The sequence below is a fragment of the Girardinichthys multiradiatus genome, chromosome 23 (assembly GCF_021462225.1).
Source record: "Girardinichthys multiradiatus isolate DD_20200921_A chromosome 23, DD_fGirMul_XY1, whole genome shotgun sequence".
Taxonomy (NCBI): Eukaryota; Metazoa; Chordata; class Actinopteri; order Cyprinodontiformes; family Goodeidae; genus Girardinichthys; species Girardinichthys multiradiatus.
This window is the reverse complement of record NC_061815.1, coordinates 5,263,495-5,406,292: the sequence shown is the minus strand read 5'-3', so window position 1 is coordinate 5,406,292 and position 142,798 is coordinate 5,263,495. Positions and strand designations below refer to the sequence as shown.

General features: G+C 41.8%; 8 protein-coding genes and 1 non-coding gene across 17 annotated transcripts; 4 read left to right on the top strand and 5 right to left on the bottom strand.

The window, feature by feature from the left end:
- Positions 1-18,552: 18,552 nt before the first annotated feature.
- On the bottom strand, positions 18,553-31,958 carry hspa9 (heat shock protein 9). The gene is made up of 16 exons (XM_047353183.1): positions 31,628-31,958; positions 30,957-31,015; positions 30,703-30,790; positions 29,192-29,373; positions 28,952-29,076; positions 28,797-28,870; positions 28,219-28,325; positions 27,935-28,097; positions 27,776-27,868; positions 27,319-27,528; positions 24,183-24,410; positions 23,874-24,096; positions 21,960-22,054; positions 21,786-21,878; positions 19,635-19,775; positions 18,553-19,508 (listed from the first exon to the last, which is right to left on the bottom strand). Exons 1-16 carry the CDS (start codon positions 31,706-31,708, stop codon positions 19,434-19,436), a joined length of 2,037 nt encoding a protein of 678 aa, XP_047209139.1. The 5' UTR covers positions 31,709-31,958; the 3' UTR covers positions 18,553-19,433.
- A 9,643-nt stretch (positions 31,959-41,601) lies between these two features.
- Positions 41,602-46,241, bottom strand: LOC124859894 (saxitoxin and tetrodotoxin-binding protein 1-like). The gene is made up of 6 exons (XM_047352774.1): positions 46,117-46,241; positions 45,837-46,006; positions 45,360-45,427; positions 43,725-43,829; positions 43,540-43,644; positions 41,602-41,699 (listed from the first exon to the last, which is right to left on the bottom strand). Exons 1-6 carry the CDS (start codon positions 46,234-46,236, stop codon positions 41,683-41,685), a joined length of 585 nt encoding a protein of 194 aa, XP_047208730.1. The 5' UTR covers positions 46,237-46,241; the 3' UTR covers positions 41,602-41,682.
- Positions 46,242-50,235: 3,994 nt separating this feature from the next.
- rab33ba (RAB33B, member RAS oncogene family a) lies at positions 50,236-56,243 on the top strand. Of its 4 annotated transcripts, XR_007036451.1 has the most exons (4): positions 50,236-50,901; positions 54,201-55,521; positions 55,672-55,767; positions 55,908-56,243. XR_007036451.1 is itself a non-coding variant. In XM_047354411.1 (3 exons), exons 2-3 carry the CDS (start codon positions 50,674-50,676, stop codon positions 54,693-54,695), a joined length of 723 nt encoding a protein of 240 aa, XP_047210367.1. In that variant the 5' UTR covers positions 50,236-50,471; positions 50,622-50,673; the 3' UTR covers positions 54,696-56,243. The 4 variants fall into 4 exon arrangements, 1 of the variants encoding a protein (XP_047210367.1); XR_007036450.1 differs by having other exon boundaries at positions 55,672-56,243; XR_007036449.1 differs by having other exon boundaries at positions 54,201-55,767.
- Positions 56,244-56,276: 33 nt separating this feature from the next.
- zgc:113425 (uncharacterized protein LOC541425 homolog) lies at positions 56,277-65,173 on the bottom strand. Its single transcript, XM_047354412.1, has 6 exons — positions 64,736-65,173; positions 61,314-61,373; positions 59,030-59,161; positions 58,518-58,664; positions 57,606-57,663; positions 56,277-56,702 (listed from the first exon to the last, which is right to left on the bottom strand). Exons 1-6 carry the CDS (start codon positions 64,898-64,900, stop codon positions 56,596-56,598), a joined length of 669 nt encoding a protein of 222 aa, XP_047210368.1. The 5' UTR covers positions 64,901-65,173; the 3' UTR covers positions 56,277-56,595.
- Positions 65,174-69,199: 4,026 nt separating this feature from the next.
- On the bottom strand, positions 69,200-87,445 carry setd7 (SET domain containing 7, histone lysine methyltransferase). Of its 3 annotated transcripts, XM_047353466.1 has the most exons (9): positions 87,043-87,445; positions 83,646-83,775; positions 78,950-78,994; positions 77,992-78,193; positions 77,708-77,897; positions 75,927-76,008; positions 75,708-75,825; positions 74,046-74,203; positions 69,200-69,969 (listed from the first exon to the last, which is right to left on the bottom strand). In XM_047353466.1, exons 1-9 carry the CDS (start codon positions 87,080-87,082, stop codon positions 69,777-69,779), a joined length of 1,158 nt encoding a protein of 385 aa, XP_047209422.1. In that variant the 5' UTR covers positions 87,083-87,445; the 3' UTR covers positions 69,200-69,776. The 3 variants fall into 3 exon arrangements, with proteins under 3 accessions (XP_047209422.1, XP_047209423.1, XP_047209424.1); XM_047353467.1 differs by lacking the exon at positions 78,950-78,994 and having other exon boundaries at positions 87,043-87,442; XM_047353468.1 differs by lacking the exon at positions 87,043-87,445 and having other exon boundaries at positions 78,950-79,085; positions 83,646-83,749.
- A 22-nt stretch (positions 87,446-87,467) lies between these two features.
- mgst2 (microsomal glutathione S-transferase 2) lies at positions 87,468-94,270 on the top strand. The gene is made up of 4 exons (XM_047353469.1): positions 87,468-87,598; positions 90,112-90,211; positions 93,678-93,830; positions 93,920-94,270. The coding sequence occupies exons 1-4, from the start codon at positions 87,538-87,540 to the stop codon at positions 94,026-94,028; spliced, it is 423 nt and encodes a 140-aa protein (XP_047209425.1). The 5' UTR covers positions 87,468-87,537; the 3' UTR covers positions 94,029-94,270.
- A 6,835-nt stretch (positions 94,271-101,105) lies between these two features.
- LOC124860926 (short coiled-coil protein B-like) lies at positions 101,106-107,176 on the top strand. Of its 2 annotated transcripts, none has more exons than XM_047354535.1 (4): positions 101,106-101,275; positions 101,645-101,730; positions 101,815-101,895; positions 104,402-107,176. In XM_047354535.1, the coding sequence occupies exons 2-4, from the start codon at positions 101,649-101,651 to the stop codon at positions 104,542-104,544; spliced, it is 306 nt and encodes a 101-aa protein (XP_047210491.1). In that variant the 5' UTR covers positions 101,106-101,275; positions 101,645-101,648; the 3' UTR covers positions 104,545-107,176. The 2 variants fall into 2 exon arrangements, with proteins under 2 accessions (XP_047210491.1, XP_047210492.1); XM_047354536.1 differs by having other exon boundaries at positions 101,115-101,275; positions 101,662-101,730.
- A 2,660-nt stretch (positions 107,177-109,836) lies between these two features.
- Positions 109,837-138,921, bottom strand: zgc:154054 (Alpha-1,3-mannosyl-glycoprotein 4-beta-N-acetylglucosaminyltransferase B-like). 3 transcript variants are annotated; one of them, XM_047352697.1, is made up of 15 exons: positions 138,806-138,921; positions 136,671-136,835; positions 133,341-133,472; positions 131,807-131,940; positions 129,871-129,917; positions 127,898-128,011; positions 126,118-126,193; positions 125,540-125,654; positions 125,313-125,443; positions 124,387-124,494; positions 120,295-120,488; positions 117,970-118,048; positions 116,776-116,851; positions 114,337-114,449; positions 109,837-110,136 (listed from the first exon to the last, which is right to left on the bottom strand). In XM_047352697.1, exons 2-15 carry the CDS (start codon positions 136,825-136,827, stop codon positions 110,119-110,121), a joined length of 1,494 nt encoding a protein of 497 aa, XP_047208653.1. In that variant the 5' UTR covers positions 136,828-136,835; positions 138,806-138,921; the 3' UTR covers positions 109,837-110,118. The 3 variants fall into 3 exon arrangements, with proteins under 3 accessions (XP_047208653.1, XP_047208651.1, XP_047208652.1); XM_047352695.1 differs by lacking the exon at positions 138,806-138,921 and adding an exon at positions 138,298-138,764 and having other exon boundaries at positions 136,671-136,859; XM_047352696.1 differs by lacking the exon at positions 138,806-138,921 and adding an exon at positions 138,298-138,763.
- trnaa-ugc lies at positions 138,856-138,927 on the top strand. Its single transcript has one exon. It is a non-coding gene; the product is annotated as a tRNA-Ala (tRNA).
- Positions 138,928-142,798: the final 3,871 nt, after the last annotated feature.

Sequence of the window (142,798 nt, the reverse complement as noted above, 5' to 3'; positions counted from 1 at the left end):
ACATTTTTATATTTCATATTCTTCAAAATGGCCACCCTTTGCTTTGATCTGTACTTTGCACTCTTGGCATTCTCTCCATGAGCTTCATGAGGAGGTCACCTGAAATGGTTCAAGAGTCAAGAAAGACCTTCCAAGAAGTTCATTGAGAGACGGCCAAAGGTTAATATTTCAGTCATCACAGCAAAGGGCGGCTACTTTAAGGAATCTAAAAAATAAAACATATTTAAAGTTATTGTACAATTTTTCTTTTGCTACATAATTCCATGTGTGTTCATTCACAGTTTTGATGCCTTTAGTGAGAATCTATGTACAATGTAAATAGTCATAAACATAAAGAAAACCATTAATTGAGAAAGTGTGTCTAAAACTATATGAACTATTCAAATTGGACTCTGTTTGTTATTCCAACCAAATTTATTTCTGTTCAGCCTCTTTATCTACAGCCAAGTCACAACAAGTGTCATCTCAAGGCACTTTATGAGACAAGCAGGTCCAAATACTTTTCTAAAAATACTGTATACAGTATGTATAAATCAATCCAATACAATTCTATCATATAAGGATATTCAGATCCAACTGCATACTTTCCTGTTTGACCTGAGTTTAAATACAGAGAATCAGGTTCAGTTTATAATGCCAGTTGATAAAAAGTGATCTACCTAAGGAAGCCTAGCCAGCTGCATCTAGTTATAAGCTTTGCAGCAAGCATGTGGAGACAGTGGACAGCTGGAGAGCAGGTAGTGACAGACAGTTGGAACAAGTCAACACAGACAGGCCAGCAATGAAACAACAACAGGAGCACTCACAAAGGTTTTGGAGGAGTAAGCAGGAATATTTAATGATATGTTTCTCTGCTGGAATCCCTGTGTTTGCCTTTTGAGCTCTCTAACAGTTCACACAGCAGTAAAGTCACAGGAGAGTTCAGAAGGGCTGTCAGTCGTACATATAGATAACAGGTAGCACATTTCTGTCCCAGGGACATGTTATAATGATGCCTTGATGCGTCTGTTTTAGTCATACAGCAGCTGTGTGTCTGTTTCCTGTGCTTTACTCATTCAGGGCTTTGGAGTCAAGTCATCAATAAATCTTTTTTTTTTATTTGTCAAGCTTTGCAGGAGAATTCATACCCCTTTAAACCTTTTCACAACTTCTCACTTCACAACAACAAACTTCAGTGCATGTTATGGGGATTGTATGCTCTAGACTGCCAATAAAATCTTTGGAATATTAGAATATTTGCCTTTTACACTATAGCCCAATCCATCCTCTTAAACAAACCTTCTTGGCCTCCCTGTTTCTGAACATAAGAGTTCGACCCATATCTTTCTTGCAAAACATAGGTCTGCATTCCTCAAACATTTATAGAGGGAATTGTGGTGTTCCACGAGGTTTTATTCTTGGTCCAATACCTTTTAAATTTTTGTATGCTCCCTTATTGTGACATCATCAGAAGAGAAAGGGTTATGTCCGCTAACACAGAAGACACTCAGCTTTAAGTAGCTGTAACTCCTCATGGTACAGGGCTGACTGACAAGCTTTTTAATTATATTTTAGATGACAAGCTATGGATGGCAAATCATTTCTTACAGTTCAACCAGAACAAAACAGAAGTGTGTCAGACCCAGCCAGTGACTGAGGTTTGGGTTTGTGTTTTCGTTTTTTATACCTGGTCTGGATCTCTGTTTACCCTTGGTTCTGTGTTTTGTCTTGTTAATTGGTTTCACTCCCTCTGTCTCCCAGTTGTGTTCTAACCCTAACAATAACTCCCTGCATTTGAAGCTCATCATTTTTTATGCTGCTGTTTTTATCATAATAACTGTACAGTTGAAAAGGAGACGCCGTCGTATTCAGTCCAACTCATAGATCTCTGTAGAATTTGGCTTCTTTGTTATTAGCTGTGGATTTTCTGCAGTAAAACTGTTATAGAGGTCAATGAAAATTATCTCATTGCTAAGTGCAAAACATTATCTGACTACTCAGCAACTCTCACTGAGTTTGTTTATTTGTGCTTTGAGCTGGAACAAACTATCACCAGAAATCAACATGCATTTACACAGCCGCACTCTGAGCCCAATGCTGGGAAACTTACAATATTAGTTTCTTTCTCATAGACTTATCTTTCACCCACATACAGACACTGAAAGGTCAAAGCTGCCAGGCCTTTTCCTTTATAGTTCTTTTATGCCTGTCTGTGGTTCAGTGAGCACACAGACATCTACAAATTGTCTGAGAGGCAGGTAGAGACAATGTGTTATTGATCCCAGCCATCGTGGGTTATTTTAAAGGGTCAGGGGATCAACTGGAAGTAAAACTCTCATTTTGCTTGAATCTTTTTCCAAGAGTTTGATGCTTTCTGCAAACAACTCATGTAACTGCTGGTCTGCCTTCAAGTGCAGCCATGAATGAAATAAGAACACATGGGAATAGAAAGATTTGACATTAGCACAATTCCTTTTTTTCCACGTTAAAGAAGAAACATATAAAAGGCATTCTAATACAGTGATTTGCTAAAATGTTGATTCTCTTTTTTTCAACAAATTTATGAGATATAATACTAAGTAGTGCATCATTTAAAATATAATGAAAATATACACAGTTTTCAACATGTTTTGAAAAAAAAATTGAAGACTGACATGCATATGTACAACCCCTTTACTCTGATAATCAAAATTACAAACTAGTGCAACTGCTTTCATAAGTCATCTAATTAATAACAAGAGTCCACTTGTTTAAAACATCATCTGATTTTAGTATCAATCAGAGAAGCAGCCAATTGGGCCATGGTAACTCTGGAGGAGCTGTAGAGGTCCACAGCTCAGCTGTCCACAGAAAAACTATTACTTACACACTCCTCCACGCTGAGCTTTATGGAAGAGTGACACAAACAACCGCATAGTCGAAAGAAAGCCATTAGAAGTTGTTGTAAAGTTTGCAAAAAGCCATGTAGGGAAACAGCAAATATAATCTTAGCAGGGATGAAAAAGCTGGTAAGAGTGGATGTAAAGATAGATGGACATAAATACAGGACAATCCTGGAGGAAAACCTGTTAGAAGCTGCAGCAGATTTGAGACTGCGTTGGAGGTTCTCCTTCCAGCAGAACAATGGCCCTAAACATACAGCCAGTGCTACCATGAAATAGTTTGGATCAAAGCATGTTCATGTAATAAAATAGTCTTGTCACAATATAGACGGAATTCCGACTGAGCTTGAGTAATTTTGCAAGGAAGAATGGGCTGAAGGCTTGCAACAGAGGTGAGGGCCATAATTAATATGAAAGCTTCAACACATGTTTCAGTTCTGACATTTAGGGTTTTTAAAAACCTGCCACCAGGAGACCTGAGGGTTCCTAAGGGCTATATATAGTCTCCTTAGGCTCACAAGACGAGTCCTAGGAACATCAAAAAGGAGCAGGTTACCTTACCTTCTGATGGGAACATGTGTAAAGCTCCGATAAGTAAGGAAGTGTCTGACCCTTTAAACATTTAAAAAAGAAAAAGTAAAATCTTAAAATCAATCCTAAAATGTATAGGCAGCCAGTGCAGGGAGGACAATATGGAGTAATCTGGTCACCTTGTCTTTTACCGGTCAACAGACGGGCAGCAGTGTTTTGGAACAAGCTGCAGACAACGAAAAAGAGAGTTGTTCATCCAAGTATAGAGATAGCTTCAGTAGTCTAGTCTAGAAGTAATAAAAGCATATATCACCCTTTCAAGACCACCATGAGGCAGACATGGTTGTGATAGAAACAAGCTGTGGTGTGTGGTGTGAGGAGTTCTGGTGATTACAGAGGTGCATTGCCATTGATGCACTGGAATATAAAGAGACGGGCATGGTCCTCTATCCAGGCAGAGACACTGAGACTGTGTAGGCAGTGGAAAGTTCCAGCTACATTTAGTTTTCACTTCATGCACCTATGATAGAAACCAGAGCCAGCTTATGTAAGTTTTTCGGTCTAAGTGAGGACCCCACAGGGAATTTTTTTAGGTGTGTTTTTCCACCGAAGGAACACACATTCTTGAACTGTTTCGGTTGGTGTGCCTTTGACCTTTAATGTTTTGTTGAGCACCAATGCACGTTTCCACTAGTTTTGGGACCCAAGCATGAGTCATCAACAGTGGGCATTATACAGTGTGATAATGAGACAGTGAGCTGCGCAATCTTCCTTTTAATGCAGAAAGAGCGCATCCATAAACTACAGAACCAAAACGTACAAAGGTATACAGAGCTAAGGGACCATAGCTTGGAGTCCTTTTCTCCATCCATCCATCCATCCGTCTATACCCGTTTATCTATCTCCACCAGTTATTGGGCAAGAGGAGGGGTACATCCTGAACAAGTTATCTCCAAACCTTCCCTTTAAGTCAACAATTTAACTCCAAATTGTATGCAGAAACCTTTTAGGTTTAGAAAGAGATGCTGACGGAACTTTTGATAGAAGAACTGGGCCATCAGCCCCTCACGCTGGCCTACAGGGGCAGGTGGAGAGCATGCTGACAAATGGCATCTCTGTGTGGTATGGCAACACTCCACAAAAAAAGGAAAGCTCTCCAGAGAGATATCAAAATAACTGAAAAAATCATCAGGACTGACCGTCCATCCAGAGACTCAATAAACACACAATGGTGTAAAAAGCGAGCCATACACATCATCAAGGACACATTCCATCCTGCCCACTTTCTCCTTAAACACAAACATACAAAATATAATAAGGAAAAATAGAGCAGACAGCATTATCAGACAAAAGAGCAGACTTTATAACACCTTCTCCCCTGCCACAGTCCGTCTGATGGCAAATTCTGCATAGTACAGCATAAATAACATGGACACCTGTGGACAATAATTGTATTTTGAAGGCATGTTCATATTTTAAGTGCAATTTTTATATCTCAAGTTATCATCTCACATCCACCTGCTGCTACGCTGCTGAAGTGCAATATACAGCGCTGCAAAATGTTTTAAATCTAATTTTATCTATGTATACTTCACTGAAGCCCAATGAAAGCATACATTTTGTTCTCACAGCTTTATTGTATAATGTATAGTGTTAAAAATGTATAGTATAAAAAAGTATTTTTTCAACAGTTTACAGCCTTATTGTAGATATGTAGTTCAAAGTCTTTTTATAGCATATTAAATGTGTATTAGGTTCAACTGATGTCAAATACACTCTGATTCTGATAAGTTTAAACCTTTAATCAGCTAATGATATTTAGAATGTTTATTTTCTGTTGCTTTAAGAATTTCCTTTTATATAATTTGATTTCAGGCTTGTTTATAATAGTTTGTTTTGTTACTTGATTAATCGTTAAACTATAAAAGGGTAATTATTAATGGATTAATTAGTGATTCTTTAAGTGAATAGTTTCAGTATATTCATTTAATTCCCAATTGAAGTGTTGGTATCGTGATTTTGAGAGTAAACAATAATGTGAAATACTCTGAATGCATATTTATCTCTGCTCAGACTTTAACTTATGTGCACAGCTCTACAGATGATGTTACTGGACAGCAAAAGGTGCATTGATTGAAGATAAATAACAGTTGCTGGGAGATGGAAACAAGACAGTTGAGGGCATCTAATGGCACACTGTGGCTCTGCAGGTGTAGGGTTAACCAAAACCTGAACTTTGACCTTTTCACTTCCAAAGAGACTGCTTTCTTGTCACTTCAAGTAGCCTGCTATAATTTTACTCATTCTAAACAAAATGCATCTTTTTTCCAACAGTTGCACTAGTCTCTAATAACCATGTTTTTTCTAACATTGTTTATATAAAGCCACCTGCAGCTCCATGAGATGACCTCAAAGGAGAGCTACTCGTATTCGTCGTCTTCAGCTTCATCCGGGACCGGGTCGTGGGGGCAGCAGACTCAGTAGAGACACCCAGACGTCCCTCTCCCCAGACACCTCCTCCAGCTCCTCCAGGAGGAGCCTAAAGCGTTCCCAGGCCAGCCGAAAGACATAGTCCCTCCAGCGTGTCCTGGGCCGTTCCCTGGGCCTCCTCCCGGTAGGAAGTGCCTGGAACACCTCCCAAGGGAGGCATCCAGTATAGATGCCCGAGCCTCCTCAACTGGCTCCTCTCGATGTGGAGGAGCAGTGGCTCTACTCTGAGCCCCTCCCGGATGGCCTAGCTCCTCACCCTATCTCTGAGGGAGTGCCACTCAACCCTATGGAGGAAGCTCATTTCAGCCACTTGTATCTGAGATCTTGTTCTTTCGGTCATGACCCAAAGTTCATGGCCATAGGTGAGGGTAGGAATGCAGACCGACCGGTAAATCAAGAGCTTCGCTTTTCGGCTCAGCTCTCTCTTTACCACAACGGACAAAGGAGAGCTAAAAAAAAAGGGCTACTTAGATTCTTATTTATTTCTTGTTTATTTCGTATAATCCATAATTAGTCATTAAGAATCAATGCTGAAGGTTTATTATTTCCGCATTCTGAGTATAAAACAGCTTTCAACCTGTAAAATGAGTATTTAGGCAAGGCAAGTTTATTTGTACAGCACATTTCATAACAACTTACAGTGCTTTACATGTTGACAAAAGTATATTGCAGCTGCATGATGAAGGAAAGCAAATAAAGGTAAAGACAAATTGGACTACAGACTGAAATTAATGAATGCACTCAATACTTTTAGGACATATTTTTTTACCATAATGTTTCTCCCTGAGGAGGAGGCAGCTCAATTCAATTCTTCTATCCATCCATCCATCCATCCATCTATCCATCCATTTTTCTTACCCTCTGGTGCCTATCTCCAGCGGTCTATGGGTGAGAGGCAGGGTACACCCTGGACAGGTCACCGGTCCATCGCAGCAATTCAGCAATTCAATTCAGTTCAGTTTATTTATATAGCACCAATTTACAACACGTTGCCTTAAGGCACATTACAAAATCAGTTCAATCGAATCATATAGATTCCATGTCAAGTACATACATTCCAGTTGATCCTGTTTATTATTATTTATTAAACAATGCAGTCAACTTCAGTTTTTATTAAAATTGGTTAAAAGGTTTTCTGTCTAAGGAAACCCAGCTGATTGTATCAAGTCAATGATGTGCACCATTTACTCCTCCTGGGTGAGCATTAGCAACAGTAGACAGTCGATTGCATTGTGTCATTGACTTTACAGCAATCCTTCATACTGAGCATGCACGTAGCGGCAGTAGAAAGGAAAACTCCCCTTTGACAGAAAGAAACCTCCAGCAAAAACAGGCTCAGTTTAAGTAGCCATCTGCCATGACCAACTGGGGGTTTGAGAGAACAGAGCATACACACAAGAAGAACACAGAAGCACTTATCCAGGAGTAATTTTTGTAATTTATTAAGTTATCTTGATAAAGAGAAGGTTTCTTAAGTAAAGGTTTACAGCAATTACAGCAACCTTAAAAGTCTGTGGTACATATCTGTTTACTGAGGATAGATTATTGACATCTGTAATGGGGGTGGTAATCAAAAGCAGCACTTTCTTAAATAATTTAGTTAAGAGTGGGTCTAACATACAAGTTAAAGGTTTAGATTAAGCTAATACTTTTGATATCTCAGAAAACTCATCGGGATCAAAACAGTCCAAACACAGATCAGGTTCTACAGTTACCTCCAATGCTGTCTCACTTACTAAGGATGAAGTAATCATGTTCTGGTGGACACTAATGATTTTATTTTTAATAGAATCAATTTAATATATAAGAATCCTATAAAGTCATTACTTAAGCTAGGGGAATGTATGCCTCAACAAAGCTAAGACTGTGTAAATTAGGCAACTGTACTAAAAAGAAACGTAGTATTATTTTTATTATTCTCTATTAATGATGAGAAACACGTTATTCTAGTTTGGCCAAGTATCTTTTTATACAACAGTAGACTATTTTTCTAGATTAAGTACTGCTCTAGCTGTTTAGAATGCCATTTCTGTCTAATTTTCTAAAATTGTTCTGTAAAATAAATATGCAGCTCTGAAATAAACCAGGGAGCCAGCCTCCTATAAATAATTACATAATTTTTCAAAGGGGCTATATTGTCTAATACACCATGCAATGAGAAAGTAACACTGTGAATTTTACTATGAAATTTGTGAAAGGGAAGAAGTGAACTCCCCTCCACAGAGTTTTACTATGACTATAAGAATATTAAAAATGGAGAAGGTTGTTACAGCATTCTCTCATAATGATCTACCATCATGAAATTTTCTTTCAGGTGTGGAGTACTAGGTTAAACTCAACTTTAGGTTTATTAAAAAGAGGACAGTCAGACAGGACAGAGTTATGAGGAAATACTTGTAAATTTCTTTACACTCATTGCCATATATCAGCACAAGATCCAGAGCATAAGGACAAAAGTGGGTAGGTTTGCAGGTTGGCAGTTATTTCAATTCTAGGATAGCATTAAAGGCTATATTTAAGCTATCACTTTCGAGGTCAAAATGAATGTTAAAATCCCCCACTATAATGACCTTAGTGGTATTTAACACTAAATCAGATTAGAAGTCTGAGAACTGATGTAAAAATTGAGAATAATGGCCTGGTTGACCATAAAAAACAACAAATAGAAGTCATTGTAGTACTTTGCAATTTGGATGAGAAAAACTAAGGGTTAAATATTCAAAAGTATTTACTTAGTAATTTAATTTCCCTTTGGGATTAATAAAGTATTTTTGAATTGAATTGAATTGAAAAGAACTATAGCTATCACTCTGGATCTGTGACTAATTAATAAATCAGATTGAAAGATGGTTGCCTCCTCACCCAGTATTTCAAGGTATGTGAAAATTTAAATAATTTGAAGGACTTGACTCATTTATACAAACATAATCCTCTTGCTCCAGCCAAATTTCTGTGAGACACAATAAATCAATCAACCCCAAACAAGTAATTACCTGACAAAGTATTTGAAGAGAAATCTTGTTTTCAATAACCAACATTTAATTGTTTTATTTTTCTGTTCAGTTAGAGCTGTTTATTTTTATGAGATTTTCATGATTTGCTCCTTTTAGATTAGTTTTAATCTATTCAATTTTGAGCGTGGGCAAGACATGTCGTCACTGGTCAGATCAGGGAGAGGACCTGAGAAAATTACGGAAATTACAAAAATTACAACATTGTTGTGGTAAACTGGCACACCAAAGCAATACTACTTTAGGTGACCTCCAACCGGGGTTTCAGTACCACTAGTGTGAATAACAGTCTTACTGTATTTACATTTATCCTTAGCCAGCAGTTTCAGGTAGGATTTGATGTGGCCCGTTCTGGCCCCTCGCAGCCATTTGACTATGGTCACTGGTGTCTCGAATGCCAATTTTCTGACTATGGAGCTGCCAGTTACCAGAATTGGGTTCTCAGTAGTCGTGTCACCAAGCAGGGCAAATCTATTACAAACACGGACAGGTTGGTGGTGACTTGTGTTTGCACACCATTTCCGATAATGGCATTAGCCAGGGCATACCCTTGGTACCCCGTTCAGATCCAATAGCTCAAGCAGCACACACCCTTTCAGAGCAGAGGTAATAATGTCTGAAACAATGATTAAGATTAAGGAATCAGTAGAATAATATAAATTTTAGGCTGGATGTATGATACTCAGTAGTTTATATTTTAGTTCTGTAGATTTAGGTTATCAGCAGTTAATGACAGAAAGGTTAAACCCGTCGCCCCAACAAAAAACATATTGCTCTCCTTTAGGAAAAAAACTCCTGACTTGTCATCACTTATTCTTGCATGATCCAGTTGATGACTCTTAAGGAATACATCCACTGTTTAAAAACAAACTGATTTTGCATGAATCACTCGCACCTATGAACTCAGATGTAATTAAAAACTCTTGTGTGATTGGCTAGTTTAAATGGGAACTAAACCCTAAATCAACTTTTTTTTCACAGATAAACTTTATGAATTGGGTGTTAAAAGCTGCAGTAGGAAGTTCTGAGAAAACTGTGGACGAAGCCTGAAATTGTGTACAATCACACCTTACAGGTTACCCCCCCTGCTCTCTGCTTTGCTATAGCTGTGCTATAGGCTAATAAGCAGGGCTGCTGATCACGGCAGATAAACAGCTTTGGCAAATTCATTGGTAGGGACGAAACATCAATGATATGCTTTACATTGACTATGACCTGCCCATACTTTGACTACAATTTGGCCTTCAAATCGTTAGCACAGGGCCAATGGCACAGACATTAGCACAGCTGCAGTACACTGGCAATCTTGAGCTTGAATGCACTGTGGTGGGGATGGGTGTAAGCAGTGCATACATAGATTGACACTGCTAAAATATTCCTCCTGGTTCGGATTGGTTGTTTCTGACTAGGGGGCAGTGTATTTTTCCAAATGACAGTAGGACCACTGGGAGGAGACAGCAAAGCATAATTCCCCCCCTGATTATCTTTTTTTACAAAAGTTACGTACTGCAGGGTGCGGCGCTGATGGTGTAGGGGTTAAGCGCGTGACCATATACAGAGGATACAGTCCTCGAAGCAGCCGTCCTGGGTTTGAGTCCCGGACCCGGCAACATTTGTCAAATGCCTCCCCCTCTCTCTTTCCTGTCTGCCTACTGTCAAACAATAAAGGCCACTAGTGCCAAAAAAATATATTAAAAAAAAAAAAGTTACATACTGCAGCTTTATTGGTACTATATTAGTATGTCAATTTTTTACATTTTCATCTAAAATTGTTTAATTCTGCACAATCTGTCCTAAAACCATGTTAGTGCTGCCCACTTTGGGTTGAACAGTAGCTACTACAGTAAAGTTTTTCCATTGGTTCAAACGGTACAGCTTGGTTCATGTACATCACATTGGTACATCACAGCCCCGCATTTGGATATAAAACCATCTTACTCAGACATACACCCCTGTAGCAAGGCAGGAGATGGAATTGCGAGCCTTGATCAGAATATTTTATGCTTTATACCATCGGTCATACACTTTACTTGAGATAATATAAATCTACATGTGAATGTAAAGTTTCTAAAAGTATATTACTGCTTTGAGCGTTAGCCCATGTTGGCAATGATGCTGCCAACATCACTTTACCACTCAGAAACTGGACCCATTCTGTCCTCCACGCCTTTGGGCATCACTGAGTCAGTGCCTTGAGCTAGCGTCCTAAACCGATAGCTTCCATTTAGGAAGTTTTGCATGGGCACCAAAAATTCTCGATCAACCTCCGGTGACGAGGGAGGCAAAAAATCCACCACCTCAAAAGATCTAAATGTTTCGGAAATTCCACCGTTGCAGCGCCTTGAGCTAGCGGCCTAAACCGATAGCTTCCATTTAGGAAGCTTTTGCACGGGCACCAAAAATTCTCGATCAACCTCCGGTGACGAGGGAGGCAAAAAATCAACCACCTCAAAAGATTTAAATGTTTCGGAAATTCCACGGTTGCAGCGCCTTGAGCTAGCGGCCTAAACCGATAGCTTCCATTTAGGAAGCTTTTGCACGGGCACCAAAAATTCTTGATCAACGATGACGAGGGAGGCAAAAAATCCACCACCTCAAAAGATCTAAATGTTTCGGAAATTTCACCGTTGCACTGTTCACTCTCCATGTTTACGTTAAGCTAGCTGCCACTTTTTAGTGTCAAAATGAGTAAGTAAATAAGTAAGTACATAGGTAGGCAGGCAGGCAGGCAAGCCTGTCCGAGCCCAGGACCTAGCTGGTCTTTGAGGCAGCACCTCATGCTACAATGTATTGCTTTTTTAGGTGAAGCCCAGGAAACTCCTTTTTTTTCAATATTTCATTCCTCCCAGATGAGTCTTTCAGCTCTCAAAAATTTTTCTGAGCTCGCTTAGCTGTTACAAAAAATAGCTCCAGTTTTATTCACTTAGTAAACAGTAATGTCTAGTCTAGAGTTATTGTCCTGTCTATTTTTTGCTTTTGCTTATTCATTTGCTTAATCATTTAGGGTTGCTTTGTTAAGTTTTCATAATTAGTGGGTAAATGTAGGTAGAGGTATAAAGCGTGATATTTCTCCCCATCCATCTTATTCCTTGGTGGTGCCGCTGAAGGACTGATTATGTTAGTAACTTCAGGTTTGTCAGCAGCAGCTGCAGTAAAGTGGTTTGTTTTAGAAGTGAGCTGTATTTGCAAAGTGATTCAAAATTCAAATTCAAAATTCAAAAAATACTTTATTAATCCCAAAGGGAAATTAAATGTTGTTGTAGCTCATTATGAAGGTTTCTTCAAAGGGCCGTTGTAGATGCTGATGGCTGTGGGCAGGAAGGATCTCCTGTAGCGCTCCGTCTTACAACACATCTGAAGAAGCCTCTGACTGAAACACTCTGTTGTTGTAAGACAGTCTCATGAAGAGGATGCTCAGAGTTCTCCATAATGTTCTTCATTTTATGAAGAATTCGTCTTTCCACAATGATCTCCAGAGGTTCCAGAGGAGTCCCCAGAACAGAGCCTGCCTTCTTTATCAGCTTGTTGAGCTATTTTAAGTCCCTGGCTCTGATGCTGCTTCCCCAGCAGATGATGGCAGAAGAGATCACACTCTCCACAACATACTTATAAAAGCAGCATCTTGCTGCAAACACCAAAGGACCTAAGTTTCCTCAAGAAGTACAGTCTGCTCTGTCCCTTCTTGTAGATGGCTTCACAGTTGCATCTCCACTCTAGTCTGTTGTCCAGGTGAATACCAAGGTATTTATACTCTTCCACCTCCTCCACTTCTTCTCCTATGATGGAAATAGTTTTTGACTTATTCCTGTTTCTTAAAATCTACAATAATCTCCTTTGTTTTAGTCACGTTTAAAATGAGATGATTGTTTCCACACCATGCCACAAAGCGGTCCACCACCTTCCTGTACTCAGCTTCTTGTCCATCTCTGATCCACCCCACAACTGAAGAATGATCTGAGTATTTCTGCAGATGACAGGAGTCTGTCTTGTACTGGAAGTCTGAGGTGTACAGAGTAAAGAGGAATGGTGAGAGTACAGTGCCCTGTGGTGCTCCTGTGCTGCTGACTACCTGGTTAGACTCACAACCCTTCAGTCTCACAAACTGTGGTCTGTTTGTCAGGTAGTCTTTGATCCAGGAGATTGTTGAGGCCTCCACCTTAGTCTTCTGGAGTTTCTGACAAAGCAAGTCAGGTTGGATTGTATTAAATGCACTAGAGAAATCAAAGAACATGATCCCCCACAGTGCTGCTGGCTTTGTCCAGATGACAGTGGGTTTGTTGAAGCAGGTGTATGATGGCATCTTCAACTCCAACTCCACAGCAACAAGCAAACTGAAGGAGGTCCTGATGGTTTACTGTTTGCTTACTCAGGTGGGCCAACAGGAGTCTCTCTGGGACATTCATGATGTGGGATGTCAGGGCAACAGGTCTATAGTCATTGAGGACTGATGGGTGAGTTTTCTTTGGTACCGGAACAAGACAGGAGGTCTTCCACAACACCGGAACCTTCTTCTGGGCCAGGCTAAGGTTGGAGAGGTGCTCCAGAATCCCACAGAGCTGCTCTGCACAGACCTTCAGGACTCTAGGGCTGACATGATCTGGACCTGCAGCCTTATTCCGATTCAGTCTCTCCAGTTGCATCTTCACCTGACTTCTTGAGACACACAGGTGGAAGGGGGAAGCAAAGGAAGCATCAGCATCTTCTGATATGGTTGAAGGCAAACATGTAGAAGCAGAAGGGTCTAGGGCTGAGGTGGAAGATAAAAAATGTGAGGTGTTACTGGACAGCTGTGGGTCCTGTGGGTCAAAGGAGGGTGGGATGTCTGTTTGGCTGTGAGCAGGAGAGGAGGATGCAAAGCTTTTTTCTGAACTGAACCTATTGAAGAATGTGTTTAGTTCATTGGCTCTGTCCAGACCTTCATTGGTCTGATCATCCTTCTGCTTGAAGCCTGTGATCTTCTTCATCCCTGTCCACACATCTCTGATAGTTTTACTGGAGCTGCTCTCCAGCGTCTTCTTGTACACCTCCTTGCTGTCTCTTATCTTGACTTTAAGTTGCTTCTGTATACTCCTCAATAATTCCCTGTCTCCCTCTCTGAAGGCTCTTTTTTTCTTGTTAAGCTGGTCCTTCAGGTCACTGACGATCCAAGGTTTGTTATTGGGGAAGCATCTCACGGTTCTGGTGGGGATGATGTTATCCACACCGAAGTTTTTATAGTCGGTTACACACTCAGTCATGGCATTGATGTCCTCTCCATGTGACTGGCACAGTGCGTCCCAGTCTGTAGCCTCAAAGCAACCTTGCAGAGCTTCTTCAGCTTCCTGTGACCATTTTCTCACAGTCCTCTTTCTTACAGGTTGCCTCTGAACAAGGGGCTTATATTTTGAGCAGAGAAAAACAGATTGGGATCTGATTTGCCTAGACCAGGTCTTGCTTTAGAGATGTATGAGTTCTTGACATTTGCATAAAACAAAAACCATTGTTTTGTTTTCTCTGGTAGAGCAGCTGACAAACTGTTGAAACGTTGGAAGTGTAGCAGAGAGTGAAGCATGGTTAAAATCACCAGAAATTGCCACAAAAGCATTGGGGTTTTGTGTATGTTGCTTAGCAACAACTGAGCTGATGGCATCACATGCAGTTTTGGCAACAGCGGAAGGTGGAACGTAAATTGTTGCCAAAATAACATTGGTGAACTCTGGGTAAATAATATGAATGAAAACTTACTACTTCAATATCTGGACTGCAGAGATAACACTTCACAGTTACATGTCCTGGATGACACCATCTGTTGTTCACAAGTACTGCCAGTCCACCTTCTTTACATTTGCCGCTCCTCTTTAAATCTCTGTCTGCTCGTATAGTTAAAAAGCCCGGCAGAGAGACGCTGGAGTTGGGGATATGATCCTGCAGCCATGTCTCAGTAAAACACATGATACTGCATGCCCGGTACTCTGGCTGGGTCCTTTGTAGGGCTTGGAGTTCATCCAACTTGTTTCCCAACGATCTCACATTGCCCATCATGATCGACTGAAGAGACGGTTTGAACTTCCTACTTCTCTCTCTTCTCTTAGCTCCTGCTCTGCATCCACGGTGTCACCTTTTCAACTCATCAGGGATTTGGGGTTGTAGTTGAAGTATTATTTGAGCTTTTGAGATATTAATCAACTGCTCCCGGTTGTAAAAAACAACCCCGTTGCCATGGCAATGCATCATAACAAATGTCCAAAAATAGAAAGTATTAGGAAAAATCCTTCAAGCTGCACAGCATCTGACACCGAAGTGGACAGCTGTCCAAAAAAAAAATAAATAAAATCAACTGTATCCACCACAAGAGGAAGAGTTCCCAAAAAAGAATAAATCAGAATCAAAAGTAACAGAGCTACTCCAACCTGCTACCACCTTGAGCGGCACAATTCTAGAATTTCTAGAATTTAGATTGGGTTGCAGTTTAGCTTAATTTCTCCATTTTCATGTGTTTCAAACATCCCACACCTACCGACATGCCCTTTCAAAGCTCAGAAGTGTCTGTACTGGTTTCGTTATTCGTGACGGCACCGTTAGTCAGATGAAACTTAACACTTCAGGTGGATTATTCCTTAAAAACTGGCTTATTTACCGTCAGTTACTAAGAGATGAGGAACCGTGATGTACCTGGCTCAGGAAACTAAATTTAAAGTGACCACTGAAAGGACAGGTAGATAAATATGCTAGCATTCATAATCAGAGTCCATTCCTTCAGGTTCACCCCCCAATCTCTGAGAGACAAAGGTACAGATATGATATTAGCTCAATTTATGATCTGAATGTTGATGTTACTACATTTTAAACTTGTATTTGCTATGAAAGAGATGTTTTATTATTGTAGAAATACTGGAGTGGGAGTTGCCAGACTACTCTCCTTTTTCTTTTTTTAGTGCAGCTTAAAACTATGTGAAAAGGTTAATAATTCATCTGAAAATGAATTTAATTTTGTGACCCTAGGCTGATCTAATCTTTGATGCTGAGTGAGATTAGTTAAACTGACTTTAATGCTTTTTTAGATCTAAATGTTCTAAATGGTGTAATTAAGTTACATTAACCTGCTGAACATAGTGTTGTTTTTCAGGCTGTGGATTAACCAACAAGTTCTCTCTTTATGTTGTCCACAGTAATGACATAATAAACTTCTGACAAGTCATCCTGATTAAAGCAACTCTCCCTGTCGCTGGTGAGTGCTTTGCCACCCATTTAAGAAAACTCCTCTCAACCCTGGCCACTCTTCATCACCACTACCTGGGTCATCACCATCGGGCTGTCAAGCAAATGTCCCATAAATGATATGCATTTAAAGAAATTATCATTTTTGTGTAAAATAGAACTTGATATTTTGTCCTATAAAAATTAACACACAAGTATTTTGTTTCAAACTGGAAGAGGCCCATTCTTACTGTTCTCACTCAGTGATTCAAACCACATCCAAATACTCTACCTAAACAGGTCGGGCTGTGTATGTTTGATGTTAAAGACGAGAAAACAGCCGCAGTGACTGAGGAAGACAGGAGGATTCAGCTGCAGAAGCTGAGTTTCAGAGCTTTGCTGCTCTGCAAGGCTCAGAGATAAAGCAATGCCTCCCTCTGCAGGACAGCAGCGCTTATAACCAAAGAAGTCTTTATACAAAACACACCTGCAATACATCACAGCTGCATTCACCACCATTCATCATAATCCAGGCGTCTGACTATTCTATGAGTCCAGTTATTTATTTAAATCACTCACCAGCAGCTATGCAAAAGAAAGGTCAGATTTACACAATGTTCATATAATGCCCTTCAACCTGTTGCACATGGCAGAAACATGTACAACTGTGTGCTGGTCTATCACATGGAATCCAAATAAAACACATTAAAGTTTGTTATTGTATCTGTATTGAGCTGTAAATATAAACTGCAAAGATAAAAACTTAAACAGAGCAGCGAAGTCAGAGTATCCAGCAACTCACTATTTTCACAACCTTCTTCCAAAAAATATTTATTTTCCCCAGAATTCTAAACATAACATCCCATAATATCAAACAGAGAAAGTATATTTGAAATTTTGTAGATGCATTTAAAATAAATCACATATACAAATATAATACAATTATTCACAGCTCTTCCTCAGTACTTTGTAGAAGCACCTTTGGCAGCAATAACAGCTTCCAGTCTCTTCAAGCTTGGCACATCTGTACATGGCTGTTTTCTCCCACTCTTCTCTGCAGATCTTTTCAAGCTAAATCAGGATGGATTGTCAATGCAAGCGACTGTCCACCGTCTCTACATGCTCATGCAGGAGTAAATGCTGCAAGTCACTGACTTGATGCAATCTGCTGGGTTTTAACCAATTCCAATAATAAACTGAATCTGACTGCACTGTTTGATAGTTAGGATTATTGGAATGTATGAACCTAACTTGAAATCTGTAATTCATTGAATTTGTAAAGTGCCTTGAGACAACATGTGTTGTGAATTGGCGCTGGTTGACAGCCATGTTTAGTTTTTTCCAGAGATGTTCAACTAGATTTAAGTCCATGCTATGGCTGAACACCTCAAGAACACTCAAACGCTGCTTCTCACTAGTTATGAACTGTAGGAGACATTTCAGGTCAACCACGTGATCCAAATCCTGTGACAGTAAAGATGGATGTAGTCTCCTTGTGAGACAAGTAAACCCATCACGTCTCTCACCTGCAACCTCTTTTATGTCCAGCAGGGGTTGATGATTTTCCTTAACCAGGAAATAACATTTTCCTTCAGTATCCTGTACAAGGCCACACACATTAAGTCAGTAAAAGCACACACAACATTCTGACTGAAATGCTGAGTTGTGCCTCAAAGTCTAACAGAGAATTGTTAAAAGGGCCCAGAAAGCACATATTTGGTCATTTTGCAGCAGTTCCAGGTGAGGAATATTTAAATGCTTTTTGCCTAAACTTCTGAACACACTTGGGCTGCATGGTAGCACAGTGGTTAACAGTGTTGCCTTGCAGCAAGAAGGTTCCTGTGTTCAAATCCCAGCTTGCAATCTTTTTTAAAGTTTTCCCCTTGCATGTGTGGGCTTCCTCCCATGGTCCAAAAACATGATTTAGTTGGCCTCTCTAAATTGCCCTTTAGGTGTGTGTGTGTGTGTGTGTGTGTGGTTGTCTGTCATGTGCATCTGTGTACTTCCCTATGATGGGTTTAATAAGAGTTTAAATTTGAAAACACAAAGTTTGTTTTCTACAAGTTTAAATTTAGTTTTAAGTCACAAAAGGTTCGTAGCATGTTAAATGATAGCAGCAGAGTGAGAGCTGACTAATGTCTGGATACTGAGCTATGCAGGGCTATATCAGTGTAAAAAACAGTTGTGACACCTTCACCATTTGGCAAGAGAGAGGTACAACCTGGACCCTTAAACTGAAAAACTAAATATTTTTCTGTAGGCGGTGGACAGAAGCAGCAAATCACTAGAAGGTGCATTATGTTCCATTTAGGTTGTAGATGAGGCCTGAGAGCAAAGATGCAGTGAAACATCACAGTTGAGTACATGTGCAGGTAAACTTCTCCCAACGGTAAACCTCCAGCCTGAACATGACATAGCAGCATTTGAAGAGCATAAGCACAGGTCAGGCTGACATGGTAACTCACTTAACAGACCAGCCAATATCAGGTTTTCAGTTTTTATTAGAAAAGACTGCAACAGTTATTGTGACACTTCAGTTTCAAAGCAGGACTACACCCCCTCCCCACATATACAGACATCCCAAACGATGAGCCTGGCCATCATTCAGAGCGGCCTGGCTCACAGTGAGGCAGCTACCAGCGACAACCTCGGTCCATAGAGACATTTATGGCAGTACCACCACCTCTGACTGGGAACTGATGCTGCTGGGACACTGTTTCCACATCTTCACTCCTTAGTCTCCAAACATTTTGTCTTTCATGTGTAGGTGGGAGGTCAGCCAAGGCATCACTCTGTACTGACTCCAGCATCCAGCCACCTCAGGGACTGTATAGTTACAACTCAGCTGTTTATAGCACTACTTATACAGGCTTCTCATATCTACAAACAACCGATGAGATCCTCAAACAGAAAGTCATATCTTTTAGTCCCATTATTCAGAAAAGCTGTCTGTCTGGACTGAGCACTGATAGGTAGGGCAAGGTCTTCATTTAATTTGAATAATGAACTAAAACCTTTATCCAATCAGCTCTGAAAAGGTTGCGATGAGTTCAGCCAGATTTTTGACTTCCTGCTAATGTTTCTCCTGTGAACAGGATGAACCAACACATGGCTAGAAGGCTGATGTGCCTCAGAATAATGAGATAAGGAAGGAAAAAAAAATCAAGAGCCTTTTAAGAATAAAATTGTATAGACAGTTAAATTACAAACATATAAGATGTTGTTGGACATGGGAGCATATATTGACATGGATCTATTTTACTGCAAAAACACAGTAGAATCTTATTTCACATGACGGAATAACTCAGGAGTGCCACCTGAGCACAGAGTCCTTTGCTGTCATTGTGACTGCATGACAGCAGCTTTACTGCTGACCCTCTTTCTTCTCCCCCTCTGAGCCGCCGCCACCGCTGCTGCCGCCGTCCCGCTCTGCTGCCATCTGCACAAACAGCAGCATGGAGTCAGTGCTCTGCACACAAACACTGCTTAAAGACTTTCAGGAGGCTGTCAAACATGAAGGTCATGACCTTACAGGTCATAACTGGGTCATGGACATGCTTCCTACCTTCTTGTAGGCTATTTCAAAGAGTTTAAGAGATGCCTGCTGCAGGTTGTTTGCTGCCTGTTTGATGTTCTCTCCCGTCTCAGAGTCCTTATTGGCCAGGATGTCTCGAACCTTTGTGATCTCCTCCTTCAGCTTGTTGCACTGAGAACAAACAGCAGACAGACATCAGCGAGGAAAACAGGCTCAAGATGCAGAACATTTGAGGGATTTTTACCACACATCCTTTTCTAAAAACTGCTGAATTTCTGAATATAATAAAAGATCCAAAGAAAATTTCCCACAGGCAGTTAGCTTGGCCTTACTGATTATTTAGCAAGGTGAAAACGAAAAGAAATTCCACAGGAGAGGTTAGCTTTCAGCTCCGTGTATTTAACCGTTTAAAACCGAACGTGTCGTCAGCGACACATTTGGACAGCCTCTTTAAGTTACCGCAGCTTGAGCTTGAGCCCTGAAAAATTCCAACGGTTTCTGAAAGCTGTGGAGCTGCACTTCACAGTAAACGTGTAGTTATTACGGTAATTTCACTCCTCCCTCCAGCACGCACAGCCGGAGCAGAAGGTTGTGGAGCAGAGAAATATTTCACCACAAAAATGTGTCAAAAAATGGTTCCTCCCAGGTTGCAAGTTTTGAGATTGAAGGAGCAGATGACGGAGGAACTTCTGACGTGAAAAGGTAACGTTAGACCTGTGCCTTTCCTGTTTGTATTAATGGATGGTTGAAGCTTGATAGTATCTACGTTTTACTATGTATAGACTTTTGTTGGTGTAAAATTTAATTTTTATTGTGTTGTAACTTCTTTAGAACAGTGTGCCAACTTAGTGTGTACAATGTAAGTCTATTTGTACTTTGTATACGTAAATGTGGACATTGCACATATAATATAATGTCTTTGCTAACATTTAGTGTACCATTCGTAGCTTTATTAGTGTTTAGCCACTAGGGCTGGGCGATATGGTCTGAAATTAATAATATGATATATCGAGCAGTTCACCTCAATAATGATAAATGAACAGTAACCCTGACCTAACCACTACAGCCGGACCCACCATGACATTCCCCGAGCCGAACCTTGTACCCGCAGAATGAGCTGCTCCTCTCCCTCCTCGAGCAGCTCTACTGTAGCTTCAATATTGGAAATTTCCCCCATTTTCTCAACGTCGCCGTCTCGTTCGCTTCTTGTCACAGACTCAATGGGGTGGAGTCACATGACTACAGACTGTACACGCAGCGTCTTAAAGGGACGCGAACATAGCCGACAAAAACGACTGTTCATTTTTAAAAATACCGAAATTACTGATATGGGCAAAATGACGTTATCGTCGTAAATTTCGGTGTCGGTAAATTTTCAGTTTATCGCCCCGCCCTATGAGCTACATTAGCACATGCCTTGTTTGTTCTATATACTATGTGTGAGAGACTAGCTGAATATTTTTCCTCCACTTTCAGCTTCTCTTGTCAGGAGGAGCAGAGAAGTCTGCATGTGCTCCACTATCCAACCAGTGACCAGTGGGGACACAATGCGCTGGGAAAAGACAGTTCACTGGGAAGCCCACCACTGTTTTCCAGCATGTCAGCAACCAAAGCACAGCATGGTAGTGGGAGGATTGTTATGTGGGCCTGTGTGTGTAAACAGACAGGAAGGGGCCTGTGATTGACAGCTTTTAAGACGGCATTAAAAGAGAAGAAGTCTCAGCTTCCTCGTTGTCCTCCTCACGACTTCCTGTGTGTTTTAGGATGACTCGTTTCTCCTGCATGGAGAACTCCTCTGACCACATCTGCAAATTCTTCCAAATACAGGCACCACACCTCATATCCACTCCAGGCCTTTTAACTGCTTCATCGACGATGACGTAATGAAGGAACTGCCCACACCTGCCCATTAAAAAGCCTTCGAGTCAATTGTCCAATTATGTTCGGCCCTTTAAAAAGTAGGCGGGACATGTTAAGGAGCTGAAACTCCTACAACCCTTCGTCCAATCTGAATGTTGATAACTTCATAAGAAAGCTGAGAGGCTGCACACCACATCCATGACCATTATGTGTCGAACATGCTTCAGTAAACCAGTAGAAAAACTAAACTGGTGTCCAAATACATATGGCCCAAACTGTTTTCTTTAAGAGCTCAGACTGCAGAAGATGTTGTTGCTGTACCTCATCAGCAGGAAGCTGATCTTTGAACTCCTCCATCTTAGATTCTGTGTCATGGATGATGCCCTCAGCCATGTTGACAGCCTCCACACTTTCCTGTAGCAGCAGTAACAGTCATCAATGTGATGAACAGAAACAACCGGAGGACATGTCGAGGTTCAAAATACAACATCTCACCTTTCTCCTCCTGTCCTCCTCTGCGTACCTCTCAGCGTTCTTGATCATGTTCTCGATGTCATCCTTGCTGAGACCTCCTGATGACTGGATCACAACTGAAGGGAGAAGTCAGGCAGATGTTAGGAAACTGACCAAGCAGCAGAAACTAGAGTAGGACAACATCCACAGAGTTGAACTCTGGATGTTCTCACCAAAGCCACAACCTCTGGGGTCAACATTTTGTTTTAACGCTTTGATTCACTTTAACAGCAGAGGGCTGCTTCCTGCAGACGTACATAAACACAACAACGAATCTTCTGATCAGTCAGAAAACAGCACCATGCTGAAGTATTAGTGCCGCAGACACTAATTTCTCATTTGTTGCCGAGCCGCTAACCCTGGATGTGACATCATCACGCCTGCCATTCATCCACCATCTTGGTAGTCCATCACTCCTACAATCAGCCACTGTGATGGCTAGTTCACACAACATTAAGAATCAAGTGTCCAAAATGTTATTACTTTCTAAACAATTAACATTATTCTAATAAAATAATTCTTTATTTTTCCTTTCTGCTGTGTGAACTGGTTGCTGAACATCTAGCAACGCTGTTCTCCATTCGCTCTCAGAACCAATTTGATCTCATTCCCAAATCCTCAAAACAAATCCTGGTTCCTAAACTTGCACATCCACACTGACCTGTAATATCACTGCAAAGACTTCTTGGTTACTGGTTTCACTTTTATTCGTATTTGTTCCTGTTCACTGTTACTAGCCTATTAAAAGTGTTCCTTGAGTATTTGAACTGGAAGTTGAAGTATTTTGTTAGTAAATTCCTGTATTTGGAGAGAGGTTGTTTGTGTTTATTCTGTATATGTGCAGGGCTTGCTGTTTGAGATGAATTTAATCCATCTATTGTTCTAGAACAATAACTGGCAGAAACTAAGAGCTGTTTGGCTGTTTATTCCTGATAACCAAGTGGTGGTCATTTACATTCAAATCACTAACACTGCTAATAATTAATAACTCTTAATAAGTGCCTTTGGCACTTGAACGTTGGTAGAAGTTCAGATTCGGTCTAATCTGAATGGAGACCTTGACACAAGTTCATCAGGTTGATTGATTCTTCAATTCAATTCAGTATATTTATATAGCGTATGTTGTCAACACATGTTGTCTCAAGGCTCTTCACAACAGTCAGGTTCATACATTCAAATTAATCCTAACCATTGAAGAATGCAGTCGGATTCAGTTATTTATTCAAATTGGATAAAAAGTTTTTCTGTCTAAGGAAACCAAGCAGATTGCATCCAGTCAGAGACTTGTAACAGTCACTCCTCCTGGATGAGCATGTAGAGACAGTGGAGAGGAAAAACTCCTTTTTAACAGGAAGAAACCTCCAGCAGAACCAGAACCAGGCTCAGTGTGAACGGCCATCTTCCACGACCTGAGCTGTGGATCGCTGCAGTTCCTCTAGAGTTACCATGGCCTCTTGGCTGTTTCTCTGATTAATGCCTTTGTTTTAGAACAAGACCCTGCTTCCTGCTTTAAACCTCTCCATATGACCTGCTGTGTTCCTTGGTCTTCATGATGCTGCTCTCCAACAGCCTCTGAGGCCAGAAACAGAACAGCTGCAGCTAGACTGAGATTAAATGACGCACAGGTGGACTCTAACTACTAATTAAGTGACGTCTGAAATTAAATGGCTGCATTAGAGTAAAGGGGACTGAATACAAATGAGTTTTTGAATTTTCCTCAATAACTAAAATGTGTGCATCCTGTTTCTTCCACATCCCAGCCATCCACTACGTTGTGTTGGTATATCACATTAAATTCCAATGACGTTGGAGTTTGTAGGTATAAAGTGAGAAGGGCCATGGGTATAAGGACTCTTCCAAGGCCCTGTGTGGAGTTAGATGAAGCCTGTTACTCACTCTGCTGCTCGCGGCCCGTGCCCTTGTCCTTGGCAGATACATGAACGATGCCGTTGGCGTCAATGTCAAAGGTCACTTCTATCTGAGGGACTCCACGAGGGGCTGGGGGGATTCCTACCAGGGTGAACTGCCCCAGGACCTTGTTATCTGCTGCCATCTCTCTCTCCCCCTGACATACTTTAATCTCCACCTGAGTCTGTCCATCTGCTGCTGTGGAGAACACCTGCAGATCACAGACACAGGATGCTGCTCTGGGTTCTGTGGCGAACCTGTTTAAAGTGTGCAGGGCTGCTCTGCAGATGCACCTACCTGACTCTTCTTGGTGGGGATGGTGGTGTTCCTGTTGATGAGCTTAGTGAAGACGCCTCCCAGCGTCTCAATACCCAGCGACAGTGGAGACACATCCAAGAGGAGCACATCAGTCACATCACCAGCAAGAACACCGCCCTGGATGGCTGCTCCTATGGCAACGGCCTCGTCGGGGTTGACAGACTTGCTTGGTGCTCGCCCAAACAGGTCCTGTACTGTCTGCTGAACCTGCAGATGCAGTGAGGTAGAGGGGTTACCATCAGTCATATATACAACAATGACAGATAAAGCTGACCTGACGAGGTTATTGCTTTAAGCTTAATGATGTTATCCTCAAAGTGATCTGAAACTCTGCATGCCGAAAAATTGTCATTCCCAACTTTAAATAGGTTGCTAGGAGACCAAAGTACAGGACAGATCTGGCCGACTTTAGCTAACATCTGCTGGCAGGACTTTTAGAGATGTGGAGGAAAAGATGATCAGCTGTTAAACGTGTGGGTTCATTCATGAGCTGCACCTGTACAGGTCCTTCTCAAAATATTAACATATTGTGATAAAGTTCATTATTTTCTATAATGTAATGATGAAAATGTAACATTCATATATTTTAGATTCATTGCACACTAACTGAAATATTTCAGGTCTTTTATTGTCTTAATACGGATGATTGTGGCATACAGCTCATGAAAACCCAAAATTCCTATCTAACAAAATTAGCATATTTCATCCGACCAATAAAAGAAAAGTGTTTTTAATACAAAAAACGTCAACCTTCAAATAATCATGTACAGTTATGCACTTTGTTTAGAGTGTTTAGAATTAACTCGTTGATTCAGATGATTAGGTTCATAGCTCGTTTAGAGACCCTTTTAATGATATGCTAATTTTGTGAGATAGGAATTTTGGGTTTTCATGAGCTGTATGCCAAAATCATCCGTATTAAGACAATAAAAGACCTGAAATATTTCAGTTAGTGTGCAATTAATCTAAAATATATGAATGTTACATTTTCATCATGATATTATGGAAAATAATGAACTTTATCACAATATGCTAATATTTTGAGAAGGACCTGTACATGACCTAGGACATCATCTACTTCAGACTGGCCAAGAAGCAATGCAACGGCCTCTTGGCATGAAGGGAAAAGGTCCATCAAAGTGCTTCAGTCATGTTATTTTAACTTGCCAAGCACAGGATGGAGCACATGACCTTGGGCTCCATATGCCAAGCTCAACACACGGATGGATGGGGTCGCTTGGTTTGATCCAGCGATAACTCTGTAATTATGCTGCTGTAAGGCATATAGACCACCAGCTTTCCTTCATACTGGTCATCTTCCATTAATTTACAGTTGGGTTCAAAATAATAGTATGTTTAACGATGCGGGTTAAGCTCCTAAATCATGGGGAACACTGGACATCATATTCTAAACCAAACTATGATGAAAAATGTATCCATTTTTTTATTACTTTACAGAAATTGAACGAAAGATGAACACTGGGCTGTTCAATATAATCACAGTATCTGTATTTTTCTTTACAAACTAAATATTTACTAGATAAACTGAACAATCTTTAGTATTCATTATTCCTGTGAATCACTGAACTAATATTTAGCAGTGTAACCACCGTTTCTGAGAAGTGATTCACATCTGTGCTACATGGAGTCGACCAACGTCTGACACCTAAACTAGGGTCTGGGGATTGGGCTAGCCGTACCAGAACTCTCGTTGATCCGGAACCAAGATGCTGCTCGCTTACTGGTGTGTTTGGGGTTGTTCTCTTGTTCAAACACCAATTGAAAAGATTTCTTCAGCATAAGTCAACATGACCTCTGCAGGCATTTTGATGCAAACTGATCCATGATCCCCTGTATGCAGTAAATAGGCCCGAAAGCATAGTAAGAGTAACATCCCCATATCATGATGCTTGACCCACCATGCTTCAGTCTTCAGAGTGCTCTGTGGCTTTAATTCAGTGTTTGAGGTCATCTGACAAACTGCTTGGACTAAAAAAAGAACAATTTGAGTTTCTCCACTTCTGTTTAGGCCAGATGTTTTGTTCTGGGTCAAATTGTACCCTCTTCAACACATCTTATTTTTTTAAACAGTGGAACTTTGCAGGGGCTTATTTCTGATTGACACCCGTATGAAGCTGTTCTAATTGTCACAGTTTTTACCGTCAACGTCAGACCTCCTTAGATCAGCCTGGAGTTGACCGTTGCCTCAGGCTTTGCTATTCTGGCTCCCAATCCTCCACGTCTCTGGTTTTGATTTCCAATTTAAAGCATTAGAGATCATTTTCTGCACTTTATACGTTTTCCCCTCTCCTATCAACGTCCTAATCAAAGTACGCAGTTCTTCTAAGCAAGGCCTGGAACGACTCATTTTTGTCAGGTTTTCAGAGAGAAATGCATGTACAACATGTGCTGGAGTCATCCTTAAATAAAAGCCACCTGATTAAGATCTGTTTCTTCAGAATAAATGACCTAGTAACTGAACTCCACACTGCTCTTATCTGAACCCGCCTCGTAAAAATCCAGCAGACTCAAAACGTACGTCTGTGGAGTCCCATAGGCCCAAAGAAACTAAACATCACTCTTAAAAGACAACCGTTGAATGGCTCAGCCTATCGTCGATGGTCGATAAATTCATCCACTCGCCAAACCTTTCTACACCTACTAGTAAATTATTTGCCATGTGATGAAATGATTTCTACCAAAAACGGTGATTTTAAACAACTGTATCTGCAGCCATTTCTGAAATCAACCTCGAATGCTCAGTGTATTCTTCCAATAGAAACAGTCTTGGCCGAGGAGGTTGTCCTGCTCTACTGTGATCCTGTGCTTCCTCAGAATGACAGAGCATTGAAGTGGTTTACTTTTTCTTACATGGGGTTTTATGATGTTCAAAATCGGACTACATTCATTCAACCAATGAATGGTTCGCAATGGTAACTGAATCTAAATCTGACTGTATTGGATTAGAATGTTTTCATATCATTAACACCTAAACGGTGGCTTGAAATGACTTGTTTTGAGAAGTGAAGGCTGTACTGTTTGCTACATTTTAACTGAAAGGCCCTCCATTAAAAAAGGTTAAATGCAGGAAAAAGAACCCTGAATTAAAACGTACCTTGGGCATGCGGGTCATGCCTCCCACCAGCAGCACCTCTCCGATGTCTCCCTTGGACACCTCAGCGTCCTGCATGGCCTTCTGGCAGGGGGCCACGGTGCGACGGATCAGGTCGGCCACGATGCCCTCGAACTGAGCACGGGTCAGTTTCATGTTCAGATGTTTGGGTCCAGAAGCATCCATGGTCAGGTAGGGAAGGTTGATGTCAGTCTGGGGAACAGGGGATAAACCCATTGTGAACATGTCTGGTTTCGGACTGTACGACCCTGGTGCTAGGCCATCAGAACCAGGCCAGTCTACAGGAGAATCAGACTCTAAAACAGAACCTGCTGCAATGAAACAGTTTTATGTAGCAGAACTTCCACACTGTTAATACAGCTGATGAGCTGGACACAAGCTGGTTAGACAGCTGAGTACAAGCTGTTGTTTCATAAATTCTCTTGTCTTGACTTCATACCTGCAGTGAAGATGACAGCTCACATTTGGCCTTCTCTGCAGCCTCTCTGACCCGCTGCAGCGCCATGTTGTCCTTCATGAGGTCCACACCAGACTGAAGAGACAGACAGTGTCAAGAAAAGTCTTCAGGAAGAAGAAAGTAGTCCTTTACATTACACACCTCTCTTTTGAACTCCTTCACAATGTGCTTGAGGAGGTGCTGGTCAAAGTCTTCTCCTCCCAGGAAGGTGTCGCCGTTGGTGGATTTCACCTCAAAAACTCCCTTCTGGATCTCCAGGACTGAGATATCAAAGGTGCCACCACCCAGGTCATACACGGCAATACTGGAGGAAAAACAGACATCTATTTTAATCTCATAATTAGAAAGATCCAAGATAAGCATCTATATTTCTCCAGTGGGTGAGATGGTGTCATCAGTAGCGTTCCTGTTGTCCTCATACTCACATCTTGTCCTGGGTTTTTTCTAGGCCGTAGGCCAGAGCAGCAGCGGTCGGCTCGTTGATCACACGCAGGACATTCAGACCAGCGATCTGACCAGCATCTTTGGTGGCCTGAGAACAGACAGTTTATTATTACTGAGGAAGGAAAACCTAGAAGTTGTCTTCTATTGTGATTCAGGAAAGCAACACTGCTCTAAAACTGAGAAACCTTCAAGCCTTCAGTCTATAAAGAGGAATCAAACAGGGAAATGTTCATTTTAACAAACTAATATAGAAAATGTCACTGGCTAATATTTTCAGATTATATTTTAAAGCAACAAAACATTTCTGAAAAATTAACTTCTGAATAATGAGAGGCACACTTCATGACCATAAATACACTGTTGTTCAGCAAGTCCAATTGTTCTCTGACCTGGGTATCCTTTACTGAACTCAGTGACCCAATTAAAGCATGTTTATAGGCGTCAGTCTAGGAGTTCCCCGCTGAACCCCAGCCGAGCTAAGGCGGAGCTGATGGGCCATTTAAAACCGAGCATCACAGGGGGCTAATAAAAAGGGTGTGTGTGTGTGTGTGTGTTGTACCTGTCTCTGAGAGTCATTGAAGTAAGCTGGAACAGTGATCACAGCATTCTTCACTTTGCTGCCCAGGTAGTTCTCTACAACACACAACAACAATCAGTGCTCCAGGCCCTGCTCCCACATAGACCAGGCTAGATGGACTTTCACTGCCAACATACCTGCGGTCTCCTTCATCTTTATGAGGACAAAGGCTCCAACCTGGCTGGGGGAGTACATCTTCCCGTGAGCTTCGACCCAAGCGTCGCCATTAGAGGCCCGAACAATCTTGTAGGGAACATTCTTTCTGTTGAAGGAAATAAGCTCAACATTAAGAACATGTTGGTTTTACAGCGATTTCTGATCCAGCAGTGATTGAGTTAGATTTTGGTTTTACAGGGCGAGACCACAGCAGCACTCACAGGTCTTTCTGGACCTCAGCATCCTCAAAGCGGCGTCCTATCAGCCTCTTGGTGGCATACAGTGTGTTCTTAGGGTTGGTAACAGCCTGGCGCTTAGCAGGCATCCCCACCAGACGCTCCCCCTCTGCTGTGAAGGCAACGACTGACGGGGTTGTCCTAGCTCCCTCTGCGTTCTCCAACACCTGGAGGAGGAGGAGAACCTCAGGTTAGTTCAAGAACATTCAGGCTGCAGGTAACATACACCACTTAACCTTTAGCCCACAGCAAAGGTAGGAAGAGCTTTTAAAGAGAGGTCACAGAAGGCAGACTATTCTACATGGTGGTTTTTTCTCACCACTGATTTTACTTGGGTGAAAACACTCAAAACGTCTAAAGTCAACAGTTTAATTAAATAGTGCCAACCATCCCTTGCTACATGGTTAGGTGTTTTACAGCTATCAGAAGGACTAGCAATACATCCAGAAACTGATTGGTGACCAGAATTATGTTCAGTTTGTTCGGCTCTGATCTGTGAACACTATAATAAGGGCCACCAGGTCGCCCAACCAAAACGAGTCAGCCATCCTCAGTATCAGTGAGGTGTTAAAGATGAAGTCAGCAGAAGGACAAAGATGGGTACAGATAATAAAAAAAAATGATTTTCTACAACCTGTTGAGACATTTTAAAGCAGTAAAACACTGTTTGACCAGAACTGTTCTTTTTAGCTAGGTTCCAACTTTATGAGAAATGCTTTGACCGCCAATTTAGTGCTCTTCCAATCGAAGACGACCTATAACAAATATCAAGCAGTCTCTGAAATTATCTGGGAAAAGAAAACCACACAGTGTTACCACTTCTGCCATAGGCGTCTGATTTTTGTACAACTCATGGCTAAAAAAGCCACATTTAATGATATATTTGCAATAGTTAAATTCTCTGGCCAGGGTTCCTACATATTCTTAATGTCAAGATCCTAAACATTTCCACAGTCAAATTCCCAGTATTCTTAATTGTTTCTAGGTCTATATTTAGGTATCAATACCACATTCCCTTTCAGTTCATTGCAGATATTTCTACATTGGTCAGACGTTAAGCAAAAAACTAAAGACAGACAGATGGATAAAACGTAGATAATGGAATGTGAAATGAAATCTGGAGCTACCAACACGTTTCTATACTAGATCTTCTTTACAGCACCCAACAGACTGTTCTGCAAACAATCCCAAGGTTTTATCAACTTCAAGCAGTTGTTGAACTTTAACAATATGTGCTACATAAAAAAAATGTGGGATGTCATGTTCTCAATATGAACCACACACTGACAACAAAAAAATCTGTTTTTATACAAAATATCTCAATACACCTGATATTTATTCAGAACTTCATGACATTTACTAACCTCAGTGGGTATCGAAAAAAAAACAACAAAAAAACATCCTATCAGCAAAAAAAAAAAAGCTTACCAACATGGATATGGCTGTTCAAAGCCAGTCGGTCTACATCCCTGACACAGACATCAGCTAATCCTCACCTTGGCCTGTTTCCCCTCCATGACGGCAACACATGAGTTGGTGGTTCCCAGGTCAATGCCGATCACTGACCCCTTGACGGCCTCAGACCTGCAGCAGAAACACGCACATTTCAAACAAGAAGCGATGCATTTATGTTACGCACAATTGACTAAACTGTGCGCTTTGCAAACCTTGATGCAGTATACTGAATCTGGTTTCAAACATAGCTTCAGTTCAAACAGCAGCATGTTAGTCTTTTAGTATTTACACTCACGCATAGTCTCTTCTGGACAGGGATGTGAGAGCATCTGGCTGGAAACCCCTCCAACATGCCTGAGAATGGCACAAAACATTACATAATGAGGCATAATTTATTAAAAACGAGTCCAAATGTTTTAGCTGGAATAACAGCTCGACAGGAAGTCAATGTAAAGCTAAATGAGCTTTGTAGATTCCCGGGCCCCGTTTTAGCTGCGAAACAGCATGAAGGGGTTGGGGAGACTCGAAGGTCACAGAAACATTGGAAAAACATCGTCATAAAATATTACATTTTTCAGTAGATCAAAGAAAAATGAATAAACAGTTATTCAATAAACAATTTGAGAATGTATGGCTTTTAATACTTGGCATACAGTGTTAAGTGCAATAGCCCCCTGAGCTGACGCATGTCAGTTTTACAGCATCCTCTTGCGATGAGACCAGCAGCCAACTCAAAACATGAAGAGCTCACTAATCACACAACATGGAGATGTTCAATAACCCCGCAAACAACTTAATGTCACAGGCCACTTCGGTCAACACAAAGGTTACTGACGGGAGAAACTGTGAGGTGGTCTGAAGCTAGCGCTGTTAGCATGCTAAGCTAAGCGGCTAACTGTCAGGTTTTCAAACCAGGCTCAGCACAGAGCGTGTGTCAATGTACCAGTAAGAATGTCTGCCTCTTACCTTGTTGACCAAAGAAGACACATTTCGACAACCGTTCCTTGTTGGGAGAGACCTTGAAACGCATCTTGCAACACTCAACATTTTGACAAGCCGGCCAACAGGCTAACTAAAGCTGTTTCTAAAGGAACAAACAGAAAAGCAACGCGGTACGCCTAAAGTCCCAGTGCGACCTGAGAACTGCTGAACTGGGAGGATAAAGCTGCAGAAGTGTCCTCTGTCAGTGTCCAAGCGGAAAGAAGCTCCAACTCAGGCCCGATTTGACTGCTTGTGTCCGGACTGCAACAGCGTAGAAAAGGCGAAGCTGCTTCTGGAATGATCTAACACATGTTACACCAGACACCACCGGAGGACCCAGATTGGCCTGTACAGATACTGCCTGAAAAGTTTTACTGAAAGACAAAATATTTCAGGGATGTTCGAGAAACTTTGCGTATTCTTACCTGACAGTATAAACTAAATAAAAATATTAAAACTTCATCGGGAATAGATCATTTGTTATTTCTGTCCTTTCCTGTTTTTTGTGAGTTTGGCCCATTCAGGGACAGACACAGGTAGTGGGCATGTGAAGGTCATGATGTAACGACTACGAGAAGGTTTCACGCGTGTTACATCAGTGATGCTGAATGAACGTAAATGGTGTGTCATAAGCCACTGTTATCTAGTTTTTTCACAGCATGCTATAGAAGCAAACTATAGAACTTAAAAAGCCATTTTTAATTCCTGTAAGTTCCTTTTTTCATACTCCACCCTTAAACACAAAAATACACAAGAATTGCCGTTGAAATTGTATGCAGTAATCATTATTATGTATTATGTATCAAAACCTTGGGGTATCAAAATCTGACACCTCGACTAAAAGGTCTGATCAACTGTTATTTTTTGTAATATATAACGCATGAGAAATATCTTTACCTATTAGGAAATACAATATAAGATGATTATGAAACCAGCTGAAAAAAGACATCAGATTGCAATAGTAGTGTACTCAAAAAAATTCATTTAGAATAGAGGTCAGTGGCACAAAAAAAAAACTGTGTTGACTATGGACCTTAAAAAACCCAGAGTTTTCTGAAGTCCAACACCAGCAGATGACATGGCATCCCAAATCATCACTGACTGTGGAAACTTCACACTGAACTTCAAGCAATGTGGTTCTGTGCCTCTCCACTCTTCCTACAGACTCTGGGACCTTGATTTCCAAATGAAATGCAAACTTTACTTTATTCCAAAAAAGGACATTGGACCAATGAGCAAATTAGGGCAAGTCCAGTTTTGTTTCAGCCTTAGCCCAGGTAAGAGCTTGTAGCCCATGTGTAGGATTTGTCTATATGTAGTAGCTCTTGATCCACTGTCTGCAGTGTCAATCCACTCCTTGTGAAGTTCCCCAAAGTTCTTGAATGGATTTTGATTGACAATCCTCCCAAGAATGTGGTTATCCCTGTTGCACCTTTTACTGGAACACTTTTTCCTTCCACTCAACTTTCCATGAATATGCTTGGATACAGCACTCTGTAAACAACCAGCTTCTTTAGCAATGACCTATTATGGCTTCCCTTCCTAGGAGAGAGTGTAGGTGACTGTCTTCTGGACCTCTGTCTATTTAGCAGTCTTCCCCATGATTGTGTTGCCTACTGACCCAGACTGAGAGATCACTTAAAGGTCCACGTAACCTTTGCAGGTGTTTTGAGTTAAAAAGATGATTAGAATGAGACACCACAAGTTTCAAATATTTAACTTTTTTCACAATATTCCATATCTGTGTATATTTCCAAACAATCAATTTTGTCTTTCCTTTGAACAAGGAGAAAGTGTTGTAGCTTTTGTTGCCATCGCTGTGTTGCTCTGTGCTCCATTCAGGACTTTGAACTGTCAGAACATTATGATAAATGGTTTTAAAACTGACAACTTGGAGAAACTACAAAAATAAAGTTCTTCTCTATGTTAAAGACGTGTTGAAGAAGAAGTATGCTGAGGAATCTTTAAACAAACCCTAACTGACATCCACTTGCTACTATTGTACTCTGCAACAGTTTTACGCCACTTCTGTTTTGCCGTTCTTCCATCTTCTATCTGTAATCTAAGACTGGGTGGCAGGGGCAACAGTTTTAGCAAAGATTGGCCAGTGGCTGATTTGTTCCAAAGCTAGCTGTTAAATATGAACCCTTCAGTGCAGGCAAGTACAACAAGTGCCCTTTTTTTAGCCTAACCCTAAAAAATGTATAAATATAAACGTAATTTATTATGTTAAAAGGGGCATATGTGTTGTTTCTGCTTCAGAAGCAGTCTGAGCAGAGAGGGGATGAAATACAACACACACACACACCCCCACAGGGGGAGAAAAGAGGGGGGCTGTGGCTCTCTGAGCCATCTGATTATTTTATCACTCAGACAGTAGTTTGTTGTTGTGTCATGAGCTAGCTGCTAGCTAAAGACTTCATAGATGTCTAAAAAGCCTCTTCCCTTTAACAACAGCTGTCACTCAGCAGTGTTACTATAAAATGAGCACAAAAGCTACTTTGAAGAGATGTGTGATGATGAGAAGCATCGGCGCTGCAAAATATTTACCCTTTTGGGAGCCAATGAAAATGCAGTTAATCTTCTAGATGTTTTAGAGGTTAGAATGAAGTAAATAGATTGTCAATAAATCATTTTGTAGATTATATCACATTTCTCTTTTAAAATCTATCTCTTCAACTAATAATGTAAGTTTTTATGGTTCAGTTTAATAGGAGATCATTTTATAAAATATGATTCTTTTTTCATTCTTTTATTTTTAACACACCTGAGTCAAATGATTGCAATTCAGGAAAAGCCTGTTAATCAGTCATCAATTGAAATCAGGTATGCTGAAGCAGAGGGACAACTAAGAAGTTCAAGGCAGCATGCCTGTAGGACCTGGGTTGAAAAACACTTCCATAGGGAAAGAAGTCGGTTGCTCACTATTTGCAGATGATGGAGCTATATGGAAAAGGGGTTGTAATATCATACTTATTGAAAAGAAAATACAGGATGAGATTATTAGAATAGAACAATGGGCATATCAATGGGAATTAAAATTCTCAGTGGAAAAAACAAAAGTAATGGTGTTTACACAGAAATGCAAAAGAGAAAATATAAAACTAAAATTATACAATCAAATTTTAGAACAAGTAAAAAGTATAAATTTTTTAGGTATATGGTTTGATGAAAAAATTTAATGGAAAGCACATATAGAAAAAATCATAGATAAATGCAAAAAAATATGAAACATGAGATGTATGGCTGGTACTGATTGGGGAGCAGATCGAACAGCATAAAAAATAATTTATACAGGATTCATACCACTGTGGCTATTACCAGAGGCAGTGGTGGATATGGCACTGATGGAAAAGAATAAGGACACAACATGTAGTTTAGATTCAAGTATAATACAAAACAATTACTATCATTATGTCCAGATTTACACAGATGCATCAAAAACAGATGAAAAAATAGGAATAGGATTTATAATACCAGAATTCAAAACAAAAGTAGGAAAAAGAATTACAAATAGATTATCAGTATATTCAGGAGAATTATTAGCCATATTGCTAGCAGTGCAGTGGGTGGAGGATATAAAACCATTACAAAAATAATTTGTTCAGACTCAAGTTCAGCATTATTAAGTTTAAAGCATAATCATTCAGATGGTAGCCCAGACATTTTGTTGGAAATAAAACATACTTCCCCTCCTTGAACCGCCACCTTAACGTGGTGGAGGGGTTTGAGTGCTCGAATGATCCTAGAGGCTATGTTGTCTGGGGCTTAAATGCCCCTGGTAGGGTCTCCCATGGCAAACAGGCTCTAGGAGACGGGTCAGACAAAGAGCGGTTCGAGAATCCCTCATGACGACTACAGAATCGAGGCACGTGACGTTGCCCGGTACGGCGGAGCCTGGGTCCCACTCTGGAGCCAGGCCTGGGGTCGGGACTTGTTGGAGAGCGCCTGGTGGCCGGGTTGCTCATCGCGGGACCCGGCCGGGCTAAGCCCGAATGAGAGACACGAGAGCATCCCCCAGTGGGCCCACCACCTGCAGGGGGAACCGTGAGGGACCGGTGCAAAGAGGATTGGGCGGCAGACGAAGGTGGAGACCTCGGCGGCCTGATCCCCGGATGCTTAGGCTGGCTCTAGGGATGTGGAATGTCACCTCGCTGGGGGAGAAGGAGCCTGAGCTGGTGCGGGAGGTCGAGAGATAGAAATAGTCGGGCTCGCCTCCACGCTCGCCTCCACGCAAAGCGTGGGCTCTGGAACCCATCTCCTCGAGAGGGGCTGGACTCTCTACTACTCTGGAGTGGCCCGCGGGGAGAGGCGGCAGGCTGGGGTGGGTTTGCTTGTTGCCCCCCAGCTCAGCCGTCTTGTCTTGGGGTTTACCCCAGTGGATGAGAGGGTCGCATCCTTGCGCCTTCGGGTTGGGGAGAAGTCTCTGACTATCATTTCGGCCTACGGGCCGAGTGGTAGTGCGGAGTACCCGGCCTTCTTGGCGTCCCTGTCGGGGGTGCTGGATAGTGCCCCTCCTGGGGACTCCATTATTCTGCTGGGGGACTTCAACGCCCACGTGGGAAACGACAGTGACACCTGCAGAGGCGTGATTGGGAGGAATGGCCTCCCCGATCTGAATCCAAGCGGTGTTTTGTTATTGGACTTCTGTGCTAGTCACGGATTGTCCATAATGAACACCATGTTCAAACATAAGGGTGTCCATCAGTTCACTTGGCACCAGGATACCCTAGGCAGGAGGTCAATGATCGACTTTGTTGTCATATCATCAGCCCTTCGGCCGCATGTTTTGGACACTCGGGTGAAGAGAGGGGCTGAGTTGTCCACTGATCACCACCTGGGGGTGAGTTGGATCCGCTGGAGGAGGAGAAAGTCGGACAGACTTGGCAGGCCCAAGCGCATGGTGAGGGTCTGCTGGGAGCGTCTGGCGGACCCCTTGGCCAGGGTATATTCAACTCTCACCTCCGGGAAAGCTTTGACCAGATTCTGAGGGATGTTGGAGACATAGAGTCTGACTGGACCATGTTCTCCACATCTATTGTCAATGCTGCTGCCCATAGCTGCGGCCGTAAGGTCTGCGGTGCCTGTTGCGGCGGCAATCCCCGAACCCGGTGGTGGACACCGGCAGTAAGGGACGCTGTCAAGCTGAAGAAGGAGTCCTATCGGCTGTGGTTGGCTTGTGGGACTCCTGAGGCGGCTGACGGGTACCGTGGGGCCAAGCGTGCCGCGGCCCGGGCGGTGGCAGAGGCAAAAACTCGGACCTGGGAGGGGTTCGGTGAGGCCATGGAGAAGGACTACCGGTTGGCCCCAAAGCCATTCTGGCAAACCGTCCGGCGCCTCAGGCGGGGGAAGCAGTGCTTCACCAACACTGTTTACAGTGGGGGTGGGGAGCTGCTGATCTCGACTGGGGACATTATCGGCCGGTGGAAGGAGTACTTAAAGGATCTCCTGGAGGGACTATGTCTCTCCTCAATCCTGCCATCACGCATTCCCTAGTGGAAACAGAGGCTGGGGACTCGGGGTTGGACTCTTTCATCACCCAGGCTGAAGTCGCCGAGGTGGTTAAAAAGCTCCGCAATGGCAAGGCTTCGGGGTTGGACGGGGTCTGCCCTGAGTGCCTCGGATCTTTGGATGTTGTGGGGCTGTCATGGTTGACACGCCTCTTCAACATTGCGTGGCGGACGGGGACAGTGCATTTGGATTGGCAGACTGGGGTGGTGGTCCCCCTACATAAGAAGGGTGACCGGAGGGTGTGTTCCAACTACAGAGGGATCACACTCCTCAGCCTCCCTGGTAAGGCCTACGCCAGGGTATTGGAGAGGAGAGTCCGGCCGATAGTCGAACCCTGGCTTCAGGAGGAGCAGTGTGGTTTTCGTCCCGGCCGTTGGACACTGGACCAGCTCTATACCCTCTACAGGGTACTCGAGAGTTCATGGGAGTTTGCCCAACTGGTCCACATGTGTTTTGTGGACCTGGAGAAAGCATTCGACTGTGTCCCTCGTGATGCCCTGTGGGGGGTGCTCCAGGAGTATGTAATCGGTGGCTCTTTACTAGGTGCCATCGGGTCTCTGTAGAAGCGGAGCAGGAGTTTGGTTCGCATTGCCGGCACTAAGTCGGACCTGTTCCCGGTGCATGTTGGACTCCAGCAGGGCTGCCCTTTGTCACCAGTCCTGTTCATAACTTTTATGGACAGGATTTCTAGGCGCAGCCAAGGGCCGGAGGGGGTCTGGTTTGGGCACCAGAGGTTTTCATCTCTTCTTTTTGCAGATGACGTGGTCCTACTGGCCCCATCTAGCCAAGACCTACAGCATGCACTGGGGCAGTTCGCAGCCGAGTGTGAAGCGGCTGGGATGAAGATCAGCTCCTCCAAGTCTGAGGCCATGGTTCTTGACCGGAAAAGGGTGGCTTGTCCTCTTCAGGTTGGAGGGGAGTTCCTGCCTCAAGTGGAGGAGTTTAAGTATCTTGGGGTCTTGTTCACGAGTGTGGGAAGAATGGAGCGGGAGATCGACAGACGGATCGGTGCGGCTGCCACAGTAATGGGGGCGCTGTGCCGGTCCGTTGTGGTGAAGAGAGAGCTGCGCCGAAAAGCGAAGCTCTCAATTTACCGGTCGGTCTATGTTCCTACCCTCACCTATGGCCATGAACTTTGGGTCATGACCGAAAGAACGAGATCCCGGATCCAAGCGGCTGAAATGAGCTTCCTCCGTCGGGTGGCCGAGCACTCCCTTAGAGATAGGGTGAGGAGCTCGGCCATCCGGGAGGGGCTCGTAGAGCCGCTGCTCCTCCACATCGAGAGGAGCCAATTGAGGTGGCTTGGGCATCTATACCGGATGCCTGCTGGACGCCTTCCTCGGGAGGTGTTCCAGGCACGTCCCAACGGGAGGAGGCCCAGGGGATGGCCCAGGACACGCTGGAGGGACTATGTCTCTCGGCTGGCCTGGGAACGCCCTGGGCTCCTCCCAGAGGAGCTGGAAGAGGTGTCTGGGGAGAAGGACGTCTGGGCGTCTCTGCTGAGTCTGCTGCCCCCGCGACGCGGTCCCGGATAAAGCGGAAGACGACGAGTACGAGTACGAGTGAAACATACTCTATTTAGAATACAAAGAATGAGATTAATATTAGTGTTTTTATGGGTACCAGCACATGTAGGAGTTGGAGGGATTGAGATGGCAGGCAGGATGGCAAAGAAGGCAACACAAAACCACATTAGCTTCATAATTAATATTAGTAGGTCAGAGGCGAGAAATATAATTAAACAGAGAATCAGGAAAGAGTGGCAAAAAGGTGGGATGAGGAAAGGAAAGGAAGATGGTTTTACAGAATCAACAAGATAGTAGGAGAAGTAAGAACTGGAAGAAGGAACAGAAAAGAGGAAAGGTTAATTACAAGATTAAGATTTGGACGTACAGGACTTAATTCTACATTGTTTAAGATAAAGAAACATAATACAGGAAAATTTGATCATTGTGGAGAGGAGGAAACAATAGAACATGTAATATTGAAGTGTCAGAAATATGAACAAGAAAGAACAATTTTGAGGACAGAATTTGTAGGTATTAAAGAAAATTTTAATTTGATAGATAGATTGCAAAGGAGTTTAGGTAGCAGACATATTCAAATCATAGCTAGATTTTTCAAAAAAACTAAATTAATAAATATAATTTGATTGTTGTAATAGTAAATAAGATTTAAAACCACGAACAACCACACTCCATACCAGTCGGTGGCGGTAATGCACACCATAAAGTTATTTTCCAACCGCCAAAAAATAAGACAAGAAGAAGAAGAACTTCCTTAGGGAGCGGTGGGCTGCTGTGCAACAGCCGAGGATGTGTTCTGGGGTTAAGGGTCTTGCTCAGGGGCCCAGAGTTGACGTTTGTGGGATTTTGAACCAGGGAACTTGGAGCCTTATCAGGACACCAGAGCCCTGCTCTCACCATTAGGCCAACACTATTCAATGCAAATCAAGGTTTGAAGGTTTTCCACAGCTCATATTTAGACTTTTTGTCATTCAAGAAAATGTATAAAGGTACAAAACATGCAAGAACATGTCCATTCGGGACATAATATGTTGTTAGTTGAAGAGATGATTATCAGTATTCAGGTTGTTCAGGTTCTGTAGAGGAAGATCAGTTAAGGACGATGAAACTGAAACACCTGGTTTTAGACCACAATAATTTATTAGTATGGTGTAGGACCTCCTTTTGCGGCCAATACAGCGTCAATTCGTCTTGGGAATGACATATACAAGTCCTGCACAGTGGTCAGAGGGATTTTAAGCCATTCTTCTTGCAGGATAGTGGCCAGGTCACTACGTGATACTGGTGGAGGAAAACGTTTCCTGACTTGCTCCTCCAAAACACCCCAAAGTGACTCAATAATATTTAGATCTGGTGACTGTGCAGGCCATGGGAGATGTTCAGCTTCACTTTCATGTTCATTAAACCAATCTTTCACCAGTCTTGCTGTGTGTATTGGTGCACCGCCTTCAGGGTACAATGTTTGAACCATTGGATGCACATGGTCCTCAAGAATGGTTCAGTAGTCCTTGGCAGTGACGCGCCCATCTAGCACAAGTATTGGGCCAAGGGAATGCCATGATATGGCAGCCCAAACCATCACTGATCCACCCCCATGCTTCACTCTGGGCATGCAACAGTCTGGGTGGTACGCTTCTTTGGTGCTTCTCCACACCGTAACTCTCCCAGATGTGGGGAAAACAGTAAAGGTGGTCTCATTAGAGAACAATACATGTTTCACATTGTCCACAGCCCAAGATTTGTGCTCCTTGCACCATTGAAACCGACGTTTGGCATTGGCATGAGTGACCAAAGGTTTGGCTATAGCAGCCCAGCCGTGTATATTGACCCTGTGGAGCTCCCGACGGACAGTTCTGGTGGAAACAGGAGAGTTGAGGTGCACATTTAATTCTGCCGTGATTTGGGCAGCCGTGGTTTTATGTTTTTTGGATACAATCCGGGTTAGCACCCGAACATCCCTTTCAGACAGCTTCCTCTTGTGTCCACAGTTAATCCTGTTGGATGTGGTTTGTCCTTCTTGGTGGTATGCTGACATTACCCTGGATACCGTGGCTCTCGTTACATCACAAAGACTTGCTGTCTTGGTCACAGATGCGCCAGCAAGACGTGCACCAACAATTTGTCCTCTTTTGAACTCTGGTATGTCACCCATAATGTTGTGTGCATTTCAATATTTTGAGCAAAACTGTGCTTTTACCCTGCTAATTGAACCTTCACACTCTGCTCTTACTGGTGCAATGTGCAATCAATGAAGACTGGCTACCAGGCTGGTCCAATTTAGCTGGACCGCAGAGTGAAGGCAAAAGGGCCAACAAGTGCTAAGAATCTCTGGGAACTCCTTTAAGACTGTTGGAAAACCATTTCAGGTGACTACCTCTTGAAGCTCATCAACAGAATGCCAAGAGTGTGCAGAGCAGTAATCAAAGCAAAAGATGGCTACTTTGAAGAACCTAGAATATAAGACATATTTTCAGTTGTTTCACACTTTTTTGTTCAGTATATAATTCCACATTTGTTAATTCATAGTTTTGTTGCCTTCAGTGTGAAGCTACAATATTCATTGTCATGAAAATAAATACAACTCTTTAAATTAGAAGGTGTGTCCGAACGTTTGGTCTGTACTGTATATATGTATGTGTGTGTGTATATATGTACTGACTATGTGTAAATGTATATTCGATTGATCATTAATGCATTTACAATTTAATTAAATCAGTAGTACATACTGATTTTTCCGATGTATTTTCATGTTTGAGAAGTGCTGTAACATAAATTAAACTTCTGCTATTTTTAAATGGATAATTGATTGTTAAAGAGGAAAGAAAACAAATTCACATCAGGTTGAAAGATTTTTTTAATTGGTTGATTAAAAATATAAGATTTTTTAATTTACTAATTATCATGGCTAATCAAAAGGCAAGTGAATAGATAGTACATGAGTAAAATAAAGGTATATAGAAAATAATCAGCAGGTTAACAGTATAGGATTTGTGGCTTCATCCTCTACTCAGGACAAAGTTCTGTAAAGAGAAAAGAGTACAGCTAGTCAAGATGAAACGTTTTATGCTCAGCTATAATGAAAGAACTGAGTTACTTTCTGACCAAAACTTATCATTTAAAATTGTATTAGGTGTACAAAATACATTCGGGAGGTGGTGTTTAAAAGCATTTCCCTAGTTTTTTTCACAATTTATTTTTCAGATGTAACAAATTGTTGTATAACAAGATAACCTGAATAAGTACAAAATGTAGTTTTTAATTTCTGCTTGCATTTATTAATGTCATAAAATTATTGTAGCCCACATGCCCTAAACCTGTAAACTGGTGGCCCAACAGAAGCCACCTCATTGGGTCCAGACATAGCGGTTCATCTACAGCTCAAAGACAGGGGACACTCCTTTGAAGACAGCAATGTGCCTATTTTGGACAGGGAAGACAAGTGGTTGAGAGAGGAGGAAAGAAGGCCATCTATGTTAAACCAACACTAATCAGAGGTGGTGGGCTTAGAATTCACCATTCTAACACCAACTCTGCAGCTACCTCTGCAACGGTGGCTCAGGTGGTAGGGGTTCATCTTGTAACCTGTGGGTTGCCAGCTCGAACCCCCGTTCTCAGTCATTGTGTCCTTTGGCGAGACACTTCACCCGCCTTGCCTGCTGATGGTTGTCAGAGGGCTCGACGGTGCCGATTGCATGGCAGATCCACTTCTGCCAGACTGCCCCAGGGCAGCTGTGGCTATAATGTAGCTTACCACTGTTAGTGTGTGAATGTGTGTATGAATGGGTGGATGACTGATTGTAATCTAAAACACTTTAGAGTCTTCGGAGTAGATAAAGCGCTATACAAGAGCAGACCATTTACTCTGCAGCCTTGATGGGTTTCCCTTGATGGTTTTACAGCAATTCACACCTTGAGACCAAAACAACCCGCATGGCATCGTTTGCTAGGACAAGTGACTCGCGTGACCTTAACAGCCCTATTAGTGACCTTGATAAACCCTATTAGTTGATTGTTGAGACTACAAGGCAGCCCCAGACCATTGCACTACCACCACCATGTTTGACTGTAATTATTTTGTTCTTTTTCTTAAATGCTGTTATTTTGACTTTTTGGAAAAGTCTAGTGGGTTATTAAGATTTATTTTAATTTTTTTAGTAGTGGTTTTGACCTTGGAACTCTCCCTTGGAGCTCATTTTTGCACAGGGACTCTCTCATTGTTGAATTATGAACGCTGTCCTTACATGAGGCAAGTGAGGATCATCCATTGATGTACACTCTTAGTAATCCTGGTGGGGTGGCCACCCATGGGAAGGTTTATTACTGCATAATAGCTCTAATTCTGGTTCACTGGAGTCCCAAAGCCTTAGACATCTCTAACCATTTTCCAGACAGATAGATGTAAAGTTTTCTGCTTTTCAACTGTTGTTGTGTGTCTTTAGCTCCAGAAATAATGTGCTACATTTTGAGATCATTTAGCCTTCTTTGTGTTGTCAAACAGATTCTATTTAAGTGATTTCTTGATGTTACAGTTCTGGTATTAATCATCTCTAGGTGTGGCTGGTGAAACTGTGAAGCATGTAAATGTGATTTATCACAGTTGGTGCATTATTTAACAAAGAATGGAATTACTTTTTCAACCATTACAACTTGGTTTGGATAGCTTTTTGCCTTTTAATAAGCAAAGTCATCATTTTTAAAACTGCATTTTGTGTTCACTCATGGTATCTTTGTCAATATAGATATTTGTTTGATAATTGCAAACATTAAGGTTTGACAAAAAAAAGCATAAGCTTTTTGCTACCAGAATATACCTGATGGCGTCATTATTTCACATCTCAGTTTGACATGTCAGTCTCTCACCTGTTCTGTTGTCGTACTGAAACTTTGATTGCAGAGGAAACTGGAGGCATTCAGCCTGTTTCCTGAAGGTGTTTAAATCACAGGCTGCCACAGTTGTATTCCTGCCTGCAGAGATCAGAGGCAGATGAAGACAGTAAATTAAGTAATCAACACTAGTATGGTGGATTAAAATGCAGGGAACATACCAAACAAGTACAACATCTGGAAATTGTTGTCTTTGTTGTAGGTGTGCATGAGCAAACAGTCAGAGCAGGTGTGCAGGAACCTGTGATAGGATGCGGCAGTCGGGACTGCAGAGGAAAAACCACAGAGCTGTACAACATTCTCCACATTGTACACATACTTACATGTTACACAGCATTTACATGTAGCAAGTCTAATTATAGCTACGTACAGTGCCATCAAAGTATTTATACACCTTGAACTTTTCGGCATTTTACCGTTAAAACTACAAATTTCACTGTATTTTACTTGGATTTTGTGTGAAAAACCAACACAAAGCAAACCTGCATAATATGAGCTACAGTCAGTCAGTCAGTCATTTTCTACCGCTTATTCCATAGTGGGTCACGGGGGAGCTGGTGCCTATCTCCAGCAGTCTATGGGTGAGAGCTACAATAACATTTAATTTCCCTTTGGAATTAATAAAGTATTTTTGAATTGAATTTGAATTGAAGTCATGACTGTCAAGTGGAAGGAAAATCACCTGGGGTTTTCTAAATCTTTACTAATAAAAACAGAGAAAATGCAGCATGTATTTCTTTTCAAACCCCTTTACTGACTGTTGAATTAAGTGGAACCAATTTTCTTCAGGAGTCACGTGATTTGTTGGAGAACATTAGTAAGCAAATACCATCACGAAGACCAACGAACACCGAAGATAGGTTGGGGAGCTGGTTTAGGTTCTAAAACAATATCTCAAGCTTTGAACCTCTCACAGAGCTCTGTTCAATCCACCATCTGAGCATGGAAAGAGGAAGGACCAACTGTAAACATACAATACATCTACGTCCAGCTAAATTGATGGGCCAGGCAAGTAGAGCATTCATCTGAGAAGCAACCAAGAAACATAGTAAATCTGGAGAACCTGCAGAGATGCACAGCTCAGGTGGAAAAACCTGCTGACAGGACACTTCTTGGTTAAGGACGTCTCAAATTAGAAAGTAAGTCAAAGAAAGTAATTGTTGAAAGAAAGCCATAAGAAGTCCAAATTCTAATTTGCCACAAGCCATGTTGGAGACACAGCAAACACATGGAAGGATGTTCTCTGGGCAGATAAGATTGGACTTTTTGACTGACAGTGTATGCAAAATGCTAAGTGTAGGGGGAAACTAATACTTCTCATCTCCCTGAACATACAATCCACATAGTCGCACATAGTAGTGGCAGCGTCATGCTGTGGGGGTGTTTTTCATCATCAGGGACAGGGAAGCTGATCAGAGTTGGTGGTAGGATGGATGTAGACCACCCCAGAAGGAAACCTGTTAGAGGTTGACTTGAGAGTCGGGATCCTTCCAGCAGGACAACAAACATAGAGCTGGAGGTAAAATGGATGGTTTAGAAAAAAGTATGTTCAAGAATGACACAGGGTCCAGATATAATTCTGGAGCAAAACTTAAAAACTGATGTTCATAGATGCTCTCCGTCCACTTTGAATGTTCTTGAGCAATGTTGCTCGTCTTGACCTGCCAGTAAAATCCCAACAAAATACATGAAAGTTTCTAGTTGTAAAATCACAAAATGCCGAAAATAATGAGAGAATATGAATACTTTTGTAAGTCACTGTACGTCAAAAAGTATTCTGCTATATAAAAGCTTACTGTACAACTCCAACCCTTTTCCGCTGACGAGGGTAACATTCATAGCGATTCGGAGGCATTGTTCTTTCCTAAAATCTTTCACAAGGTTTAAACATAATTACTGAACAGATTTAAAACATAAAACAGGAAAAACAGGTTGACATAGTTTTGTTTACCTTTAATGTGAGAAATTACTTATCAAATGATGCTGCAACAGAGTCCAAATACTGAATACATAAATGTATCAGTAAGAATATTGGTTTCACCATTTTAAGTGCAAGTTTCCCTTGTATATTGCAATGAACACAATGAAATGGTCAAACTTCCCAACCAGCTACACAACAATTGGGAGTGTTTTATTTCCTCCTGCTTGTTCTTACACAGTTTTCCACCAAAAACAAATTTTTCCAGTAGACCTTTGCTGCAGCTGAAGTAATCGGTCTGTCTAACATTCTTACTAAACATGATAAATGATGACAGAAACTAATGTGAACTTACATTGGTATAGGCTGCTGCCTGGCTGCCAGACGGCTTGCCTGATCTAACCACAGGGTGTGGCTGTCTGCTGTTCTATTCAGCACCATCCACATGCTTTCGATGAAATCCAACACAGGACCAAAGAAGTCATTTTTAACTGTCCCCTCAATTAAGATCCAGCAGCCCAAGATCTACTCAAAGCAAATAGTCAATAATAAATAAAAGTTTAGCTACTGGGGTATTTTACACCAAATGCAGGAAGACGAAGCATGCAGCATGGCTCAGTAATACCAATCTGTACCTCGTCAAGCTGTTCAGCGGTCAGTTCTCGGGTCAGCTGGCTGCATTCATCTCCCAATGGTGCCGTGGCGCTGAAGGACATCAGAGAAACAAGGATAATGGCCAAATGTGACCCAGTCATGGTGGAAAGCAGCAGGTCAATACTTTGCTCCAGAGCAGCTGGAACTTCTGGCATTTATAGGCAGGTCCCAAACTTCCCATTATTTGCTGTGTTGTTTAAAGTGAAGTCCACTCCAGAACTGAGCAATCCTGGAAATGTCTGTTGCACAATCTTTATGGAGGAACATTTTTGCAAAATGAAGAGAGGTAACTTATCAGAGTCATCATCCTCAGTGTTCAGTGTTTGAACCGCCTGGCTTTACAGCTACAAAGGCTACTCTGAATGGGTTTTAAACATTCCTTTTCTTGTCATTTTATCTCTTAGTTATTCAAGTAATCCTTGTGATGCCTTTTAAAATGAACTTCAACTGAAGCCGATTGAGACTGCCAAAGGTAAATCAACAAAGGTATTAAGCAAAGACTGCTAGTCCATAATTTGTACAGAGATACAAATTGTGGCAGGGTTAGTCTGATAGAGTATGTTTCCCCCATAATAGGGGAATGCTGTAGGCTGACTGCAGGATTGGGGCAGAAAGACTTCAAGTTCAAGAGCAGTAACTAATCATATGTAAATTAAAATAATAGATGGATGGAGTAGATGGGGGATACAGATTCTGGCAGTGTAGAATGAAAGACGAAACCTGATTGAACAGACACTGTATTGGAGATTATGGTGATGAAATCGAGGACTTCCAGGTCGTTCACCAGAGAAAAATGTCAAAATACCAGCAGAAACATGCACAAAGCTGGTCAGCACTTATAAAATGGGTTTCAGTGCTTTAACATCACTTTTTGAATATTGAGAAGACTATAAATATGTTCTACATGCCAGTCTAAATAAAATATGAACAAAAACAGATTTTTTTTTACATTGGTAGGTTTTGAAAGATACCTGCCTCGTTTACTACGTACTTGAATGAAAATCGCTTTAAATCTAAATCTGACAGAGTTAGGGATAATTCTGGGTGTAACTTTATTCAGGTTTTATTTTATTACATTTGGGATCTGTTTCAGGATTTTTTTTATCAAGTCATTTGAGAAATTGTTTCATCATTAGTTGCAGAATTTAAAAGTAAAGGTTTGCTCATTAAAAAAACCAACAAGTTGAAAGTTATCACATGCATATGGACTTTGCTGCTTCCTCTTCACCTTTTTCTTTTAACTGAATTTTGATTAGAAAGATGTTATAAAATTGTGAAAGCTGTACCAGTAATGCAACAATCTGGAATCTAAAGTAAGCATTCACTCTTTTAAAAAACAAAATGATCAGATTATAAAAACTGTCTTTGCAACATTGCCTCTAGGCCTATCTGACCTCAACCATGAATGTATATATGAAATATTGACATTTTTTTTCTGCAATCACCATGTTGCTTCCAACAATTTCATTATTAATGTCATGCTGATCAACAACATTAGGTCTCATTGCCTAACCCACCTTTCCACGTGATTGGATTTCATCTCCCTTCCTGCTTTCAGGAAGAAGGCTGTTGGAGAAAAACAACTTTTTTGTCAACAAAATTAACACTTTCATGAAGTCTTTAAACATCTATCAGGCAGGAATGTTTGGCTCTCCATGGCTGCACTGCAACAATCTTTTTAAAGAATGTCCCTGATTTACTCTGAAACTTAAAATTCTTAAAAAAAAAAAAACAAGACTCGAGCAGAAGTTAGAAAGTAACATGGAGATTCTTTTTAATGGCCTGACAGAATAAACATGTTAACGGTCCACAGATCCACTTTAGTTTCTTTGTTCCCGATTCAAACAATGCAACATCACAAGAGTGCCCCTTGGGGACAAAAGGACATTTCTGAAGGTCCTTCTTGGCAGATCTTTGAAAGCTGTTTTAGTGGAGGCAGTACAATCATCTGCAGATGACAAGCTGCCATCAAACTTTAGCTGCAGGCTCCGAAACATCTAGCTCCACCAGCCTTAATTTTCTTCTTCAGGAGGTTTTCTGCTCTGCTTGGGTTTTCAGCTGGACACAAATCACTGTGGGGAAGAAGTAAAGTCTGTAATTATCTCTGAATTATTCCTGAAGACCCTCCTAGATTTATCCTCTGTTTCTATGTTCATCTCCTACATCCCCTTCACCTGAGTCCTCTGCCTGCTCTCCCACTTGCCTGCAACTCTGTAACACTTTCCTCCCATGAATGCAGGCAGCATCTCTCTGAGTACATTCACCTACCAGAACATCTCTTTCAGTTATACAGGGGTTGGACAATGAAACTGAAACACCTGTCATTTTAGTGTGGGAGGTTTCATGGCTAAATTGGACCAAATTGGATGCAAGCAGAAATTAAAAACTACATTTTGTAAATTATATATATATAAGTAAATCAAACTTCTGTGAAATCAAACTGTTCACTTAGGTAGCAACACTGATTGATAATCAATTTCACATGATGTTGTGCAAATGGAATAGACAACAGGGGAATGTTGTATGCTTTCTGGCTGATGTTTTGGTCACTTTTGAATGTTGGTGGTGCTTTCACACTCATGGTAGCATGAGACGGACTCTACAACCCACACAAGTGGCTCAGTTAGTGCAGCTCACCAGGATGGCACATCAATGCAAGCTGTGGCAAGAAGGTTTGCTGTCAGCGTATTGTCCAGTGCTCTTCACAGATGAAAGCAGGTTCATACTGAGCAAATTTGACAGACGTGACAGATTCTGGAGACACCGTGGAGAGCGATCTGCTGCTTACAACATCCTTCAGCATGACCGGTTTGGCTGTGGGTCAGTAATGGTGTGGAGTGGCATTTCTTTGGAGGGTCGCAAGGCCCTCCATGTGCTCGCCAGAGGTAGCCTGACAGCCATTAGGTACCGAGATGAGATCCTCAGACCCCTTGTGAGACCATATGCTGGTGCGGTTGGCCCTGGGTTCCTCCTAATGCAGGACAATGCTAGACCTCATGTGGCTGGAGTGTGTCAGCAGTTCCTGTAAGATGAAGACGTTGAAGCTATGGACTGGCCCGCCCGTTCCCCAGACCTGAATCCGATTGAGCACATCTGGGACATCATGTCTCGCTCCATCCACCAACGTCACGTTGCACCACAGACTGTCCAGGAGTTGGTGGATGCTTTAGTCCAGGTCTGGGAGGAGATCCCTCAGGAGACCATCTGCCATCTCATCAGGAGCATGTCCAGGCATTGTAGGGAGGTCATACAGGAACGTGGAGGCCACACACTTACTGAGCCTCATTTTGACTTGTTTTAAGGACATTACATCAAAGTTGGATCAGCCTCTAGTGTGTTTTTCCACTTTAATTTTGTGTGTGACTCCAAATGCAGGCCTCCATTGGTTAATAAATTTGATTTCCATTGATGATTTTTGTCTGATTTTGTTGTCAGCACATTCAACTTTGTACAGAACAAAGTATTCAATGACAATATTTCATTCATTCAGATCTAGGATGTTATTTGAGTGTTCCCTTTTATTTTTTTGAGCAGTGTACATACTGTCGAGGTAGGAAAACCTTACTGGCCGTCCGTTAACTCTTACATTACTCCTCACTTCTCATCGATTCTTTTTATATGGCACCCCAAAGGACAATCCTCAGTCAGAGATCAGTTGTACGTTTCCACAAGTTTATTAAAACCAATCTGAATTCAGAGAGGGAGACATCACACTTACACGGGTACCTGGAAACCTCTGTGTGTTGTCTCACTGGGGGTTGCGTTACATTACATTTTATACCCCACGCTGCTATGCAGTACACATACACAATCATTCTGTCTGTGGATGTCTCCCCAGCAACAGTATCAAAGAAACAGAGATACATTTCATCATTTAATTAAAGAATTGTTTCCCACACGTCTTCAGGAATCTTCAGGGAGAGGAGTACCATGCCTCCCTAATACACTGCCAGCTTCTCACGATACAGACAAAAAAAACACTTGCAAGCTTTAACCTTAAATAATAAACACTCATTGTGTGACCACACTAGAAGCTACTGTTTAAGAATTTTTCTAACTCTCAAAAACATTACTAAAAACTCCTAATAATAATCAATCTATAAGCAGCAAATCCCAAATATATCTTAGCTTTAGCTACTAATGATAAGGCATTTATATTTCAACAATACACACACACACACACACACACATTTATATAGAGAGCTTGAGTTTCCAACAGCTTTGACTGGGCTGTGAACGTTTCATAAATGTTATCTCGCGAGACGAGAGTCCCTTCGACTACAGTACGTGGCTTCACAGCTGAACAGCAGAGGTTCAGGGGTGCAGCGGTTTACAGGTAGAGATGGTGTTTACATACCCAGTATTAATTCACAGATAACTAGCTGCCGCTGTTTACACACTGGACGAGTCTGGGTGTAAATGATAAAGACAACCGTCCTCGAGAAGGCTTTTTAACGTTGACCCTCCTTCCTTCCCCCGGGAACAGGCAGTGAAGGAGCCTCCGCCGGTGTGAGGTCACAAAGCCCCCTCGGCTCGACATGGCACAGAGCGGCTCCTCGGCTGAATTGTCCGGCTCCTTGACGAGCTCGGCTCTTCCGCCGCCCAGGACCCGGATCTTCAAAATCATTGTCATCGGGGACTCGGGCGTCGGCAAGACCTGCCTCACGTACCGCTTCTGTGCGGGCAAGTTTCCCGAAAAGACCGAGGCCACCATCGGGGTGGACTTCAGGGAGAGGCTGGTGGAGATTGACGGAGAGAAAATCAAGGTGTGCATGTGGCCTTTCCAACACTAGAACTCTCCATCTGGTAAACATGACGGTGCGGGATACTGTTTAACTGCTGCAGGCCGGAAGAAGGAAAGATTGATACAACAAAAGGCTGCAGCACAGGTTCTGTAATCATCATTCCTCATCAGTCCAGTCTCCTGGCCTGATGACTGCTGTCATGGAGCTCAGCGTTACATCGGTTCTGTTATTAAAGCGACTGCTGTAGCTGTTAGCATCATGCTTTCCTCTCTTATGACACATTTAAAGGAATATTCCACCAATTTACAGAGGAACTAATGTTATCACGTTAAAGCCCCAAAAATGTAAGATTTCTTACAATAAGGGGGGGGGTCAGTCTGGGTCAGATCACTGGGTGAATGGTGGTGTTCTCACACCAACACAACCAGTCCTGTTAGTTCTCATCCCATCCTGAGACTGTGGACATCCAAGTCGCTTCGCACCACTGGCTGTTTTAGATCTACAGGTCCTTCTCAAAATATTAGCATATTGTGATAAAGTTCATTATTTTCCATAATGTCATGATGAAAATTTAACATTCATATATTTTAGATGCATTGCACACTAACTGAAATATTTCAGGTCTTTCATTGTCTTAATACGGATGATTTACATACAGCTCATGAAAACCCAAAATTCCTATCTCACAAAATTAGCATATCATTAAAAGGGTCTCTAAACGAGCTATAAACCTAATCATCTGAATCAACGAGTTAACTCTAAACACCTGCAAAAGATTCCTGAGGCCTTTAAAACTCCCAGCCTGGTTCATCACTCAAAACCCCAATCATGGGTAAGACTGCCGACCTGACTGCTGTCCAGAAGGCCACTATTGACACCCTCAAGCAAGAGGGTAAGACACAGAAAGAAATTTCTGAACAAATAGGCTGTTCCCAGAGTGCTGTATCAAGGCACCTCAGTGGGAAGTCTGTGGGAAGGAAAAGGTGTGGCAGAAAACGCTGCACAACGAGAAGAGGTGACCGAACCCTGAGGAAGATTGTGGAGAAGGGCCGATTCCAGACCTTGGGGGACCTGCGGAAGCAGTGGACTGAGTCTGGAGTAGAAACATCCAGAGCCACCGTGCACAGGCGTGTGCAGGAAATGGGCTACAGGTGCCGCATTCTCCAAGTCAAGCCACTTTTGAACCAGAAACAGCGGCAGAAGCGCCTGACCTGGGCTACAGAGAAGCAGCACTGGACTGTTGCTCAGTGGTCCAAAGTACTTTTTTCGGATGAAAGCAAATTCTGCATGTCATTCGGAAATCAAGGTGCCAGAGTCTGGAGGAAGACTGGGTAGAAGGAAATGCCAAAATGCCAGAAGTCCAGTGTCAAGTACCCACAGTCAGTGATGGTCTGGGGTGCCGTGTCAGCTGCTGGTGTTGGTCCACTGTGTTTTATCAAGGGCAGGGTCAATGCAGCTAGCTATCAGGAGATTTTGGAGCACTTCATGCTTCCATCTGCTGAAAAGCTTTATGGAGATGAAGATTTCATTTTTCAGCATGACCTGGCACCTGCTCACAGTGCCAAAACCACTGGTAAATGGTTTACTGACCATGGTATCACTGTGCTCAATTGGTCTGCCAACTCTCCTGACCTGAACCCCATAGAGAATCTGTGGGATATTGTGAAGAGAACGTTGAGAGACTCAAGACCCAACACTCTGGATGAGCTAAAGGCTGCTATCGAAGCATCCTGGGCCTCCATAAGACCTCAGCAGTGCCACAGGCTGATTGCCTCCATGCCACGCCGCATTGAAGCAGTCATTTCTGCAAAAGGATTCCCGACCAAGTATTGAGTGCATAACTGTACATGATTATTTGAAGGTTGACGTTTTTTGTATTAAAAACACTTTTCTTTTATTGGTCGGATGAAATATGCTAATTTTGTGAGATAGGAATTTTGGGTTTTCATGAGCTGTATGCCAAAATCATCCGTATTAAGACAATAAAAGACCTGAAATATTTCAGTTAGTGTGCAATGAATCTAAAATATATGAATGTTAAATTTTCATAATTACATTATGGAAAATAATGAACTTTATCACAATATGCTAATATTTTGAGAAGGACCTGTAGAGCTGATGTAAAATTGATTTTGGGTGAATTTGGACATGATAGTAAGGTGCAGTTAAAGGGTCAAACATTATTGTTACTAAGGGCCTGATGGAGACTGCAAAGATGGTTAAAGAAAACTCTTTAGTTGGAGTGATTTACAAGATATTAGTATTCATCAGGTTTATACCAGGTCTGGTGTCGGATTAAACGTGACCTTAGTGGACCAACAACCCATGATATTTCACTGTGCTATAAAAAAAAAATACAATACACACACAGGAGTTTGGGATTGTGAATGTAAGGTGTCCAGGCCTTAAGCATGCCCAAATCATCACACCTCCACTGCCGTGCTTGACCCGGTGGCATGAGATGAAATTTAAGCTCATCTTTTTTCTTTTTGCTTTTTTGATGGGAGAACCTATAAAGAATGAAGGATCTGTAGAAGAGCTGATGATCTTTACAAGAATACACCCTGTAGCTACTTACCCTTTTAAATTAGTTTGGCATTATTCATTTTTTAAATGTTAAAAACAAAACAGCATATAGAATAATAATAAAATACATTTATGTTAAAACATTGTTTCTCACTTGACTTTTTCAAATGCAAATTTGAAGCTGTCTGCTCCAGGGTGTTATGTACCAACCATGCCTTCATTATTTAGCCGTTTTTGGACCGCTGACAACTTCAGTCAGTCATTTTCTACCGCTTATTCCATAGTGGGTCGCCCATAGACTACTGGAGATAGGCACCAGTTCCCCCGCGACCCGCTGACAACGTAAAATATTTTTTTTATAATCCAGTCATAGTCTATTGTAAGGAAATATGGTTATTTGTCTGCAGTACTTATCTAATAGCAGAATGTATTTTGATCAGGGGTCATAATCTCTCATATTTCAATAGCCCCAACAGAGATTTAGTAGCAAAATAAATGAAAGTTGATTAAAATACAAATAACTAATACATACATAGAAACTATAGGTGAAATTTGAGAATATTTACTACTATTTAGCTTCATACCTGATATTTAACTACAAAGAGAAAGAAAAATGATGTGAAATGTTGTGCCTGCTACTCTAAATTTAATAATGATAATAGTAATAATACCAATAATTGATCATAGATATCAGTAAATAACATGTTCAAAAATGAGTGGGAAGAAACACTTTGCTGTCCACACACTGATTAGTTCTAGCTTTGACTGACCCACGTCCACTCTGTCCCTCTCAGATCCAGCTGTGGGACACTGCTGGCCAGGAGCGCTTCAGGAAGTCCATGGTACAGCACTACTACCGCAACGTGCACGCTGTCGTGTTCGTCTACGACGTGACCAACGCCCCCAGCTTTCGCAGCCTCCCTGCCTGGATCGAGGAGTGCAAGCAGCACGCTCTGGGCACAGAGGTGCCCAGGATCCTGGTGGGAAACAAGTGCGACCTCCAGGACTCCATCCAGGTGGGCACGGACGTGGCGCAGCAGTTTGCGGACGCTCATTCCATGCCGCTGTTTGAAACGTCTGCAAAGAGCCCAAACAGCCTGGGAGACGGAAACTACCGCAACAGCGACCACGTCGAGGCTATCTTTATGACTGTGGCCCACAAGCTGAAGTCCCAGAAGCCCCTGGTGCTGAGTCAGCCGCCAGAGGGCTCGGGAGGCACCGTCATCCTTGGCGGTGGGAGGAATGATGGGGGGGATGGAGGCAAGGGGTGGAGCTGCAGCAGCTGCTGAGGAAAACAACATCAGGGTGATGCTGTGCAAGCCTCATGAGAAGAAACGAGCAGTGAGGATAGAATTACTGAAGGAAGGAAGAGGATTAATGTGTTGACTGCTTCAGTTTTCCAGACTTTATTTAGAACGTGATTGGGCCGGAAATGATGGTAAACCTGTCGATCAATCAGAGCTTCTATTAGCTCTTCAGACTTGTAGAAAGATTGTAAAATAACAGAGCACTGACGAACCATCCTGCTTGTTTACATATTCACATTAGTTGCTTTACGTCATGAGCTTCATCCAACTGTTTCCTGGTCAGCCACACAGGTTGTCCAATATTTGAATTTCCAAATATCCTGTCTAATCCAGTAACTTTACGATAGATTTTCCCCCCTAAACACCCAAGACTTTAGCAGTAAATTCAAATCTAAAGTGCAATGTTTGGTTGTTGGAGACCAAAAGTGATTGTGACAAACCATCTTCACCTTAACTAGCTGAGGACGACCAGTCCAGGCATGTCCACTCTGCTTGGGCCGATCCGGGTAGTTCTGGGTATTCAGCTTGGTTTGGTGCCTTCAGGGCCCAGCTCTCTGTGAATGTCACAGTTCGGTTTGGGCGTTTCCAATCCAGGTCCCATCTTGATGATGTATCTGACACTTTCATCCCAGACTTGCAGGGAGGCTTAGTACACTTATTTAAAAGATGGCGGATTAAAAAAAACCCGAGAAATGAGTTAACATGGTGGGAGCCTGGACTGGTGCAACCTCTGAACAGAATGATCAACAGGTGAATCCAGTTTTGTGTTGGGTGCTGACCTAAAGGGTCAACATGTCATCTACTGCAGGTAAGACACTGACAGCTCACTCTAGTTGAGCTGTCCCTTTAAATCACCAACCAACGCAGCACAGCAGTGAGCTGCAGGAGTCCATCTTTGGCTAGCTAGACAACACCTGTGTTGAATGTTTAGCCTTTTATTTTTTCTGTTTTAACGTAGATTTGGAGCCAGTTGCCCCTTTCACCGATCCAAAACAGTACCAGGAATCAGACCCAGAACAGGAAGGTTTCCTGATAAAGCTACAGCTCTGTTCAGGTTAGCACCTGGTAGTGGGTACCTCAGGCATCTGAATGTGTTTCCCTGAATATGATAAAAGCTTCTATCTTTATACAGCTACACAACCGTTGTAGCCATGGCAGCTCATAGACACTAACCTGCATCACGTTTGATTTTAGCTGCTGTGGAACCACAGCTGGTCCTGTGGTTCTGCTGCTGATCACCTCAAGCTTCACACCGTCAGTAGGAACCCCATGCTTTCTCTCAAGACTTTCTGTTCAGATGCCGTACGCTCAGATGAAGAACTTAATCAAGTCTCGCTGTGGTCCATCCATGTGGCTACAACAGAAGCCGGACTGAGCGGATTCTGCCAGATCTGTCGCTACTTTCCTCTGTCTGATTCATCTGCTGCTCTGGATCTCACTGGAAATGGCCTGGAGGAAAACAGACTAGCACCTGTAATCTGTAAATAAGTGAAGCTGTTTTCACCCTGCAATAAACTTTCATGACACAAACATCACAGGCTGTCGTTTGTTTAAAAGAAACAGTACTGTTCAAATGCATTTATTAAACATTATAAAATCATAACTTAGGTTCATACAGAACACAGGGTGCTACGGAAACCTTGCATGGAAAAAATGGTAAAATATGCTGGGAATGAAATGAACACATAGTCCAGAGGAGTTCAATCAGCGATGGAAGCAGCACTGATCACTCTGACCGATCTTCCACTTTTAACTTAACAGTTTCATCTTCATTGGAGTTCCATTAGATTCCTTGTGTCACTGAAGGGTGTATACATCCCATCTGTTCTTAGAACGGTGACGGAAACTAACGGACACGCCTGTAGAGCTGTTGGGGTGTGACTCAGGTCAGTCTGCTGTATGAATGCAGCTTAGAGGGAGCATCCTCTTCCTCTTTGGTGACTCCATCAGATGTTTGAGGAGAGTTAAAGAGCCTGTCATCACCACCTGCTGGATATACAGGAGAACTACATCACAGGACAGCTGAGACGCTGAATGGGTGATATTACAACCAAACTCATCAATGGGGGGGCAAGAATTAGGTGCCTGGCTTAAAACATGTATGTGTATAAGATTAAGTCTTAGCATAGGTTAGTTAGTTGGATTTAGGTTTGGACTTTGACTGGGCCATTCAAACACACCAATATGCTTTGATTTAAACCATCTATTGTATCTGTCTGTTTAGGGTTGTCGTCCTGCTGGGAGGTAAACCTCTACCACATTCTGAAGTCTTCTGCAGCCACTAACAGGTTTTCTTCTAGGATTTCAACATTAGCTTACCTCTTGTCATCATTTCATAAAGGCCCGATTTGTGGAGTGCATCACTAGTAGTTTTTGTACCAACAGATTCTCCCAGTCTGTTTTAAACTTCTTCCTGACCCGCCTGCTGTGTTCCCTGGTCTTTATGATGTTGTTAATGTTCGCTAGAAAACCTCTGAGGCCTTCAGAGAACAGCTGCCTTTAGACTGAGATTAAATGACACACATGTGAACTTTACTGGTTGCACTAGGTTTTGTTTAGCAGTGTCAGATTAAATGGGGGATACATATCCACTCCACACTTTTCAGATATTTACTTGTAAAAACTTTAGAAAATCATGTATCCTTTTCCAGCCACTTCCAGGTATCCCAATACATGGAGGTCTGTGGTTGTGATGTGACAAAACCTGAAAAAGTTCAACAGTTGTACTTTTGCAAGTCCCTGTATAGAAACCATAGTTCTCCATGGCATTTACTTGTCTTCAATAAACTAGTTGGATAGTTGGAGAGAGAAAGAGAAGGAAGATGGGAGACTCCATCTTCTTCATGGCAGTTATTGTCTGGTCCTCCAACACACCTTCTACAGTAGTCTTACCTTGCCAAGTACACACCATCTCAGTGTCTCCAGGATCACTCTGAGGAACCAGGGTCTCCTGAAACGCAGACAACATCTCAGAGCAAGGAGACATTATATGTACGTTAAATAAAAAAATGGATACAAACAGCAACCTTAGAAATAAATCAGGTTGGGCAGTTCAGACCAAACCGTCTACATATCTACTGTATTGATGTACGAGATTTTGACTGTTTTATTGCTTAACTGCTAAGGAATAAAATCCGTTTCTATGAAATAATACACTGACCTGTTAATAGAACACACTGTGCTATGAACGAACTGATGACCTGGTTCTGCATTTAAAGTTCAGTTGACTGAGTGTTCCTGTGGATCTACACAGACCGACTGGTTCAGTGTTAAACTCTAGAGTTTGTAGCATGACTATCATCAAATATAAAACAGCTACAGGCCTGGCTGGTCTGGGTTTTGGCTCTTTCTCTGCCATGCTTCACAAACATGATCGTACTGACGTTCAATCACATGGTGGTGATCTAATCACCGTGATACCTCCTGTCCTTTGCTCGTGTGATCTGGCAGTCAGTGAGGTGGCACTGGGTTGAGAACGGTCTGGTTTATTATTAAGGGTTGATAGATTAGCAGCAGTTTCCGAACTGATAGCAACATGAACTAGATACATAAAGCGTACCTTGGTCTGGTTCAGAGAGTCAGCTGGTGTGGATTTAGGCTGTTATATTAAGCACATGTAATTACTGCAGTAGTACCAGGAGCTGGTAGAAAAAAATACTCATCAAAATAATCACACGGACTATTTGAAAACATCCATAACCCTACTAGGTACTTCCATAGATCCAATAGTGTAACTTCTTCAGAATGTCCTGTAGCATGAGATGATTAAAACCCTGTCACTGGCAGAAACCGTGTGTGTCCTACCAGTCCAGTCCTGGAGTCGTAGCAGCCACAGCACGGAAGACTGCGGAAGCCCACGTAACCAATGAGTGACAACAGAACCAGGCTGATGATGCACGTCAGGACGATGGTGGCATTGGCTCCCTTCACCATCCGATGGAGGACAAAAGTCTGGGTAAGGAGGCAAAATAGTTCAACACACTGAGCTGCTGTTTGGAACAAATACACCAGAACCAGACCATGAGCTTAAAAGCATGCTCCAACAGAATCGCAGGGTAATCTGAACTAGGATGTCATTCTGATGATTCCGATGGTAGTAAGCTACAGAGGCATCGTAAAAAACAGTTATTTTAAACTTGTCTTGTTTGTAGTCAGCAGCAATTTTCAGAAAGGATGTGAAACAGGAGATAATTGTGTGCCTGTATACTTGAAGAATGTTCTAAGTTCTTGAAGTTCCTCAACCGTCTCCTGGGAACACACTTGCAGTGAGCTGAAGAGCTAAAGGTGGAATGCAGTCAGGTGTGTTTGGTAGTTACCACTTGGGCACTTCGGTGGTGGTGGAAGACGTCTTTGTCCTCTTCCCCATAGGTCAGGGTCAAACAGGAGTAGCCGACAATGAGGACTGCAGCTGCACAGGAAAGTCCTGCAGCCCCCACCATCACACTGACCTGAGGACAGACAGACTTTCAGATGGTTTCAGGATAGGTTTATGTGTGGAAGAGGGATAAAAAAAGACTTGGAATTAGATGAAGGAATTTGAACAGAAAAAGAGACAGAAGCAGGGAAACAAGGAAACAGTGAGGTGACCTCTCTGCTGAGAGATTGCTGCTCTTCCAGCCCTTTTAATGTGACCTTTCCAGTTCCAGGAAATTTCATCAAGAGAGCCATGCAGCATTAGCATGTACCACTGTACCCTTAGAGCCATGGTACAAAAGGAATAAACCCACCTTCAGTTCATGTTTGTACCCATAAAGATGTCTAAATGATGCCGCCCCTAATGGTTCTTAAGATGAGGGAAATATTGTAATAAATCAACACCTGAAGGATCTAAAAGCAAACTAACTTCTTTTTATAGCTCACATGGAAGCTCTGAGCAAAACATTAAAACCACCTCACTTGTACATTGACTGTAGGCAGATTTGTATGGGGGAACTAAAGAGTGACTCTTGATGGACCACAACCATGGGCCCATGGCTAGATGAGAAACAACAGAGCTCCACTTGGGCTCAAATGCCAGAAGGTTTGAGGTGGGCTACTGGTAAGGGCTCGTATTATTAAAGATGAGTTAGTTGGACCTTTTCAGGTTGAACCAAAATAAACTGCCCGACCTACTGGCAGGTTTTAGAACACGCTTTCTTCAATGGTCTATTGGCTTCATTAAAGTACTCCACTGAGTCAGTGAAAGCCATAAAGATAAAATAATAATGCCATATCCTAATTCCTCACCTGACCAAACCTTGATGAGGACTTCTGGATCCTTCTTAAGCAGGACATTTACGCTGAGGTAAACAGTCCAGATTGCATGTGTCTTGGTTAAATTGGTTACAAGTGGACAGCTATTAGCACACATGGCTTTAAAATCTGCCAGGATTGATCAGGTCCAGTAAAGGTCGCCTGAGACAATCTGTTTTGGCAGTGTTCAACTGTGTTTAGCCGTGGTCTAGCTGAAGGTATTTCTTTTACATTCTTTCAGTTTGGTTCTGTCCTTACTTCAGATCTGAACCCACAAATTTCCCCAACTGTAAAAAGGTGGGTACATAAATCATGCTGTAACCCAAAATCACAAGGTAAAAAAAAAACTATAGTAACATGTCATGTTTGATGTTCTGAAATGATTCTGAGGGATAATTCTGCATGGTCACCATCTACTGTAAAGCTTTTTGTAGCCTTTCACATCTCGTCTTGAGGGATTTCAGCCTTTTTCTATGAACCGCAACTAGTTTAGTGGTCTCATAAATATCAATCATAAAAGGAGAAGCGCTAACACCATCACAATTTATCAAAGAGCTAACATGGAAACAATGTTTGGACCTGTGGCCTGTGTGACAACTTTGATCATCTGTGCCCCCCCACCCTCCCAGTGTGGATCGTTTATCTCCCAGGGAAAACCTAATCCTGATATTCTGGTGACAAATAACCTTATTCCTTCCTCTCAGGGGTTTTCTTCTTCCTGTTGTCCTCTGAGTAGACAGTGTGCAAACCAGAGCATTATCGCCCCCTATGAGGCTTTAGTGAGTGCAACATAGTTTTCTGCTGAACTAAATATACTATGAATAGGAGTGAGAGTTTGTCCACGAGGTCCAAGTAGCTATAAGAATACAGATGCCGAGATGAGACCTATTTCAACAACTCATCCTTTCCTAGATTAATGGACAGTTGATGTCTTTCCCTTCTTGACGCTGTCAACACACCTCTGTGCTCTAGAGGAGCCAAGGGCCAAAACTCACACTTGCTGATGTTGATGTTATTAAGTTTATTTGATCAGCAGCACTTGCTTCAACTCTCTTAAGTCTCAAGTAAGTAGCAAGGGTGTACTTTTTGTTGTTGTTGTAAATTTAAGGTTAGATTTAAACAATTTTAGAACATGGTAATGTCTGGTTTATTTGAATAATATCCTATGGCATGAAACTCTTCAATTGATAAAGAGTGTACTTTCTTTTTTACCATGAATGTAGATTTCTGATGTGTACTTCCTGGCATGGTGAGGACTATAAACCCTTTAGACTGAAGCTCTTATAATAACCCATAGTGGTTTTGAGGTGTCTGGGATCTTGTGTTTGCCAGCCTCCGTTCATTTGGGACAGAGAAGCAGAAACTTACCAACACAGCATTTTTCCTCTGGGATGCAAACAGCGCCAACACACCAGGGGAGGCCATGATCTGAAAGCAAGAGGGAGCACTTCGAGTCAAATGACAGCACAGGATCCTTGGTGGTCAGCTTCACTTGGAGAACATGTCTACAGTTAGAGCCGCCCTGAGATATAAGCAGACTTTGTAACCGTTTCTGGGCTCCAGCATGCCTGGGGTCCCCAGTGAAACTTGGATTTACACAGGACGGAATTTCTTTGTCATACTACAGTACACTGTAGTATGAAATTACATGCAAAGTTCTCAGCTTAAAACAATTAAAGCTCAAAAACAATTAAAAGCCCCATCAAAAAACAATGGGATATTGGCGGAGAATGTAGTGTTTAAAACTGAAAAAATATAAATATCTAGATATAATAGACTATTAGACTATAAATATACATATTTAAAATAGTACAGTTAAGGAATAATGTGCTGTCAAACAGATAATGATGTACATGTCTAGTCTATCTTAGTGGGTTGTAGTGTACAGCAGTCTGACAGCAGGTGGACAGTCTGTGTCCAGGTTAATTGAGGTCTCTGATGGTACCCTCTGCTTCTGACAGGAATCTTTTCTGGGCCAGCTCCTGAATGGTGAGCAGAGAAGTCCCAATAATCCGCTCAGCGCCTTTCTCTCTGTAGCATTACAATTGCCAAACCAGACAGAAATGTTCCTGGCCAGAACACTTTTAATAGTGCTCTTGTAGAAGGTGGTCTGCATGGACGGACTGAGGTGGACCACATTCACCTGCTGCAGGAAGTTCAGATGCTGGTGTGGCTTTTTGATGATGGAGGAGGTGTGGAGGACCCAGGACAGATTATCAGCCACATGAACCTCCAGGAATTTTGAGTGGTGAACGATCTCCACAACAATCCCATTGATGTGGATGAGGGCATGCACAGGCTGATATCTCCTGAATACAACCACCATCTCCTTGGTCATGGCATTAGACAATGCTCACTGCAAATTTAAATAGATCAAGGAGTAATAGCAGGTACGGTACCAGTCAGCGTCTGCCATTTCTGTTCTGATCACTTCTTTGTAATTAGAACCTTGGCTGCATCTTGTCCTCAAAAACAACCTTTTATTTTCTTATGCAGGTTGGAGTTTCAAGAATTCCCATTGATAATGCAAAGTAACCACACCCAGAATATCACTGGTTATTGGTTGATTTTATTCCTTTAGGGGCATAGCTGCTGAACTATTATTCATGTTTTGGTCTGATTCACCTGAACACTAGTAGGTTTTATTAAATCAACATAATGGCCAGTACACCAAAAATCAACTGATGTAAAGAGCCTTCAGAGAGGGAGACAGAGAATTATTGAGGAGTTTACAGAAGCAACTTAAAGTCAAGATAAGAGACAGCAAGGAGGTGTACAAGAAGAAGCTGGAGAGCAAGCTCCAGTAAAACAATATTAGAGATGTGTGGACAGGGATGAAGAAGATCATAGGCTTCAAGCAGAAGGATGATCGGACCGATGGATGTCTGGACAAAGCCAATGAACTAAACACATTCTTCAATAGGTTCAGTTCAGAAACAAGCTCAACATCCTCCTCTCCTGCTCACAGCCAGTCAGACATCCCACCCTCCTTTGACCCACAGGACCCACAGCTGTCCAGTAACACCTCACATTTTCTATCTTCCACCTCAGCCCTAGACCCTTCTGCTTCTACATGTTTGCCTTCAACCATATCAGAAGATGCTGGTGCTTCCTTTGCTTCCCCCTTCCACCTGTGTGTCTCAAGAAGTCAGGTGAAGATGCAACTGGAGAGACTGAATCGGAATAAGGCTGCAGGTCCAGATCATGTCAGCTCTAGAGTCCTGAAGGCCTGGACAGAGCAGCTCTGTGGGATTCTACAGCACCTCTTCAACCTTAGCCTGGCCCAGAAGAAGGTTCCGGTGTTGTGGAAGACCTCGTGTCTTGTTCCGGTACCAAAGAAAACTCACCATCAGTCCTCAATGACTATAGACCTGTTGCCCTGACATCCCACATCATGAAGGTCCTAGAGAGACTCCTGTTGGCCCACCTGAGTAAGCAAACAATAAACTATCAGGACCCCCTTCAGTTTGCTTATCGCTGTGGAGTTGGAGTTGAAGATGCCATCATACACCTGCTTCAACAAACCCACTGTCATCTGGACAAAGCCAGTAGCACTGTGAGGATCATGTTCTTTGATTTCTCCAGAACATTTAATACAATCCAACCTGATTTGCTTTGTCAGAAACTCCAGAAGACTCAGGTGGAGGCCTCAACGATCTCCTGGATCAAAGACTACCTGACAAACAGACCACAGTTTGTGAGACTGAAGGGTTGTGAGTCTAACCAGGTAGTCAGCAGCACAGGAGCACCACAGGGCACTGTACTCTCACCATTCCTTTTTACTCTGTACACCTCAGACTTCCAGTACAAGACAGACTCCTGTCATTTGCAGAAATACTCAGATGATTCTGCAGTCGTGGGGTGGATCAAAGATGGACAAGAAGCTGAGTACCGGAAGGTGGTGGACCGCTTTGTGGCATGGTGTGGAAACAATCATCTCATTTTGAATGTGACTAAAACAAAGGAGATGATTGTAGATTTTAAGAGATCCTTCCTCCCCACAGTTATCAGCATCTACAACGGCTCTTTGAAGAAACCTGCATAATGAGCTACAACAACATTCAATTTCCCTTTGGGATTAATAAAGTATTTTTGAATTGAATTGAATTGTAAACATATGTTCTAATCTCCTATGAAAGGTGTCATTTTCATCAACAATTGGAAATAATTTTCTAACTCAATTTTAAGATTTAATTTGGACCAGCAATACAAGCTGAATGCCAGAACAGCCTCTGCTGCTGTTTTAATGGTTATGAATTATTTTGCAGTAAGGCACAGTTAACTGACATTTATTTTATTCACACAATCATCAATAATTGCTTAATTTTTCATGGCAAAAATCTAGAAAAAAAATGCAAATTAAGCAAATTTTTACTCTGGCTCTTTTCACATTTTTAACAGAAATTGAGGGCCTTAAAATGTTACCTACACACATGATTTTGGTATCATTTGAAAGTTATTTAATTCCTCTGTCAGATGAAACTGTTTGTTTCAACATAGAACTCTTTAGGAAATGGAGTTTGACCGTCCTTCCTGACTATCCAAGTTTGGAACAATCATGGAACATTAAAGCTGGAATTAGGGCCCCGAATGAAAGTGAGCTCACGGCCTCAGCCAATCTTGGGCCGGCCCTGTCAACAGGCTTCTCCATGTCAGATTTTAAAGAGCTGGCCCAGGAACCTGCTGTTTCCTGGATAAACCTGTAATACACCAATAACAAGCCATAGAAGTAGCCTATAATAACCTGTCAATAAGCTGTCTGTGAGCAGAGCATTCCAGGGGATACTGACCAGTCCTCCCCACACCGGCGTCCTGCTGGTGCTCAGCGGGGTATTCTTGCGGAAAGCAGCGTCCATAAAGCCGCAGACAACACAGAGACCCGCGCAGGCTATCTGGAGGATGCCCAGGATGAGCACAACCTTCTGGTTGAATATAAAGTACCTGTATCGGTCCATGTTGACACTGGAAAGTCCCCCGCTGTGCTCCTGCTACGGTTTAAAGAAGCTCTGAGGGAAATGTGTGAGGGGGTCTGATACTAAGCGCGGTTGGGTTTCTGGGTCAGAACCATTAACGCCAATAACTATTGTCTGGAAAAATGAAACAAGTGTCGTATGTTTTGTTTTAAAGACGTCCAGTGGCAGGCTCCAAACCACAGCGTCCGTGTTCAGGAGGGTTTCGGGCAGGAAGTTTATTCATTAACCTGGATGACCAGCCGCAGGTGAAGGGAAGCGTGGGAGGCTTCTGCCCAGAGTTTGGACTGTCAGGCTCTCAAACCCCGCCCACACAATTTATCAGTCATCCATGGTTCTAAAACGACAGGTGCGGTGTAGTTATTACCAAAGGTTTGGACGTTACTCAGGTGTTGTGTTTTGTGGGGTTCAGCTTGTTTTTCAACTATTCATAAAATTTCAAAGGTTAATTTGAGAAAATATTTATTTATGTGCAGATTCAATATTCCCTGTGTTATTCAAAACTTCTGCAATTTACTCTGACATGCTGGGTATCATCATCTCGACCAAATCCTGACTGATGGTGACTCATTCTTGTCTTCTTAGAGCTGGGGCAACATTTTAATGCTTGGATGTTTGTTTTTTTCACTTTAGCCTAGTGACTCCGTGCTCCATCATGCTGGGAAATCCACAGATCAATATGTACCCGGGCTGTTGGTAGAAACTGTTGGACAATTATTCAAATTAACTCATTATTTATGCCAGTGATGCGAAGTGACCTCAAACCTGGACTGTATAGGCAGCAGTGCTTTTTAAAATGGCTGATATGGCTGTCTGCCCAGGACAGCACAGCTAGGGGGCATGAGGCAAAGGGTTAAGGGTTAAGGGCAGAACATAGTGCGGCTACTTGACTCTGTGGACGTCTCTGCACAAATAAATTTTTTTTACAACCACAGTGTCACACAATAAACTGCTTGGCAGAAAAAAGTCTCCACATCGAACTGTTTTATATGTAAAACACTGCTCTGAGCAAACAGTCTGCGCCACACTGACAGGTGCCCCTTCTCAGTCCCAAATCTGGTTTAATGGCCTTATATATACCAACTTCTTTTCTTTTGTTTTTTTCCAAAGCTACAAGGCAAATTAGCACTGCCTCCTCATCCAATGACGCTATGGCAGAAAGTGTGGGAAATGTAGGACTTCGTCACCAGACAGACAACACAATTTAAGTTTTCTGACACCATTATTCTATTTGTAAAAACACAAAAAGTGGATTAACAAGGTTACACCTTAGAAGGAGTGAGTGAGGTGTGTTTGGTAATGTATTGGGCTGCAGAATCAGGGGCTTCTCCAGGGTGCGTTCATGCAAGAAACACAACTGTGTAAGAGAGTCTTCACTGTTGGCATAACACAGAAGTCATGACAGCCCTCACCTGTTCTTCTCCAGTAAAATAATTTCCCCCAGATGTATTAAACAAACAGAGAGAAAATGTATAGGAGGGAATATTCCTTCCATCCTTGATTTTTCCGCAGAACTTCATTCTCTCCTCAATTTTTGGTTTGGACAGTAGGGATTTCCTAGCAGTCCGTCTTATCACAAAGATGTCCAAAAGTCTTCACCTGTGTGAGGTGAGGGAAAATGGTCAGATATGGTAAGGTGAATGGAAGTAAACAAAGGGCAGTTCTTGTACCTGTTAAAGGCCACATGACCTGCGACTGGGGTGGAGGTTCAAATAGCAGCAGGACATTGATCCTAAACATCTAACCAAAGATCTAATGGGATGGTTTAGATTAGTCATGTTTTAGAATGGCCCAGTCAAAGTCCAGAACTAAATTCAATAAAGAATCTGTAGCAGTTCACAGATGCCGTCAAGCTACTCAGATTGAGCTTGAGCTGTTTTGCTAAGAATGGACAGGACTGTCAGCATCTAGATGTTCAACGTTGGTAGAGCCATGCCCTAAAAGACCTGCAGCTGTAACTGCAGTGAATGGTGGCTAAAAACACATCTTTTTTTATTTGTCACATATTTTAAAATAATGTATTGTTTTCCTTTCATTTCAAAATCATGCACTACTTGGCGTTGGTCAACAAGAAACCATTAAAATAAAAGGGTGAAGTTGGTGGTTATTTTGTGACAAGATGTAAAGAATGAAAGGCGTATGAATACCTGGCACAGATGAAAACATTGCTGTTTTCATGTTGCTTTTTGTTCCACTCTGCCACCGGCTTTAACTGCGTTTTGCAAAAAATATTACAATTAACTCAACAGCTCAGAGAGAAACTTATACTGAAACTGTAAGTCAATCCTGGAAAGACGAGCTTTATCATGACAACGAAACGTTCACTAGCAGTGCGTATACACATGATCAAACTCTAGGTCACAACTGGAAAAAAGTAGCCGGGCATCATAACCTGCTGAGAAACAGCTTCCTCTGGTGGACATCTGTGGTAATGATCAGCAATTTCTAGATGATCCAGGAACTCCTCCAGCTGCTATTTAAAGCTGGCACCGTGCCCACCGCTCAGAAAGAAGGCAACGGAAGCGGAACAGGCACCTGAACACGGTTTCCTCTCACAACATAACAACGAAGATGCTGTGCTCTGATGGATTCCAGTATACCCTCAGTCTGTTCATGGATGTCTCCTAGTCTTTGTGAGGGTGGAAAGTTGTTACACGTGTATTCAAGCTGCTTGATATTTGTATGTGGATTACAAAACTGTGCAACCACCGAAAATTGTACAAAAACTGTTGTTCATGTTTTTAAACCATGTAACAGGATTTAAAAATGGTTGGCTGATGTCGGCTTGCTTGTGTGAGTATCTCTGATAACTGTCTGGCCTCATCCGTCCTCTCTAGAGTACCCTGCAGGTTCTGTGGATAGGAAAGCAGCCAGGTCTGTTCTGTAGGACCTGCATGGTTCCACAAGATCACCAGTCTGCTTGTTGTTCTGGATATTATGTACAGTGGTGTGAGAAAGTATTTGCTCCCTTACAGATTGTTTCATTTTTTATTTTATTTTTTTGCTTTATTATCACACTTAATGTTTGACCATGTTAATTAATTTTGACACACAGACGATATACAAAATAGTTTCCAAACGGTTTATTTTTAAGGGAAAAAGCTCTCCTACTCAACCTGGCCCCGTGTGAAAACTAATTTCCCCCTAACCCTGATAGCTGGTTGTACTACCCTGAGCAGCTGCCATCAAGCGTGTCTGATAACTGGCAATAAGTGTTTTATATCACTGTGGGGGTATTTTATCCCACTCTTCTTTGCAGAATTGATTTAGTTCAGCCACAATGGAGGGTTTTAAACATGGAAATTCTCCTTCAGGATGTTCTGCTAGGGACCAGAGTTCCTGGTTCTGTAGATCACAGTAAATCACCCAGGTCCTAAAGCAGCAAAGGAACCCCAGGCCATCACACTACCACCACCATGTGGGACTGTTATGTTCTTTTCTTAAAATGCTGTTAGTTTTACACCAGATGTAACAGGATGCACACCTTTTAAAAATCAACTTTTTGCCTCATCAGTCCACAGAATATTTTCACAAACGTCTTGGGGATCATCAGCGTTTTAGCCGGATTTGAGAAAGGCCTTGGTGGGTTTTCTTCAGTCAGCAGTAGTAATGGCCCTGGAACCCGCGCTTGGAGGCCATTTTTGCCCAGTCTCTTTCTTATGGTTGAACTCTAACTTTAACCAAGACTAGTGAGGCCTACAGAGCTTTAAATGTTGTTCTTTTGTGGCCTCCTGGGACGGGATGTTGTTGCACTCCTGGAATAATTTTGGTAGATGTCAATGAGTTTTTATCGTTTGTCTTGAATTCCTTTGTAGTAGGGTATGATGTAATGTTTTCTGAGATCTATTCACCTACTTTATTTGGTCAGACAGGTTTAATTTAAGTGATTTCTTGATTCTACAGGTCTGTAGTAATCAGCCTAGGTGTGGGCCAGTGAAAGCGAATCAAAAATGTGGTTAATCATAGTATTTACTAAAGGGTGATAATGAATTTTTCAAACAGGACCAGGTTGGTTTGGATATCTTTGAGCTCCTCATAAAAGTAATCATCATTTAAAAACTACTCATGTTATCTTTCCATGATATTGAAATGAATTTGATGATCTGAAACATTTAAGAGTGACAAGAAATCAAAGAATACAAGAAAACTATAAGGGGGGAATTACACAGCTTTTTTCACAGCAGTGTAACAAACAACTTAAATAACACACATTACTGCAGTCTATAGATAAACAACCAAGTTCAACAGTTAAAGAAAAAAAGATTTGAAAAAATGAATCATAAGAATGGTGCTGGTTTGGTTTATTTTGGGGGGGTTTATTGGTGGTGGTGTGCAGATTGTGACCTCATCTTTCATGTAGCAGATCATCCATTCATTTTTCTAGAGTCCTTAACTTCACAAATAGAATTCATGTAACGTTTCATAATAGTCTATGTAACATGATCTGTATGTCAACTAAACAGACCTGCTAAGGCGATGTAAATAAGGGCAGGAGTTCCTTTCAGTTGAAGCATCAGGTCAACAGAGCAATAAAAGAAATACCATGTAGCTCTGAAGGGCGAGCCCTGTCATGTAAACTGACCTAATGAAAACAGCAGGTTTCCATGACGACTATAAGCACTAGTAATGAACATGTAACTTTTAAAACATGAGAGAGCAGCACTTCCTATCAGATACACATGTTCTCTAAGATCACTGGGTTTCTTGCATAGTTCTGTTGTTACTCTGATCAAAGCAGCTAGGAAGGTTAGCAGCTGCAGCGGACGTCTACAGCCACAGTCATCCAGGAGTTTTATGAAGTGGCAGCACAAGTTGGGGGTTGAGGGGGTGTTTCTCTGTCCAGAGGTCTTCCTCTGTGTTTTCACTGGCCGATAGGAGCTGCCTGTCTTTGTTGGAAAACCTGGAGCTCTTGTTTGTACCAATCAGGAGCCTCCGGGCCGTTTTTCCCAGTTGGCTCATGGTCGTAACCGTAGGCAACCGTGAGCTCTTCATCTTTCTGCACAGCCCTCAGTGTTCGGATGCACTTGATCGGTCCAAAACGAGGGTGGATAAACCTGAGAAGAGACAATGAGAAATGTACGAAACATAACAAAAAAAGGTTTCAGACATAAAATGGAACAACGTGCATGTCCTAGCCCCCAGAAGGTTCTTGGAGTCACTTCAGTCCAAATGTCTCAGGCACAAACCATCACTATCTAACATGGATTACACTTTATATGAGCTATTTGGCTCCCGAAAGCCTGAAAAATGTTGACTGGTTCTAATCTGATGTACAGGTTCTGAAAGACCCAGATTGTGGTTAGCACTCAGCTACAACTCAGAGTCAAGCCTCACTGCATCACTAACCCCCTTCACACCTGTATTTACATGTAGAGATGATCTGATCATGTCAGGACATTGCTAAAAATAGATGTAAACACATTCAAGATGTATTGAAAGTTTTCCTCAGACCACCTTCAGATGTAGTATGGGACATTTGTATCTGCATCAGCTGACATGACATCACTCCCCTCAAACAGCAGAGTTAGATGGATGGCTCTCGGTTAAAAGAAATAACTTCTGCAAAACCAGCTCTGCTCTCAAATCATCTAATGTCTGGGTGATTTACAGTATTTACAGTATTCTACCTGGAATACAGTAAACAAAGAATATTTTTGTTAATGTTTGGAGATGACTGAACCTGCTGAGGTCTCCTCATTACAGGTACATCTTGAACAATTAGAATATCGTGAAGAAGTTCAATATATTTTGTCACTCTTTTCAGAAAGTGAAAGTCATAGATTCATTACATAGAGTGAAATATTTGAAGCCTTTATTTTTTGTACTTCTGATGATTATGGCTTACAGATAATAAATACCCAAAATTCATTGTCTCAGAAAATTTAAATACTGTAAATAGTTCATTATTGGACACTTATGGTGTGTCATCCTAATCAGCTAATTACCTCAAGCCAAGTCAAGTTTATTTATATAACGCTTTTCAGCAACAAGGCTCTCAAAGCGCTGTACATGAGGAAAACATTACAATGACACAGAAAAACAAATCAAATGACATTAATAATCCTTTGGAGTAATAATAATTAATAATCCTTCCAAGTTTCCTGGTAGAAATTGGTTCCAAGCCACTCTTAATAATAAAGCATCTTATGCTAAAAGATGATAATATTGATAGTCTCATCATTCCACTGAATTCTAACTAGTGAAGCTGAGTCACTGGAACAAAACAGCTTTAATTCACATTTTCAGGTTCTAATAATATATTGCTTTTACTGGTACTGAAGTTGAACTAAGTAATAACAGTCCATTGTAATCTAACTAAGAAAGCTGGCTCATTTGTGTAAGAGCAGCTAAAGTCCAAATTAGTAATAATGTTTGGTTTTCGCTGGTAATCCTTCTGATAAAACTAAAAATCTATGAAAAAGTAATGAAATCATGCAATTAGGTGCAGGGCTAAGCAACACACAAGAAGAAAAGATTTTGCAAGAGTGCGGTGGAATCCTGGGATGCGAATAAATAACTGAGTGTGTGTAAGAATTAGACTGTCACAGATAGAGCGCCATTGTCCTTGAGGAGAGAGATGGAAGTTTTCTCAATCGGCCACAAAGTCTTATCTGGGTCACAGCTGTTCGGGGGTGCTGGGAAACAGCGCCATGTTTATATAACATCTAGGAGATATTTGGTCGACAGTCACTTAGCAGAAGTTGCCCAGCTTGCAGCTTAGCTCTCTTAACAATTCAGTCTGAGCATTGATCTCTCTGCAGATTCCATCCAGCATCGCAGGCATCTTTGGGATGCTTTGAACAGCCGCCCACATTTGGATATTCACTCGATAAGTCAGGTAACTGCTGGCTCCATAAAGCAGAAATCCTGTTATCAAAAATCCAAATATATAAATGTCTTCTGCGTCCTCAATCGACATTGTAGTCAGGCACACAATCTTCCACTGTTGCCAGGAATCCATTGTGTATCAAGAGAAGAATGTACCGGCTGGGCAAGAGGGTTCTCCTTTACCCTCTCTTCCCGTGGAAAAAGATTTGATCAATTGCGTTGAGAGACCAGCTGACCAAATCCATAATTTGCAAGTTTGGAAGATATGCAAAGTGAGGCTCTGAGAAAAACAGGCAAAAGCAGATGCAGAAGCAGGCAAGAAGGAGGGAGAGAAAATGCATGCGTCCTCCACCTGCAAAGGTTCCCTGAGCCTTTAAATGGTCTCTCAGTCTGGGTCAGTAGGCGACATAATCATGGGGAAGACTGCTGACTGGACAGAGGTCCAGAGGACAGTCATCAACACCCTTCACAAGGAGGGGAAGCTGGTTGTTTACACAGTACTTTAACTAATCATATCCATAGAAAGTTGAGAGGAAGGAAAACATGTGATAACTGCAGCTTTGAGAGGATTGTCAAGCATACCATCAGCGTACAAAGAGTCACTATACACAGATTAACCCTACATATGGGCTACAAATGTTACACTCCTCATGTCAAGCCGCTCCTGAACCAGACACCAGACACCAGGCTACGGAGAAAAGGAACTGGACTGTTGCTCAGTGGCCCAAAGTCATCTGTTCAGATGAATGTAAATTCTGCGTTTCATTGCGAAATTAAGGTAAGGTAAGTTTATTTATATAGCGCTTTTCAGTAACGAGAAACGCAAAGCGCTGTAAGGTCCCAGAGACTGGAGGAAGAGTGGAGAGGCACAGAATCCATGTTGATTGAAGTCTAGTGTGAAGTTTCCAGTCAGTGATGGTTCGAGGTGCCATGTCATCTGCTGGTGTTGGTCCACTGGTTTTCTGAGATCCACGGTCAATGCAGCCATCTGCCAGGAAATGTTACAGCACTTCATGCTTCCCTCTGCTAACAAGCTGTAAGGAGATGCTGATTTGATTTTCCAGCAGGACTTGGCATCTGCCCACACTGCCAGAGGTACCAAAAGCTGCTTCAGTGACCATGGTGTTCCTGTTCTTGATTGGCCATCAAACTCTCCTGACCTGAACCTCGTAGAAGATCTATGGGCTGTCAGGAGGAAGATGAGAGACTCCAGACCCAACGAGGCAGATGATCTAAAGGCAGCTATCAAAGCAACCTGGGCTTCCATTACACCTACGCTGATCGCCTCTATATGCAGTAATTCATACACGAAGAGGCCCAACCAAATACAAATAAAACATACTTTACAGAAGCCTGGTATTTATGTTTAAAATATCATTCTTTTATTGATGTGATGTAAAATTCTAATTTTCTGAGACAGAATTTTAGGTTTTCATTCTTTGTAAGCCAGAATGATCTTAATTACAATAAATAAAAGGATTCAAATATTTTATTTGTGTAATGAGTCTATATAATTTACAAAATTCACTTTCTGGAATGAGTGACCAAAAATGTTGAACAGTGATGGATATTTTCACCATATTCAACAGGGTTACTGTTTTAAAAAAAAAAACATATGGTTTAATATAGCAATACTCTAAACTAGAGAAGAACCAATCAGAACTCTTCAGCTGATTTTTGATCTCTGAATTTTGTAAAGCTTGACCTGCAGACACCAATTTTAATAGATTGCTCTTATTTTTATAATTTAATGATAAGAACAAAAATAGCCACAAAATAATGTTTTTAGCTTTCCTGCCATGACCAGTGTTCATTTCTATCTATATATGTTATCTAAATATTTCTGTAGAAAAAGCAATGTCACACCCTCTGTGTCAACCTTTCCAAAGCCAGCGTGACAAAAAGTGGTAGAATGCTGAAAAGGATAAAACAGATCTGCTCTGCTCTACCCAGTTCAGCCTTCCTGTTATCCATAGAAAACAACATGTCTGTGCCCCCCATAACTTAATTACAAACATCTACCTGAAACTAAAAATGGCTGACTTTAAGCCTTCTTCACTCGGTCACAACTACCACATCAAACTGTGTTGTTCTTAGCATGATCTGGTAGTACTTGGGCATGCTGTGTTTACTGATCAGAAGAAGATTGGATATTTGTGTTTTTGACAAGTCGCTCACCAACTAGGACCAAGCTGAAAATCATACGATTCTGAATGGACTGGAGGGTGTGTCATGCAGTTAATATGAACACATCTTTTAATCACATTCCTTCTTTCTAGTGTTCGGACCTGGTTCTACTTACGGGTCATATTGGCAGTTGGGGGTGAAGGAGTGGTTGGCCTTGTGACCTAGAGAGGCGCAGTATCTCTCGGTCTGGTCAAATGGCTGCGGGACGTCGATCACAGTGTCGTCGTCCAGGGAGATGGTGTTTCCGTTCAGAGCCCAGTCTCGACTGTCCACCTGAGGAAGCCCCGGTTCAGCCCAGGGAGAGCAGGCAGAGTCATTCAGACACACACAGGGAGGCTACAGTGAACTGTTTCACACAAACACTGGAAAAGTACATTTATTGGGAACGTTTCTTAGTTTTACCTACAATAAACTAAACATGCAATATTTTAAATAAATCAACAAAGTAGACTGTTGAAGAAATTCTATTGATCTGAAAAATAAAAAGGGTTTTGCTCAAATTGATTATTAATATGTTAATCAATAATATAAGCCCCTATTAAAGTTTGGGGGTTTGATTGTTTTCTGCTTTTATCCAGTAAAATTATTTTTGGCTGAGTGACAAGAACCAGATAGGGGTCACTCTTTCTTCAAATATGCTTTCTGTATTTGGCCAGGTTTGATAGATAGATGTCTCCATGTCTTCTTTTCAGCTGAATGTTTATGGTCCTATTTACCATTAAATTACAACAAAAGTGTGGTTAAAAATATAATATCTTTGTGTTTTACCTATAATGTTCCCTCTTTAACCAGATTTTAATTTGTTGGTGAAACTCTTGCCCTAAAAAAATAAAACAATAATAAAGTGTCCATCTGCATCAACCACCTGTACTGGTGGGCCAAGTTTCTATCCTCCTTAACCTGTGGCTGGGGGCCACACAAAATCATTCCAGGGGCCATTTACAACCCTTGTCCTTGTTGTTTGTCATGCCAGGGGTTGATTCCAGCGATACCAGTCATGTCTGTACAGACTCACTCTAAATATTTCTACAACATTGTCAAAAACGTTCTGTAGACTACAAAAGACCACTTTTGACTCAACCGTCTACATACTGCACTACCTGCACTCTTGTGCACGGAGCAGAACTGTCTGCAGAGCTAAAAGACAAAGTCTGGCCATGTTGGTCCAGAACAGAACCCACTGGACTGATCACCCGTCTCCCAGGTCTAGCTCTCAGTATGTCCTAGAACTATGTAGAAACGTGTTAAAAACCCATTCTTTTGCCGTTTCTCCATGTACCAAGCATCTCAACCTTCTGTTTTATGAAAGTATCCCTCAGACCACTAGTCTTGAACCTCGCTCCCCAAAGCACAAAGCTCTGCAGGTTTTAGATTTCCCCCTGCTTTAACACATATAGAAGGTGTCTGGAGAACCTCATGACAAACGTTGAGATAATTTATGAAGGAACGGTGTCAACACGGACCAGGGAAGGCAAACACTGCAATGCTTCTCTGTAAGTCGTAAATTCCAGGAAGCTATATTACCTACCTGAATAGTAGATCAATCAATACATTTTCAATTTGGGAATCCTTTTTAATCAATAAATCAGATTTACCAAGTTTGATGTCAATCTCCCTTTTAGGTTTTTGGTTACTTTGGGCAGCTGCTTTGCATTCCAGGCATTCCAACATTGGAAACATCATTAAAAGAACATTTCTTTAAAAAGTAATGAAGGAGGTCCCAGAGAGCTAAAATGCTCTCTTGGAATGTTTACAGTTGTGAAGCGATGCGTCGTACCTCAGAATGCGTGATCCGAACTCCGTTATAAAAAGCCATGACAGTACCAGGCTCGGCATCTGCCTTGGCAAACAGTCCCTGTCCTGCTCCTTTAATCAGAGACTCTACCACAAACACCCTGGTAGAGACAGAACATATGAGGTTCTGGTAAATTCTTTGTCTGGTTCTGGTTGTAGAAAAAGAGCTTCACAGTTTTGCAGCAGTACAGAGCTGACCTACCGCTGGCTCTCATACGGGTCGGGTAACAGAGCGTGGGTGGCGATACAGCTGGATGTGGACTTATCATAGGAGTAGACAGGACCTTCAAGGGAGATAAAGTCATCCTATTATCTGGTAATTCACACAAAGATGTCTCTACAACACATCCTGTTTGATTACAGCTAACAGCAAACAGCACTGGGTCCAACATACATCACCTTGAAAAAAGCATTTCTACTCCTTCAACCTTTTTCCTACTAATTATTCATAAAATACACTAACTTCTAGTGTATTCTATTGGAATTACATGTGACAGACCAACACAAAGTAATACAGAATTATGAAGGGGAAGGAAAATAACTCAAGCTCAGTCAAATTGTATGGATTTAGATCTGGGCTTTGACACATAGCATTTTGCATTTAGGCCAGAAAGAGAACCTCCTTCTACATGTTTGCTGAGTCCCATACATGCCTTATGGTAAAGTGCAAACAAAACTCCTCGCGGCTTTCTTTCAACAATGGCCACTCTTCGATAAAGGCCAGGTTTGTGGACTACATGCCTAATAGTAGACCTGTCAACAGATTCTTTCACCTGAGCTATGGATCTCTGCAGCTCCTCCAGAGTTACCAAGCTTCTCTGATTAATAGTTTCTTTGCCCTGCCGGTCAGTTTATGTCAGGGGTCAGCAAACATTACAATCTGAATAGTTCATATTTAATGATGCAACCCTGACTTAATAAAGTCAATCAACCAATTAGGATACCATCTCCAGATATCCCTCTTGTAGAGCAGTACTGCTCTGGCACATGCCAACCAGCTTTGCTGTATGGAAATAGAAAAATAACCCAAAGAGCCATTTTCCCTCAGCAAAGCTAAATAACATTTGTTTACAGCCATAAAAGCTACATGAAAAAGAGGCTTTTGGCTAGTTGTTCTATCTTTTTTACCTTGTGTTTTTATGTGTTATCTCTTAAAATGTGTTGCTATGAACTCCTATGTATTTGTATATTCTTCTATGTATAAGCACTTTTAGAGTTGCCTTTGGCCAAAATGTGCTAAATAAATAAATTGACCTTGCCTTGCCTATTAAGCGTGTATTCACGCCAGGAAAGTCCTTTGCTCCGCTTGTTTGGTCCGAAACAAAAGTAGAGTTTATTTTTTTCATTAGGTCAGTTCACACCTTTTGGTTGCTCCCCTTGGATAGAAATGACTAGGGTGGGACATAGCACAGACCTTTCCTTAGATAACTTGGGCAAAGTGTTTTTTTACTTCAATGCGGCATTGTTCTGGACACCGCTTGACCCCCGCTCCTTAATTTCTTTCGCTGAGCACGGCCACATGTGTGCATCTGCCCAAATATCGAGGAGGCCTAGTGTCTCTTGGTTGCTCCAGACCTCCACGGCTCATTGCTTGTAGCATCCATGCAGTAGTAGCGTTAGCAACACTGAAGGGCTAGTTTTTCCATAATGCCCTGCTCGGTAAGTCCAAAAAAGCTTACGTTTCCTGTAGTTGGGTCAGATAAAGGCTGGTTTGTGTTCACAGCAGAAGCGAACTGCACCCTTAGACTTACTGTGGATGATGTTTGCTCACTAATTTATACGATGTATTTTAAAGTGGACACTAATTAGGTGACTTCTGAAGGCAACTGTTTACTCTGGATTTTATTTAGGGTGCTTGTCACAATTTATATTATGATTTTAATTCCACTCCCCAAATTTGGAACAGTACATTGTTTAGCTTTAAAACCTACCCCAATGAAACCCCAGAACAACTCCTTCAGCTGAGCTGAGATAAGATCTTACTGTTTGGTGAGATTTGGAGGCGTGGTTTTTCAGTCTGGTTGAAGATCAGTGTGGCGCGGCGCGCCTCAATTATCTCCCCGTCCACAAAGCTTCCATAAAGAGCTGTGCAGCCATCTGGGTAAATGTATGCTATGGAGTTCCCAGTCATCTCCCCGTCCTCATTGACTCGTCCAAACACGCAGCCCCCGTCCTATCCACAGCACACACCAACACACACAGCTGTCAAAAGTCAACCATTGCTGTCCTTCAGAGTAAAAAACAATTAGTGCACTGAGCTCACTCACAGGGTAGTAGATCCAGCACTCCCCACAGCGGATGTTGTCTTTGTACTGACCCTTGAAGACCAGACGGCCCTCTCCATCCAACTCCTGAGCAGGACCGTTGAGCTCACCATCCACATACGTCCCATGGAGGACACCGCCATCTTCATGTGTGTACACTCCCTGGCCCTGTAGACCATCATCCACATAGAAACCTTCCAAGGTGCTGGAGACACAATTCAGACAGCTTCAGTGAGGATCAGGGTTCAAATATTCCAGATCAAGGCAGATAAGATCAAACAGTGGATACTCCGTGTGGAAATGTTGCTTTGATAGGTTACAAAGGAAGAGGAAGCCAGTTATTTTACACAAGATATGGTTACTTAATACCAAATGTTTGTCGCACTGTGATTTATTAATCTTTACATACTGGAAAAATATACTTCCAGCCACTTGAAACCTGGTAAAAACGATCAGATTCCTCCAGGTTTTTATTGAAAACAGCAGCTGGACATGTTCATTTCCAATAGTACTGAAATTAGACACATGCATCTATATTTTACTGTTATTCTGGAAAACGTCCCAACATGACTGAAGATCAGCTGTATGTCTGTGTATTACGTCCCTCCCAACTCATATGAATGAAAATCCCTGTTTTCACATGTACGACTTTTCACTATATGACGCACAACTTGATTATGTTAGTGGTGATCCATTAGGGTCTTTTAGGTATTCAGAGATGGTCCCAAGTGGTGCCAGAATAAATAAAATATCTTATTTGAATTAAGTCTTTAAATAGCAGAAAATAGAGTGGTACAACTATAAAGCGTTACCTTGTCAAACAAACTTTATTCTAGAACAGTGCAATATATGGATCACAGTTATCAACATATCACTGTGTGCAATTTCACAGTTGGGTTAGACAGAAAATATTGTTAGACAAAAAAACTGTTTTATGATATTCTAATCTCTTGAGTGGTACCTGTATTTGGGTCCACTGGAATAGAAGTGCCATCCGATAAACTTCCTGAAGCAAACAACATGTTTGGCTGGTTGGATGGCCTTTAACCCACTGTGATGCCCACACGAGGCAGATTTTAATGATGAAAATGCTTCAACTCATAGTAAGTGGGAAAAATGAGGAAACTGTGGGTTAACAGATATTTTAATTGTATATTAAACAACAATAATGTGGTTACATATTTCCTAATATCCTTATGTGATTGTGAGTTTTTTTTAATCAAACTCTGCATATTAGGATACTTTTTAAAATGCCTGTCAGACATTCTTGTGCGAACTGCGAAGTAGAAACTGTTACTAAATAAGAATGTGATATCTGATATTCATTTCCTAAATACAGAAATATCATAGCTGTATCCCTCAAATATTGTCATGTAAAAAACTTGCCCAAAACCCTTTCAAACCACAGAAAATTTATTTGAAATGTGTTCGTAACTTTACTTTTCAAAATAAACTAATTTTTATAAATACAGACAAAAACGGAAATAAAATGCAAATTGCGAACAATTTGAGAAAAGATATGTACAATAATATGAACTATTTAGAGTAGTGCAACTAAATCTGTAAGTGTGCCCGATACTTATGAGCACGTATGTTCATAAGACCATGTTCAAACAATAACAAGTGCAATAAACAGCAAAAGATATTATTGTTTGTTACTGTGTAGAAACTTTAAAACAGATGAACACAAATTCAAATTATATTTTAGATAAAAAAAGCTGAATGCAAAAAGACTATATGAACATCAAAAAACTAATTAACAACAGTGCAATCACAGGCACAGTCAAACATTAGCTTTCAATTTGACCAGTGAAGCTGTGATAGGCCTCGCTTCACACACGGCTGCAAACCGGCCTAGTGCATGCTGTAGGTCTTGGCTAGAGGGCATGAGCAGGACGTCATCTGCAAAAAGAAGAGACGAAATCCACTAGTCCCCAAACAAGACCCCCTTCAGCCCTTGGCTGCACCTAGAAATTCTGTCCATAAAAGTTATGAACAGGATCGGTGACAAAGGGCAGCCCTGTCGGAGTCCAACATGCACCAGGAACAGTGCGGACCATACTCCTGCTCCGCTTGTATGAATAAAGGGCCCTCTGACTCTGTACTCCTGGAGCACCCCCCACAGGGCACCACGAGGGACACAGTCGAATGCCTTCTCCAAGTCCACAAAACACATGTGGACCGGTTGGGCAAACTTTCATGAACCCTTGAGTACCCTGCAGAGGGTGTAGAGCTGGTCATGTGTTCCACGGCCGGGGGACAAAAACCATACTGCTCCTCCTGAAGCTGAGGTTCGACTATCGGCTGGACTCTTCTCTCCAATACCCTGGCATAGGCCTTACAAGGGAGTCTGAGGAGTGTGATCCCCCTATAGTTGGAACACACCATCCGGTCACCCTTCTTATGAAAGGGGACCACCACCCCAGTCTGCCAGTCCAGAGGCACTGTCCCCGACCGCCACACAATGATGAAGAGGCGTGTCAACCATGACAGCCCCACAACATCCAGAGCCTTGGGGTACTCGAGGCAGATCTCATCTGCCCCCGACGCCATGCCACCGCTGAGCTTTTTAACCATCTCGGTGACTTCAGCCTGGGTGATGAAAGAGTCCAACCCAGAGTCCCCAGCCTTTGCTTCCACCAGGGAATGCGTGATGGCAGGATTGAGGAGATCCTCGAAGTACTCCTTCCACTGCCCGATAATGTCCCCAGTCAAGGCCAGTGGCTCCCCATCCACACTGTAAACAGCACTGCTTCCCCCTCCTGAGGCGCTGGACGGTTTGCCAGAATTGCTTCGAGGCCAACGGGTAGTCCTTCTCCATGGCCTCACCAAACTCTTCCCAGGCCCACGTTTTTGCCTCTGCCACAACCCGTTCTGCGGCACACTTGGCCTCACGGTACCCGTCAGCCACCTCAGGAGTCCCAAAAGCCAACCACAGTCGATAGGACTCCTTCTTCAGCTTAACAGCATCCCTTATCACCGGTGTCCACCACCAGGTTTGGGGATTGCCGCCGCGACAGGCACCGCAGACCTTACGGCCACTGCTACGGGCAGCAGCATCGACAATGGATGCGGAGAACATGGTCCACTCGGACTCTAACCTCCAATCTCCTCCAGAATCTGGTCAAAGCTCTCCTGGAGGTGGGAGTTAAATACATCCCTGGCCGAGGGCTCCGCCAGACGTTCCCAGCAGATCCTCCCTATGCACTTGGGCCTGAGAAAGTCTTTCCGGCTTTCTATTCTTCCAGCGGATCCAATTCACCATCAGTTGGTGATCAGTGGACAGCTCAACCCCTCTCTTTGCCCGAGTGTCCAAAGCATGGGGCCGAAGGTTTGAAGACATGACAGCAAAATCGATCATCAACCTCCTGCCCAGGGTGTCCTGGTGCCAAGTGCACTCATGAACACCCCTATGCTTGAACATGGTGTACGTTATGAACAAACCGTGACTGGCACAGAAGTCCAATAATGAAACACCTCTCGCCATTCCTCCCAATCACGCATCTCCAGGTGTCACTTTCATTTCCCACGTGGGCGTTGAAGTCCCACAGTAGAATAATGGAGTCCCCAGGAGGAGCACTATGCAGCACCCCCGACAGGTACGCCAAGAAGGCGGGTACTCCGCACTACCGAAACGACAGTCACAGACCTGTCTCTAACCCAAAGGGGCAGGGATGCGACCCTCTCATCCACTGCGGTAAACCCCAACACGAGACAGCTGAGCTGGGAGGCAACAAGCAAACCCACCCCAGCTCACCGCGGGCCACTCCAGAGTAGAAGAGAGTCCAGCCTCTCTCTCGAGGAGATGGGTTCCAGAGCGCACGCTGTGCGTGGAGGCCCAGAGCCACGCACAGAAAGCATGCTGTACGCGGAGTCGTGGAAAATCGACTATTTCTAGTTGATATCTCTCGACCTCCCACACAAGCTCAGGCTCCTTCTCCCCCAGCGAGGTGACATTCTAAGTCCCTAGAGCCAGCCTAAGCTTCCGGAGATCGGACCGCTGAGGTCTCCACCTTCGTCTGCTGCCTGACCCTCTTTGAATCAGTCTCTCATGGTTCCCCCTGCAGGTGGTGGGCCCACTGGGGGATGGCCTCGAGTCTCTTGTTCGGGCTTGCCTGGCCGGGTCCTGCGAGGAGCAACCCGCCCACCAGACACATTTTGACGAGTCCCGACCCCACACCTGGTTCCAGGGTGAGACCCTGCTCCACCATACCGGGCGACATCACGTGCCTCGATTGTGTGGTACTCATGAAGGTGTCTTTAACCGCTCTTTGTCTGACCCGTCACCCAGAGCCTGCCATGGGAGACCCTACCAGGGGGCATTTAAGCCCCAGACAACATAGCCTCTAGGATCATTTGTGCACTCAAACCCCTCCATCACGTTAAGGTGGCGGTTCAAGAAGATGTGCTCTATCCTATTTGGTTGCAATTCTACAGGCATTTAAAAATAGATATGCAAACGAGAACACCGGCACTCCTGTCGGTAATAATGGGTTAACTAAAGCTGCAGAAGACCACTAATCCACAGGAGGCATTTTGATAATCACATTTAAACTTTTTCAGACATTACTTTCCTTTTGATAAAGCTTAGCTTAAAGTAGCTTAGGTTATCCTGAGCTATCTCTGTAGTTATGCTGCTATAGGCTTAGGCTGCTGGAGGATATAATGACCACTTTTCCACACCATGCTACCCTCTGCTACTGCTCTCCAAATATGCATTATCTAAATGTATTGCTGCAATTAACTTTATGTTCTCTCTCTTTCAGTTTTTAATCTTCACAGAATTTACATCTGACCTGGCATTTCAGTTCATCAGTGACTGACACGCTCCTGGATGGGGTCATTAGCTGAGCCATTGCCTCAATAACTTCATGTATTTGATTTATAAGGCTATATAAAGTGAGAAAACAAAATTATTGGAGGTTTCCTCTTCTAGATGAAGCCACTAAAGGAGCTAAAACTGCCATTAAATCTATATTTTCTTTAACATAGAAAGTACTCCTGGACCAGTATGTATGTGTTTTTTGGTCTGCTCCGTCTTCTCAAACCCCAAGTCGGTCGCAGCAGACGGCTGCTTACACTGAGCCTAGGGATTTCTTCTAGTTAAAAAACATTTTCCATTCCACTGTTGCTTTATGCATGCTAAGTATGTAGGATTGCTACAAGGTTTGTTGATATGAGCATTCTACTGTCGTCACACAATTCTTAGTATGAGGGGTTGCTGCAAGTCACTAACTCAGTGCAACCTGCTGGGTTTTCTGGTTGAATGTGACATTTAGCTAATCTGAGCACGAGGTGACGGAAACACTGAGGGGAATTACTCTGAACTCACGTTTGATCTCTAGAGGGTTTGCAAGATGTCCCGTCTGACATCTTGGGAGTGAAATCTGTTCGAGTGTGGTGTGTTGTGCTTGCCATGTAGCTGGACGCCACACACTGTAGGACCAAACCCGTTATATCTACGATTTGTTTTCATCAAATGTGGGGTCTCTCAGGTTTTGAAAATCAGCCGACAATTTTAAAATCTTGCCGTGTGAACCAGGCATAAGTAGAGCTCAGAGAGCTGCTTTAGTTAGCAGCGGTGGTGGGTACCACACTATTATGCACTGAAGTGCAGTGTTGGTATGAACAGTCCCATTAATAAAGTCAGACACTACCTTCCATCAAAGAAAAAGAACTTCCCCTTGCCATTCTTCTCTCCGTGGGTGAAGTGTCCTTCAAAGCGATCACTGGAGGAGTAAGTCACTGTGCAGAAACCATGGGGCTGACCATCTTCATCCAACGGACCTACACACATACACAAACTGGTTCTGGTGATTGGACTCAACTGGCTGTGTTCTCAGTCTAAACACATCTATAATCTGACGAGAAAGCAAATTCAAATTACATAAAGCTACATCTGAAGGTATGATGAAGAACTGGCTATCAACATTCCTCAAAAAAAATTTTTGACATTGCTGCAGTGATCACATTTTTTTCTCAGGTACATAGAAATTGATGGAATCTCTCAGTGTTCAGGATGTAAATGGTGGATTCATGCTAGGAGTTTCATTTCAAAAACAAATGCACAATTATGTAACGTTGTCTGAACTCAAAAGATTTCTATCAAACCTTATGGGGCCGTTGCAGCTGGCTGATTAAGCTGAAGGATTTTGGATTTATGTTCAGAAAACCCAAACCGCAACCAACATTAATGAACTAAACAGGACTCCGGTGGGCTGAAGAGCAGAGGTTGTGGACTGTGGATGATTGAATGAAATGAGATCCAGGGATGAATTATTAATGGCCAAGGAGATGATGCTGGCACGTTTTAATGAATTCATCCCAATGAAACATATGAAGAAGACTTGCTGAAGAACTTGTTTCAATGTTTCTGACCAAACCAATTTTAATATCAAAGAGAACCTGAGCAAATACAAATTGCAGTTTCCAAATGATGATCTAATTTATTAAGAAAATAAAGATACCCAAGCCAACCTGACCCTGTGTGTAAAAGTAATTACTCCCTAAACTTAATAACTGGTCGTATCACCCTTGGTAGCAACAACTGCCATCAAGTGTTTGTCATACTTACCAGTGACTAGTTTGCATCACTGTGGATAAATTCTGCCCCACTCCTCTTTGCAGAATTGTTTTATTTTATCCACATTAGAGGATTTTCCAGCAGGAACGACCTGAGCAACAGCTTCTCAATCAGATTTAAGTCCAGACTTTTGCTCCATTTATTTTGATTGAGGGATGGACTTGCTGATGTGCTTTGGATCATTATCCTGCTCTATAACAAGTGCAACAGAGTTTACGGTCACAACTGATGGCCAGACATTCTCATTCAAGATTTTTTGCTAGAGAGCAGAACTCATGGTTGCATCCAGATCATCAAGCAGCCCCATACCATCATACCACCACTGTGCTTGACTGATGGTAAAATGTTATTGTTCTGAAATGCTGTGTTAGTTGTACACCAGATGCAAGGGGAAGCACACTTTTCCAATTGTTCCACTTTTGTCTCATCAGTCTGTGGATTATTTTATCAACAGTCATGGGGATTATCTAGATATTTTAGACAATTGTGAGCCGGGCCCAGGTTCTTGTTGGTCAGCAGTAATTTTGGTATTGGAACTCCCCCATGGAGACCATTGTTGCCTAGTCTCTCTTTCTTCCTATTGAATCATGAACTCTGACCTTAAAGTGCTTTAGATGTTGTTCTGGGTTCTTTTGGGACCTTCTGAATGAGATGTTTATGTGCTCCTGGATCACCACTGTTCCATGTTTTCTCCACTGTAGTTCACTGGCCTTAGAAACAACTTTGTAAACATTTCCAGACTGATAGATGTCAGTGACTGTTTCACATCTTTTTTCAAAATTCATTAGATTTGACCATGATGTGTTGCTTTTAAAGATCTTTTAACCTACTTTGTTTTTTCAGACAGGAGATCTATTGATTTTAAAGGTCTGGCAATAATCAGACCAGGGTTTGGCTGGTAAAACTGAACTATATATATATATAGTTAATCACAGCTAATTCATGATCAAACAAGGGACAATTAGTTCACGTTGGTCCAGGTACGTTAGGATTTCTTTTTATGAAATGATCATTTTGAAACAGCTTTCTGTATCTACTCAGATTATCTTTGTTTGAAATTAAAAGTTGTTTGACAATCTGAAATGTGCAAGTAAACAAAAGCAAAGCCAGAAGCAATCTGAATGGACTTAAGATTTATTCATAGAGCTCTATATTAACATATTGGAACATGAGTGGTGAATATTGGTTTTGAATTGTTAAGTCTATGTCTCAAAAAATTCAAGCTGTCAAAAAAAAAAACAGAAAAGGGAGCAACTAAGTACCAACACCCATCAGGCATAACAATAAGACCACTGACAGGTAAAATAGATAACACCGATTATCTTCATCATGGCGCCTGTTATTAGGTGAGATATATGATATGTTATGGTTATGAAGCTTGGGCAGCAGAAGGAAGTGATTGAATCTGGGAAATTGTGATGGTTAGAAGATGGGGCAGATCATCTCCAAACTGCAGCTCTTTGTGGGTTGCTCTTGACCTGTAGTGGTCTGTATCTATCAAAGGTGGCCCAAGGAAGGAAGGAGAAATGTGGAGAAATGTGGCTGGTCAAATGAGCCACATTTTCTTTTACATCACATGGAAGATCCGGAGGCAAAGAAGGCAGGATGGTAGATACAGCATGATGCTAAATGTAATGTTCTGATGAAGACCACTGAGTGCTGCACTACAGGTGTATGGACAATGGACCCAGACACAAAGTATCTGTGGGATGTGTGGACAAAAAAAGTCTGATCCATGGAGGCCCCATTTTCACAGCTTACAGGACCTAAAGGATCTGCTGTTAACATGTTGGTGCCAAATCCCACAGCACACCTTCAGGGGTCTAGTAGAGTCCATGCCTTGATGGCAGAGGATTGTTTTATCAGCAAAAGAGGGAACAACATAATATTACACAGGTGGTCATAATATTGTGTCTGACCTGTGTATACTTTTCAGTTCATGGTTGCAGAAATGTCCCTTAACAATAAGGGATAACACATTTTTGGTTGTCTTGGGCTGATTTAAATATCTGTTCAAGACAATAGTTTTGTGGCGTTTTTGCTACAGTGAAACAATTGGCTGAACAGTGACTGCATGTACTCCATGATCAGATAGCTTTACTGGCTTGACTCTACAGATGATCCACTTATTATTTATTTCACTTCTATAAACACTGAGTCAACCAAACTGTCCTGACTGACTCCAGTTTAACAGTGACACCACCTGCTATAAGCAACCATCTAACATACTGTATCATTTGAGACTTTCTGTTGCTGCAGCCAGGCTGACAGCGGAGCACTGACAGCACTCACGCCGCTCTCAGTGGCTTCTCGGGCGGATTGCTATCACAACTACAGCCCCTGGCGCTCCCCGTTAGCGAGCGGCCCCACCGACAGACCGCCTCATGGAGGCTTGGAGCGGACACATTCAGCTGTTAAACCCCTCCTTCATCACATTCCAGTAAACGCCGTGTTTCAGCAGCGGTACAAACCTTCCACAACTTCCTCCACATTTTCATCGTCGCTGTCCATGCCGCCGCGGGGGTAAGCCGGCTGATCGCAGCGCGCAGGCCGAACCCTGAGCTGTCACTCGTGGGCTCCGAGGGGCGTGGTAACACAGCTTTTTAAACACGCAGAATCGGTGTACTGGTGACTTTAACCCTTTCTGATCTCCATTAGAGAAATCCTGACAGAGTATTTCTCTGGGGACCAGAAAGGTTCCAATTGATCCTGCAGAGAGAGAAAACAAGTAGAGGAATGGGACAAACTTTATAAACGTCTCAGCATGCACCATAAGAAAGCATTTTCACAGCATTTCTTCATCATAAGGTGCAGCAAAAAGATCTCATGGAGAAACCATCCCATATTTTCCGGAGGCGGGGCAAGGCAGGGCAGGGCAGAGCTTTTTGTACAGACCTTTCTGCACACTGGCTTCAAAAGGCTTTTCACTACTAAAGCCTCCTGGAACTCATGTAAAGTTCACTGCAATGGCGCCAGATTCCCCAGTTCTACTGGCTGCGGTGACCCTTCTATCTGCCTTTCAGATGGGTGAGTTACGTTTGATACTCCTCGGTTAGTGAACGCTCGTTAGTTACCAATCACTAACACTAGTTTTGTAACAGTCGCTTATTACTGTGAGGTGATTAACCCTAGCCCTGTGGTTCCAGTCATCAAGCCTGGGATTCACAATTTAAATCTTGTTGTTTTACATATTCTTCTTAGAAAGTTTATGAAACCCAGTTCAGTTTTTAAACATTGCTGCAGGTATATTTTATTAAACAGCTCTGGACTGGACTGTTTATACAGTTTCATTTGTATTGTATTGCACCGACTACGCCAAAACAAATTCCTTGTATGTCCAAAAACGTACTTGGCAATAAAGCTTTTCTGATTCTGATTCTGATTCTTTCAGAGAAACTGATTAATTGTTTTACTCATGTTGCTTTCTATTTAAGCAATTCCACGACCAGCCACCGTCTGCGCATAGTGTATCTGCTAAATCTCATATAGTCTGGAACCCAGTCTCTGATGGAACCAAAGGAAATCTAGATTTATTTTACAATCCACCTCTTCCTTATGAAAGGGGGATTAATTCAATAAACATTATTTATTGACTCTATAATTAGGCCAGAGCAGTGAAAGAGCTGTGAATAGGCTTTTTGGAGGCCTTCATATATTCAAAAACCGACCAAAATTACTGAAAATTGCCCCCTGTAGTATTTTAATAGAATTGAAAATGGGTGTGGCCAAACGGCTCTATAGCGCCCCCTAAAGTGAGATAGTCTAACTGTTATATTGTAGAGATTTGAAATTTGGTACACAGGTAGATCCCTCCAAATCATGAAAAGAAGTATTTTGGAGGTATGTCCTAAAGCCTACAGGAAGTCGGCCATTTTGGGTCAAAAGGCCATTGTGGACAATTTGACATTTCAAACATGTTAAACTTGAACAAACTCCTGGGGATTTTGAGCTATTGGCTTTATATTTAGTCAATATGACCTTAAGGCATGGGAGATTAAAAGTTATCAAAACGATCCAACAATACTACGTGGTCAAACGATGGCATAATGAAAGCCACGCCCCCTGAGAACATGAAGTAACTTTTTTCACTGGGAAAGGTCCCTCTCTGACCCCTTTACCTTATCCATTCGAATTTGTGTCAGAAGACAGATAACAAGTTGGTTTCACTTTGTTTCTAACATGGAGAGTTGGCCCTATTTTCCACATATATCATCTGATCCACAACAAATACAATAGGATGGATCTTAGACCGGACCCCAAAATATACTTAGTGAAATATTTAGTGGGTGTAGCCTAATTTCTCTAGAGCTCCCCTTAGAACAAAAAAAATCAGCCCCAGGCCATGCTTTGATTATAAAATTTGCCACACATATGTAACTTCTCAGGAACTACAAAACAGTCTCTTGGAGCCATTGTCCAAACCCTAGAGGAAGTCGGCCATTTTGAATCAAAGCCGCCATTTTCTCTTGCTTACACACATTGTATCTGAGTGAACTCCTACAGCTTTTTATGTATACTTTTTATGTAATGACTCAGCATTGGGGATCAAAATTTATAAAAAACTTTTTGCTGTATTAAAGCGTGTGGGTGTGGCAGCGTGGCAAATTTTGATATCTCGCTTTTTCCATACATTTGTCTCTAAATCAGACATGATCTTGATCTTCATTTGAATTTGACTCAACTGCACCTCCTAGAATATTTCATATGACTATATCTCCCTGACTTATCATCGGATGTGCACCAAATTTTGTGTGCTTTACCGTGGAGGACTGTTCTACGTGTTGCTATGGTCAATTGATGACATCACTTTAGCCATGCCCACTGAGAACAAAGTCACTGGTTTCTGTGTTGAATGGTCCTCAATGACAGACTGTAGAAGTGTCAAACTTCCTACTTACTGTCTAATAACATAATAATTTCAAATGATATTTCCAAAGCACTACAGGAAGCCTTCATTAAACCTTTGCCACCAAACATTAAGTGACCACAGCTTCCATCAGGAAGGTCAGATTTCGACCAAATTTTGAAGGTTTTTGTTGGAGCAGAACTCAGTATTAGGAAGGCTTGCTCACAGTACTGCTGAGTGGCGATGTGAGGAATCGGGCGGCAGGATCGCTGGTAGCGTGGAGTCGCCGATGCAAGACCTCCATGGTCGCGACACAGGTCTAGCGGTGCTAAACCGCGAGGGCTGTCCAATGTTGCTTGCAGCTTTAATTAGCTGATTGTTTTGACTGATGGTATTTTCACCCATGCATTTACTTCTTACTCTCTGCAAGCAATGTTTACTTGGATGAAAAATGCATACATGATGCCACTACCGTGCTTTCCTGTAGACATTGTTTTAGCCAGCTGATAAGTGGGGACGTGGGGCTCCTTATAATCCGTCAGTTTTATTGTGACCTGTCTTTCAGGGTTGTAACATTTGAATCTACAGTTTCAGAAAATATGCAAAAATAAAGTGCTCTAAATGCCAGTGAAGGTTTGTCTTTGTTTGAATTATCAAAAAAGGTTTGTTTCATTCAGTCATTGTGTTCGCTTAGGGTACCTGGCGCGCAGAGTTGGATGGTCTAGAATGGCTCACAAAATCCTCCCTCCTGCCGTCTCTGGCCCTCCAGAGTTTGAACGGACGTTTCGTGCACAGTAAGTCATCTACATGCACTTTTAAAGCGGCTTTGAAAAAATAGGGAACAGATCTGCGACAAATACAGCGACTTTGAAAAGAAAGTGCACCATGTTTAAATTCAGTTACTCTTTTTTGAATTTGTTAAGGATTTTGGGGTGTACCTAATTTTTCAGAAACCTTTCTATTTTGGCTGTGTTTGTGTTTAATAAAAAATAATGCGCTAGAATACTTAGGTGGGCAACGTACATTAAATAATTTCAGGGGCAGGTAAACATCATTTACAAGATACAGCACTAGAACTAGTAAAGGGTGTACTTTCTTTTGACCATGAGCACAATGTTTCTGTGTGTGTTTTAGCAGTGTGTGACATGTATCTTGTGTTTCCGCTCACACTGTTTATAGATGATTATGCCAACTGATCAGATGGAGAATCACTCACTGTAAAGCTGTCAATTAAGCTCAAAGCTTGATTTTATAACTAGAGCCATCTTAGATAATTTTGTCCTGGTACAAAACAGTCCACTAACTTCATTTCAGTAGAGTCACATCATCAGCACAGATGAAGCTGTGAAGGAGATATGATGAAATCGCCCTATCAACCTAGTGAGCAGACTAACTGTTATCAAAGAGAGACAGAGATGCTGAAATTATTATCTTCAGGTGTTGGCAATGGTACCCTCCAGAGAAAAGTGTGCAGCCATCATCTGCATGCATCAAAATGATCTGCTACTTAGAAGATTGCTGCTGAAAGAACCTTTTTTGACCATTGAGAACTTTGTGGTAAGAGGTTCAGCTGCAGTAAAGAACTGAGGACATCCAAGAGTGTTGCTACCAGTGCAGAGCTTGTACAACATTAGCCTTGGAAGGAGAAAAGTTTTGTAAAACAGCTTTGTGTCAAAAAGGGCAGCAAAGAAGCCACTTCTGTTAAAGAAGAACATCAATGACAGACGGACACTCTTCAGTACAAGGGTGGACAGCAGAAGACTGGTACAAAGCTGTTTTCACTGATCAGTCCATCTTCCGATTGTTTGGGGCATTTTAATTGAACAACCCCAATGAAGTTTGGACCTTGTGTAAAACTTAAATAAACCAGAATATGATTAGTTGCAAATCCTGTTCAACTAATATGCAACTTAATACACAACAAAGACACGATAGTTAAAACTGATTTTATTGTTTTTTGCAAATATTTTGAATTTGATGCTTGCAACACGTTCCAACAAAGCTGGGATAGGGGCAACACAAGACTGGGAGAGTTGAAGAATGCTCAACAAACACCTGTTTGGAACATCCCACAGGTGAAGAGGTTAACAGGAAACAGGTTAGTGTCATGATTGGGTATAAAGGTGCATCTCTGAAAGGCTCAGTCATTGACAAGCAAGAATGGGGAGAGCTTGTCCCATTCTTGGGACAAGCTCTCCCCATGGGTGAACAACTGGGTGAGCAAATAGTCCAAGAGTTTAACAATGTTTCTCAACGTATAATCGTAAGAATTTCCAGATATCATCATCTGCAGCCCATAATATCATCAAAAGATTCAAAGAATCTGGAGAAATCTCTGCACATAAGTAGCATGGCCGAAAGCCAACATTGAATAACTGTGACCTTCGACCCCTCAGGAAGCACTACATAAAAAGTGACATCATTCTGTAACAGATATTACCTCGTGGGCTCAGGAACCCTTCAGAAAACCATTGTCAGTTAACACAGTTCATCTCTACATCTATAAGTGCAAGTTAAAACTCTTCCATGCAAAGCCTTATATCAACAACACCCAGAAACGCTGCTGGCTGCTCTGGACCCAAACTCATCTGTGATGGACTGATGCAAAGGGGAAATATGTGCTGTGGTCTGATGAGTCCACACTTCATATTGGTTTTGGAAATCATTGACGTCGTGTCCTCTGTGCCAGAGAGGAAAAGGACTATGTAGATTGTATCAGTGCAAGGTTCAAAAGCCAGCATCTGTGATGGTATGGAGATGGAGGTGTGACAGTGCCCATGGCATGGGTAACCTGCACATCTGTGAAGGCACCATTAATGCTGAAAGGTACATACAGGTTTTGGAGCAACATCTGCTGCCATCCAAGCAACGTGTTTTTCAGGGACGTCTCTATTTATTTCAGGAAGACAATGTGAAGCCACATTCTGCATGTGTTCCAACAGCGTGGTTTCGTAGTAAAAGAGTGCTGGTACTAGACTGGCCTGCCTGCAGTCCAGACCTGTCTACCATTAAAAATGTGTGAAGCATTACAAAGCACAAAATACAACAACGGAGACCCTGGACTGTTGAGCAACTGAAGTTATTCATCAAACAAGAATGAAAAAGAATTCCACCTACGAAGCTTCAACAATTACTCCTCAGTTCTTAAACACTTATTGAGTGTTGTTAAAAGGAAAGGTGATGTAAGCAAGGTAAACGTGGTAGACATAGTCCTGTCCAGCTTTGTTGGGAGATGTTGGAAGCATCAAATTTAAAATGAGTGAATATTTGTGTAAAAAGTGTATCAATTTGAACATTAAATATCTTGTCTTTGTAGTGAATTCAGTTTCATATAGGTTTAACAGGATTTGCAAATCACTGTATTCTGTTTTTATTTACTTTTACATAATGACCCAACTTCATCGGAATTGGGGTTGTACATGCACTGAACATACTGTATTCATATTTACCCATCTGTAGTCTGAAATGCTTGTACCTCCCTACATTGACAAACAGTATTGGCAGATAGCTTGGGTTTTAATGTCTCGCCCAAGGACCCATTGACACATACTAGGGTTCAAATGGAAACAAGCTCATAACCTCCCAATAGTCAGAGGTCTACTTTTCCCACAGAGCCAGAGCTGCCTTTAAACATCTGGAAAATCATTTGTCAGTCAAAGATAAGCTGACAGTTAACATGAGTCTAATTTAGTGCCTACAGCGAAGCATCCTGACACAAACCATGTGTGGGTTTGCTTCCCAGCCAAGGGAGTGGGCTCAGTCACAGTTCTGTTTGAGAACACTGCCATGAAGAGGAGTTTCTTCCAACAATCCAGAAACACTGATGTAAAATTTTTGAAATTTTACAGAGCTCCACTGAAACCCTGCAGTCAGTTCTCAAACACCAGTATGAGTAAAGAAGGCTGACAAACCGAGATCCAGTCCAAGTGCTAAAAAGACAAGACTTAGTCACCATCTTTCAGGATTTGGCCCAGAAAATGATATCCAGCAGGTCAGAGTGAAGAAAGAAAGGGCGATTTTGAAGGAAAACCTGCAAAGACTTAGGACTGGAGCACATTATATGTAGCATTTTCCATATCACCATATTTTTCATTAATATGTAGGTCTATCAACTAAAATCCCTGTGAAATATCTTAAAAGTTGCAGTTGTAACCTGACTAAATGTGGCACAGTTTAACAGGTTTGGATACATTTGCTAGATACAGCAGATTTTCAGCCCAAACTAACTGTTGTAACGAGCAAAGCTTTGTGTGTTTGCAGTCAGAACTGTGTGGAGTTCTACCCCCTGTTCCTGGTCACCCTGTGGACCTGTGGGATGTTCTTCAACGAGGAGGTAGCTGCAGCAGCAGGGCTGGTCTACATGGTGGCCAGGCAAATTTACTTCAATGGCTACATCCAGTCCACTAAGAAAAGGTTATCTGCCCTAAATTTGTGTCCTAAAAGCAAACCATGTACAGATGACATGACAGCATTCTGATAAGTGAGTCCTGTCTGCTTTGCAGGTTAACTGGCTTTTATCTGACCCTGGCTGCACTTCTCAGTCTGTCTGTTCTGGCTTTGACTGGAATAGTAGGTGGAATACTGGACAAGTACCTTTACATCCATATCTGAAGATTTACATCCATTTTATCTGAAGATGAAAAGGATTTCAAATATTGCTTTCATGCTAAGTTTATGTTGTCCAAGTGAATATACTTTAGGCTGAAGCTGTTTAGATTCATTTCATTTATTAGCTGTCGTTCTAACATGCTTCAGGATTTGTCCAAATGTGCTTTTTGACCAGTTTCTGATGCTGCTGGGTTACAAATGTGCCTGTTTGACAATCTGAAGAAAATAATAAAGAAATAAATGGATTTGCTGTTTAATAGTCTAACTCACAAACATTTATTCAACTTTGTCAAAACCAATACATGTTTTTTCACCTCCAATTTATATCTTCTCATTTGAATTTCATTTATTAGCAGTAATACATCATTCATACAACATTCATACATTCATGATTCATAACCCCACAATGAAAATTATTTTCATTCAATCAAGAATTTTGTTACTGATAGGACATAAGACAATGATCAATCAAAAGATAACACAATGTAAAAGGAGGATTCGTTTTGTAAAAAAAAAAAAAAGGATTAGAGTTTATTAACATAATTTATACTCTTCTCAATAATTATTTAAAAACATCTTTTATTGGTATTACAACAATCTCAGCCTGCTTAGAACTGCATATTTTCACTGGTACTTTGACTATTTATCTGTGGTGATGAGCTATAAATCTATGTAGCTGGAAGGCCTCCCTTCCATTACCCTAATTTTTATCTCCCTTCACTGGTTCTCTTTCAGATTCATCTCATGCTGGTAAGATTAAAAGATTTAACACCATACCCTAAATCTGGTAGTTATAAATAATTGTAGGCTTAACTGCATTTTGTCACACAATAAAAATCATAAACGTTTGGACACACCTTCTCATTCAAAGAGTTTTCTTTATTTTCATGACTATGAATATTGTAGCTTCACACTGAAGGCATCAAAACTATAAATTAACACATGTGGAATTATATACTGAACAAAAAAGTGTGAAACAACTGAAAATATGTCTTATATTCTAGGTTCTTCAAAGTAGCCACTTTTTCCTTTGATTACTGCTCCACACACTCTTGACATTCTGTTGATGAGCTTCAAGAGGTAGTCACCTGAAATGGTTTTCACTTCACAGGTGTGCCCTGTCAGGTTTAATAAGTGGGATTTCAAGCCTTTGAAATGGGATTGGGACCATCAGTTGTGTTGTGTTGTGTTGCCATAATCCACCAATGTCACGTTGCACCACAGACTGTCCAGGAGTTGGTGGATGCTTTCGTCCAGGTCTGGGAGGAGATCCCTCAGGAGACCATCCACCGTCTCATCAGGAGCATGCCCAGGCGTTGTAGGGAGGTCATACAGGCACGTGGAGGCCACACACAATACTGAGCCTCATTTTGACTTGTTTTAAGGACATTACATAGTGTGTTTTTATATATATATATATACACACAGATATATATTATTTTGTACATTGTTTTGTACATTGTAAAACTGGAGAAGCACACTAATAGTTGATAGATTTTCATATTTTCATGGTCATTTCTCCTTTCTGTAGGTACAATGGTAACATAATGGTCCATATTAATTAAATTTGACAAAAATAAATTGGTACATCTAAAAACGCTGTGCACAATAAGTGTGCATTATATTAGTTTGCATAATATTTATTGTTGACCCTTCCTGGGAAGGGTCACCATTGTAGATAATTGTGTGGTTACTTACTGTGGTTTTCTGGGGCACCAAAGCCTTACAAGTGGCTTAGTAATTCTTTCCAAACTGATAAATGTCAATAAATGTGTTTCTCATCTGTTTTTGAGTGTCTTTAGATTGGGGCATCTGTTGCCCTTTTGGCATATTTTGGTGTCCTTCATGTTGTTTATCAAGGTCTATTTAAGTGATTTCCTAATTCTATGGGTCAGGCAGTAATCAGGCCTGGCTAGGCCGATGAAATTAAACTCTAAAAAATGTGATTAATCATCATTTAACAGGTGGGGTGATTACTTTGTCTCATATCGCCACATTGGTTTGGATGGGCTTTTGAGCTCTAATCTAAACTGTTGTTTGAAAACTGCTTTTTGTATTTACTCAGGGTATCTTTGTTTTATGTTTAAATTTGTCTGATGATCTCGAACATGCAAAAAATGCAAAAGCAATGACATCTGTAACTTAAGGTGAACAAATTTCTGAAATTAAATGCGGGGACAGCTCAGAGTTTAAAAGTCAGTCAGTCAGTCATTTGCTCCCGCTTCTTCCATAGTGGGTCACGGGGAGCTGGTGCCTATCTCCAGCAGTCTATGGCCGGGAGGCAGGGTACACCCTGGACATGTCGCCAGTCCACCGCAGGGCGAGATTAAAAGTATTAAATGTTATCAAGATATACTGAAAAAAATGGTACAGTTACTATTTCGTTTATTTAAATGTGTTGTAAGCATTTCCTAGGAGTAATAAAACGTATAAAATAATAGTAGCAGTAATGTTTGTCTTCTCCCTTTTTTTTGTTAAACTCTTCTAATGCCCCTTTTTCCCTCCTCTTAGCTTTACTCTTTTTTCTATCAGTCTATTTTCCTCTTTTCTCTTTAACTCTTCTAATTTCCCTTTGCTCTTTCACTCTTATTTTCTAACAGTCTTTATATTTTTCTCCTCTGCTCTTTGATCAGTCTTTAATTTTTCTAAAACAGACATAGTATAATCACAATCCTCTTCCAAAATAGAATTTATAACACACTGAAAAATTTCAATTCAACAAATAAAAGAAGATTTTTGTTTTAGATATCCTTTAATAGTTGGTTATATTTAGATGAGAATCTAGAATAATCCTAATGTAATCTTATTAATATTAAAGTTCTTTAATTATTTGACCAGTTTCCTCAGCTGATGAAATGCCAAAATGGCTATATTTATCAAAAAAACCCAACTATTTTTACTTGGAGCTACAATCTAATACAACAGAAGAAATGAACATTTAACCAGCGGATTATTTCTCCCTCCTCATCATTCTCAGTTCATGCAGTTTTTGCCTCATTCACATTAAAATACTGAGATGGCGCCGAAGATGGTCGCCTCGGCGTGTTGGTGCGCATTGTTTTGTTTTGTTTTTTGCTTTAAAACGGTCTTCTGTGATGGTACCCGGAGCTCTCTCACCAGAGAAGAACTCATGAACATCAGGGCTACTACACCAAAGGAGTTATTTCCAACTTTTCTGCCTACTGCTCTGGAATGTTTGGACATTCTGGTCAAAGGTGCGCTCACCTTTGTTCACGCGGTGAAACGCCGGAAGAGAGGGAAACGGGCTGGGGTGCTGGTACGTCTTCGCCAGCGTGGACTACGAACACCGTTACCTGGAATATTTCTCTCTAACGTGCGCTCACTTCCCAACAAAATGGAGGAATTACAACTGTTGTTGGGGAAAAACAGGGACTTTTATTCATTGGCAGTTTTGTGCTTCACGGAGACGTGGCTGTGTGGATTAATACCGGACTCTGCGCTGCAGCTGGCAGGATTCCAGCTCTACAGAGCGGACAGAGACACGGAACTCTCCGGCAAAGCGAAAGGTGGAGGAATCTGTTTTTACCTCAACAGTGGTTGGTGCAACGACGTGACAGTGATTCAGCAGCACTGTTCTCCAGACCTGGAAGCCTTCATCATAAACTGTAAGCCTTTCTATTCCCCCCGTGAGTTCGCTTCGTTCATCCTGGTCGGTGTTTACATCCCGCCGCAAGCTAACGTGCAGGTCGCACAGCGCATGCTCGCCGACCAGATACTGAGTGTGGAGCGGACCAACCCGGACTCCTTAGTTATCGTCGTTGGTGACTTTAACAAAGGTAATCTGACCCACGAACTCCCCAAATACAGACAGTTTATAAAATGTCCGACCAGAGAGGACAACATTCTGGATCACTGTTACACCACCATCAGAGACGCTTATCACGCCGTCCCACGTGCTGCACTGGGCCAATCCGACCACATCATGGTCCACCTGATTCCTGCATACAGGCAGAAACTTAAGCTCTGCAAACCTGTTGTGAGGACGACAAGGAAGTGGAGCAGTGAGGCTGTGGAGAATCTCCAGGCGTGTTTAGGCTGTACAGACTGGGATGTGTTCAGGACTACTACCAACAGTCTGGACGAGTACACAGAGGCTGTGACTTCCTACATCAGCTTCTGTGAGGACAGCTGTGTACCATCATGCACCAGGGTGAGTTACAACAACGACAAACCCTGGTTCACAGCTAAACTCAGAAGGTTAAGACTGGATAAGGAAGAGGCCTTCAGGAGTGGGGACAAAGACATATACAGAGAGGCAAAGTACAAGTTTGGCAAGGCAGTGAAAGAGGCCAAACGACTGTACTCTGAGAAGCTCCAAATCCAGTTCTCAGCCAACGACTCTGTGTCTGTCTGGAAAGGGCTCAAGCAAATCACCAACTACAAGCCGAAAGCCCCCCACTCCATCAACGACCGACGCCTCGCCAACGACCTGAACGAGTTCTACTGCCGCTTTGAAAGACAAAGGGACAGTCCTGCAACCATCTCCCACGACGCCCCCCAACAGCTGCAGCCACAATCCACCACCCCCATCTCTCCAACCTCAAGAGGGGCCTTGGCACCTCCAACCCCCACCCTGAAGTTCCCCCCCACCAGCCCCCTACCCACGCCGGGGACGGCTCTTTCCATCCAGGAGAGGGACGTCAACAAACTCTTCAGGAGACAGAACCCCCGGAAAGCTGCTGGTCCGGATTCTGTCTCACCAGCCAGCCTGAAGCACTGCGCTGATCAGCTGTCTCCAGTCTTCACAGACATTTTTAACACCTCATTGGAGACATGTCATGCGCCTGCCTGCTTCAAGTCCTCCACCATTGTCCCTGTCCCCAAGAAGCCAAGGACCACAGACCCGTTACCCTGACCTCTGTGGTGATGAAGTCCTTTGAGCGCCTTGTGCTCTCACACCTAAAAGACATCACCGACCCCCTCCTGGACCCCCTGCAGTTTGCCTACAGAGCCAACAGGTCTGTAGATGATGCAGTCAACCTAGCCCTTCACTTCATCCTCCGGCACCTGGACTCCACAGGAACCTACGCCAGGATCCTGTTTGTAGATTTCAGCTCTGCCTTCAACACCATCGTCCCAGTTCTGCTACAGGAGAAGCTCTCCCAACTGAATGTGCCCGACTCCACCTGCGGGTGGATCACTGACTTCCTGTCTGACAGGAAGCAGCACGTGAGGCTGGGAAAGCACGTCTCTGACTCCCTGACCATCAGCACCGGTTCCCCCTGTTGAAGCACCCCCCCGAGGGGTCTTCTTGCGTGTTCGTTTATTCACCGTAAGCTGAAAGAATTCACAAGACATTAGAATAAATCACACGGAGACAGCTGTATGTTATTCAAATACCTGGCCACATTACAGAAGCTCTCTGTAATGTGATGTGACCACACACCGAGACGACTTCAGAGCTTCTCACTGGGGCCATTGTTTTTATTGAAACACACATGAAAATAGGCAGCGCCCTATCCACAGTTTTTTTCATACATATGATTTCATACAGACTCTTCCGGCTTACCATATTTGGACAGCTATTGTCCTGCACCTGGAGAAGGGAGTCTGCTGATATGAGAAGGAAGTACTTGGCTAGTTAATCCTTCCACATTCTTTTCCCACCATTCTTCATTATTTCTCTACTTCACACTCAAGGCCAAGTTTGGGCAACAACACTTCTGCAGGCCACAATGTCTTATACTCACACAGGTTATACATTTTATTTCCCACACTGTTTATGAACATAATAATAATTAATGCACACACATAATATATCTCCACACCCCCAAGGCTGTGTTCTCTCTCCTCTGCTCTTCTCCCTGTACACCAACAGCTGCACCTCCAGTCACCAGTCTGTCAAGCTTCTGAAGTTTGCGGATGACACCACCCTGATCGGACTCATCTCTGATGGTGACGAGTCTGCGTACAGATGGGAGGTGGACCATCTGTTGGACTGGTGCAGCCAGAACAACCTTGAGCTCAACGCTCTAAAGACAGTAGAGATGGTTGTGGACTTCAGGCAGAACCCAGCCCCACCTGCCCCCATCACCCTCTGTGACTCCACAATTGACACTGTGGAATCTTTCCGCTTCCTGGGAACCATCATCTCCCAGGATCTCAAGTGGGAGCCAAACATCAGCTCCCTCATCAAGAAAGCCCAGCAGAGGATGTTCTTCCTGCGGCAGCTGAAGAAATTCAACCTGCCAAAGACTATGATGGTGCACTTCTACACAGCCATCATTGAGTCCATCCTCACCTCCTCCATCACCATCTGGTACGCCGCTGCTACAGCCAAGGATAAGGGCAGGCTGCAGCGTGTCATTCGGTCTGCTGAGAAGGTGATTGGCTGCAGTCTACTGTCGCTCCAGGAACTGTACACCTCCAGGACCCTGAAGCGGGCAGGGAAGATTCTGGCTGATCCCTCCCACCCCGGTCACAGACTCTTTGAGACTCTCCCCTCTGGCAGGAGGCTGCGGTCCATCCGGACCAAAACCTCACGCCACAAGAACAGTTTTTTTCCATCTGCCACCAGCCTGGTTAACAAAGCCCGGAAACCACCCTGACCCCCCCCCCCCCCCCTTTTTTTTTTTTTTGCTGACAGAACACCTGTAACTTGTAACTCTATGTGTTACATTAACGCTCAGCTTGGACTCCTGCTTTACTTGTACAATGATCACCTGCACTGTTGTATTTCTCTCACATCTTATACTGCTCTATATTTACTCTCACTCACTTAAAACTGTGCACATATATTTATATTATATTGTAGATATGTTTATACTGTTTAATTTGTACTGTATTGCACCGACTACGCCAAAACAAATTCCTTGTATGTCCAAAAACGTACTTGGCAATAAAGCTTTTCTGACTCCTTTACTTTTGTGAATAACTTTCATATGTTGAAACTGAGTAGACTAACTCCTGATGAACAAATGACCCATGCCACCCAAGACTCTGAACTGTGTGTCGAAACAAATCTTAAACGTTTATATGGGTTTTATATATTTATATATTTTATTTTTCCACAAACTTTTTAATTTCCTGACTGCTGCCGGGTTCCGATCACTGACTCCACTCAGTAGTGGTACATCGCCCTCCAGCGGCTGAATCATGTATAATTTCGTCTTGGTTTAAATTAAGCAGATGGTGGGCAACATTAGCTAAGCTAACTCATACCAACCTTTTCCTTTTCTCTCCACATTCCGCGAGTTTGGCGCAGCGGTTCTTATTTTTCCCATAATAAGGTAAGTGTCCTGGACATGTCAGCAGCAGAGTCAATAGAGACTGACGGTGAACAGCTAGCAGCTAGTCTGTTAGCATGCTATCAGCTAGTTAGCAGCAGAAGTAGCGGCGGCGCCCAACTCTTCTTTAGCTTCTAATCAACAGCCAGCAGGGAAGCTAACACGCTGCTCGTTTTTAAAGGATGCGAATCGAGTTGTAGGCTGATGGCCCCACCGCTAATAGAACAGCTTTAGTTTATTAACAACTGTATGTATGAAGTGTAAAACAACAGCGATGTAAGGCCTTTTAGTGCTGCCTTTAAAGCAAACAAGCGATAATTCGACACAGATGTGATCCAACTATAAACTCCGTGTAATGTTGATATGATGCAGTTAAATGTATATTTCAGTGTCTCTGAGAGTCGCAGCCCTGCATTCCAAAAAGGAAGACGAGTACTTCACCATGAGCTCAGATGATGGTGAGAAAACACACACACTCATTGACATTAAGCTGATTTTAAAGAGAGGTCAGTGTGTGTGAGTGAACTGCTTCATGGCTGCAGGTGACCTGGAGAACCAGGCTGAGCTGGAGGAGAAGACCAGGCTCATCAGCCAGGTGCTGGAGCTTCAACACACCTTAGAGGGTGAGGCACAATCACCTCCTGACAGAAACACCTTGTTGTAGCTCTATTCTGAGTTCATGGCCCCAGGCAGTCCTGGGAGGCAGGTTGGTTTTTTTTTTGTTTTTTTTACATCACTTTGGGATGGGGATTGCAGAGCGAGTGGTCCTAATTGGTCAGGTATTCCCAGCACATTGTTCCACTTTCCTGTGATCCAGTGGATCACCTGGGAAGGGGTGAGGAAGAAGAGGAGGAGGAAGAGGTGGTCAGAGAGGAGTTTTACTCTTTAATGGAGACCAAAGTATGTCAGTGGGGCCAGGTCTAAGACGACCTGTCAGAGTGACCTAGGTTCATTATGTCATTAGCTGTTGACAACTTAAATGTGCAGTAATAAAATGTAAACTACTAGGGATCACCCTCTAGTTAACCCACATTCTGGAAATGACCATAAGCTGTGTTTCTACACCAGGTTATACTGTAAAGTACAATCATTGGTTATGGTTTTATAAGTGAAAATCGCAGCTCTCCCCAGCACACACTCTGGAATCAGGATCAGTGCAGCTTGTTAAACACTCGTTCTAACTGCACATTTACACAAAGGTTGGAGTGACAGTTCTTGGCTTTTAATCCATAACTGTGAAACAATCAGGTAGGAATTCTGTATTGGCCTCATTTACTGTTTTTGATCACAGTCTGGACTCTGCTGTGGCAGTGGGAGGAGATCTGCTGTATGTTCTTCAGCAGCTGGGGACATAATCTAAGTAATGACCCTGTTCAGGACCAAACAGTTGAGACGCACTCAAAAAACAGCCTTGGTAGTTAAAACGTTTCTGGGAAGTTACGCTCCAGGAAATAACATTAATGGTCAAAACACACCCATGTTCTGCAGGTTCAACGGTGCCATTTGTTATTTCAGATCATGTTTCTCTTTAGGAATGCAGACAACTTTGTTCTGTTTATTTCAGGCACATGGTCACAGTGGACGTCTTCTGCTTTTAGCAGTAGATCTGAATGGGGCATCTGGCCTGGCGGGAGTGGTGTGCAGCACACCTACACTACCGGTTAAAAGTTTTAGAACGCCTTTCTCATTTAATGCATTTCTTTATGTTTATGACTATTTCCTTTGTATGTAGATTCTCACTGAAGGCACATGAATGAACACATATGGAATTATGCAGCAAATAAAAATTTGTAAAAGAACTTTAAATATATTTTATATTCCTTAAAGCAGCCGCCCTTTGCTGTGATGACTGAAATATGAACCTTTGGTCGTGTCTCAATGAACCTCTGGGAAGTTTCTTTGGAAAACCGTTCCAGGTGACCTCCTCATGAAGCTCATGGAGAGAACACTAAGAGAGCAAAGCAGTCATCAGAGCAAGGGGTGGATATTTGGACAAATCTAAAATAAAATAATAAAAATGTTTAGAGTTATTTCACTTATTTTGTTTACTACGTAATTCCACGTGCGTTCATTCATAGTTTTGTTGCCTTTGGTGAGAATCTACGATGTAAATAGTCATGAACATAAAGTATATCTAAAACATTTGACCGGTAGGGTACCCTCTCCTCTCCAGCTAACACATGGTGTGTATCGAGACATTCAAGTTGGGTTCCTTCTCTTCCTGGAAGTAAAGACTCTGTTGAGGCAGTTTCTCTCTTAAATGGAGGGAAATATTGTTGGCTGTCAGTGGAGGAATAACATTGAAACAGAGACGGCCAGTTAGAACATCCAACTTATTGTGTCATTAATTATTGTGCAACCATCTGCTGGTTTGTCATTTAGAACTGAATGAAAGACTTGATTTATTTATTAGATAATCCTCTCTGCCTGGTGTCAAACAGCCTTTCCTGTACAGTTGATGTAGAAGGTGTTCACTTCCTCCTGTTGAACTCCCAGGTTTGTTAGAAATGATTTTCTGCAGTTGCTCTGAAAAACAAATCAGTGTTGGGTTTAAAATGTTAAAAGTAAAGCAATAAAAACCTGGTTGAATGCATGTCTACACCCTTCTACCAACACTTGGTCTAAGAATGTTTGTGTTAAATTTGAGCATTTAGTCTTCTTGGTTTCGAAATATTTGTCCTCCCCACCCTGCAAAAGTTCTTCAGATCTTTCTGACTCTGAGGACATCTCTCGTTCACAGCCGTCCTCAGGTCCGCCGGTCAGATTTAGTCCCTGGCTCTGGCTTGCGCTAGGCCATGGAAAAACTTACACTTTCTTTAGGGAAAACCTGTCCTTTGTTTGGATTTATGCTTGAACTCACTGTGATGCTGAAGGGTTTGGGTCAGAACTGCCTGGTATTTTAAACTGTTTATAATTCCATCTGCATTTGAAGAAAAGTAATCCCACAGTATGATGCTGCCACCACCATGCTTCACTGTGAGCATGGTGGTGTTGGCGGCACTCTGACTGAAAGTGTGCTGGATCTGAGAATGTGGTGTCACAACAAACCAATGGTGTATCTACGCTGAATTATTCGGATCAGAACAGAAAACCTCGTCTTACACTGTTACTGATGTGTGTGTGTTTCAGACCTGTCTGCCCGGGTGGATGCAGTGAAAGAGGAGAACCTGAAGCTGAAGTCAGAGAACCAGGTTCTGGGCCAGTACATTGAGAACCTCATGTCTGCCTCTAGTGTCTTCCAGACAACTGAGACCAAGAGTAAAAGAAAGTAAGCAGAACTTCAGAGATGACTGGCCCAGAATCTGCCTGAACCTGGAAACATCAGAATCGATTGTGTTCATGGACCCTTGAATAACACTACATCTCAGACAGAAATCAAAGCAATGACTGAATGTAAATATTATTTATCTTTATGTGACCACCAGGAAGCAGTGTTTCTGCATTCCAGCAGGTTTCTGGAACTTAATAGTGTAGGTCTGACCCAGATCAGCCCGGTACTGAAACAGATGACCCCCGATGTGTTCGCCTAATCAGCAGATTGAAGAGTCAAACACTTTAAACAGAACTGTTACAGATTGTTACAGGAGTCTGAACTGTTGATAGGACGAACATTCAGAGGAGCATCGGGCTTGGAGATATGTTATCACATCAGCACATTTATAGTCATCATGTACAGGACAGAGTTCCTGGATTTTCTAGTTGTTAGAAGGGAAGCCCAGTGTGGCAAAAATGTCCAATTTCCGTTAGAGTTTTAACAGAGTTCTTCAAGATCAACAAATAAGAGAGACAACTGGAGTACTCTTCCTCAGCCGACATGTATGTTAACCTGGATAAATCCCACCACTTAGGTAAACCATGCGCTCCCTAAAACATTAGTTTATGAAGCTGAAGGAAGAAGAAGAAAAAAACAGATGTATCTTTGTCTGAACATTAAAAGCAGCAATGGACAGTTGTTAATGTGCTGCCAGATCTAGGATGTGTTATCGATGGACATCGATCCCATTTAGACAAAATACTGATTCTGACCAGGTTTCACTGGGCTTGCCAGCACATATGTGATGATAATAATGTACTCTAACTGTGATGAATAGTTCTACACACTTGTCAGGCTCTAAGTTGGTTCCACAGGCCTAACTGCATTCTCTGAAAGCACACCCAGCCCTGTGATCTCGCCAAATCCTCTTGAATGACGTATATGACAGTGTCTACAGAGTCCTACATAGCTTGTAAGTGTTTAAAGACGGAGGTTTCCTTCAAACATTAGTAGGAAACCAGAGAAAAGTGACTTGAACCTTCTTCCTGCTGATTCCTTGTCCAAATTGTTCCCCTCCGCTCCTGCAACAGAAACAACTCTCCTCCCTGGTGGTTAAGTGTTTCCGCTCAGTCCCATGTGTCCTTGGGGTTCTGGTCACATGTTACATGGAGCAGCTGTCAGCGTCCAGGACGCATCCTTCTGTCCTCCTTGTAACAGGAGGGACACTGGGACACACACAGGTCTGGGACAGGAGGACGCCCCCTTTGTCTTGACCTTTCTGAGTCAGTATCAGTCCGAATGTTGCAGACACTGGGAGTTTAGACTTTGTGTTTTGCTTGCATTGATGTTTATGGTGAAGACTTATGAGCCCTCTGAACAGCACTTATCATTTGCTGGAGTCGGTGTTGTGATGCTGCTCATCGTAGGTAACATTAGAAGAAAATGTGTCCGTGTGGTCTTCAGCTGCTACAGTCGTGTGTTTCTGCTTCCTGTTCCTGTGTTAAAGCTCTGTGACTAGCAGCCATACTAGATTTAATGCATCCAGTGTGTTCTGGTGCGTTCAGACTAAACGCGAATGACGCGACCGGAGCGTTACATGTAGAGGCGTGTTCAGGAATGAAGCGATGCCAAGAACGTGGTTCTAGTGATGTGAGCAGCGCTCTTAGGGCGAATAGAGCGAAGCGAAACCCAAGACGGACGCGAATCGAATTTCGTTGAAGTTGAAAAATCGGAACTTTTCTCTCAGTTCGCGTCGCGTCTATAGCCCTCTTTTCAGCACAACAGTTGTCATAAGTATGAAACTCACAGCTGTTGCTCAGGGTACATCTATGTTTATGTAGGAAATTATATATTATTCATAAATATGACATTTTCAGATGCATATGTCAGCAAGCATGATTTCTAGGTCGTCAATCAGCCGTTATTACATGATTATACAATACGCTACCATGCTACATTCTGTCATATCAGGTCTTGCCTGCTGTATTTTGGCGGTCCTCGTCCACATGTTTAGGCACAAAAATGTTTATTATATTTAGACGATGTGGACATTACAATATGGCTGTTTTTCTATTGAGCTGAGATTTATTTACTCACCAAAGACAGATGGACAGGCGTTTTGCAGCGGGGATGCAGCACCTGTACTTGGTGTCCTGGAGGCTGATTCCCCCAACGCGGGACAGTCGGGTCCTCAAACTGGGTCCTGGATAGAGAGAAGTACCGCTGAAAGCGACGGTCATCCAGACGTTGCTCCTGGAGTAGATGGTGGTACTCTCCAAACTGGTTCCGTCTCTGGTGAACCCAGGGACGTCGACGCCTGCGGCGTTGTTCGGCTTTTCATAAATAAAGCACCGTGACTCGCTCCATGTTGAGTTGAAACCAGCAAGCAGCAGGTAGAAGCTCCTCCTATTTGATGATGCGGTGGAGCGAATGGAGCATTGTCGCCCATTGGCCACACAGATTGCTGGCGAAATGTCAAGCGTGCGACAGCACACGGATGAGATGAAAAATTCGTCGGGATCACGTTCGGTCTGAACGCATCATTAGATGTCATCAACCCTGTTGCATTTGTGTATTGTTTACATGTTGTTTTTTTAATTTACATTATTAATGACCAGCTGAATAAAGTTCTGATCTTTGTTTCTGATGAACACCTGTAAGGCTGTTTCTGTGGACTCAGCAGGTCACCAAGAGTTCTCTCAAGGATATTCTCACACACTGAGGGGCGATGAAAGGAAATCTTAACAGGAGGCTAAAAAACCTGATTGATGGTGGAATCTTCAGGTCTGACATCAGCTCAAGCTACACTAATGAAGTTTATTATATTTTTCTTATGTGCCAGGCAAACGAGACTACATGCAGAATTGTGAAGTAGAAGAAAATGATACATTGTTTTAACATTTTAGTTTTCAAATACAAATGTGAAAAGTGTGGCATCATATGTATTCAGGCCTCCTGGGTCAGTACTCTTTTGGAGTCCTTCCTCTTCCCACATCTAGAGGCCGACATTCTCTAGTACCTCAGGCTCCCTCAGATTGGATGGAGAGAGTCTGTAAACAGTTTTCAGTTCCAGTCTAAACTTTGACTTGGCCGCATGGATATGCTTTGACCCGGACCATTCTATTGCATCTCTAGCTGCTGCTGGAAGGTGAAGCTCCACCCCAGACTTAAGTTTTTTCCCACCTTGAACTGGTTTCCTTCCCAGCGAAGACAGCTTCCCTGTCTTCGCTGATGAAATGAATTCCCACAGCATGATGCCGCTACCACCATGTTTTATCATTGGGACGATGTGTTTAGGGTGATGTGGTGTTAGTTTGCACCATGCGTAGTGTTTTGCAGGTAGTCAGAAAGGCCAAATATTGGTCTCATGACCAGAAGTGGCCTCTACATGGCTTTTGGTAAACTTCAAACAGGACTTGTGGATTTCTATCAACATTGGCTTTCTTCTTCCCTCGGTAACATAAAAGTTATTCACAAAGCATTTTAGGCCTCAAGAAAGCTCCTAAAGTGAGGAAATGTTAACTGAGGAGGACTTGAGTGTCTGAAGCAGAGAAGATGGTGGAAAAACCAAGAGGAAGGAGAGATTCTACAATGAATAACAGTGAATTAATAAAACTACCAGCTTGATCGCGCAGGGATCAACCCCTTTAATAGTCGAGTGAATGAGCACATAAACTTCTATAACAAAAATACAATTATTAATATAGAAATTAGATCAACTTTATCATCCCCCTAGAGGAATATTAAATAGTTTCAGCACCAGGACAGGTTAAAGGTCAACCTCTAGTAAGCTAATATTAAAATGGATAAATAATAGAAGAATTATGAATAACCATGAATAAAAAGTGAACAAAATTACAAACAATATGGAAGAGAAATGTTTAAAAGTTTACAGACTGTAAATGCTTTCAAAAAACACATTTGGAAAAACTCGAAAAAAAAACACTGTTACATAAATACAGTACAATAATCTAAGCACTATATACATAGAAGGAAGATGTAAATGAGGTGAATCAGTATTTGCTGTACTGTACATGATGATGTCATCTACAACATCCCCCTGTCTGTGGAGAAGTTCTCTGGTGTTCTGATATCTCCTCTCTAGCTTCTGATTGCAGAAGGTACCAGAGCTGCTCACATTCCAGACTGGTGCTGAAAGCAGAGGGAACGATGTATTGATCTGCTGGGAATGTCTGTTGGTTCCCACCGTGATCCCAGGACCAAATCTACCTTTCAACACTCATCTCTTCTCCTCCACCAGGAGGCTCTGCTCCTCTGTTCAGCTCGGTTTTGTTTTGGTCATTTTACCAAACTAAACCTCATTATACAAGGAGATCACAGTATAATGCTAAATTTTAATATGAATATGAAATTATTTAATATGAAATAGAGCCAGTATGAAAACCACCAGCATGGCGAGTAAACACAATAATTAGTAAATCAAAATATACCTTATTTACATGCTCATCATTAATCAAACATTTTGATGCTGTGTGACAATTTAATATTTGAAGTTTTCATCATCACAATTAACACATTTCTTAATCCACTATAAATTCTATGATCAGTTCATTTCTCTCCATTGATAACTGGGAGCACATTTGTTTTATTTCCGTTTTTGGTTTATTGCAACAACCAATCACAGCTCTTAGAAGACAGAGTCACACCCAGGAACGGGGTCAACCACATCTCCTCCCTAAGGTAGGAATTTCTATCGTCTCGTCGCTCTCAGCAGAGAACTGAATCACTCCTAAGCTAGAGATTTTTAGGCCAAGATGGGAGCTCTCTGAGAATCTTTGTAAATACGGGCCCAGATTTTTTAGTGCATGATTAGCAGTTGACCTGAAGCTGTTTGTTCACTAATGGTCTCCAGTAATACAGGTGACTTATTGAGGTGATGGATTTATTTCATTCATCAGAATGAAAGGGACTCAATTGACATTCATGTCACACTATTCAGATTTGTTTCTTTAAACTGTGTTTCTCCATCACATAAATACATTTATACAGCTAACAACCATTTTTATAAGACTTTTACTGATTATTTCTATGATTGATTTTGGAGACAGCAGAATATTTAAACTAATTTGTTCTTGCTAGCATACAGATTCAGAAAAGCAGAGACTGTGGTCTTCAAAGGGGGTGATTGCAGATTGATTTTCATTGTTTCTAACATTTTCTGGGTCACTAACTGACTAAATCTGATCTGTCTGGATGTTCCTATATAAGAGCAGATGGTCTTTGTTGTTTGGGGGTCATTTTTAACATAAAAAAGTCTAAAGGAATGAAATTAAACACTCATGAGGCAGTGTGATATTTCATACATGTGTTTATTTAATAGAAAAATCCGTTGTCACGGTGTAAACCTGCGTGAAAGGTTATCTTGGTGTGAACCAGTAGTGGCTGGAGCAGGTTTTGTGTTTGGTCAGCTTCTTCCTCCAGATCATTACCCAACATGAGATTTCTGTCTGAAGCACCTCTTAGATCACACTAACGGGTGATCATTGGGTTTCAGGGCTGAACATGTCCCTGTAGTCAGAGTGTCTGTCCAGCAGAAGGCGATCTTTGTCCAGTGAGTATCCCTCTGCACTCTTCATATCTTAATGTGAACCTGACAGACAGAACAAGAATAAATATTACCCAGAAAACATGGATCATTTTAAGACTGAACACCTTTCTTTGAGTTTGGAAGAACAAATCCAGCAAGTTAAACTGGTCCTGCTGCTCGTCCCATAATTGACATCCCAGTAGCAGCCAAATATTTACTATTTATACAGCACTACTGGAACCAGAAGAGTTTCTAGAAACACCATACCAAACTCACCCAGGAACTGATTGAGCTGCAATACCAGGTGAGGAATCTGTCTGACTTCGTCAGAGACACTAGAACCCTTGGACAGCCTTCTGCTTTAAATTAGTGCTCCCACCAAATCCAACTGGCTGGCTTGCAAGTCCTACTGAAACACGGTAGTAAATGTAAACATGCTGAAGTCGGCATTATCTGGTCAGTCATAGAAATTCACTACTTCTGACTCAAGAAAGCAAACCCTGCAAAGCAGCCTGGACCCTGCAGATAAACCCAGCACCATGCTGCCTACACATTATGCTAACAGAATCAAATTCATGCTTAACAACCGTTGTCAAGGTCTCTTTTTGTTCTTATCTGTCTAAGCTAGACTAAACCGTCCTGCCCAGAGCAGCATGGTCTGCAGGGTGCAGCTATGCAAGAGAAAATAACAGTTTTGTCCTGGAGAAGTTTTCTTTGGCTTATTTGCATTTCCAGGCAGTGGGAATGGGCACCTTCAGAGAAATGTTGAAATGAATTTATTTATTCATCTAAATCAATTACTATCATCTCAAGGGATTAATACACTTCTCCAGACATGAGCAATACTTTTAGTTCTTAATGCTTTGATATGCAATCAAAAGGATGTTTGCAGAACTGCTTAAAAATAAAACGGCCTTGGCTAAGCAACCCATTGGCTGTTAGAATCAGTTTCTATTAAGAACAGTTCAGCTTCACTTCATGTATCTGGTGAGCAGACTGACCACAAACATTGTGCTTTGGGTTATTGAGTGACTAGAAATTCAGTGTGTCCAGTGTCCTCTAAGTCACATGGTGTCCTTGTGTGGGCACACTTTCACTAACAAATGGCCCAAAGTGAATAATTTGTTAAGTTTTCTCAGGAACAGTGGAGTAAGGGATAACAGTGAGGCCTGATGTGTAACATGCTCATAAATGCAGTAGATGCAAAACACTTGTGAAAATAGTGAGGCCACATCTGACATTTTTATTTCTGGCACTAGTTGTGTTTGTTTCTGTTTTTTAGTAGGCATACAGGAAGTGGGATGAAGAGAGGCTGGAAGACCTGCAGCATAGGTCTCTGGGGTCGGGACTCAGACCCGGGACAGCTGCATGGAGGACTGAGGCTTCCGTATATGGGCCATGCGCTGCACCACTACACCACACACATTAAAAGGACAATGATATCATTTACACGTGTTCGTTACTCCATTACTTAAAAATGACAGAAAGGCAACAGTTGCTCCAAGAACCACCAGGGTGAACCTTGTGGCAGATTGGCTACAGCAGCAGAAAACCACACCAGGTGCTTCTGCTGTCAGCTAAGAACAGCAAACTGATGCTACAATTCACACAGTCTCACTAAAATTGGACAATTACTGATTGGATAGGCTGTCTGGTCTGATGAGTTAGGCTCGGAGTTTGCTGTAGACAACATGAAAGCATGGATCCATCCTGCCTTGTATCAACAGTCCAGGCTGGTGGATATTGGTGTAATGGTATGGGAGATATTTTCCTGGCACCAAACGCTAACTGAACATGATGTAGAAGCCACAGCCCATCTGAGGATTGTTGCGGATTATGTCCATCCCTTTATGACCATGGTGTACCCATCTTCTGTTTGCCAGGACAATGGACGAAGGATAGGCTTCACATTTCTTTGGAGATATTAAAAAACTGTTTGAGTATCAAGCTGAGGTCAAAAATGCTAAGACCCATTTTTTTTTTTGTGGTAATTTTGTGTCTGAGAACATCAGAAAGCCTCAAAGTCTTTTTAATTTTCTGAACTCTCTTTAGAATCCTTATTCCTCTTGCCTGATTTCTTGTGTTTTTACTGTCAAACGTTTTTAAAATGATTTATTGATAAAGTGATTACTTTCAGGTTTTTACCCTTACCTTGACCCCCCCGATCCTGCTATTTCTCCCATATCTCCTGCTGTTTTAGAGCATTTTGAGCCTCTGACTACCTCTGAAATAGTTTATCACCTCAGGTTTTCATACCGTCCAGGTATGCAACCTGCATCCTAAAGTTCTTTCAAACTTTAGGCTAATTTCTAAGCTGCCTTTTCTTTCTAAAATATTAGTGAAGGATGTTTACCTTCAGTTACAGGACCAGCGCTTTGAGTGCCTTGTTGCTGAAAAGTGCTATAAAAATAAACTTGACTTGACCATCTGGAGCTATATGACATTTATGAGAAGTTTCAGTCTGGTTTTTCTCAGGGTGTGCAATGATTTGCTTTTAACTGTTGATTCTGGAGCTTCTGCTTTTTAAATTTCTCTTGATCTCACTGCTGCTTTCGACACAGTGGATCATCACATTGTATTATCAGTCAGTTGGTGTTAAGGGCACAACACTTAAATGGTTTGAGTCTTTCTGTCCAACTTCGACAGTTTTCTTCCACAGAGGCTCCACCTAAACGTGGGGTACCTCAAGGCTCCATCTTTGGCACTATTTTTTCATCTCTGCATTTGCTTTCACTGGAGTCAATTTTTAAAAAAAATAATGAAAATATAATGTAATTTCATTGGTATGCAGATGACATCTAGATTTATTTACCTCTGAAATCTGATAGAGGCCAGTGTACTGAGAATTTGCAGAAGTGGTTACAGGATGTTCAAACATGGATGGAGCTGTACTGCCTCTGCTTAGATCAAAATAAAACAGAGGTCATTGTGTTTGGGAAAACTGACCTGCAGACAGGATGCAGCAGTGCTGTTGGCTCCTTGGACTCAGACTGTTTTATTAGGAATCTTAGGGTTATTTTGGATAATAACTTTTAATTTGACAGACAGGTCAATGCAGTATTCTGGTCTAGTTTTTATCATCAGAGGCTTGTTAGCAAAATTGTGCCTCGTTTTCCTCATGATTTTCCTGAAAGGGTCATTCATGCTTTTATCTTTTCTAGACTGGACTACTGAAACTCCATTTATAGTGGGATTGGACAGTCTCTTCCCAAACCATCTCCAGCTGGTCCAAAATTCAGCTGCCTGCCTTTTAATGGGGAGAAGACAGTGTGGGCATATTGCCCCAATATTGTGTTATCTGCGCTGGCTGCCTGTTTCTTTTAGATTTGTTTTTTAAATTTCGCTCTTGGTTTTTTTTATGTTGTAATGTGTGGGACCACCTTATCTTTCTGAGCTCCTACATAGTTCTCACCCTGGTAGAGCTCTGAGATCTAATGCTGTTGGTGGTTCCACAGACTCGACTTGTGACTATAGGGGGACAAAGCCTATCAGCTGCCTTCAGCCCATCAGTTCCTAAACTCTGGAACGGTCTCCCTTCATCTGTGAGGTCTGCCAGAACTCTTAATGATTTTAGATCTCTTTTAAAAACTCATCCTTTTACACTGGCTCTTCTTTCCAGAACGCACTTGGCCAGTCCTCCCACTGTCTTTTATTGTTTATCGTATTAGGTTTTTTGTTTAATTATTGCTCACTGGTTTCATTATTATGATGTTATCTGATTTTTTATTCACTTTAGCAGCACTTAGGTTGCCTTATGGTATGTTAAATGGCATTATAAATAAAGTTTTGATTGATTGAATAATCTTCAGTGTCACAAAGCTTAAACCACCTCAAACTGGCTTCCTGAGTTCCCAAACGGCTACCACAGCCACCATATCTCATGACACCAGAGCACCTTTGGGATGTGGTGGACTGAGACATTCACATCATGGTGGTGCTGCTGACAAATCTGCAGCAACTCTGTGGTGCCTTCACCTTATTGTTGACTATAAAACCCAGAGGGATGGTTCTGACACCTATGCCTTGAAGAACTAAGGCATTTCTTAAGGAAAAAAAGAATCCAATCCTCTATTAGCAAGATGTACCAAATAAAACGGCAGCTGACTCTATATCTACATTTGTATTATTTGATCTATTGTTTTGAATTATTTTTATTTCCTCTATCAGCATATGCTACCACAACACAAGTTATTTGATGACCAATGAACTAGTATTCTGATCAATCATCTAATCAATCATCCAAACCAAGAGCAGGGAACTGACCTCACTCAGCAGAGCCCAGACGTCCGAGTCAGAGTGAACCACCAGGCGCAGAGCTGAGATTGGCTGCAGAGCTTCTCTGATTTCACCTGCAGCTACTCCGTTGTTAAATTCACCTGGAACAAACAGAGCTTTGTATGTTCTTGTGTAACCATTCTAAACATGCAGACTAAACTGGGAGCTGGGATTGTTCTCTTTTCTACTGCAACAGATTCCATCTTCACAGATCATCATTATTCCTGTTCCTAGTGTGGCCAGCAGCTGGTGCCTGTTAACACCGACACTGTTACCATGCCGATACTGAACCTGTACACTTTGCTTTTCTCTGGAGGTAATTAATTACTCATGGTCAACAGCTCCTCTAGAACAACACTAGCCAAAGTGGTTTTACAATAAACCTGATTTGTAACATACTTGCTAGATAGTGGCTATCATCATCAAACCTCCACTTTTTATCGGTGTAATCATTGTCTAGTATTTATGCTCTAGAATCGACATCAGAATCAGCATCACTGTTTGAATCTACCTTTAGAGCTGAGGTAATTACCTGTGTTTTATAAAGGGGCATGCAAACACAAGTGCACCTGTTCCATAACACCAGGCTGTTTATGCTGTGCTGGACATCACTTACTGTGACACACTACGGGTCCGTCATGCTGTTTGTTCCTAATCTTTGGAGATGAACCAACGTGTCAGCACAGGCAACACACCACATACAAGTGCCCTGACCTTCAAAGATCCCAAATAGGGGGCACTAAATTGCTAGAGGAAAAATAAAAATTGCACGTGCAATAAGTAGGCGTGTTGTGCGCGATCGTTGGTTACGTACTGTAACCCCAGATTCTATGAGTATAGGCTTCGCCCTTTAAGGCTATCGCTAGTGGGTTAAAGGCAAAGCAGGATGTAGTCTATGCCTCACTGGGTCCATCCAGACCACAAACTGAAACATCTGCTTGCATAAATGAAACCAAAAAATCAGCCTTCTGAATGCGTCCTGCGCATCACAATGAACAGAGAAGAATATCTCTGGTCAGGGAAAGGCTGAGATAACAGACCTGCTGCTGTAAATAGGAAAATGAAGGTCAAAAATCTCCAGGAGGGAACGTGGAGACACATCAGCAACTGGATCATGCGTAATGTTGCAGCATAACAAAACCCCGTGTGCCACAAGCAACACAGCAGAGGAGAATAACCGCTGTTCACACGGAGGCTTTATCAAATACAGCCACAGTGACAATAACAGCAGAAGTCACGAACCGTGGCTGATAATAAATATTATGGCACCCTGCGTCTGCATGCAGGAAGGGTGACTCCATGCAGAGCCGTGGAGGAGGAAATCCCCCTGATTGAATGAGCTCTGAGATTCTCTGGAGGATCCAATCCAGAGGAAATAAAAGCCTGTGAAATAGCCTCACACAGCCAATGTGAGAGGCGCTGGACAGATAGAGGACGTCCAGCAGAGTTTTCTCTAATGTAGGAACAGACGCTGGGAGCGGCGCAGTGGCCTCCTCTTCAGAGTTATGAGGAGGAGGATAAAAGCCATCCAGAGTTATCACTCTCGATCTGAACGAACTCATGATGCTTTTAGGTGTAAAAGCAGGGTTAGGATGCAGCACAGGTGTTTTATTCTAGGAGAGATCATGGTGTCTGTTTGTGATTGGCTCCAAATCAGACCTTAGATAATCCTACACAGAATCCTCTATTCTCATCTAGTTTATTTTTGACAACCCAAATCTGCTGACACATGTAAAGATGATTCTCTCTCCATCATCTGTCAATCTATCTATACCTCCATCTAGCCACAGTGACAGCAGACATTTTTGCATCCCAGTAACTACCTGCATTTCAAACATACTAAACATCGACCAAAAACAGCACCGCAATCCATTTGAGGTGTGATAAGGGATCACATTTGCATATCCCCCTCCCATAAATAATCATTTTTGGGTTATTATCATATGTTTTGCATATTCATGAAAGCAAACACGCTAAAAACTGGTCTTGGAAGCAGAGTTGAAAGAAGGATCAAGTCCAGTGTGTATTCTTAAAGCAGACTGTATGACTGCTGTCATCTATGCGTCCCTGACAAATAGTTTCCTTGCCTTCATCTTTGCACTTATGGAATTTTGAAAGTGTATCTTCAGGTAGTTTCCGGAACATAAAGATAAGTACGGAGTTGCTTAGTTTTTAGATGCAGTTCTGTTTGAAAACAGGTAAGGAAGGAGAGGCATCAACAGGTGGCCCACCAGATATTAGGGAGCAGATGTGGCAAGGAGCAGCTGTCCCCCACAGCGCCACCTAACACTGTGTCCCTTCAGGGGACAGGGAATCAGATTTCTTTCAGCATTTCTTATATTCATGCCTTTGCTTACAGCGGTGCAGACTAAGAGCCACCTGATATTACAGCTACCATTAGAAGAATTGAACATGTCATTTACTCACCAATAACGATGAAGCTGCCATCCGACTGTTTGGATTTAGTGATCGAGGCAGCGAGTAGCTTGTCTTCAGCTGTTGTCTAAAAGAAGCAAACACATCTGAGTCAGGCTGTAGAACAGATAGACGATTGGCAACTAGTTTTTACTCTAGCACAGAGGGTATGACCAAATCCTACTTGAAAATGACTGAAAAAGGTGGTAGCAATATGCAAACTCATGAGGATTAGTTAAACTGGATTTCTCTAAGAGAACCTGGATATGATGAACCTATTTCAGCACTAGCCTCTAGGTGAATACTTCTGGATGACATGTTTCTCTAACATGCTGGTCCAGTTCAATACAGCCCTGTTTAAAGCAGGTTCGCTGTGACCTGTGACCCTCATCAGGACAAACTGATTTGTGCGAGTAGAGAAAGCTCTTCATTAAGATCATTTTGCTTGTTGACTGTTTATAGCCTTCTTCGTTCCCTTCCCTTGTGTTGCTGATCACTACTTTACCAGATCCGTCACACATAGCAGTAATTGCGAAAGGTGGAATTTCTCACCCCATATTGTTTAAAGTGGGAATACTGTAGGACTGCTTTCTTTGTTAGACTGAGTCACAGGAGATAACTCCTCCATCTTCTCCAGTCTCACCTGCAATTTACTGATCATTTTGTTTCAAAGAAGCACATTCAATTAGAAGAAGCTTCATTAAACAATTGTATGTTCTATTTTTTGTTAATTTGGACAAATTACCTTCGATATCACATGTTTTTAAAAATACAGTTTTTAGAATTACTTCAATATCCTGATCTAGTGCACAGGGACATCTTTTCCTTGACAGCCGATCATGTCAGAGAGCAGACTACTCTGGTTGGTGTGCAACATGAAGCCTGTGGACCTGGCCTTATCTCATGTATTGTGGTTTCCCTCTTATCTTCCACTCAGAGATCCTGTGTCTGTCTAACTTTACTCAAAGGTCAGCCGTCACATAAACACTTTTCCCTTTTAGCGTGACACAAGTGTGGGCTAGCACACACGCAGTGCAGTGGGTGGTGCAGTGATAGCAGATAGCTTGTTGTGGCGGGTGTTTCCTGTTACACTGCCACTCTTTCCTAAGGCATCAACGCCTGCAATGAAAACCAAGACTTTGTACACTAGCAGCAGGTAGAGCAACCAGAGAACAAGCACGCACACAGCACAGGCTGGTTACTCACATGGCTGGGCAGCACTTCCACTGTGGTGTTGTAGAATTGATCCCCCATTGCCTTGCTGTTTCCACTACGAAACACGTAGCTACAGTACAAACACACATGTATTTATTTACTGGTAACTCTGTATTTTTATTGCATCATAGTTGCAGGAATCCAAACAGGAAACAGAGAGATACCTGCCTTCACTTCTTGGAGCACATCCTTTATGTGGCAGGTGAGACAAACTTAAAGACAGACAACCCAAAAACCTGAAGTCTCCATAAACACATAAAAAGAGCCACAGAACTAGGAAGATTGAGCTGACAGAGTAGCTAACCGAGCAACCATGTTTGAAGAAATCAACATTTTTTGAGGTGTTTAGCAGAGAAAATCATTTTGTGTGACATCTTTATGTTTGGAGACTTCATTGTAATTTTGATTGATCATTTTTACTGATGCATGCTTGTGTAAACAAACAGCAGACTAGTCACCTTACAGCATGCTGACAAACTCTGGCCTTCATGACTACAAACTGAATAAAGGAACTGAAGTCTAATTTACTCAGTAGAATAGCCGTTAGCACGGCCCGTGAAGAGCACAGCACTGCTAATGCAGCTCCTTGTCACTTGTCCCTTAGTCCCTTCCTGCTTAATGTTCATTCAGAGGACAACAGGAAGGGTCTCTCAGCTAAATCCAGACTCAACTCTGTAAGTGGAGGGATGCTGCATTGGTCTCACTAGATGTGACAGATACTGATCAGTTCCTGAATCCCAATGCATCCATACATCTCGCTGTGCTAGCAACATAGGATTTGTCCTCCTGCAACACTGTTTCCATATATGGTCGGGAGGAGCGCTGTCATTATTCCAATTAAAATGAGATTTAAAAAAATTTGTTTTTGTTAATTTATGAACTTGACTGCATTTATTACCCACTAAAAGCTTTTTTTTTTTTAACAATCACAGCATATTTTCATGCATACGACTAACAAAGATGGACAATAGTACAGCTAGAACAGGGGTGTCCAAAGTGCGGCCCTGGGCCTATTTGGGGCTCTCTGAATGATTTTGAGTGGCCCTTGATCACAGTTCAATAATAGCCTAAATTTGATTTGACACCTCAGAAGATTGATGCAGACAGATATTAAAAAAATGTTAGGGTGCAATCTTTACTGATGCCTTTCTAAAAAGAAACACACAAATCAAAACCTTCTTAAGATGGAAAATGTAAGTTGCAACACAAACTATTTATCTCTTATCAGCCGTGTGTTTGCTTGTAATTTAATAAATAGTAAATAGGGCCACAAACATCCAGTTAGTTTTTTACTAAAAAGCAGAACTGGGCACACCCATTTATTAAACTTGGCAAAATAAAGCCATATCCTATTCTTGTTGCTGAAAAGACACACACAAAACAATCTAGAAAAAGTTGATCAACCTAAAAAAGTTAGGATATTGTTTGCTGTTTTTTCTTTTCAGTGGGCAAACCTTAAAATATCGCATGCTTAGCTTATTGTTGAGCAGGTAAAAATGAAATAGTTTATGCAATTTCAATAAAACATAATAACAATTAAACTTTTGTGGCCCCCAAAAACTTTCAACTTGACATTTTTGCCCCCCATGGCAAAACATTTGGACACCACTGAGCTAGAAGAAGACTGGGCTGGGTGCTGCAGCTCTCTCTCTGTCATGTGACCTGCTCTGGATGCTGTAGTAAGATATCCAGACAGCTGTGTCTAGAAGACGGAGCTATAACTTATGTATGATGTATCAGACTGGGACTCTCAATAGGAAAATGCATATTCTTCTACAACTTGAGTCAGTATTGGAGACAATAAAGTCTTTACCCTGACCTCCTAACAAACAACAGTGGCCTAAACAATATCAAGACTGTTAACTGCTGCCAGTTGCTCAATAAGCTCAGCTATGAAGCACACAGGGAACAAGATGTAAACCAAGCCTAAAACATTTTACTATAGATTCCAGAGCTCAATAGTGCAAAAGGATTTTACTGACTGAACCTACAAAAACAGAAGCTTTTTAAACTCTGCTTCCAAGACCAGTTTAGAGCTGAATTGCAAAAGGGCAGAAAATATTGTCTACTAACACTTTATCAGATGCAGCATATTCGTAGGCTTTTGTTCACTGCCCCATTGGCTCTTAAGCCAATACCAAGGCTGGTCAAAAGGCCCCTCCAAGAACTGAAGTCTGGAACTGTAGCGAAGCACTTACACCTTCATCCCAATCCATCCAGGGTTTATTCCAAGATGTTCTTGAGATACTGCATCCATGAGAGTAGGGTAAAGTGAACAATAACAAGAACATCATAAAAAACCCAAGCACAACTGACCCAGATATGTGGATGGGCTGTGGGAAGCTGATGAGGATGTAGTCACCCTGGACCGGTGATAATGCCCACATGAAGTCATCTCCTTTGTAAAGCCTGTCCAGGCTGTGCTCCTGGTAGTGTTTCATGCTGCTGCTCACCTCTGCAGGTGGGTTACTGTGAGCCTGAAACAAGTTCTGCTTCTCAAAGTCCTTGTCCTGCAGGGGAAGAGAAAGAGGACAGAATAAGATGCACATTAATGTAATACAAGAAGCCAATCAGCTTCATTCTCCCTGTTACACAACAATCAAGACCTTCAGGTTAGGTAATTCCTTTTGCCATGTCCTGGATGAACAGTAATCTACATCAACACATTGCCTTGCACTCTGAGAAGAAAAGACCCCAGAATGGTGTGGCAGTGTGTGTGTTTTAGACTGGGAAAATGGATCATTTAAAAAAAAAGGGACATATGTCCTCTATGGTCTGTCTTTGTTGTTCCCACCTTTCTATCACCTTGAGTGCAGCCATGACTCTCTCCTCAGGTGGTTTCACAACCATTCACACCTACAAATATGACCACGACACCTCACATGTTGCCTCATTAGAACCAAGCAACTCCCAGGGTGGACAGTGGGTGAGTAGCTATGAAACATATTTAAGAAACAAGAGAAGAAGTTGAGTTGTCTTCTATTTCAGCACATAGGATCGTCATGTCCTGGATGACTGAGAATCTTCACCAACATTTTACCTTAAAATAGCTGTGCAGAAACAAACTACAGCAATGTTGGGACATAAGCATTTACTTTGACAGAAGAGACGGGTAAAGTCAGACACACTTAACTAAGGAGAGTAATGACTTCCAAAAATAGTTCTACAAGCTACTGAATCATAGGGTGTAGTTAGTTTTTTCCAAACAAAGCTTATGTATTTTGACTTTATCTAATAGATATTGTCAGTGTGGAATCAGGTGTGTGTTTTTGTTCTCTAGAGGGTCGATTCAAACGTTTTTGCAGTTATTAATACTGTTCTCTTCAAAATCCTGTTAAACCTATATGAAACTGAATTCACTACAAAGACAAGATATTTAATGTTCAAATTGATACACTTTTTACACAAATATTCACTCATTTTAAATTTGATGCTTCCAACATCTCCCAACAAAGCTGGACAGGACTATGTCTACCACGTTTACCTTGCTTACATCACCTTTCCTTTTAACAACACTCAATAAGTGTTTAAGAACTGAGGAGTAATTGTTGAAGCTTCGTAGGTGGAATTCTTTTTCATTCTTGTTTGATGAATAACTTCAGTTGCTCAACAGTCCAGGGTCTCCGTTGTTGTATTTTGTGCTTTGTAATGCTTCACACATTTTTAATGGTAGACAGGTCTGGACTGCAGGCAGGCCAGTCTAGTACCAGCACTCTTTTACTACGAAACCACGCTGTTGGAACACATGCAGAATGTGGCTTCACATTGTCTTCCTGAAATAAATAGAGACGTCCCTGAAAAACACGTTGCTTGGATGGCAGCAGATGTTGCTCCAAAACCTGTATGTACCTTTCAGCATTAATGGTGCCTTCACAGATGTGCAGGTTACCCATGCCATGGGCACTGTCACACCTCCATCTCCATACCATCACAGATGCTGGCTTTTGAACCTTGCACGGATACAATCTACATAGTCCTTTTCCTCTCTGGCACAGAGGACACGACGTCAATGATTTCCAAAACCAATATGAAGTGTGGACTCATCAGACCACAGCACATATTTCCCCTTTGCATCAGTCCATCACAGATGAGTTTGGGTCCAGAGCAGCCAGCAGCGTTTCTGGGTGTTGTTGATATAAGGCTTTGCATGGAAGAGTTTTAACTTGCACTTATAGATGTAGAGATGAACTGTGTTAACTGACAATGGTTTTCTGAAGGGTTCCTGAGCCCACGAGGTAATATCTGTTACAGAATGATGTCACTTTTTATGTAGTGCTTCCTGAGGGGTCGAAGGTCACAGTTATTCAATGTTGGCTTTCGGCCATGCCACTTATCAGAATCAGAATCAACTTTATTGCCAGGTGCGTACATACAAACAAGGAATTTGACTCCGGTACACTTTGTTCTTTTGTTCTGTTTTTGTATTACAGAATATACATATTTACAATATATACATATCTAATAAAAAAGGTGCATTTGCAACATCTGTATGCTGTTGTTTTGTTCTCTATTGAATGTTCATACGAGAAACAGCCTGGGGGAAGAAACTGTCTCTGTGGCGGCTGGTTTTAGTAAACAGTGCTCTGTAGCGGCCGCCTGAAGGTAAAACTCTAAACAGTTTATGTGCAGGGTGTGTGGGGTCTGCAGAGATTTCTCCAGATTCTTTGAAAGTTTTGATGAAACGTTCTTCTTAAACTCTTGGACTATTTGCTCACCCAGTTATTCACAAAGTAGTGAAGCTCTCCCCATCCTTGCTTGTCAATGACTGAGCCTTTCAGAGATGCTCCTTTATACCCAATCATGACACTAACCTGTTTCCTGTTAACCTCTTCACCTGTGAGATGTTCCAAACAGGTGTTTGTTGAGCATTCCTCACCTTTCCCAGGCTTTTGTTGGAACGTGTTGCAAGCATCAAATTCAAAATGAGTGAATATTTGCAAAACAACAATAAAGTTTATCAGTTTGAACATTAACTATATTGTCTTTGTTGTGTATTCAGTTGCATATAGGTTGAACAGGTCTTCACCAAACTAAAGAAAGACTGTGGGACTTTCCGTAGTTTTCCAAGATTTCCTGCTTCACTTAGACTAAACATATTAATCTAAATTTCATTATGGAGGCATAATGACAACAAAGAATCTTGAACCTTGAATCGATCAGCCATCCCATCATAATCATTGACAAGTCAGCTGATTAACATTGCTCATCCTCCAGCAGCTCAACGTTGTGCATCCACATTGTTCTTTACGCTGTACCTAAATATTTTGTGGACCAATCATATTCCCTCTCTATGGTAACAACAACCCACCACCCTCACCACCCCCAATTCATCCACCCTGTGCCCTTTCTCCACCACCTCTGGTGAAATTTAGAATAATATCATGAAAGAAAGGATAAAAAGAAACAATCTCAGCTGTCCTTGTATATGTGGTTCGTACAGAAGGAACCAGCCTTTCTCTGTTCTTCCTACCAGGGTCATCTTGTAAATTACTCCATTTAAACAAACCTTTATCCTCACAGACTTTTGTTCTCTTTGAGGTTATTCAGGATTTTTATTTTGCTATATATTCGAGACATCTTGTTTTGAGAAATAAGTATAATTTTTATTTCCCTCCTCATCACTAACTCAAGTGTTCATGTAGAAATATCCATAGCAGTAGAAACCAGGAATCTTACACAGTTGACTGGAAAATGGTCAGGAAGGGTTCACCATTAACTATTCATTTCTGCCTTTCTATTTAAATTTGATCAAGTAAGTAAGTAAGTAAATGTTTATGTATATAGCACCTTTCACAGACATTAAAGGTCACAAGGTGCCTTACAGAAGTGCACAATTATACATTTAGATAAAACAATAAAGGCACAAAAAATGTAACAAAAACCATCACTATGAGGGTAGTGGTAAATATAATAGTCACAAGCCTATAGTAGCATAACTACATCCAACGCACTGCAACTGTTAAAAATATTTGCAAAAGAGATAGGTTTTAAGTTTGCTCTTAAAAACTTCCACAGAATCAAGAGAACGTAATGAGAGCGGGAGATCGTTCCAAAGCTTTGGCGCAACGGCCTGGAAGGAACGATCTCCTCTAGTCTTAAAACGGGTGTAATGGACCTTAAGAAGATTCTGATCCAGTGACCTTAGCCTTCGAGAAGGGATATACGGACACAACAGGGCTCTAATGTATCGGGGAGCCTGACCATGGAGAACTTTAAAAGTCAGAACCAGGATTTTGAAATTAAAGCGAAAAACCACTGGAAGCCAATGGAGATATTTTAAAATCATGCCACAATCAGTGAAACACTTCCTTGCAGCAATCACTAAATCTGGGATCCTGATAATCTCTCCAACTCTCTGATATTGGCTCCATATGCATACCTTTTATCTTGGATCAGAAGTGCACCCACCTTCAAATGTTGTAGTTTTCCAGGCAAAGAAGAATGAAGGCCAACATGCTGGAAGAGCGAGGGCTTATATCTCTTCTTCAGCATTGCCTTCTGATAATCACAGTGTTTCTGCAGAAGATCAAAAAAAAAAAATCACTGAGATTCACTGAAATGACAGCAAAGATCACAGCATGAATATGATTATGCTAATATACCACATGCAGCAGCTAAGCATGAAATTAAAAGCCGCCAATAGGCTGAGTAATTTTATATGATCTGATGTTATACCTGATGGAGTCCATAGAGTTGGATAGGGATCAGTTAGAGTGAGCAAATCAACTTATCTAAATAATTCTCCTTTTAAATCTAGATTATTTATGATGTAAATGGACTGAACTTATATAGCGCCTTTCCACTCATACAGACTCAAAGCACTTTACACTAGAGCCACATTCACCCAATCGCACTCACTAACACTCACACATTCATACTTGAGGTAACGTGAGGCAACTTGAGATTAAGAGCCTTGCCACAGTCGCCTATAACACTATGTCTCAAATGTGCGACATCAGGGAACATCTAAATGTACATCTTCTAGTTATTTTCAATGCAGTAAATATTGGTTATAACACTATAATATGCCCACAGTGCCATTTATTGACTAACACTATTTAGTACTGCAAGCTCTGGATTTCTGTTAAATTGAATGAATTCATAAAAAATATAATGAATGGCCAACAGCATCCAGAACAATATATCAGAAAATGTTGACCATTAAAGATTAAATGGCTGCAAGATGTTGATGTTGATATGTAGGAAATGAAACTGCGATGGATTTCTGACTTCACACTGATGGGACAGTTATCTTTTAAACTCTGAAAACAATTTGAGAACTATTAAATTATTTAATCTTCAGGGTTATTTGTGTCTTGACACAACAGACTTACATTATCTTTCTCTGGGTTGCAAACCTTCACCCACAAAATGTGATCCAGCAACCAGTCGATAGGTTTGTCTTTGTGAAACATGAGGAAGAACTCTGCTATCATTGGTAGGTCGCTGGTCTTAAACATCTTACCTGGAAGACAAACAAATATCTTACCCCCCAAAGACAGGACACTAAAGCAAAAACCAAGCTTCCTGCTGCGAGGCTGTGCAGAAAACACAAACACACCTATAAATCCAAGCTGGGAGAATTCCAGATAGAGCCATTCGGTAGAAGCTGGCTCCATAGCGAATGCCTTCATGTCACTGTAGTAACCAGTCTTTGCAAAGACATCGTCTTCTAACTGGAAAACACATACGGACATTTTCACAAAAAAATCTAAGTACGGGATTAGGAAAATAATGAACTGTAGAAGGACGCTTGACAGCAAGACTCTCCATATGATCAGGTACTTTCAGAGCTGCCTCCATCCCTTGGTTAATAAGGATTTTAACTCAGCTAGATAAAAAAAAACCAAAATAGCATCATATCAGCTTGTGATACAGGTATGCACACAGGGTCCAGGTGGTACGTGACCTCCCCTTCCCACTACTGCAGGGTGCACACAACTTTTCTGACACCACTAGCAGGTGGCCTTACTCCAGTCATGGTGAGACTCAGTCAAAGAAAACAGAAAACTGGCCTGCTGTTCTTGAGGAGCAACCAGTGCTTTTAAAAGGTGTGTTTGACCAATGAGTATTCCTACCTGGGATTTTAGTGTGTTTCATGTAGGGGACACTGTGTAAGTAGTGAAAATCTGGCATTACCTGAATATAGTATCTTCCTTTGTCTTGAGCATACAGCATGAGGAAGCTGTAGTCCAGATTCTGCTTAGTTCGCCATCTAAACAAAACACATTAATTACACATTTATGTCCTTGTGTGCCTGTGACCCAGACTACAGGAGAAACCCCAGCTTTCTAACTTTCTACTCAAACACAGGAACATGTACAGTACAGATCAAATGTTTGGACACACCTCATTCAAAGAGTTGTCTTTATTTTCATGACTATTAATATTGTAGCTTCACACTGAAGGCATCAAAACTATGAATTAACACATGTGGAATTATATACTGAACAAAAAAGTGTGAAACAACTGAAAATATGTCTTATATTCTAGGTTCTTCAAAGTAGCCACCTTTTGCTTTGATTACTGCTCTGCACACTCTTGGTATTCTGTTGATGAGCTTCAAGAGATAGTCACCTGAAATGGTTTTCCAACAGTCTTGAAGGAGTTCCCAGAGATGTTTAGCACTTGTTGGCCCTTTTGCCTTCACAGGACAATGACTCCAAACACACCTCCAGGCTGTGTAAGGGCTATTTGACCAAGAAGGAAAGTGATGGGGTGCTGCACCAGATGACCTGGCCTCCACAGTCACCGGACCTGAACCCCATCGAGATGGTTTGGGGTGAGCTGGACCGCAGAGTGAAGGCAAAAGGGCCAACAAGTGCTAAGCATCTCTGGGAACTCCTTCAAGACTGTTGGAAAACCATTTCAGGTGACTACCTCTTGAAGCTCATCAACAGAATGCCAAGAGTGTGCAGAGCAGTAATCAAAGGAAAAGGTGGCTACTTTGAAGAACCTAGAATATAAGACATATTTTCAGTTGTTTCACACTTTTTTGTTCAGTATATAATTCCACATGTGTTAATTCATAGTTTTCATGCCTTCAGTGTGAAGCTACAATATTCATAGTCATGAAAATAAAGAAAACTCTTTGAATGAGAAGGTGTGTCCAAACTTTTGGTCTGTACTGTATGATCAGCAGCTATGTCAATCAGAGGTATGCAGCAGAGAAGGAAGTGATTTAATTTGACACCGATCTTCCCCAGCTGCTCAGCTGAAGGCAGTGACAATAACGAAGCAGCAGAGAAAATAAGACACAGCGCTCTGTGAGCAGACCACGGCTTAAACATGCCCTGTAAGTGGGATTCAGGATGTTACATGGGTGTGTTTGATTAGATCAACTAATTCAAAAAGACGATTTAAAAAAATAATGGAAGTGGACAGACATGAATGATTTTAGTAATAAAACTCATCTCTTCAATCCGACAGATAAAGAGATGGCAATTTTGTCCCTGGTTTTAAAATCCAGCACCTTAAACCTGAAACCATAAACTTCTCAATAACCACAATTCAAATCTGGAAAGGTTCCAGAAACAGATCTGTCTAGAACCAGAAATGTTCCTCAGCAGGGAAAACATCATGTTCCTCTAAGCATTTAGTCATACAGAAACACTGCTGATCAATCTGTGCATACCATTCATGTTAATGATTCTAAAACAGTAAAACATTAATGCATGACGTTTCCAGACAAAAACACAACTGCATTACTCAGATAAGCACCTTGATACAACTGTACTCAGAGGGAATTAACTGAAATTCATCACCTGCCAGGAATATGTTTTGTTTTTGTGCTATACTGGGTGTGGTTCAGGAAGCAGTAAAGCTCATTGCCTTAGCTTAACCAGAGCAAGAAGCTCTATTCTAGATTCTTATTTTAAGAACAGTACAGATGAATATGCATACAGATTGTGACACACACTTTACTCTGTCCTTGGAGTCTCCAAATGTCTCTTTGATGATGCTGAAGTTGGGGTAGTAATACTGCGAAGGGGAGACCACCTCCAGTAAGCCCGACTGCACCTCTTTAGAGAAACTACGGAGAAGGAGAGGATTAACAACGACAAAAGGAAACAGGAATCAGGCTTTAATGGCTTTTATCATATGACAGACCAATGTAGTGCTTTATTGTGAAGTGGAAAGAAAAAGGTTGGCTGTGTTTTTCTACATATTGTGGAAATAAAAATAAAAATCTATGAAAAGTGAGGTGTGTTTGTGTATTCAGCCCCCCAGTTACCGTGGCAACTCTCTGAGATATGCATCTTGACTAGTCATCTTTGCAAGGCAGCTGAAGCTCAGTCAGACTGGATGGAGAACATCTGTCAACATTTATATACTCACGCCAAATTCTCAACTGGACTTAAGACTGAACTTTGACTAGGCCATTGCCTAAACAACAGATATGCTTTGATTTAAATCATTTCCTTCTATCACTGGGTGTATGTTTAGCGTTGTAGTCCTGCTGGAAGGTGACCCTCCTCCCCAGTCTCAGGTCTTCTGCTGCCTCCGACAGGTTTTCTTCCAGGATTCTCCTGTATTGAGCTGCTTCCATCTACTCATCAACTCTGACTAGCTTCCCTGTCCCCACAGCACGATGTCAACACTGCTATTTTCCTCCATTGGAAGGTGTGTTCAGGGTGATGAGCAATGTTAGCATGTTGCCATATGTAGTGTTTTACAAAAAAGGTTTGATTTGGTGTCTTGTGACCAGAACCCTTAATAACCTAACCCTGCTTTAAACCTCTCCAGAGCTTTACCCCAGATCTGTGCTGTGCTCCTTGGTCTTCATGGTTCTATTTGTTCTCTAAGGTTCTCTAACCAACCTCTAAATTCTTTACATTTTGGGGGATCTGAGTCATAGAAGTCAGATACATATACAGTCATATTCAATAAATTGTAATATATGTTCCAATGAGGTTTGTTTGTCACATTAAGAGTATTTTTTTGAAAACAGCCCACATTTCTGTATTAAAAAGTTTTTTTATTGGTCTGATGAATATTCGAATCTTAAATGTCATGTTTTCATCATTATTAACAGAAATAAAGGCTTGAAAACATCAGTGTGCATAATCTATATAATGTTTCACTGAATGAGCTAAATTACTGAAATAAATGAACTTTTCAACAATATTCTAATTTATTGAATAGGTCTGCACAAGCTACATGTTTCAGATATATATATATATATATATATAAATCATCTTTGTGTTGGCCTGTCACATAAAATCCCAATAAAAGGGTGTGCTGATAATGTGAAAAAGTTTAAGAGGTGTGGATACTTTCACACTGTACTGTAAATCACCTCAGATTAGCACCTTTTAAACTCCTGCTCCATGACGACTGATCGGATTTACCCAACACATTTGTTAGAAACACATGTAATGTGATAGCAATGCAGCTAGTTTTTGTTCAGCCGGCCCTCAGGCAGCAATGATATTTTGTAAAAAGGAGTGCTTTGTAACAATAATCTATGTAACTTTCACTTTCCAAATTTACGTCAGGGTGTTTCTTTTATTGCCATATGTGGAAATATTTGGCACCAAACTCGCTAAGTGGATTTTATTAACACATTACTTACAGTAGTAGATATCATTCTTGTTTATACACATCTGGGTAGCAGCTTAGTTATTATAGTTAGCTTAGTTCAGATGAAGAAAAATCAAAAACATTCAGACATCGTAGTTGCTAGAGGCAACACTAATGTAACCAGAGACAATTTACTTTATTTTTAAGAGCTGGCCCAGTTCTGTTGGTTTGAGTGTGATGTAGTTGTCTTATTTGTCAAACAAAACATTACATAACTTAAAACCAGTGATGCTGAGGCAATAAAAGACACTCATTTAACAGTGATTTACAATGAATGTGCCTCACGGGAGGCGATTAGAAGTCACTCACTTCTTCGAGAGATTCTGTACAATGCTGTTCACATAGTCTAAATCCGTCTAAATTAACAAAGGGAGAGAAAGGAGAAGGTCAGTGATGTTAATTTATGAAAGAGCAACAATAGACATTTCATACTGAATGTTTCCTCAGGAAGGAACAAGGCAAGGATCTCCTATTGTGTGAGACAGGCTTGTTGTGCTGGTTAGAGTACATAGAACAGGTGCCAGTAATGTTCAAACATGAGGAACACTCTACAATAAAAATATGCACAGTGAACAATGGCTCAGACATAAAAACTGGCTTAACGTGTTGGATCAGGAGGAGTGTCTGTCCCTCCCTCTGCCATGCCATGCCATGCCCAATCAGAGTGTAGCTGCATGCTGGAACTTTAATGAGATGTCAGAGGTTGGTGTTTTCTACAGATGTGTAGAGCACAGAGGAACACAGATCTGCCCGTCTAATAAACCAGCGTGATACTCTAGAATTTATATACTGTGTTTCATTCCAAAAAGCAGAATGATAATATGCATGATGAGCACACATAATTCCATCTAATTAGAGATTTAGACAAAATTTACATTTTTAAACCCCAAATCAACTCTGTTTTGCAGATGCACTGCATACATTGGGGCCTTAAGGGTGCTATCTTTATTTTACTGTGCAAACTTTGACCTCTTCATGTGAATTTGTTTAATTCTGCAATATTTGACCTAAAATGGTCTTAATGCTGCCCTCTTTGGGTTGGACAGTGGTTACAGTGGTGCAGTTGAATTTCTCTGTTGGTTACAAACGATACATCTTGACATGTCTACGTCACAGCCCCTTGGTTCTGGTATAAAACCATCTCACTCAGACACGTCCCGAGTCAGCAAGTCAGAAGGTGGAATTGCGAGCATTCATCGTAGTGTTTATCAGGTTAGCATTTTCTTACCCTATTAGTGAGCATTTTAATGTAGGTACTTAGATGATTTAGCCATTTGTTGTAAACGGAAAATGGACCGAACTTATACAACACTTTTCCAGTCATACAGACCACTCAAAGTGCTTTACACCAGAGCCACTTTCACTCAATCGCACTCACTAACACTCACATATTCATACACCAACAAGGCAACTTGAGGTTAAGTGCCTTGCCCAGGGGCACATCAACATATGGCAGGATGTGCCATATGGAATCGTACCCACAACCTTCTGATTGCAAGACGACTACTCTTCCTACAGAGCCACAGTCGCTCGTTGCGAGACACCCACAACAAACGTTCTCTACAGAGGACGGGGAGCTGCAGTTACCACAGGTGAAGCTGTTAAAGAGAATCGGTTTTTATGCTTTATACTTTTAATCGTGTGCTTTACTTGAGATAATATACATCTATATGTCAACTTTCTGAACGTTTGTTACTGCTTTGAATGTTAGCCCATGCTAGCAATGATGCTGCTAACATCACTTTACCACTCAGAATCTGGACCCATTCTGTCCTCCACTGCTTTGGCAGCGCTGGCTTAAGCCATCACTGAGTCAGCGCCTTGAGTCAGCGGCTCGAACTGATAAGCCTCAGGCCCGCTGGGCTCCATAAAGCCTCCCTCAGCCTCCAGGGTTATGTTTTTACATCGGGTTTAGTTTCACTTTAAATTCAGTAGCTAATATTATTACAACTTTATTCATCAATATGTTAAATCTTTTTAGCAGCAGCAGGAATAATTATTGTTCATCAGTTTTAAATAAAACTATTTAGATCGGATTTGACCTTTTTTTAACTAAAATGTTTGTATAAATACCAAGATACTATGAAATTGGTCTATTTGTACTCAAGGTTATCAAACCCCAAAAATCTCAGAACTCATCTGGACATCTAAAAACTCTGTCAGTCAAACAATGTAGTGTTATCATCCAAGTAGCAAAAACAAAAAGTCTATTTGTTTAGCATCAATATGAATAAAAAGCTGTAACCTCAGCAACAAAGATGATGATGAGGAGATCCTTGCTTTCTGAGGAGGTCAGGCCTGAGAGCAGGGAGCTCAGAGTGCTGGTCAGGTAACTCTGCTTCTCACGCTTCACTGTAGGAATGCCCAGCACCATGGTCACTGTGGGAGGACACACACACAGACACACACACTGAAAGAAAACAACACTGAATGACAACCAATGGCAGTCAGTCTGCCTACATTATCATTACCTAGTGGATGCCACATGGCTTATTCTCATACAACTCTCACCTTTATGCAACATACCTGGCTTGACAGTTACTGTAGGGCATCCAAAGTTCATAAAGGTAGCTCCATTTGGTTTCTTAGCATCACAAAAATTGAATTCAATTCAGTTTTATTTATATAGCGCCAATTCACAACACATATTGTCTCCAGGCACTTTACAAAGTCAATTCAATCGAATCAAACAGATCCCAAGTCAGCTAGATCCATTCCAATTAATCTTAACTATCAAACAGTGCAGTCGGATTCAGTTTATTATACAAATTGGTTACAAAGTTTGTCTAACCCAGCAGATTGCATCGAGTCAGTGACTTGTAGCATTCACTCCTGGATGAGCATGTAGAGACAGTGGACAGTCGCTGGCTTTGACTTTGCAGCAATCCCTCATACTGAGTGTTGGACCACTTGTTTGCTGAATATTGGACCATTTGCACGTTGCTGGACGCCACCAGGCCTTCTGGTGTTTTCAGCCATTTTGTATCCAGGACAGTCCGTTACTACAAATCCCATCGGCCACTGCGGCTGATATGACGGGGCGTCCCAAGTCTGACATCACAGGAGATTATAAAGGAAGGTGACCCCTTTAAAGAACGCTTTTCAGCTGGAGATCGGACCAGCAACTGAAGCGCATCATTTCTGGAGAAGAGTCCCAAGTGGATTTCATTTATTCTCCTTCGTTGGCCAACGAAAAATTCATGAGAGAGGTTTCTGGAATAAGAGGGCCAGAAATTTCACTTTGCCGATCGAAGACGAGAGTTAACACGTAAACGAACAACCACGGAGTTTCAAGAGGACGCAACTTTCCCTTCTTGTTTTGTTCCAGTCGACTCCTGATGGTCAGATCATATTTTCCCCTTTCGCCAATGAGGCCAGAGGACGAAGATTGACCGCCCTTCCTGAAGTTAACTGTGGACGCACAGTAACTTCCAACTCCCCCCCCACCCCTTCTTGATAAATATTAATTAATCAATAATCATAATTCCAACATGAGCATGCATGTAGCAACAATGGAGAGGAAAAACTCCCTTTTAACAGGAAGAAACCTCCAGCAGAACCAGAACCAGGCTCAGTGTGAGCGGCCATCTGCCACGACCGACTGGGGATTTGGGAGAATATTAGGCCAACTATCATACTCTACTTTAAATCAGTTCAAAACAAATATGAAGGCTGGATCATCAGAAACAAAGACCTCCTGATATATATGACTTTATAAGGTTGTAAGGATGCATGTTATATCTTGTGAGGAAGGATGTGTTAGTGTGTGTGCTCCATACCTCCGCTGCGTCCCTTCCCCAGCGCTACATGAGGTACCAGGCTGTTTGGATGCTCTCTGAGGTGGGGCATGTACAGATGAATGTTGGCCTGATGTAATGGCTGCCTGCTCAGATCATCACTTGGCTGCTTTACTGTTATAGTTGAACACAATGACATAATAAATAAAAGATAAATATTTGTGAAATTTAACAATATTACCCAAAAAGACACTAAAATGAGCAAGAAAGTAACAAAGAGATTTAACCTTCACCACTTACATAAGCTGGTGAAATTGCAAAAATCCAAGCAACTCCTTAAAGACAATTAGATATTTATTCAAACAAATCTGTTTGAATAAATATCTCAAACAAAATGACTGAATGTTTTCTTTGCTCAAAACGTCTTTATCCATACAAGGTTTTTAAATCATCTAAAGTCGGATTGGGTCATCACTTTGTTTTTAAAGTGTCGCCTTGTAAAAGCTCATTATAAGCTGTAGAACGATCCAAAATTTCTAGCAGTTTCCCACAGATTTTCTGCTGATGACCAATGTCACTGTGATCTCAAACATAATGTCTCTATCATTCTAAAAGCAGAATGGAGGCAAAGCTTCCAGTTCCCACGCTCCTTTAATGTGACACCAGCCCTGACTACAGAATCAGACGACATAACTTTCTGTTTTCAACACCGAATACACACTAGATTTCATTCCCAAAGCAGATTTTATTTTAACGTGGATCGATCCTTCTGAATTTATTTGTTTTATTTGGTGCTTTGTCTGAGTTACCTAACCAGGCGTTACAAAACAAACATGCATTGGTATCTATGAAATAGAAGATGTATGAAGATAAGCAAATAGAAAAACAAATGCCATCATACAGGGAAACCTGAGAACTGTTTTACATAAAACCTAGACAGCTGGACCTGTTGGTTGAAGCCCAATTCATAACTCTGGCACTCCCTGCAAGCAGGAAGACACACTAATGCCCCTTTTCCATGAGCTCCACTCAGCCCGTTTTGTGACCGTTTCCATTACTGGCTTTTTTGGGACCTGCTCATCAGCAGGTCCCATTGGGACTGAGCAGGGCCGGAATGTGATGTGAACAGACTGATTGGCCATGCTGTGGTCAGCCGTATGCCAGCAACATGAGAAAGTGTTCGCCAAGGTAGCAGAGAGAATGACAAGTCATGGATTTTACAGCACACCACAGTGCCGAGAAAAGCTCAAAGAACTCAAGCGTGACAACAGAAATATCAAAGACCAGAATGTAAGAACACTGTAAGAAAATGCTTAAACACCAGTTCTGATTAAACAATTTAAGGCCCTAGAGAGACTCTGGGAACAGTCAGGTTACTGTGTGATGATGGCCTGTGACTGATTTAAATGCTGTGAAATGGACCAGGTTTTTCTTTGGTCAATACAAAAAGGTTTATTTTGGTACAACATTAGTAAGTCTACTTACTTACGATAGTTATGGCTACTTGCATACAGTCCTCATGGATGAAAAGCCTAAATACGAGGTAGACCTTAGTGAAATGGATTATTTTGTTTCAACGTGTCACTGAACTGCTTATGGTGATCGTTCAACGCAAATCTAAGACCAAACATCTTAAACCTGAGAAACGAAACATTTTCAAGCCAACAGAACAAGGGAACAAAGAATGGAGCCAGAACTTTGCATGGGGGATATGAGTAAAGAGTTTGAATGTAGAGCAGAATAACTGCTGAGAAAGAGATGCCCTGCTCTTCCCCACAAAGGGATATGACAACTATGCTATGGCTACTTGTCAAAACTATGTAAAGCTAAATTGATCCAAACCTTTAGTGACACTCCTTTGCTTTTAGAAGTGAGTTACATAACTGAGAATCACACCTTTTTCTAGTTCATCTCACTGTAAGGCTCTCTCTCTAAGGTGTCTTTAGTCCTCGACCATTTCATTCTCAGCCTTTTGTTCTATAGCATAATGGTGTTTTTCTATTAGAAACTTTTCTGCAGACCTACAGCTCAATATATTGCGACATTATCGTCATCGCAATATCACCGCATGCAATATTCACATCCCAAAGGACTGCCTGGAGTGCAATATGTGTTGACACATACAGGGTTTGGACAATGAAACTGAAACACCTGGTTTTAGACCACAATAATTTATTAGTATGGTGTAGGACCTCCTTTTGCGGCCAATACAGCGTCAATTCGTCTTGGGAATGACATATACAAGTCCTGCACAGTGGTCAGAGGGATTTTAAGCCATTCTTCTTGCAGGATAGTGGCCAGGTCACTACGTGATACTGGTGGAGGAAAACGTTTCCTGACTCGCTCCTACAAAACACCCCAAAGTGGCTCAATAATATTTAGATCTGGTGACTGTGCAGGCCATGGGAGATGTTCAACTTCACTTTCATGTTCATCAAACCAATCTTTCACCAGTCTTGCTGTGTGTATTGGTGCATTGTCATCCTGATACACAGCACCGCCTTCAGGATACAATGTTTGAACCATTGGATGCACATGGTCCTCAAGAATGGTTCGGTAGTCCTTGGCAGTGACGCGCCCATCTAGCACAAGTATTGGGCCAAGGGATTGCCATGATATGGCAGCCCAAACCATCACTGATCCACCCCCATGCTTCACTCTGGGCATGCAACAGTCTGGGTGGTACGCTTCTTTGGGGCTTCTCCACACCGTAACTCTCCCGGATGTGGGGAAAACAGTAAAGGTGGACTCATCAGAGAACAATACATGTTTCACATTGTCCACAGCCCAAGATTTGCGCTCCTTGCACCATTGAAACCGATGTTTGGCATTGGCATGAGTGACCAAAGGTTTGGCTATAGCAGCCCGGCCGTGTATATTGACCCTGTGGAGCTCCCGACGGACAGTTCTGGTGGAAACAGGAGAGTTGAGGTCCACAGTTAATCCTGTTGGATGTGGTTTGTCCTTCTTGGTGGTATGCTGACATTACCCTGGATACCGTGGCTCTTGATACATCACAAAGACTTGCTGTCTTGGTCACAGATGCGCCAGCAAGACGTGCACCAACAATTTGTCCTCTTTTGAACTCTGGTATGTCACCCATAATGTTGTGTGCATTTCAATATTTTGAGCAAAACTGTGCTCTTACCCTGCTAATTGAACCTTCACACTCTGCTCTTACTGGTGCAATGTGCAATCAATGAAGACTGGCTACCAGGCTGGTCCAATTTAGCCTTGAAACCTCCCACACTAAAATGACAGGTGTTTCAGTTTCATTGTCCAACCCCTGTATATATTTAAGGTGTTATGAACTTTCATTTTCCATGCTAATGTAATATTTAGCCTGGTCAGGCTGAATGCTCCATTACCCACCCATGGAGCTGCTAGAGTTGCTGCAGGACGTGTTGCTCAAGAGATGGCTGACGTTGGCAGTTCGTGTCATGTTCCCCAGCTGTTCCAGGACGATGTGGAGATCCTTGCTGACCTTTCCTCCCAGCTCTTCAACCTCCAACAGTCTCTTGTGCAGCATCTGCAGGTCTGGTGTGGCAGGAATAAGTGATCCTGTTTGATGTAATTTATAGTGATTCTCCTTACTATATGTTTATAAATTCTGTTCTTAATCCAGACAAACAAGGCTGCCCCTTGAGTAAGAACAATATAACAGAACTGTTAATGCTACCATAGCTACATTGCTGTAGAGACAGTATTTGCTCTCTGTTTTCCAGTTTTTGCTTCAGAGTCAAACTGAAACTACAATGTTTTAGATCATTAAACTACTTTTAATATTTGACAAAGATAAACAGTGTAAATACAAAATACGATTTTCAAATGATTCATTTCAATTAAGGGACAAACAAATGCAGAAAGGGGGTAAAACATTTTTCCAGCACTGTATTATTCTATTTATTCATTAATACCTTTAGAGAGAAATAAAGAATCAAATAAACCCCAGGGTTAGCATTCTCTTCAATTACATTTAAATGATTGATTTCTCATTTCTACTTTGTTTCTATCAGTCTACATAATAGGACTTATAAAAACACATTACAATGTTTCAAGGCATAGACTAAAAGAGCTTAACTAAACAAATAAAACTAATGTATTACTCTTGGAGGTTATTAAATGAGGACCATGTTAAAAGTGTGGCACAAAGTATGGAGATATCTGGGATTAGTGGTGGATTGAAGGTGAATACAAAAGCTGTTGTTTTCAGCCAATGGGGCTCTGATTAGGTTAGGCAAGCAGCCTGTTTTAATTAAAAATAGATATATTAAAAGTCTGACATTCATATTGCACAGCTGTAGAGGTATGTGCCACTGTGGGAAGTAACAAAATTCAAATTGTTTAAACATAAAGTCAGTGTGGTTGACTTACAAGTTTCTTTCTATCGGTTGGAAGCGTTCAGGGTACATTCCTTACGACTAAATGCCACTCTGATATCTGTTCACATGTATGTTCATTAGTTCATTGACAGAAAAGGTGAGAAAACTGCATGGCCAGAAGAAATGTACCATTTCAATAGCTGCTATAGGGCGTTTTATGATGAGTTATTCTGTCAAACTTCTAGCCACACGTCATTCCCAGCATTATTTAGATTTCCTGAGCCAGACATGCTTCTGGAGTTATGTTAATGTGATCAGATCTGTGAGGAGAATGATGGCATCCACCTGTTCAGTGGCTGAACTGGGGAAGCAGAGACAGGAGCTGATCGGCTAGGGTGGGAAAATAAATAGTCAAACCAACCAGAATACAAGGCTGTTATGAAATAACGATCATTAATGAATGAGCTTTTAGTGGCCCTAAAGGAGAAGCCTTCCAGGTATTGCAGGGGCAACACATTTTAAATTCCAACAACTACTGTAGCAAGCCTCAAAATTACAATAATCCGCTTCATTTAAAATATTTCCCCATCACACTAAACCGAGCTGTAGAACAACAGAAACAAAAAAAGTTTCTTTGGTTTTTAACAGCTGTTTTAATTTGCTTGTTTTGGACCTACCTCCATCACCTGGAAAGGATTTTATCCACGAAAGCGACAGAAAACACGCGACCCCCAACAAACACCCAACTCGAAGGGGATAACACCTCATCTCATTTCTCACTGGGAGAACTTCCTCTCAGCTACCGTGTGCCTGCTCTCCGTAGCTTCCCATGGAAAACAGGTGTACAGGTGAATTACACAGTTTTTTTTTACAAGAACGTTACTGGCTGCTCACAGCTCAGCTACGTCAGGAAGATGAAGACACACCTGCACCATAGAGCGCAGGTGTAGGCTAAACGTTGGCACATAATCGTGTCAGAACTGTCACTACCATCCAGACATGGAAGTGTCATCTGTGGTACACTGCGACATCTGCTGGTTGAGAAGACAATACAAAGAAGCAGACTGGCTGCGGTGGTGTAGCACAGCGAAGATTAACGTCCTAATTCATGACATCCAGTGGTTTAACAAAAACAGGATTATTTTAGCCTGGAACACACAAAAATCATAAACGTTTTACACGTACACAGCTAATGTGTGTCTTCATAGTCCGTGATGTCGGCAGTGCTCCTTTAAGGGGATGTAGCTCAGTGGTAGAGCGCATGCTTTGCATGTATGAGGCCCCGGGTTCAATCCCCGGCATCTCCATAGGAAGTTCCTTTTTCCCCCCAACCCCCACATACACGCACAGTGAGTATTACGGTAGTACGGAGCCCGCGAGGGGACATGGGGGAATTTTTTTCTTTTGCACCCCACGCAATACGTTTGCTTTCGCTCGCAAAAGTTGTTAATCACCTTGAGAAAGCTGTGCATTTTGGAACAGCAGCACATTTGGCAAACGGCTCACAAAACAAACAGCACTGATATGGCATTGATATGGTTTATTTGTCATATGCAGGTTAACATCCAGTCAAAAATGCGATTAAATGCTTAAGATAAGAAGAACCGTTCAACTCTATAAAAACAAAAGTGGCGAGATAAAAAAGTACACATGATGCAGCAGTAATAAGCAAATAAAGTGTCAAAGATGTGCTTTCGTGCAATATTATTGTCCAGAGTTCAGCAGTTTGACAGCATGTAGATAATAACTGTCTTTAAGTCTGATTGAAGATCCTTTTATTTAAGGCCGATTTCAAAATAAAACTCAATGAATCTCAAAAACGGGTGTCCAGTATTGCGAGATAATGCAAAGACTATTGTGTGAGAACGCAAAAAGTATAGCGTGGGAACGCAAAAGTATAGCGTGGGAACGCAAAAGTATAGCGTGGGAACGCAAAAGTATTCCCCCATGTCCCCTCGCAGGCTCCGTAGAGTATAGACCAAATGTAGTCCATGTCATTTAAGTAATATTGATAGTCTTTTTGTTAAGGGGTGGGAATTCAAAAGTAAATGAACAGCAAACAAACAGTAGAACCCGAATGTTGTCTGTATTATTAAAAATGTTTTTATTGGTCTGAGGTAACCTAATCTTAAATGTCATGTTTTCATTAGCTGTACGAGGAAAATCATCATAACTAAAGATAAAGGCTTGAAAACATCCGTCTGTGAATAATATATAATGTGTTTCACTTAGTGAATTGAGTAAATGAAATAAATGAACTTTTCAATAACATTCTAGTTGATTAAATGGGTCTATATATATTGCAGTATCTACTAATGTGATTATCAATGTCGGTAGTTTTTTCATTGAATACATCAACACACTTCTGTGTGTTATGCCACATTTTTAGAGATAGAGATCAGCTGGGTCCTTATTCACAAAGAATCCTAATGCTAAAAGTAGCTCCTAGTGACGTCATTCTTAGAAAAATTGTAGAATTTCTCGAATTCTACGATTTTTCATAGAATTTTACCTCGGAAAGCACCTTAGACCTTAAGAAAGCTCCTAAAGGTGAACAAGTGTTAAGAGTAGTGAGGAGGACTTTTAGTGATCCTCGGAGTGTCTTAAGCAGAGAAGATGGTGGAAAGACCAAGAGAAAGGAGAGATATTCTCCATAAAGTGGTTGTTTGGGAGGATCCAAGATGGCAGAGTGAACAGACGTGAACTGCAGGTTCCAGTATTAAATGTTTTATTTTGTCCTTATATATGAGTTTTTTGTGCATTTTACAACGTGAAATATTTTTGCATAAACAAATAACTACCTGAGGTCAGAGGAAAGTAGTTGTTGGACCACTTGTTTGCTGAATATTGGACCATTTGCACGTTGCTGGACGCCACCAGGCCTCCTGGCGTTTTCGGCCATTTTGTCCTAGTCGACTTTGATGGTCAGATCATATTTTCCCCTTTCGCCAAGGAGGCCAGAGGACGAAGATTGACCGCTTTTCCTGAAGTTAACTGTGGACGCACAGTAACTTCCAACTTTCACCCCATTCTCTCTCAACTCTGCTCAGAAAGAAGGCTTCAACAAAGTAAAACACATCCTTTTATTAATTTTATTTCTTTGTTAGGAATAGCCGGGCAGGGTAGAGGAGATTTTTAGTGCAGTTGGAGTCTAATGTGTGTTCGGAATTGTATGTGCATGCCATTGTTTTGAAACTCGCTGGTACTTCTCGAGAACGCCGTGTCTCGCAAGTGTGTCTTTACCATGCAAACACCTGTGCGCAGGTGCGCTGTGTAACTGGACTGTTATAATAACCTCATGGTGAAATTCACCATTTTCTTTGTCTTCAACCTCACTGCTTATTAGTTTGCCGCCAAAAGTTTTATGACTCTTTGTCTGCTCAGCCCGCGCAGAGTTGGGGGAGGTTTTATGACTGAGTATAACTGAGTTACAGTTGGAGCCACTTCCACTCACCACCACATCCCTTTGTCATATTATCATTTTTGCCATAACTGCTGGTTGGTTCCAGACACACCCACAGCTGTTTTGCTTTATGTTTGTTTAGTTAGATATTTTACCGCTTTTGTGTAGAACTTTGCATGTTGGATTAGGTGAGCATTATTAAATCGGAAGAACGGATTGTATCAGGGATGTGATTTAATAAATGTTCACATAGATAAACAGAAGGCGCTTCTGTGTTTATTTTGTGCAAGAGTGATTCGTCAGTCAAGATAAGGTTAAAAGTTCCACACGTTATGGCAGAAACCGTCGATTAAACAGTGACATCTTTGGTAATAGTTATTAATTATTACTGAGTATTTAACGGTTGTAAATATCAAAGGCATTGAGCCACAATTACAACACCAGAAGACATCTCTGGTCTTGATTCATAAATGAGGATTTTGGTTAAGAAATTAATTTAGTCAAATTATGATTTTTAATTATAATTATTGATAAAGATTAATCAACCAATAATCATAATTTTAACATAGTTTTCGTTTTAGAGTTGAAGAGATCGTGTACTAGATATCCAAGATGGCTGACCACAATTGCTTTAGTTTGTCCGTTCCCATGCTGAATGAAGAAAATGTTATTGAGGAAACTGAAAGTGATGATATGTCCCAAAAAGAAAAATCTAATAATCTGGACCACACGCCTGTGAAAGCACGAACGGCAAGCAGAAAAAAAGACATATCGGCTGAGAGCACGATGGATTCTGTTTTGAAAGCGATGTTTGAGCTAATGGGAAAGATGGATCGACAGACTGAGAAGTTGGATGCCCAAACAGATCTTCTGAGAAAGTTTGAGCCGATGATTGAAACTAACACTGAAGTTATAATGATCAACAGGCAAGAAATCGCAATTGCAAAAGGTGTAAGAGCTCGAGGTGAAAACATTTTGGAATAAGCCATATAAGCGTGGTTAGAATTTGAGGCTGAACTGGCTGCCTGAAAAAGATGGAGAAGACACCAAAGAAATTGTGATCGGGATTCTAACCAGAGTGGTGCCCTTGTCTGTAGAGAAGCATCGAGAGGCTGTAGACATGGTGCATCGCCTGGGCATTAAAGGGATAGCGGTGACCAACAACAACTGCCCGCGTTCAATTATCATTTAGTTTGCGCTGAGAACGGTCAAGGATGCAGTTTCGATGAGATCCAGAGAGGCTCTGGTCTGTAACGAGAAAAAAAGATTACATCAAAAAAGATCGAGAAGCACGAGTCATGTTGTACCTGTTGGTACAAGAAGCACAGAAAAAAGGCCTTAGAACCTACTTGATGGAAGGGTATGCAATGATAAGGATAGACTCACCAAAATAGGCTAAAGATCACCTGCAGCTATCTTTCCATAGTGACTGAACTCTACAAAGTAAAATACACTGTATTAGTTGTGTTAGAAAGGGCACAAATTGTCTCACTCCTGCATATCGGATGGTTCTAGCACTTTACCTTTGTTCTCAGGTATATTATCTTTAATCTCATTAAAAGCTAGGGGGCTTAGAAATATTGTCAAGTGTAAAGTTTTTTTTTGTTTGTTTTTTAAGGAGTAAAAAGCAAATTGTGTTTTCCACAAGAGACCCACACATTAGCAACATTAATGGTCATTGGTTGATAGTAGTAGCTGAAATAAATGTTGAAAAATATATTTTGACCTGTGTAAATGGGTATACTGAAAAAGTAAAAAACTAAGTGTAACTCACA

Coding starts and splice junctions, on each gene's coding strand:
- zgc:113425 (XM_047354412.1), bottom strand. CDS start 64,900: ATGGACCGATACAGGTACTTTATATTCAACCAGAAGGTTGTGCTCATC. Junction 61,374..64,735: donor CGCCGGTGTGGGGAGGACTG/GTCAGTATCCCC, acceptor TCTTGCTTTCAG/ATCATGGCCTCCCCTGGTGT. Junction 59,162..61,313: donor AGAGGAAAAATGCTGTGTTG/GTAAGTTTCTGC, acceptor GTCTGTCCTCAG/GTCAGTGTGATGGTGGGGGC.
- mgst2 (XM_047353469.1), top strand. CDS start 87,538: ATGGCGCCAGATTCCCCAGTTCTACTGGCTGCGGTGACCCTTCTATCT. Junction 87,599..90,111: donor TCTATCTGCCTTTCAGATGG/GTGAGTTACGTT, acceptor GTGTTCGCTTAG/GGTACCTGGCGCGCAGAGTT. Junction 93,831..93,919: donor ATCCAGTCCACTAAGAAAAG/GTTATCTGCCCT, acceptor TCTGCTTTGCAG/GTTAACTGGCTTTTATCTGA.
- LOC124859894 (XM_047352774.1), bottom strand. CDS start 46,236: ATGACTGGGTCACATTTGGCCATTATCCTTGTTTCTCTGATGTCCTTC. Junction 45,428..45,836: donor AGGCAGCAGCCTATACCAAT/GTAAGTTCACAT, acceptor GAAAGATTTTAG/GAAAGAACAATGCCTCCGAA. Junction 43,645..43,724: donor CCAGATGTTGTACTTGTTTG/GTATGTTCCCTG, acceptor TGATCTCTGCAG/GCAGGAATACAACTGTGGCA.
- setd7 (XM_047353466.1), bottom strand. CDS start 87,082: ATGGACAGCGACGATGAAAATGTGGAGGAAGTTGTGGAAG. Junction 78,995..83,645: donor TTCTTTTTCTTTGATGGAAG/GTAGTGTCTGAC, acceptor TGTTTGCTTCAG/GAAGTTTATCGGATGGCACT. Junction 77,898..77,991: donor AGTGCTGGATCTACTACCCT/GTGAGTGAGCTC, acceptor TGCTGTGGATAG/GACGGGGGCTGCGTGTTTGG.
- zgc:154054 (XM_047352695.1), bottom strand. CDS start 138,388: ATGAGGTGTTATCCCCTTCGAGTTGGGTGTTTGTTGGGGGTCGCGTGT. Junction 118,049..120,294: donor CAGCCCATCCACATATCTGG/GTCAGTTGTGCT, acceptor TTTGTACTGTAG/CTACGTGTTTCGTAGTGGAA. Junction 116,852..117,969: donor TGGAAGTGCTGCCCAGCCAT/GTGAGTAACCAG, acceptor TGCTTCTTTTAG/ACAACAGCTGAAGACAAGCT.
- rab33ba (XM_047354411.1), top strand. CDS start 50,674: ATGGCACAGAGCGGCTCCTCGGCTGAATTGTCCGGCTCCTTGACGAGC. Junction 50,902..54,200: donor TTGACGGAGAGAAAATCAAG/GTGTGCATGTGG, acceptor TGTCCCTCTCAG/ATCCAGCTGTGGGACACTGC.
- hspa9 (XM_047353183.1), bottom strand. CDS start 31,708: ATGTTGAGTGTTGCAAGATGCGTTTCAAGGTCTCTCCCAACAAGGAAC. Junction 29,374..30,702: donor TGGAGGGGAAACAGGCCAAG/GTGAGGATTAGC, acceptor CTCCTCCTCCAG/GTGTTGGAGAACGCAGAGGG. Junction 21,879..21,959: donor AGGAGGACAGGAGGAGAAAG/GTGAGATGTTGT, acceptor CTGCTGCTACAG/GAAAGTGTGGAGGCTGTCAA.
- LOC124860926 (XM_047354535.1), top strand. CDS start 101,649: ATGTATATTTCAGTGTCTCTGAGAGTCGCAGCCCTGCATTCCAAAAAG. Junction 101,731..101,814: donor CACCATGAGCTCAGATGATG/GTGAGAAAACAC, acceptor TCATGGCTGCAG/GTGACCTGGAGAACCAGGCT. Junction 101,896..104,401: donor GCTTCAACACACCTTAGAGG/GTGAGGCACAAT, acceptor TGTGTGTTTCAG/ACCTGTCTGCCCGGGTGGAT.